Here is a 110,169-nt window from a genome sequence, read left to right as displayed (position 1 = left end):
AAATAGCAAGAGCCTTTATTGGGAGTTCTGGGGTGGAGTTTTCCCTCACTGGCAATGAAGCATTGAGCATTTGGTTCCTGCAATGTACCTTCAAAGCATCACAAAGAAATAGTGAGTGTGGCTTGTGTGCCTGGCATATGCTGGGTTGCTAAAGCTGTATTCTGAGGGGGAGTCCAAGACCAGCCTGTTGGCTAGTGGGTTTTTTACCTCCATGTTGGGAGCAGTGGTGGTTGCTGTCGATCGACCTGGGCAAGATTTGATACGGGGAGGGAACATGTGCAATTGTGGACTAATCAATAGCTGGCTTTAAATTATCCTTGTTAGGCTCTGGGAGCAAGTCCATCTGGGAAATCAGGAATTTGTCCTTTTCTGATGGGCCAGGTTCTCCCAGGTAAACCCATGGGCTGCAAGCACTAGAGCCATCATGCCACCCTCCCAGAGAACCACCAGCTCCATCCTGCAGCTCTGCTTCGTGTTCTGGCAGCCACTCACATTTTCTGATGGGATTTGGAGGTAAAACAAAAAGTAAAACACTCCTGGGAAGAGGACTTAGGAGCCAGCTGAAGAGACACCACAAAGCAGGCATGTTGAGGAGATGCCTTGACCAAGAGATGCCAAGGAAGCACAAGGAAGCTGAGGGGTTGCATTTAACTCATCTTGGTGGCAGATCGTGAAACAGGCCAAGATTTGGGCAATCCATGGCTCCATCTGTGCTGTATACACTTACAGCATTGCTCCCTCTTTTGTTTGCACCTGGATGTTGGCCTTGTCCCTGGCTCCCTCATTTCAGATTTTCAGTTTTCTCTGTATTCATATGTATGTGTGTGCAATATATGCATTTATTATATATTTATATAAACATATTTACACTACATAAATATTTTTATGTATGATGTTATCTATATATTTTCATATTTTTCTGTATTATTACTATGTATTTTTACAGGTGTGTAATACATAAATATTTTCTGTCTCTGGAGGTGTGCAGGGGAAGTGTCTGAGAGCAGCTGAGCCCCATGTACAGGCAGGGTATTTCCTGGCAACGTGGGAGGTGTGAGGAGCCACAAGCCCTGCGCCTCCACCAGCTTCTCTGAGCCAGATCACTTAAGCATTGAGAAAATAAACCAGGCAGGTGGGATTGATAAGTTCATGACCTGAAGGCATAACTCCTTGGGAGGGGGGGATTGTCCTTGTTCTCATCCTTGGCTTATTCGAGGCATTGTGGGCAATGCACAAACTCTGCACACTGCAGCACCAGTTGTGATGTGCAACTCAAATGAGTGAAATCTTTGGCTAAATGGGTTTAGCAGGGTAAAGGTGTGAATATAAAGATCTTTATAAATATATATAATATGCATTAAAATGCATTATATACAAAATCAGCATTAAAAATTTACTTGAGAGTGCATGGTAGGTGAGAGGTGGGATTTGCCCCTTACTTGGCCTTGCTCAGTCGTTGGTGTTTGGTGTCCCCACTGGCAAGAGGGGTGGGATTTGGGTGCTGAGGTGGCAGTCCTGGATGGCAGAGCCTGTGAAACTAGAGGGGACAGGAATCACGAAGAGGACACAGCGATGCTCCCCTCCTCTGCCTACTGTGGGCATCTTGCTTCAGAGCAGAGATCGAAATTTCTGATGTGGGTCACACAAAACATCAGCTGCTCCAGTCCTGCATGGTGGGAGGTGTGGGCATTGCATCTCCCCCCAGAGTCAGTGTTTGCTGGGACAAAACCCTCCGGAGACACCTCCACCATGGCCTGGCATCTTCAGGACAGGCTGGCTCTGCTGTTCCAGGATATTTTAATTCCTCCTCCAGTGCAAATTATTATATTGTTTTTTTCATCTCTTTTTTTTCCCCCATTAATTGCAGGTGCTCTCTGCAGAAGAACAAGACATCCATACATTTTCCTCCTACCTCAGCCAAATTAGAGTATATCCTAATGGGGAATTAATTGCAACCCTCTGGGTGTGGCTGCTTGCATCCCGGTTGGAAAAGCACCCAAGATTCTTGGGAGGTCATTCACCCCTCTGGCTCTGTGTACATCAGCCAATTCCCTGCGGATTGCAACAGTGCCTGCATAGGAGGGATTGTGCAGCTTTTTGTGTGAACAACCTGCGGGGAGATCCGTGGTGATCCCGCCAAGGATGCCCTGCGGGCTCTGTGTGGGATGTGCAGGTTGTTTGGGGAGGTCTGTGCACATCACACACCGCCAAGCTGTGCAGTGTGTGGGAGGGAGGCAGGTTGGTGCAGGTACAGCTCACCCTGAAATCCTCCTCTGGCGTCTCTTGGCCGTGAGCTTTTACATCACAAGGGCTTTGCAGCTGTTTTGCCTTCTCTTGTACTTTGCTCCTGTGAGTGCTGTGATGGGGAAGTTTCCAGGGCAACTGATAGGAAATGGAAAGATGGAGGAGAAACAAGAGGAGCCATCATTTGTGTACTCATTGAGCACCCTCCTAGTGGCACCTCTCGGTGTGTTTATCACACCAGCTTTAGGACATGCCTGCTGCTTCCCTGTGTGAGCATCCATGAGCTTTATAGTTTCCTTTGGGAAGATGCAATTTAATTTTTTTTCTGTGGTGGGTGGGCAAGAAGAGATAGGGGGAGGTGATGAAGAACCTGCCTGTTGTGGCAGCTGTGGCTGTTTTTGGCAGCTCATGGTTGTTGCACCGTATCTCAAGCCCTTATAGCCAATGCACCCTTTTGCCTGTGCTCCTGCCACCCAATTTCTCCTCCAAGCTCCTCAGGAACCCCTTGGCTGCTACATCAGCATTATCTGTCTGATTCCTGCTCGCTGTTTATGAGATTAAATTCACTTTGATTTAATTTGAAGGAAATTAGTTACTCTGTAAGCATGCTGGTCTCAAAATGCATTTCTGGGCACAGGAGCTTTTGCCAGGATCAGTCAGGCTCAGCAGGAAACCAGGACTGGGGCAGGACATTAATCTGCCTTTGTTTCTGGCAGCTCTGAACTTTCCAGGCTATTACTTGGTGAAAATGATACTAATTAAACCACTGATCTTCCAGGGAGGGTCCTTTGGTAGCTGATGAGTGCTTTTCATGGTAACTGCTGCTTCTCTTACTGATAATGTAATTTATTTTAAAAATAATCAGTTGTCTTCCCCCTTTCCCAGTGAACAGAGCTCCAGGTGCCTGACAGCTGAGACTGGCAGTGTTGCTGTCATTTTCCAGGTCGGGAAACTTGAATGACAGAGATGAAACTCCTCTGATCAGAAAAAATTCAGGATAAAATTCAGAGAAAAGTCATGCTCCATCAGCCCCCACACTGGCCTCCCTTGAGGAGCATGTGGGTGAGATTTGGGATGTGAAGTGCTGAGCCCCAGGAAAAGGGGAAGGATGGAGGCAGTGTTCCCAAACCATTCATTAATTTGGCCTTTAGGCTAGTTTCTGAGCCAGGAATGAATCTATGGCCCTGCTGGCTCCCTGGTTAGACCATCTGCCTTCCACTTGCCCCATTTCAGAAGGTCCAGCTCCAGAGCTGAGCCAACCAGCTCGTCCTCCATCTTTAGTCCCTGTTTCCCCCAGAGAAAACAACTCCTGCCTTTTGCCCCAGCCTGTGCTGTCTCCCCAGAGCAGGGATGCTCCTCCTCTCTGCCCCATGCAAGGGCACAGCATGACAGTGATGCCCAGATCACTGATGGAAGAAAGACATGAAATCAGTGAGTGGAGCACTTGGCTTTGCAAGCAAAGTAATTCCACAGCTCCAGGGGGCTCACACGTGGAAATCGCAGCTGCCCACAAGTGGTGAATATCTTCCCATCAGATTCCCTCAAAGGAGGGAATGAAATTAAAGCTGTTGAAATGCAACACAGAAAATAAAGATTTCAGCTGAGTAACAGTATATTTTTTTCCTCCTGTTGTGTTTTTTCTCCTTTTCTTCCTTTCCCAAGGACCTTGCCACTACATCTGGCCATTGTATCTATGACAGGAGGATGGTGGAACAGGCATTGGCAGTAGTGGGAGGAGAATGGACTGGCACTCTGCCTACTTTCAGGATGAGTGGCACCTCCAAGTTCTGTTGCAGGGAGGGAACACACTCCTGCCCTCCACTGCAGGCAGGTTGGCAGCCTATGAGTTGGCTGAAATCAGGCAGGAGAACCACCCAAAAACTTCAACTATTGTCTGGACAGTAAAGATGAATTAACCAGTTCACATGTAATTAGAACCCCTAGGGAGGTGTGGGAACAGGGCATCAACCCTTTCCCCCCCATCCTGCTTTATTTTACAAAATTTCATTTTTTAAAATGACATTTAAACTTGAAAACTGGTTTGTTTGGGATTTTTTTCTGTGCTAATAGTTGGGAAGTTTCTTCTAATTAAATGTATCCAAGGACTGATAATCCTGTTTTGTTCTAGTGTCAATATGTTCCTTTAGCTAAACTAAATATTTTCCCTGCCTGATATTTATACTTCCCTGGCTGCCCCTTGGCTCCTTACTGGAGGTATTTGAAGACTGTGATCCCTCCTATTTTGGTTTTTTTTTCCTTCTCTGGGCTTTGTTTTCTCAAGGTTTTTTGTCATGCCTGGTTATTTAAGGGTTCCTGTCCTCAAGCATCTGCTCTCCCTCTCTGGATGTTTTCACACTGGTAGCAGAGGTAGGGAGGAGAAAACAGGTTTTTTCTCACCTACTGCAGCTAAACTCCGCATAATCCATGAGCCAGAGCCCCTTTTCTTTGGGTGAACAAGTCCATCCTTTCCCTTTAGAGCCCTTCTGGCTCAGCCAGTTTGAATATGAGGAAAAGTTTCTTTACTGTGCAGGTGACAGAGCACTGGAACAGGCTGGCCAGAGAGATTGTGGAATCCATTTCTCTGTAGACACTCAAAACCCACCTGGATGCAATCCTGTGCAACCTGCTCCAGGTGAACCTGCTTTAGCAGGGGGCATGGACTGGATGATCTTTAGAGGTCCCTTCCAACCCCAACTATCCTATAAATTCATGTGGTAAATCAGGACTTTGAATGGTGCTGCTGCTGCTGCTCTGGACCTCAAAGTCACCTTTGATACATCCAATGCATGTAGAAAGCCACATGCCATCAGCACATACCACTGATGAAAGCTGAAATAACATCCACTTCTGCACTAACCTCAGGGATCTTATAGAATCACAGACTGGTTTGGATCATCTTATTCCACTCCTCTGCCATGGACAGGAACACCTTCCACTAGATCAGGTTGCTCCAAACCCCATCCAACCTGGCCTTCACCCCTTTCAGGGATGGGGCAGCCACAGCTTCTCTGGGCAACCTGTGCCAGGGCCTCCCCACCCTCACAGAAAAGAATTTCTTCCTACCATCTAATCTAAACCTGCCCTCTTGCAACTTCCCTCCAAATTTCTTCCCTGTTTTTGCCTGACTTGGGGCAATGGGTGGAAATTTAACAAGTTCAATATTTGTTGAGTGCTTGCCCTTATTTTGGAGCTGCACTTGTATTCATCCCAAGCTTCATGATTCTGTGTGGTGTGGACTTTCTCCTTGTAGCTCTTTGCTATTTGGCAAGCTCAAATCCTGTCTGCTTCTCTCCCTGCACATCCAAGGGAGGGGTCTCACTGCTGGGAAACCCTGGTTACTTTAATTCTTTGCAGTCTTGTTTATTCATACTATCCTTGAGATGATAAGTAAATTTAACAGTGCCAAGGCCAGCTGGTACAGTGTGACATCAGCCAAAACATTAATTCTCATCTTCTTGCACACAGTAGGCCAGTCCAAATTCCCCACAGGGGCAAGGTGATCACAGAATCACAGAATCAGGGAATGGTTTGGGTTGGAAGGGACCTTAAAGTACATCTAGTTCTAATTCCCTTGCCACAGGCAGGAACACCTTCCACTACCCAACATTGCTTAGAGCTACATCCATCCTGCCTTGAACACTTCTCAGGGTTGGTGCATCTACAGCTCCTCTGGGCAACCCGTGCAAGGGCCTCACCACCTTCATAGTAAAAAAATTCTTCTTAAGAACTAATATAAATCTCTCTTCTTTCAGTTGAAAACCATTCCCCTGTGTCCTAGCACTATCTGTCCATGTAAAATGTCACTCTCCCTCTTTTTTATAAATTCCCTTTAAGTAGTGTTATGGGTTCACCTAGGTGGGCCTAGATTTGGGCTCTGAAGTGTGGACTAGGCCGGAGCTGTCAGCTGACTTGAGCTGGGCTGAGCTAACAGCTGACCTCTTCTAGCCAGTAAGTTTGTATTCCATACCACATTATGACATCATCTCCAGGGAAGCAGGAACCAGTGTGGGAGTGGTTAAGGCAGTCACTTCTCAGCCCTCCTCTTGGGAGGACGCACGATGCTGTCCCAGGGGGGATGGAGAGGACCAGGCCCACCACTGGCTCACAGGGTACCTCAGGAAAGTAAAATGCGTTGTTCTGGGTCTCTCCTTTCTGCTTGGGTTTGTCTCCCTGGGGAATAAGCTTCTTCTTAAGTAATGTGTAGTTAAGACAGTAGAATTTGTGTGTTCGTTAAGAAGTTGACGTGGGGAACTTGTTGTTGTAGACTTGTGTGAGTGAATATTTGTACTCTCTTCTAATTGTCTCTTTCTTTCTGTGAAAATATATGTAGATTTAGTATAAATGCAGTTTGGAGTGTTTTTTTTCTTTCCCCTCTCTTTTCCTCCCTTTCCCTGGTGTTAGGAGGGAGGCTTTTCTCTCTGTGCTTGGGGGGGTTGGCAGTTGCTTATCTCAAACCAAGACAAGTAGGAAAGGTCACAGTGAGGTTTCCTTGGAGCCTTCCCTTCTCCAGGCTGAGAAGATCCTGCTTGTCCTCACACTGGTGGCATTTGCAGCCAGGCTCTGGTGGTGTTGAGTTTGTGAGCTTTGCCCTTTTAAAATCAGGAGCCTTCATCACTCTGTGTCTGTTTGCACTTTCACTGCTCTTCCATCAACCACCTTGTCTGGATTAATCCAGCCTTCCTCTCCTCTAACTTTCTGTGATTGCTATAAATAATTTATGTAACAGGCTGAGTCAGGATTGCCTAGTATAAAGTGCACAGGCTTCTGCAAAGCTCCCTTTGGTCTTGCTGTTAGCCTAGAAATAGGGACACTAATATAATAAACATATAATAATAATAATACAATAATACAACAATACAACAACATAACAAAAAGAGCCCTGGCTTTTCTTCCTCCTATGGTGACACAAATTGGGGGTGACATTTGCTTGGAAGCTGCAGCTACCTGGTCGTGCCATGAGCGTGCAGGATGAAGTGCCAAAGGGTCAGATCAGCAAGGTTTTCTGGATCTGATGGGGAAATAAAAGCTGGTCCAGCAGCGACCAAATTCTGGCAGGTCACTGGCAGACATACTCTGAACTCACGAGCATGGGCATATGCTGTGGAAGAAGCTCAGTGTGCCCCTAGGACACATGAGAAATTCCATGCTGGGGGAAAGAAAATGCTGTTCTGATGGCAAAACTAAAAGTTTTCTGCTCCTCATACTGAAAGACCCTCATGTCATTACTGCCATTCCCCATTCCCTTTGTCTGGCTCTGTTTTGCCCTGCTCTGTGTCCTATAGCTGCATCTCTGAGGACCTCAGTGTGGAGGGATGTGGGGTGGAAAGGGCTGGATAATGTGCTTCTGTACATGATCCCTGTGGATGAATAATGCCAACAGTGCCTTCCTGCTGTGTGTTGCCATGTGGGTCACAGTCTGAGCCTGACACCCCGAGCCACAGGTGCTCTGTCCCATTTCAGACCCCTCCGGAGAAGCCAAACTAGGATGGCATGGCAGATTTTAAATCCATAGATGTATTTGACCCTGAGATTACCTCAGTTGGTTAAAACTTGGCTGTAACAATGCCAAGGTCATGGGTTCAATGCCCTGTATGGGCCATTGACTTGAGCTGGACTTGATGATCCTTGTGGGTCCCTTCCAACTCAGAATAGTCTGGGGATTCTGTATGTAGGTGTGATACAGCACCTGCCCTGCCTCTTAAAATGAGCACTCAGCTTTGCAAGTTTTGGCACACTGGCCCCAATGTACAAGAGTCACTGGGACTCCACCCTCCAGTTTGGGGTTGGGTGTTCAAAGGGGTGAAAACATTTTTCTTAAAGCAAAAAACCAAACCCTTCCTTTGGGGTTAACACTTCTAACACTGCCCTGGTGCTGCTCAGGGTAGGTTTTGAAGTCTCCCTCTCTGGAGACATTCCAAACCCACCTGGATGTGTTCCTGTGTCACCCAATCTAGGGGACACTGCCTTGGCAGGGGCATTGGAGTAGATGAGCTCCAGAGGTCCCTTCCAACCCTAGCAATTCTGTGATTCTATGCTCAGTGCCGCCCTAGGGCTGGGTCCCCAGGCCAGGTCTCACCTCCCTTCTCAGTGTCACCCACTGGGGTCTCAATACAAAACCCACAGGACTGGGTTTCAAACTCTGGGAGTGTTTCCCAATCAGACTAATTGGTTAGTTGGCATAAGAAATCCAGCACTGTCATTACATAGCAAACCTGCACTCAGAGGGAATGAATGGACCCAGGGAAACTTCATGATGGACAAGTCACCCAAAATAACCCCTCATTCGTCTGGAGTGCCAGCAGCTCCTGGAAAAGGAGCTGCATGATTAACACTGAGGCATCAGCACATGCTGATGCAGCACTGCTAATTATAGAGCTGGGGCTCAATCAAGCCCAGCACAATTAAAATCTTAGACAAGGCTGAAAGAGGCATGAGAGCTGCTGGGCTCTCCCAGACCTCCTCCAGGCTAGAGGTGACAGCAGGATGCCACCAAGAACTGCCCCCACCACGGTGGTGGTCACATGGTGAGTGGCATGGGTTTATACCCTGCTGCTCCAAGGGTGATATTTGGGCTGAAAGTCCAGCCTTTAATACTGGAGCAATAAATTGCAGGTGGTTTTCAGAGGAAGGCCAGATGCTCCCCACTGGCAGCTCCAGCAGGTTAGAAGGACATTAAGGCTTGCAGCATCTATCCTCTGCATCACTCATTGATATTTTTACCCCCAAGGCTTGGTTAAAAAGCACAAGGTGTAATTTTCAGTGCTGAAATGCTGGCATTTTACCACGTCTGATCTCTAAATATGCAGCCATTTTCTTCCAGAGGAGACCTTTTTTTTCTGAAGATAGAAAAAAACTACATTTTTTGAACAGAGTAAGCAGGTCTTTTCCTGCACTTGTGGTTTTTGGAGCATCTGTCAAGCTGGTTAAAATTGCCCTATACACTTCCCATCCTCAGGCTCTGAGAAACCTCCATGATCAGCAACACTAAAGCACCTGAAATTCCTCTTTAGAGGTCAGAGATGGTCCTTGTGCCCTAACACAAAATGTCCAGCACTGCTGTGAGTGGTATCAACCGGGGCACCAGTTCCAGGCTGGGTTCTGAGAAGGTTAAATGTTGTTTTTTAGTCAGTTCTGTTGTCATAGAACATGGGGTAATGATTTTAAACTGAAGGAGGTTAGATTTAGACTGCCCTCTTTTTACAATGAGAGTGTTTAAACACTGGCATAGGTTGCCTGGAGAGGTGGTGGGTGCCTCATTCCTGGAAACATTCAAGGTCATGTTGGATGGGGCTCTGAGCAAATGAAGAAGATGACCCTGCTTATGGCAGGGGGTCAGACTAGATGACCTTTAAAGGTCCCTTCCAACCCAAACCGTTCTATGATTTTGTGATCTCTGATCAAAGGGCTGTGTGGGACTTGTGGGATGCTCAAACTGGAAGTACCATCAAGTTCCCAGGGCTTTCCTGGGTGGTTTGGAGGACATCCATCTCCATTGCTGCAGTGAGCAGGCTCCCCAGTGTCCTCCAGCTTGTGACCTGGGTCCCCACAGGGTTTTGCTGGGAATTTCAGATGAGCTCAGTGCCCAGGAAATAGCCATGCTGCATCCCTTTCCACTCCTTCCCAGTGGCTTGCAGCAGTGTTGGAGCTGGTTAATGGGTTTTACTGAAGAGCTTGATGTTTAACTTGTTCCTGAAGGCAGGAGGGGTGACTCAACAAGGTCTTGCTCTGGCTCAGCCAGGAAAATCACGTCCTGTTCTTCTAGCAGGAAAAACACTTGGCCACATACACTTTACATCTTGTTGTGCAGGGAGGCATCTGCTCCTCACCCGGGCTGGTGTCACCTCCTCTGACCCCTAAGATGACCAGCTAAGAGCTGGCACAAATTCACAGGCACAGCATTACTGATGCACACAACTGCCTGGGCCCCTGGCAATTTTAAAGGGTGACCCACGTGGTGCTTGGAACTTCAAAACAACCCTCCTTGTGCCTGGGGTTCCACCTCACTCCAGCATCGAGTTTGGGTCCATGTTTGTCCGTGTGTGCAACTGCACATCCCCATCACAACTGCTTTAATGAATCTGAGGAAACAAGACAAAACCATTGAGCTGTACTGATTTTATGTCACTGCCAGGTTTTGCACTCAGCTTGGGAGCAAGGCAGATAAAATACAGCTCATTTTGTTGATGTCAATGAGGTTTAAAACTCGAGGCAAATTAATTGCATCTGTACTTTTTGATCCTTGAAGGCAATTTCATGAAGCATTTGTTAAAGATGCCACTTAAGGAGGAATTTCCTAACTGCACAAATTAATAACTTTAAAACTGCTGCTCAGGCTCCCTGCAAATGGGGCTTTGTGCTGCAAATCTCTTTGAGGCTCACAATTCAATCCTATTTAGAAGCAAATTTTCTTAGATTTAGAGCAATGAATGTTTAAATACTACCGTTTGAACAATTTTCAATTTTGAGATCTTTTCAAAGCCAGGAGTGTTTATAGCATGAGGCTACTCTCCCACATGTTAGCATCTGAACCTTAGCTGGCTCTTAAGCAGCTTAAACAGCTATAAAGGGTTAGAGTAGTTTAAAGAGTTAGGGTAGTTTAAGCAGAATATCGTGTTTTCAGGGCTTTGGTTAAAGAAATGGGAGTTCACAGGTTGTCAAACCGAGCAGCTCCAGATGAAGGACCTGACAAGCATTGCTAGAAAAGCTCTGTGAAGCACTAGGCATGTTCTCTGCCTTCAAACCTTGTCTAATTTACTTTTTTTCTAAGAAAAAATAAAGAAGAATAAGGAAATGAAGCGAGCATGTTGAACATTGACACAAAATGCAGAACATAGGCAAAATGTTTGGGAAATGCTGTGAAGGGGGGGTTTGCACTGACAACAGCCTTGTTTTGCTGCTCGCTGTATTTGACATTTTTCTTCGGTACAAACCACTTCAAAACACAGTAACACTCTGAAAAGTGGCAATGAAATAAACACATGAGCTTTGCTGTGTTCATGTTTAGCTTCTTCGATGTCAGATATATGCAAATTAAAACTCAAAAGATGGAGCTGTTAAAAACTCTCTCACGAGCCCAAGACAGTTCTGCACAAGCATTTGGCCAGGGGGATTATTTTGGATGGGAAAGCAGACAAGGGGAGAAGGAGACCTTTTTTTTTTGTAACAGATATTTATGCCAGCCCTAGCAGTAGAAAATAATCTCTGTGTACCATTATAGTGTATTTCTTTTGACTAAAACCCATGCATATTCCACTATAGTTGCTCCATCTGTGCTGTTAATGCTGGACTGTGCAAAAAACCATTCAGGTTTTGTTGGATACAAGAGACTGCTGAGGCATTGGGGAGACCCCTTAGCTTGGCATAATACAGATGAATGAACATGGGAGATCTGTTTCCAGGTGTTTCTCCAACTGCATCGGCATAAGGAGATCATCTGTGCTGGCATCAACCACCCACACCTGTGCCACAAAAGCCAGGTGAGAAGTAGTGCAGCCCAGGTGAGCTGCAAAGGTTCTGCCAGGACTGTCTCTCCTGTGGTTGCTTTATGTCCATCAAAGGGTTATAAGAATGGGACAGGGATGTTGCAGTGGGTCCTCCCATGTCCCAGTCCCCCCCAGTCCTGTCTCTGATACTAGAAACAGATGCCTGGGAAAGGCATAATAACAGGTAACGTAATTTGCTTTGCAAACCCTTCTGCCTCAGACGGTCTGTGGCCTGGGGAGAACCTGCAGCACCCGGGGTCTCTGCATGCTGGGTGATGCTCCATGGGTTTTTCCCCTGTGACCACTCTGGGTCCTGTGAAGAAAGCAGGACCAACCTTTGCCACCCAAAGTTTCCATACCAGACTTTGTACCAAACACTGGCTGATCTGTCAGTTTTGAGCCTGACAACCTCAGCTGATGCCCTTATCTATCTATTATTTATTTTAATTTTATTTGCCATTGGCTGAAGCACTGAACAGCCTGTTCTCTTCCAGTTTCATAAGCCTAACCAGGTTTCCCCTCCAGCCGTGTCTTTTCAAGGACAAGGAGCCCTGACCTACTCATGTTTGATCTACCCTGCATCCCTTGTCTGAACTTCTCCCCTTCAGCCCATGGAGGGCTGTGATGGTGGAGGAGGCAGCACTATGTCCACATCAGGATTATACCCCAACAGCATCAATGCTGCAGAAGAAAATGCCAGTCCTGATCAAATATCCCCTCTGAGCCTATTGCCAGGGATTCCATTGGGCTGGGATATTTAGCATCATCACAGTAGGATGCAGCCAATCACTCAACTGGAAAAATAACTCAGGTGCTGTGTAATGAGATCTGACAGAAGTGTAGCAGTAAATGATTTAATTACTCAGCCTGTTTCAGTGATGGTGCCAGGATGGATGCAGCGGTGCTGGGTCCCTGCAGCTGACAGCATCCTCCTCCTTTAGCCTGGGAACATGCCTGGGGCAAGCCTGGGGCTTGTGACCTTCTTGTGTACTAGAGAATTGAATTATACTGTACACACTGAGATTATTAGTGGTATAACTGATATGTATGTATGTATGTATGTATCCACTGAAATATTCCATACACTGAGGCCCACAGCAGTCCTATTTTTCCTTTGGTTGCTTTCCTTAGCATCATTTCTCTTCTCCTCACTCCCAAACCGCTCCTGCTCATTCCATCTTATCTCCATACCCTCTTAAAACCCTTTTTTCCATCAAAAACATCTCTCTCCATGCCTGTGATATTCCCATCAGGTCTTACTTTTCCAGTTTCTGTGGAGACATATGCAAAACCCTGTTTTTTTTCAGAGCAGGTACTCTGCGCTTCCCAGGAATTGGATGTCTTCAACAAGCAGCAATGTATGTGTTGTTCTCAAAAGCATCCAGCCCTTCTGGGTGTCCTGGGACCCATTTTTCCATGGCTTTGGGCTCTGGGTTAGGGTGAGAGCACCAGGATGTGCTGATCTGGCGGGATTTTGTACCCCCTCTGAAGCTGGAAAGTGGAAGATCCCCTTCATTCCTACAGCACTATGCAAGGATATTGTAAATAACCTCTGCATCACCAGAATTAGGACTTTCCTGCATTGCTCAGGATTTCTGGGTCCCGGGACAAGCCACCAAAAAACTTCCCATCTGATGTAAGACACAAAGCCGCTTTTCAGGAAAGGGCTTTTCAGGAAGCCCCGATTTAGGAATTCCTGTTCCCCTTCCCTCCCCCAGTCCATCGCCTGGCCTTCCCAGCAGTGGTCAGACTTGGTAGCCGGAGACGTCAACACAGAAGTGAGTCGGGAAATGCACGACTTTGGGGGGAAATCCTTATGACGGGTCTTTCTGCTGCGGGTTGGCAAGCAGATCATCACCAATTTGGCTGGAGCGAGTTCCAGCGTTTTTCCCAAGGGTTTTCGCCCTCTGGTGGCTGACATTAGAAAAGCAAATTCAGAGTTAAAAAACTACAAAAACACACACACACAGACACACACACAAAACAAAACAAAACAAAACAAAAAAACCCCAACAAACCAACCAACCAAACAAACAAAAAGAACAAACAAAAAACCAACAATAAAACCCCAAACAAACAAACAAACAAGAACAAAAAAAGCCATAAACCACACCAAAAATCCTCAACAACAAAAAAACAACCTCCCCAAAACCCCATGCTTGAACCTTACATTTGTAGAAATGCAGCCCCCATGACAATAAATCTGCAAAGAGAAGGTGGGGCTTCAAACTGCTTCTGCTGAGATGCTGGCCAGACACTCATAGCAATCATAGAATCACAGAATAGTTTGCGTTCGTTGGAAGGGACCTTAAAGATCACCCAGTTCTACCCTCTGCCATGGGCAGGGACACCTTCCACACTTCCAGGGATGGAACTTCCACAGCTTCACTGGGCAACCTGTGCCAGGGCCTCACCACTCTCACAGGGAAGAATTTCTTTCTAATTACTTATTTAACTAGTTATCGTTTAGTTTAAAACCATTCCCCCTCGTCCTATCACTCTCTGCCTATGTAAAGTCTCTCTCCCTCTTTTTTGTAAGGCCGCTTTGGGTACTGGAAGGTGCCAAAAGGTCTCTCTGGAGGTTTCTCTTCTCCAGGCTGAACTCAGTCTGTCTTCATAGCAGAGGTGCTCTAGCCTTCTGAGCATCTTCATGGTCTCCTCTGGACCCAATACAACACGCCTATGTCGTCCTTGTGCTGAGGATGTTAGACCTGGAGGTGGGCAAGGACAATTCTGGCACGTCATTGAGGCACTGTGCTCAACCTCGGCCTCCCTCTTCCTGCTGCTACAGCACTGAAGAATGTCCAGATACAGCGGAATCATCCTGCCTTGACAATTCCAGATATGACCCGCTGATCTGGTTCATTTTGCAATAATTTTATTCCATTTTGGTCTTCCCCCATCTTTGCCATATGTTGTGCATTATAAAGGGCTGCATAGAGGCTAAAATGCACGTGACGTTTATAAATTTTCAAAATTAAATGTTTGGAAATTGCTTTGAAATCACCATAGTTTGTCCTCATCAGACACGGCTCCATTTGTTTGCCTGCAAGTAGAACTACAGCAGAAAAATAGTAGCATTTTTCCTTGATACAAAATACTAGAGGGAAAAGGGTGACACTGAAAACATGAGCTCAGCTTTGTTTTGCACTGGACGTAGTCTAGCAGCATCTACATATCTGTCTGATTTTATTTCCCTATGTCTTTCTGCCATGACTTCATCCCACTTCCCTGGAGACCCTGATAGCCTGTGAGGTCTTCCTGTTGCTATGGATTTTTCTTGTCAGCCTCTTGTATATTCTCTGTCAAGCTACACACAACTCAGCCTCATGACTCTCAGGAGAACACAGAATGGGCTGTGCATGGAGGCACAATGCCAAGAACATGCCCAATGAAGGCTGTTGTCCAGGCATGAGGGATGTGATTCAGTGAGCTGGAGGCACAGAACATTCCCTCCCTACTGTGTTCCCAGGGAGGACTCGTAGTATTTTGTGTTTGCTCTCTCCAAGACAGCTCAGGTCCTTGTACACCTGCTGAAACAGCAGCTGTGATCCAGATGTGTGAATAGCTAGCACCCAGCTCCTACCAGTGACAGAAACACCCATGGGTGCTGACACCAGTTAGGAGCCTATATGGGAATGATGCTCTTAAATATAATTTTGGACCTGGATTTTTTCTATTGGAGGACAAACTGTTTAGCTGTGGACAAACTTTTTAGCTGGGTGTCTTGCAATAGGACAGAGGGTGATGGTTTTAAACTGAAGGAGGATTGATTTAGATTAAAAAAGTGTTTTACAATGAGGGTGGTGAAACACTGACACAGGTTGCCCAGAGAAATTATGGATTTGCCCATTCCCAGAAACATTCAAGGCCAGGTTGGACAGGGCTCTGAACAAACTGATCTAGTTGAAAGTGTCCCTGCTCATTACAGGGGGATTGGCCTAAATGAGCTTTAAAGGTCCCTTCCATCCTAAACCATGCTAGGATTCTATAACACAAAGCACACGAGAGATGTGAGGGGCACCAATGATTACCAGATTTCCACAGCCTCAGAAGCACTTGTTTGTTGTTTCTTAGACATCTGTCCATTAACCTGTAAGAAGGACTTGCTCACCTGTGATCTGAACACCTCAAGAGCTTAAAAAGTTCCTGTATGCCACCAATATCTCACAGTTCTACATCACCACCCATGACAGGGACAGAAGATGTGCAACACCATGAAGCCGCACCCTCTTATCCTGCCCACCTTAATTCCCAATTTCAACAAGATGTCCTCCTCCACTTCTGCAACATTCCACACTTCTGCATGGAGTCAGTTCCATCCCACAGGGCTGCTGAAAACAATAGCACAAGCCTTTTCCAAGGGGAAAACCAGAGACTGTGTGAAAACAAAGTCCAGACAAGAAAGGGATCATAAGGAAAACCTAGATGGGATTTTCCACATTCTTGGTCTTTGACCCAGATAAGTTATGAAGGTTTATCCAGTGCCACCTGTCCAGTCCTACAGACCAGGAATGGGTTGGCTATTAACTTTTCCAGGGGACTAATTTGACTTCCCATTCTTGAGCTTGTCAAGGTCCTGTCAGTACAGGGTCCACAGGTTACTCAGTCACCCACAAGATTCTCTGGGACAATATCTCATCACTGCCCAGGGCAGCCACCATGATTCCTGGGGATAAACATCAGCAAGCCAGTGCAGGGCTCAGCTCAACAAGTTTTGATGCTTCTTGTTCCCTCAGCACCTGAACTCACAGCCATGAGTTCAGCACTCTGAATCTTCATATAGGACTTGAGGAGGCCTCCAAGAGAGGCTATTCCCATGCTTGGATAGACCTGAACTTGGGAAAAAGACATATACGAGGCTAACCGAAAGAAAAGAAAAAGGGAAAATAAAAGAAACAATTGACTTGCAGTTCCTTCTGTCTCAGTAAAAAAGCAAGCCCATATTCTACTCTATGCTATTCAGGCTGCTCTGTCCTGATTCCTATTTAGGGGGTGTGAGGGCAATTTTGGCAGTCTGATTCCCTGAGCATGGTTCTTGATGAAGGCTGAGAGATTTCCCCCTTTTTTCAAGGCTCTTATTTAGTGTCCATAAACCAAGATAGATTTTAGTGAAAGAGAAGGACACGTCACCATGTAGCAAAGAGACAAAGCCGGGACTAAACCTCTGACAGTTCTGGGTACCACTAGACAACATCAGAAGCAGGACAATATCAGCTTAACTTTTTCATTACCTGTGCATTCCAGAACCTTCTAATGCCAGAAACACCATTCCCAGCTCCTTGAGGCAGTAAATGACTTAATTTAACACTATGCTCTACAACAGAGATAAATACCCTTTGGTGGAGGAGTGGAGGTAGATGCATTTCAGTGTTGCAGTACAACTGCTGCGTGCTGAGTTGGTCACATTGAAGCAAAAGCAGGGAGGGCACTTTCATGGTGTGTGGTGAGTGGGCACAGTCACAGGGGTGGGATCACTACTGCAGATTTGGGGTCGGCTTTGTCAGTGCTTTACAGGGAGCCCAGGAAGGCGCCAGCGATGTTTTGTATTCTGTCTGCAGGGCTGGGATTTGTACAGCTGAGCAAGTTTTAATGTGATGTTTTCTGAGGCAATACATGTGGAATCCTAAAGTGCCACTATTACAAAACTCCAGTCCAAGCAGAGGCACATTTTAAACAAGCAATAAAGATGCAAGAGCAATTTCACTGGAAGATCACAAAGCCATGACCAGGCACAACCTGACTTTTTATGGGCGTTAAAGTAATTGGAAATTTGCCATGTACTTGTTCTTCATCTTATTAAAGGAACTGCTGCTGTGAGGACACATGGGGTCATTTTCAATGTTTCTAGCACTCTGCAGAATTTCTTGGCCAGGGTTCACATTTTTCCAGTAAACAGTTACCTAGTTGTTTACTGGAAAAGCAAGGATTTCAAACCTTTTCTGGAAGACGATTTAATCATCCTAAACATCATTTTGCACTTGGATAAGCAGGTCAGCAGCCAAGGCTCAAGTCAACAATAGGGTCTGCTGTGGCCTTACCTCCTGCCTCAACCAGCACTGGTATGCAGGAACAAGGAAATCAAGGAGTGCACACACACATGTGAGTCCCTGCAGCCTTAGCGTGTTTCCTCCTGCCTGATGTGCACATGCCACATTAGCAAAATGTGAAAATTTGAGTCAGCTTGGCCTAGGCTGAACATGAGTTGGAGCCCTAGTGAGTAAACAAACCCATAAGTCATCCTCCAACCGAGCTGCCAAGAGGCTCTTCAATACTTAGGCAGAATTCAATGGGTGCCATCCTGCCAGCCCACATCCACAGCCTGCTGCTAATGGGGAAAAATCATCACTGCTCAGCTCTCCTTTGGTCCATCTCAGCCTACATGGAGAGCTGTTCCTGCAGGCTGGTTCCCAGCTGGCCCAGCCACAGCAGAAGGAAAGAGGAGGTCACTTCAGAAACAGCAGCACAACTTTGCCTTGCTCAACCTGTGGTCGCTCATGAGGTAGAATTGCACCATCTTGATGTGACGCCTCTGGGTTGCACCAGCAACACAGACTTGCCACGTGATGTCCAACACATTTAAGGACTTCCAACTAAGCAACTAAGCTTCCACTTGGTTCCAGGAACTGACTTCTGCCATGATTGCAGTGAGCCCTGTGTCGTGGCTGGTCAAGTCATCACCCACTGGGGAGTCATGCAGGTATCTCTGAATGATACCTGTAAGCATACAGGTATCCATCTCTTCTCAGCTGGGCAGTTCTTTATCTGTGCAAGGAGAAGAGGAATTAAGTCTGTGTAAGAAGTGAAATCCAAAACCAGGAGAATGATTTTTTTTTTAATATTTCTAAGCTGTCTCTGACCTATCATGATTTTCCATCTCAGTCCCTACATGTTCACTGTGAAAGCTGAGTGAAGACAGCTGCCTTCCTAGAATCAGAGAATATCCCCTGCCACGGGCAGGTAACAGCTAGCCCAGCTGCCATCATCCCTTGGCTGGGAGCTGCAAAGGTCAATGGAGTTGGGCAAATGAGGGGGTTTGGGTGAATGTTTTATCCATACCTGCCATCCTGCATAGCCTCTGCACATCACATGGGTGCTGTTTGCTTATCCCACAAATGCAGCATATGTGGCACATCACACTGCTTGCAGCTGGAACAGGGACAGGAGGAAAATGGTATACAAAGGGTAGAAAGGATGATAGTAAAGAAAAGAAAAACATGGAAGAAACTATGAAAGAGAAATAAAAAAGAACATCCGTAGAAAGCTGCAGCAGAGCTCAACAAGGTGATGGCACATGCCCCTCTGGGTTCATTAACCACTAATAGGATTTATGAGAAGAATTTGTCACACTCTCAGGAGTGTTTAGGAAAGTCAAAAAATAATTCAGAAAAAATCTTACCTCCTACAAACATCTATCCTTTCTAATGAAGACTTAGTGTTAAGAGTGCAGGAAGCAAAAGGAGCCAAGTGGAAGGTGATCAGGCTCGTTTGAGGTGAAGACCCTGAGGTATGTAAGGACCTGGAGTGCTTGGCTCACACAGGTATTTAGGGCTGTGTGAGGCACCCTGAGCATTCAGCCACCACTCAGTGGATATTGATGTGCCACAAGTGGAACCTGGAACCCAAATCTCTGTCTCTGCTACCATGAGCACCTCAGTGATGCTTGAGATCTTCAGCAAAGCAAAGCAGTGAAGCTTCCATGGGCTTTTTGGTATGGGTGCTGCAAATCATAGGCCAGGCTCGAGGGCAAGAGAGGTCACATCCAGTTGCAGGGCAACACCACAAGAATGGACCCAAATCCTCCACTGCAGCAGGGACAGTCTAAAACAGCAGCTGGGGATCCAGGAGGTGTTCTCCCTTGCATGGGTAGTGGAACATCAGGCAATAACCTACCTGAAATCAGCTGTGCCACCAAAGCCAGGACTGGGGACACCAGAGTGATTTCTGTTGACCCCCTGAGTCCACCACAGAGCTGAGTTCCTCAAGGTTTTCTTCATTTCTTCAGGGCTTTAAGAGTCCTAAATACAAGCAAATTAAGTAATGCCTGTGGCATTTTCAGTGCCGTGAGCAAAACCACTGAAAATCGTCAGCTTTGAACACGAGGTGGCAGGCTGGCCCCAGGATGGGGAGAAGCCAAAGCAATGCCAGTGGCCGGAAATGGTCCTTTGAAACCATGGAAAGGAAAATACTGCTCCTTCTTGTCACCTCTCAGGCAGGGGAGGAAGGGCTCAAGGTTCCTGTGGGGCTTGGAGTGAGGAGTATGTGGTGAATGATCACGTACTGTGAAAAGATGTGAAAAGACTTGTCCAAAACAACCTACCAGGTTGGGAGGAGGATGAGTGAGGGAGGGATGGTTGTGTAATAGTGGGATGCTGCCTGGACATAAGGTACTGGCAGCACACTCAGCTCATCCTCTCTATTGGTTTGGCTACCAGGACCTGAAGTCAGACTGGAAATGAGACAGCCAAGAGCTGCTTCTAATTGTTTGGACCTGCCTCACACATGAGTGTCCAACAGGACAAGAGGAAATGGCTTCAAGCTGTGCTAGGCTGGGTTTAGATTTGATATTAGGAAAAGAATTTCTTCAGGGAAAGGGTGTTCAGATATTGGAACAGGCTGCCCAGGGAAGTGGTGGAAACACTGTCCCTGGAAGTGTTCAAAAATCTTGTGGATATGGTGCTTAGGAACATGGTTTGTTGATGGCTTGGCAGTGCTGGGTTGATGGTTGAACTCTATGATCTCAGAGCTAATTTCCAACCTTAATGATTCAATGGACTTGTCTGATGACCATGAGGCTGTGGCTAAGCCTGGTCATCCTGACCCACAGACTGATTTTGCGCCTTGACCTTGGGCCTCCCTCATCACCTCAACATTTCCTGAGGACCTGTACTCTTGATTAAACCCTGGCCACCACCCCTGGACCTGCAGCAAACCTGCACCAGCCATTTTACCAGGGGAGAAATGAGAGCTTGGGTTCCTCACCCACTGAGGCCGGAGCACAACACCCACAGGGAACATGGATCTCCTGGTGAGGAAGAAGCTCCCATTGGCTCACGGGGTTCCTTGCCCTGAAGTTTATTCAAAGTGCAATTTAGATGACATTGCAAGCAGTGACTAAGCACAGTGGGACTGTGGAAAGAGCAGTCTAATCCACCAAGTCTCACATCCACAGTAGCTTCTGGCACTGGGTGACCAGTGTACTAACTTTGATGTTGATGTTGGCACCTGAACACACCATGCTAATTGGCCTGGTCCTCCACCTTCCCCTTGCCCAGCTGAGAGCATCCCCAGTTCATTAAGCCAATTTGCATACAGCTCTATGTGAAGTCATTAAGAAGTGCCAGGCACACGAGTGGAGCTGGATGAAAGCTTCACCAGAGGGAACAATCCAAGGAAATCCCAGTGCTCGAGCTTCAGTTTGCCTCAACAGAGGGAAATTCAATTAAGTGCTGATTTGATTTGTGTAGCTCAGAGAAAAGCCAGCTGACTGGGTGTTGGACATATTTTTGGCTCTGCATTAGCCATAAATACCAAGGATTGTTTTAAGCAGACTGGAACAAACTCACTGGACCAAGCCCATCTCCGGCTGCCAGATGGGGCATCTGGGTGGGCAGCAAAGGAGGCAGAACTGCCCCTGGCTGATGGAGAACTGATGGGTAACTGCTCACAGAGGTTGTCTTTCCCACATGCCCCTCTCTGGGAGCACACTCTGTGGATTTCAGCTGTGCTGGATCTGTCCTTCTCTCTGCTGCAGCTTGCTCATGCCTTCCAGTCCCTGCACACTGCCATGGTGTGAGTACTCAGAGACCTGCATAGCTCATGGCTCTAGAAATCTACCTTCTCACTTCCAGAGCTTTTGATCTCAAAGTTGCCTCTCTGGGGACACTGAGATAAGGACAGTCACCAGCTATGATCAAGTATCACAGAAGTGATTAGGTATCCTGTGTTACTCATTATCTTCCTGTTAACATTTTCCTTTTCTTCCTTTGAAAACCCACTGTTTGTTAAATCAAGTGATTCATCCTTTGCCAGCATACCAGAGAACCAGTGCCCAGTTTGGTTTCCTTCTCCCAGGTTTTTGGCTGGGACAACTCAAGATGGGTGGTTTCCTAGGGATCTGCTACATCTGAACCCACCTCTAGTGGGGACCTATTAAATCCCATTAACTGCTGGCTGCTTTCACCCTCCCTGTGGGTGTGCAGGGAATTTTAGCTCTTGTATGCCAAGAGCTGCTGCACTAATAAAATTAATGAGAACCTTTCTCCCTGGACACCAGCTGTGCTGCTGCATAAACACGAATCTGCTCATGTGACTCCCACAGGGACCTTTGTCTGTCCCCAGGGTTCCTCTGTGCCTGAAGGCGCTCATGGTCTTGCAGCACCAGGCAAGCTCCAGTTCCTGCTCATGTTGTGAACAGAAAAGCTGCACTGAGCCACATGTAGCTTCCCAGGAGCTACATCCATGGAGCAGGATGAGAGCTGGAGGCACAGCCAGAACTGCTGCTTGATCATTGCAAGAAGCACAGGGCAAAGGGAGCAGCCCTGGGTAGTGGAGAGCAGGCATTGCTCAGAGACTAGTGCAAAGGAAATGTTGATGAATTTCCTTAATACTTCACATGTGTGTTGGGAGTTAGAGGGTCCTTCTTGAAGGAAAACTCATCTGTAGTACAAAGCAGCCCCTTGGGTTGACAGCACAGAGCCCTTTTTTTGATCAGGGAGCAAAATGGAATTACCCAGCCCTGAAAGGGAGGAAAGAACTGATTTAAAAAGATTCGTCCTTTGCATCTAAAGAAAGTCATTGAAGGTGTTCCTGAGGTCCCATGAGGAGTGTCTGTGTGAGCCTCTTGCTTGTCTGAATAAAACAAGGACTCTTGTTAGGACTCTGCAAAATTCCTCTCTAAATACTGTATTTGACTGTGAGGACACAAATTATATGCTAAGACCACTCAAATAGGAAAAGTCATATGGGTGAGGGTTTTTTTCCTTTAGGTCTTCTCCACCACATGACACATGAGGGCTTGAATGGAGCTGGTCATCTCCTCTGTCCCCCTTCTTGTACCTGCCCTGTGGCATCTCCAGTGCTCAACCAGTGCCTCCATTTGCCACTTTGCTTCATCCCACCACGCTGGCTTCAAACCAGCTCAGAAAATATCTGTGAGGTTTCCTGACAGCTTGGTGGGCTGAATCTGCTGCCCCAGGAGGGCATCCACTTGGTGCCAAGGAAGGGAATGAGACAGGCAGCGAGAGCAGTCAGACTTGCTTACAGCAGGGCCAAGCTGCTAGGGCAGCATGATTGGAGCATGCCATGCAGTCCTGCTGGGGCTTTTTGCCAGCTAAAAGTTCATCTTAAAATTGGGAAGAGGGTCCAGGAAGGACTGAGTGATGATTGTGCTATTTGGAAGAGCTGTGTCCTCCAAAGACATGGAATATTGCTGAGGACTTAGTGCTCTGTGTCTTAGTTCCCTCAGTTAGAAAGATTCCAAAGGCTGGCTGTAGTTGCCCTGCAAATTTTTAGCTTGGTGCAAAACTCTCAGGATTTTTGAAGTAATTTTATCATGAAAGTGATCAGACAGGCTCTTATTAGCCATCAAAAGCAAGAATTAGAACTACCTTTTTCAATGTTTGGTAAAGAGTGCATTTAATACTAAGTAAATATTGCATTCTTTGGAAAATTTCCCTTTAAAAAGAGCAAGCAGGATGAAAGGTTTCCCTGGCTCTCCCTACCATGTAAAAAGGAAAGATTTATTATCTTTCTCAGCTGAGCAATGCTGTTGGATACCCATACCTCAGGTTTTCCTTCCTGCTTCTATCCTGTCTGCTTATCAGGGAATATCACCTGTTTACTCAAGACAAGACAAACAGAGTTTGCTCATCCAAGGCCTCTCAGAGACATCCTACAAGCACCCCTTGCAGTGGGAACCGGACAACCTTCAACCAACACCCCAGGAGCACACAGCTCAGGCTGGTCAGATTTGCCATGGTTGGAGCTGCATCAGTGTGTGTGTCTAAGCAGGACTGACGTCAAAGCTGGGCTGTGCTCCACAGGAGCATCTGACCAACTGTAAATCTTGGAACAGAAGGAGAAGGCAAAAGTTTCTTGCCCCAGAAAGCAGCAGGGTCTGGTGCCTGTCCCACCTGACCTTGACTTTTGGCAATGGGAACGGACATTGTTGCCATGTGTACACAGATTGGTGTTGCCCCATGGCCCCTTGCAGTTGGATGGGATTAAATAGGTAAGAATAGCCTGGTAGTGGCCTGAAGTCCTTGGCAGGAATGAAAACCCACCAGCAGTGAGGGGCTCTGGTCTGTTCTGGCTGGTGGGAGCGGGAATGATGCTTTTCCTCTTGGACACATCCTGCAACAGACGGCATCAATGGAGAGAGTGTTTCCACAGCACCCACAGCCCATCTACCCCAAAAGCACAACCCTGCAAAATTAGCAGGGCCAGAGTGAAGCATTTAGTGAAGTTTGTGCTCAAGGCACTTGCTCACAGAGCTCCCAAGGTCATGCCTATGCACCCACAGACTCCGCTGTATCAGCAGCATCATATTGACCCCCTGCCTCACAACGCTGGGACCACGAGAGTGGGGGATTTGGATGAACCTGCAGTGTTCTGAGCCAGGTCCTATGCAAGGTATATGGGGAAAGGAGAGAAAGCAGGGGATGTGTCACATCCCCACAGGGAAGTCCCCTATACCATGCCTCTCTCACCTGCTGCCAGCAGCAAGGCCGTGAGACCCCTCCGAGGTGTGTCAGGGGACAGCAAGTGTCTCTCCACATTCCTTGCTGGGGTTAGGACAGGGACAGAGCTTTCAAGTGCAGACTAGTCCCAGTAAATTTATCTTGCCAGCTTCCCTTTCGTAACAGGAAGGATAGCAGGCAAACAATAAATGCAGGAAATGTACAACTGACCCAGGCAAAGGTAGAAGGTTTGCTCCGGATCAGCCTTGTGTGCAAATGGGAACAAGGAGAAAAGGTAGTGCTGCAAACTTGTGAGTCTTCTTCATGGACTCTTTCTTAATTGAGAAATGCTATTTGGTCACAAATGAAGTTTATGGAAGGGTTCCTGGCTCCACAAAACTATGGATGCAGCCCTATTAGAGATTCTTATTTAAGGTCCCAGAGCAGAATATATGTTTTGCAGTGTGATGAATTTCAGGTGGAGGGAAAGTCCAACTTTCAACCACCTCTAATCTCCACTGTGTTCAGTCTCCATTTCCCAGTCCCTTGGACAGATTGGACACTCAAAAATTTGGAGTGGGAGAGAGCCTGCAATGCATCAGCCTTCTTGTAATGATCAGCATGTTCAGTGAACTGGGATTTGAGGAGGAAAAGTCCCAGAGGAGGGGCTCCACTTACAAGTCCACAAGTCTAGTCATCCTCTCCATCCAGCCCTGTCTACAGAGGATTTACTCTGCTGCCAATGAAGTTATGTTGATGCAAAAGTGTAGTGAGAAGAAATTCAAGCTAAATATTTCTGTCCTTTCTGTTCAGCTGGTACCAGTGAGAAGGTCAAACCTGTGCCCAGTGTCAGCTGTGCTTGCTGAATGCCCACTGTAACCAAAGACTGGGGTTTATTTTCATGTACACAATCTGCTGTTGATACTTTTTCACCATTCCTGTGCTAACCATTCAGAAAGAACCACCTTTGTGTTGCACTAAGAGAAGTGCCAGGTGTGCTGGGTAATAAACAAACAAAGCTTTTTAAACTATAAATGGCATTTTAAGGATGTGTTAACTTAATAATTTGGTATTGCCCTGTCCTGTGTTCCTTTTTCTCTCTTGGAGGAATTTTGGGATTTGCAGCAGGAGTTCTCTTTCCAGATCTACTATAAAGGTGACATGTCCATACTGGGCTATGATTTCACAAGTTTCTTTTTAATTTTTAACGGTGACATCCAAAAGGCTATTGGGACAAAACAAGTCTGGGAGATGCAGACCCAGATCTTTAACTTGGTCAGCAGCAGCCTCCCTCTGTGGATGACACCTGGACCTGATCCAGGCTGAGCTCTTTAGGAGGGGATTCAGAAACATACAAAGCTGAACATGGATTTACCCAAATAAGGCAATAGCTGATCAGGACTTTCAGAGTATTCAAGAAGGGTATTGATAATGGATGGAGAACTTGGTACCTTAAGTAGTGATTAAGTACCAACATCCTTATGGGCACTTACTTTTGTCCAGGAAGTCGTCTCCTTTGAAAAGCACAAGGACTTTCCAGCCAAAACTGTTGGGCATGGCACCTCACCCCCATACCTGCTTTACTTCAGCAATATCAATATGATGCAGTCTCAGCATATCCAAGAGACGTGAATGAAGCAATGCCACAATGCTTATCTGGACCAAATGCTTTCAGGTTTCTGTTTCAGCAACTCCTGCATCAGCTCTGCTTGGGTGACAGAGATGCCAAACTTAGTCTAAGGGATCAGACTGGTATGACTGCATACCACAGAGGCATTTTTGATATTGGTAAACACCACAGAGGGGCCAAACAAAAGCCAAAGTTTGGTCTCAGATCTGAGCAACTGAGTTGCAAACCAGGGTTGTGCCTGGATTTTGACCCATTTGGCTTTTACTCCACTGTCCTCTAACACTGAGATGAGTGTTCTCCTTTCTATGAAATTATTTTTTTGACTGCTCAGCTTTGTCTTTCTCTATTAGTCACTCTTCTTTTTTTCTTTCTTTTTCATCATAGAAAGCACAGCAAACTGAAGCCATTAGTGCAACTGAGGCCCCCAACCAGGGCAAAAACCTCTAAGTGGGGCTGCTGGGAGAAGGATCCTATATCTGGCAAGGTGTCTTAGTTTGAGGGGAAAAACTAAAATGTTTACCCACAAGCGGAGGAGGGGATTCCTCTACAATAATCACGTCACTCTTTATCAAATTTAAGAGAAGGAACTTTAATCAGAAAATGGATATAAGAAGGATAACTGTTCTTAACTGATATATATATATATATATATATATATATTTATAGATATAACTATATATATATATTTATAGATATAACTATATATATATAGGTATAGATATAACTGTAAACAGACCAGAGTAAACTGCTTTCCCAACACCACAAGAAAAAAAGAAAACAACAACCCCCAAACCAGCAGGTTTCCTCCTGGAGAAAAGTTGGGCAGGAGAAAAGTTGGGCAGCGTCAGCGTCACACCATGGCTGGCTGCAGGGTGAGCTCCCAGTCCCTCTCCAGCGAGACAGAGATGAGCAGTGAGCACTTACATGAATTCTGTCTCTCCTCCTGTGTCCCTTGTCCCAAATGAAGAAGGAAAATGGAGTGGAGAACCGCAGCGTGTCTCAGGAAAGCAGCTGTAACTTCTCTCTCCAAGGTCACTGCCACGGCAGGAAGACCGGAGTGGCAACCAGGGCCCCAATGCCGAAAAACCAGGAGAAGCAGGAGTGGCAAGAAGAAACTAGCTTACTCCACAGAAGCAGCGAGGAGCAGGACAGAAAGGTTTCTCTCCGACACTGTCACACACAGCTCCAACCTCCCCCAGAGCTGTGCGATGTCCCCAAAAACCAAAGAGGCAGTCCAAGCCCTTTTCCCACCACACCTTTCCCTAGTCTCCCCCACCCAAAATGATCAAGAAGGAATTGGTAGTAGTTAACTACTTCTTTTGTTAACCAATGGCATGGGGAGTTACTGACAGGGAGAGAATTTACATCAAAACTACAACACAAAGCATAAGCAGTTTGGTACTCAAATACCATCCTGTTCATTTTGTTATCCCTTCAGCTGGATCTGAGCCTCAAGGCCACCAGTCCCTCTTGTGAGTAATGGCAAGATGGGACACTGAAATGGGGGCAAAGTATTATGGTAGGATCAGATACTTGGAGGTGAGGTGTTGTCTCTTGAGATGTCTGGATTAGGAATCTTTGTGTTTTGCAATGTAACTGCATCTCTATGCACTGGAATAATCCCAGTAGTCTTTTCCTACAGATTCAGATGTCTAAGGGCAAGTGTCATGGCTTTGACAGCACTAACTTTGCCTGCTCTTTTCTCCCCTCTTTGAGGTTTCCTGCTGCTCCAGGTCAGCTCTGCAAGGGTGCAGCTGTGTAACCACAGATCACACTGCTGGCTACACAGCCAAGGGGAGAGAATAAGCTGGGACACATCTCACTAGGAACCCTACAGTGGCTCAGAACCATATTCATGTTTTCCCTCCATCCCTGGCCAAGGCACATTCATGTTTTCCCTCAGTCTTTAGCTGGTGAGGGTGTTCCAGCTTTTCCAGGAGCCTCTCAACATAATTTCTGACTCATCTCCCACACTTAGCCACTCCACATTGTGTGTTTGCACGTGCCCAGCCTTATACCTTGCTAATCCCGACATGGACTTGCTGGTGTGTCCTCTGAGCTTTACCTTGGACCTGCATCTTCACTATGGGCTTGTTTGGGGATGGAACTGTGGCTGAATCCACTCAACGTCGCCAGACTTGTTCTGGATTCTCTGTTCAGGTGCCACAAGACTGTGCCCATCAGTGAGGGCACTGCTCTGTCAGGTCCTGGCCCCTGCCATGTGGAGCAGCCACCTTATTCTGCTCCCTGGCATGGGGTCTCTCCTTTCCCTATTGGTTAAGCATCTACCCAGGCATCTGTAATCCAAGTTTAAGGTCTCTCAGCAGATTCCTTTTCATTGGTTTCCTGGGAATTAGTCAGTGGAAATTTCCTTGGAAAGATGCTGTTTCAAGTAAACCAGAAGCTATGCACTTGAAGGTTAAGGGGAACTTGTTATGCAGTATTTGGGGTATCTGTTGGTGGTTCTGATGGGCAAGAGGATTCAGTTCCTTCTGGCCCATTTTTCTTGAATTTCCTGAAATCAGCTGTGCCACCAATGCCAGGACTGGGGACACCGGGGTGATTTCTGTTGCCCCTGAGTCCACCACAGAGCTGAGCTCCTCAAGGTTTTCTTCATTTCTTCAGGGCCTTAAGAGTCCTAAATACAACCAAATTAAGTAATGCCTGAGGCACTTGCAATGCCCTGAGCAAAACCACTGAAAATCCTCAGGTTTGAACACGAGGAACAGCTAATGGAGTGTTCATGGGATCAGGCGCAAAGCAAAGACACCTGGTGGAAGTTTATCCAACCACCACAAGAACTTAAAAGTGCAAAAATTCTACCAGCTCCTCCCATCTTGGTAGGGGTGGGAGTGGCATTTATCAGCAATCTCCTGATAAACAACTAAATTGTACCAGATACATTTCACTTAAAGCAAACTTTACCCTTCCTTAATGGTTTTAGAGGGAAGAGTTTCCTCATTTCATAGGGCTATAAGCAAACAAGGAAATCTCTGTTAGAAGATGGGAATTCAGGTAAATACCTCTTCCCCTCCAGTAACTGACAAAAGTCTGCTTAAATGCACCTCCAGTGGAGCCAGGGTGCCTTCACCTGCTGTCCTGGCTCCAGGCTCCCTGCTGTGCCCCACAACTTGGTTACTGGCCTGGGCTTCTCTCTCCAGAGTCCTTAGGGTGCAAGAGCATTTGGGACTCTTCAGCAACCTCCTACCTGCTTGGCATAGAACTGTAAAAAGAAAAAGTTTTCCAGTGAATCACAGAAGTAAAGACTTTTTCTCCAGCTTTCCATGCAACACCTTCTACTGCAAGATCTTGGAGTCCCACCATATTCCCTACAATACTCACCGTAATCAAGCCACTTCACCCGACCTTGACCCTGACTGTAGTCCTTCTGGAGTCTTCCCTATGCCTCCATTCCTAATTTTCTCCTGCATTTCCAGCAGACCTATTCCTTACTTCCCTGTAGTGTCCCCAATTCATTTCTGTACTCTCCATCCCTTCCTAGCATCATCACTCAACTTACATGTCTCCTGCCCAGCTCAGTCTGGCTGTTGGTCTGATAAATGTCTTCACCATATGGTTGGCAACCACTGCACTGGTGTTGGACTATCTGGACAGTTTTGCCAGCTGCTAAGTAGGCTAACAAAATAGATTTTTCTTTTAGATGTTTCTCCTTTATGCCAGCCAGCCCTTATCAGAAAAAGTTCAGTTATTTATTAACTTCAGGATTACAAGAAGTGGGTAGGGGTGCTTCAGGACACAATATGATCTCAGAAAATCTCCTTAGGCCTCAGCCTTGATGAACAGCACTTGAGCTCAGCTCCTCTTGAGCTGATGAGAAACTCTGTCTGTTCCCAGGGTCTAGTGCTGCCTAATGAGCTCCTGCTTTTTAACAGTCTTAGAAACTTATTCTTCTTGGCTGAATAACAGCCCAAGTGGAGCAAGATTTTTGTCGCTGAACTTTCAAAGAAAGATACTGACATGAATTGCAGCCAGGATGGAAAATTACTGTCACCAAACTCTGTTGTGACTCTGTAAGCAGTGGTCCTAAGTGAGACCCTTGGAGCTCTCCTGGCCCCCAAGAGACTGTGACCAGCACCTCCCTCTGAGCAGGATACCTCTCAGAGTGAGACAATTCTCAAGTTTGCTGTACTTGGAGGATCATTGTGAAACAAGGACAACGGATCCTGGGCTGATGCCCCCAACCCCTCAAGGCTCAACCCTTCATCTGTTGAGGAGGTGCAAAGGTGAGTACATCTCTGGATTGGAGGGGAAATTTTCCCAGGTATGTCTCGTATATCCTTTAGGTCTGTGTGTGTGAGTATGAATATGCCATAGCAAATGTACTGTGAATGTCACTCTTTTAGATTCTTAAGTACTGTAGATTTGTAAGTAAATGAGGCCTATGAGTTACTGTTGTGACTATAGTAAATTTTATATGAATCTTCTGTTAAATTGCTTAACTTAAGGCATCAATTAAGTGTTGTGAAGTTTCAAATGCTCTTAAAACTTCATATCTATGCTGTTGGTCAAGTCTGGGACTTAGTTTTGCCAGAGGGTCTACTCTGAAGCTTGTGACTTGACAGGAGAGTTTTCCTTATCTCTTTATATCCTTACTATTTCCTATCTTTACCCTCTCCCCACCCACACCCCTGCCAGTCTCCATGTAGATAATTTTTGGGTGAATTTCAGGTTTAAATTGATTGGGTTTAGATTTTAGTTTTCCTTTTTCTGTGTACTTTAACCATCTAGTAAGCAGTAGAGTGACCCCTGCCAGTGAATTTTGTCCCACTTTCACTTTCTTATTAAACCTGCTGTTGCTGATACCTTTGACAGTGATTCTTTAAGTGACCTTAAAACATTCGTTCACCCCACACTGTCTCTCAGAGAAACTGTGAGAGCAGTCTAAAAGTTGTTAGGGAATGATTTAACAAACATCACAATACACAAAGCACACTCATGGCTAAAAATCCCCTTTCTCAAATCAGTTTTCTTCTCCCAGTATTCATGAGATTGTGTCTTACAAGTGCTGTGGATATCTGGCCAGGGGACCTTTGTGGCAGTGTTGTCTTCTTTTCCACAGCAGAAAGAGTGTTTCTTGTTCCAGAGCAAGGAAGGATAGCAAAGAATAAATAGATTTAATAAAAAAAAATGTCTGGGAGCTGGACCCCGTGGGTCAGAGGGAAATGTGATGGTCTCATTCATGTTTGCAAAGGAGAAGAAAGATCAGATTCACACAGGAAAAGTGCCTTCCATGTGGAATTGTACCAAATACAAAGATTTCTGTATAGCCAGAAGTTTCTGCTTAACCTAGTCATTTTTGAGCCCCCTGTTATTTAGAACACAGCTTTGCAGAGCTCTCCACACCCAAACGTCTTGGGTGATGATCACTTCTTGGTAGTGCACCACTGAAAAGCCTTCATTGTCCATTGTCAGAAGAAATGATGGGAAAACAGGCCATTGCCTGGACCCATCCAGTTTAAACATGGCCCAGCTAACCCAAAGGAAGCTGTTTGAAGCTTCAGAAAGGAATGGGTGGGTTGTGTATTGTGGGAAGGGACTCAAAAAATCCCTGGAGGAATTGCTGCATGTATTCTGCTGGGGAAATCCAACAATTGCAAGCGCACAAAGGCTACCAGTAAGAGGCGTTTTCCACTTCCTTGGTAGGTTTTCACAGGAGCTCGATGAGTTCTCCATCGTTCTGCAGAAGTCCCTGCTTTGACCTGGGTCTCTGCACTGGGATTTCCGACCAGCTACGAAGATCCTTTGTTGCCTATTGTCAATAACTGCTTTTAGCAGATGAAGATTTTTATAACCCCAGACCAAACAGGCTGTTAAAACTGCAGTCTACTAAGGCACCCAGATCCCTAATTTAGTAACAAAAGAGCTCTAGTAAGTCTAAAAGCTCAATGATTAAGTTCTTTATTGGAGATGTCAGACAGCTGTATCTGTATCTAAGCCTAGTAATGAAGAAAAATGAAGCACCTCCTGCAGACAAGCAGCCAGCTGTGATACAAATATATCAAGTATTAGTGAATCACGTGGAGGTTTACAGGTATAGTTGACTGCTGGGTTTATTAAAAATATGGACTTTTGCTTTTAAATTAAATTTTCCAACTTCAGTTTCCCACACTTGCTTTTTCTGTTTTTTTGAGATTAAATATCCATTTAGCTTTCTGTGCATTCTCAGTGAGATGATTATGTTACACATTATTGTAGCCATCTTCCTCCTATGATGAAATTCATATAAATGTGATAATTAGCCCAAAAAAACCCTCATAAACCCAAGTCACTTAAACCCGAAAGAAACCCTTAAAGCTGGGCAATGGCTTTGTGAAACTGAATTACTCTGAATACCCAAATTGATTGTTCTGTCACTGCAGGGAATTCCTTCAGGGAAAAGAAAAAAAAGTCATTTTCAGGGATCTTCTTCACACAGATAAATGGTTTCAGTTGACCACTGGCTGCAGTGAGACAGTCCAGAGCATGTTGCTCCTTTTGGTGTGAAACCATGCAGCCTTCAGCACTGCAGTCAGTTCTAAATATATTCCTCAAGTCAGATGTATAATCAGACATTTCATTACTTCCTTCCTCTCAGCACATTAGACCAAAGTGAGCCAGGATTTGCTCTCCCTGGTATGAGCAAAGGTTAATTCTTTGCTCTCTGCCAGAATCACCAGGGCAACTGAAATATCCCTTTATTGTCCCTGTGCACATTAGAGCATTGCAAGTCATTGATGTCATGACTCTCCTTGATGACAGAACAAGCTTGTGATATACCAAAATACCTGCTATATCATCCTTCTCATGACCCATGGCATTAATGATTTGTATTGGATATGGGTATTGAGATGTCTCAGCCAACTGCAGAGCATCATAGTGCTCAGTGCTGTACAAACTGATTAAACTTTGCCATGCAAAGGCAGAGCACGGGATATATAAAAGAACATGACTGGACTCTTCTGTGGTCTTGCAAGACTTTCCCAGTCTCTAAACCAGATTAATCCAAATTGAGCCATAACTTGCATTTACTCATTCCTGCTCAAATATCCAGAATTCAAACTTTCCTTGTTCCGTTCAGAATTTGTATGTCCAGCCTAAGCACAAACCTGGACTCTGGGAAACTGGATGGTTGTTGGATTATGCTGTTGCTGAACTATATCTATCTATCTTGAAGTCCAGAGGGCCTTTCCATTTTGCATAATATAACAACACACTGATTGCAGCAAGGTCTTTCCACAAAGAGTAGCATGTTCATCTCCCTTCACTGGAAAGGTCAGGAAGGCAAATACATTCTCCTGAGTTGGCCTTCAAGGGTCCCGTAAGTCAATAGACAGAATAAGCCTCTCTAGTCTGAGCTGATTTATATACTTTCTTCTAAGTTGTATTAGGTATTAATCTAACCATTCTCTCGAGCACTCATGTCTCCCAAATTCCCAGATGTGACAGCAAAATCTGCCCCAGGCTTTGCTGAAGATTTGAAACTTATCTCTGTGTTGAACAGGAACAGTTCTAAAACCTTGGAAACTACCACGGAGGTGGAAAGCAACCCCACTAGCAAAAATACACGTGTGAATAGAAGTTAGGAAAACAAAACTGACCATTAAACATACTGTTAACACTTTCTATATTCTTTGAAAATTAATCACTCAGGTTTTCTTCTTTGAAGGAATAATCATTCTGTCATTTTAATTAAAGTATCTCAACAGGATTTTCTTTCGTAGATGTCCCAAACATCCTATTTTAGTTATACTAGCCAGCAGAAGGAGATAAATAGGAATAAAACTTCCAGCACGAGGTAGACAGAGGGAAATGAAACTGAAAAGCCCACTGAAATGAAGTATCTGTTGTTAGATGTAGAGGCTGCTGTTAAATATTAGGAAATACGGATCATAGTAATTAATCAAAAGCATGTGAAAAAGAGGTACATGGTCCATGCTTGCTTTCTGTTTATTTCTCTCCCTCTCTGTTATAGAAATAGTATGTCAGTGAGCATGTGGGTGAGGTGTATTCAGCAGTGAAATGTCCAAATGTCCCTTCTTGCTTTTACAGGATGAACTGGATTATGTAGAGTGAGTAAAAAGTGATCCTGAGTGAAGATACCAAGTTGCTAAAATTAATTCTTGCTGTGGGCAGAAGGAAGGATGCTATTAGCTGTAGAGTCTGGAGTCCTGGATACAGTTTGCCATCTTGAGACATCCTCAGAAAGATGGTCCAGACACACCCCACTCATGTCTCCCTGAAACAAAGAGAGACAAGCTGTTCTCTGTTACTTGTACAGTCGAGAGGGAGAAGCTGATACCTGCCAAAGCAAACTCATCACAGCCAGCACATGCCCTGGGGCCATCTCATGGGCTGATGTTGGGCCAAGGTGCTGCAATTACCCTGCAAGACCATCAGAGATGGTGCAAGGCCAAGACAAAAACAGCAAGGAACAGGCTGCCCAGGGAAGTGGTTGAGTCACCATCCCTGGAGGGATTTAAAAGGCATGTATATGTGGTGCTTAGGGACATGTTTTAGTGGTGGACTTGGCAGTGCTGAGTTAATGGTTGGACTTCATAAGCTTAGAGGTATTTTTCCAACCAAAACAATTCTGTGATACTGTGATTCTAAGGAGGCCATTACAGTTTCCTTCATTTTATCAGCATAACCAGGACTGAGCTTTGGGGCACCACCCCATCTTCCTGGGGTACAGTCACTTGGCTAATGTTTGAAAAACCCATTCTGGGAGCCCCAGTGTAGGCAGAAGGAGCTTCAGTGCACAGTGAAGGGGTTATTCCAGGGGTAGTTGTCCTTGTGGATGCATGAGCCTGCTCAGATTTCTTCTGCACCTTACATGGAGCCCCTGTGCCACAGCTGCACTGCTCTGGTGAACACAAGCTCCTCATGAAATGGCTCTCCTATATTAATTTGTAGAGAATTTCAGCACCTCTTATCATGAAAGGTGCCATAGCTGAAAGTCTGAGGAGCACCTACACAAATTGGGCTCCGGATCATTAAGTGTAGTGACAAGTGAGGCTCTCAGAACAGTTTACCCTAGGAGGAAAATAAAGAAAAAAAAATTTCTTTTACCTCCACACCCTGTTGACCAAAAAAGTGTTTTGCTCGTCTTGAAATCACACTCCCCAGCAGCTCTTTTAGCACCCCCGCCCAAGTGTCCCTTACATCCACTTTCCCCCCAAAGGCAGGAAATCACTTAGAAAATATTTCCCAGGTTCCTTCCTGGCCAGAGGTCATCTCCGTGTTTCAGACCAGAAGGAATCACCGTGTTCTCTGACACAACAACGGAGAAGGAAGATCGTCCTGCCCATCCAGCACAGTGCTTTCAAGCTTGCGTTTTTTAGCTGCAACTCCACCCCGTGCTGGTGGAGAAGGGATCAGTTCCCACTGATCTCAGGAAAGGGAGGTCACGGGGTTTGCTTGATTAAATCACCACCAGCCAAAAGGTTCTGTCTCTCGCTCACTGAGAATTGCTTACAGGCTGTTTAATTTGTTCAAAAAAAGAAAAGCAAAACAAAAAAAAAAAACAAACCCCAAGCCCAACAACCAACAGTACACACGGAAAAGCAGGTGTGTCTCAAGATCCTGGGAAAACAAACGGCAGAGACAGAGGCAGGAGGTGACACTTGGATGGGAAGTTTCCATCCCAGCGCAAGAGGACAAGTTTGGAAAGGGCTCTGACAGGACCAGCATTTGTCCTACAGGTATGGATGATGTGTGTGAAATGTCACATTCTGTTAACCATTTGGGGCAGGTGAAGGAGGATTGAAGGAATTTTCAGGTCCAGATTCTGACAGTGTGGTGTAAGCCTTGCATCACCAGTAAACCTGCTGCGGGAGGACTGTGATCGGCATGTGTTTCATTCTGTGGTGATTAGTTGGCAGTTTTCTGTAGGATGCTTTTGGCTTTTCATGGTATAAATTAAGCCATTCAGTCTTCTGACAAAGTGCTGCTGCCAGTTTGCTTGGCTAGTGAATGTAAATAGAGGTTATGACTACTTCAGTTGAAGCTCAGGGCTGCAGAGGTGAAGAGGGATGTGCATGGAATGCTGTTGTTTTACGCTTACCATGGCTGAGATTTGCAATGCAGATACAGGCACTGTATTTTTGTCAGCTGTATAGAATGGTGGGTTTGTTTCTTTTAAGAGCAATCTCTTGCATCTCCCTTTAGTTTCATATTGCTTCAGTGACATTTTCTGACAAGTGAGAGGGACTTGGGACACCCATGGCCACAGGTCTTGAAGCATCACATTTATCTTATTTCCATTCTTTTCTGTCTGTATTTTAGTTGCTTAAATGAAAGCCAGTTTTATGGTATTCTTTTGGAGTTCTGGAATGCTGCTGCCAATGCTCAGTGTTAGGGGGGTTACAGGGATGCTTTCTGGTGCTTTCACCTCTGTTGATTCCTATATCCCCAAGCACTCTGCTCAACATCTATATTTCCAACCAGTATCCACTATTTGCCTAAATTATAATAATTCAGAAACAAACACAGCAGTGGTGTAACCTTGTACAATTTTGTTTCTCTCTTGCCATCACTGGGAAAGTGATGCCCACCTACCTGCATAAGGAGCTTTTGGATTTGGGAAAGAAAGATGTTAATGTTCAAATGCTGTAGCTCTCACTTTCAGTGACAGTTTTATGGGAGGCAATAAGCTTGTGACAGGCAAGGGAATAGCAAGGGAAAGGATGTTGTGAATTTGAAAGCCCGAGGCTCCATTTCTGCTTCCTCCATCACTTGCCGTTGCGTGATAAAAATGGTATTTCTCAACCCATAGATTTTTCTCCCATCCAGAAAACTCCTCATCATCACTTAAGCTTGTCCTAGGATGTCTGGCAGCATTGCAGAACAAAGTGATATTTAAGGAAATTAGGGGCAAATCTTTGGTATCTGCATAGCAGCTACACTTGACTGAACTCAGTGATGGCTCAGCCAGCTCAGAAGGAACCTGTTATGAGTATCTGGCATCTGTCTTTGTTTAACTTCCCTGGATTCGCCTGAGTTTGCCTCTGGTGATCCAGGTTTAAGAAACAAACAGAACATGCGTAGGCTCTGGGACGATATCTTTGTCCTGATCTTCCTGGTTATTTTTATTTTTTTAACACCTTTCAGACAGGCTTAATAAAGCAGTTTTCCAACATCTGAATTGGAGACGTGGGAAATTCCTCAAACTAGGCAGAGCTTCCTCTCATTGTTAAAACACAAAGGACCAGTGCAGCCTTTACTAGAGTTCCTTTTTTAACCCATTCATCTTGAGCAAGAAAACCTCCTTGCTGCTGCTGCCACTGCTCAGAGCTGTGATTCAGTTTGCCAGAAGACAGGAGACAAGCATGGATGTGAATTGCATAATCCATGAGGACATTGTTAGTTTGGGGGCTGTATTTGCACATCATAAATGAAATGCCCTTGCCCTTGAATTTGAAATGGTTTGCTGCTAGAATTAATCTCAGCCTTGTGTGAGAATCATGGCTTCTTAAAGCAAGCGGGAGGAACCTACAGTAAAACCAAACTCCTTGGAGAAAACCATTTTCAGTTTTCCATGAAACAGTTTCTTAGGCCTGTGATCTCCGAGAGGTTCATTTACCATTCATGAGCTGATCCAACATAATTGCATGACTGTCAGAGTTTATTCCTCAAATGATCTTGCATGTGGCTCATCTTGCCTATGGGCAGTTACCACCCTCCTGCTAACCTGATCCAGCACCTGCTGTGCTGGTAAGGGAGCAGCAGCTTGTCCCCCTTCTCTGTGCTCAGCAACATCCTGAATAAGAACTAGGCCAGCACTGGGTGAGAGCAAGAGCTGTGGGGGTTGTCAGAGTGGCCCTGGAGGGGTTGTATTAAGAATGTGGATAAGAGGGAATGCACTAGGTGGGTGTGCAGGAATGGGGAAAATGAGAAAGAGATTGCAAAAGAAGATTTACAGTGGCTTTTTTCTCTCTGATGGAGGAATGTCCCAGTCCATGTTTGGTTCAGTTGGTTGTTTGTTCTTTTTTTTTTTTTTCAGAAAAGGGCAGCCCCTGCACAGTAGTCAACTCACCGTAGTAGGTTGTATAGTAATTACAGTGCTATATTTGCATGTGATAATGCTGCCCAAATGGACTTTGTTACGGCATTTTTCAGTAAATTTGCAGCCTGTTCTAAGGACTTGTTTGCTTACAATCGTGGCTTGGGAGAGGTTTCACTCTGACAACCATCCCATGACGTGACATGGATGTTGTAAGCTTAATCCACCATCTCTGCAACCAGGTCATAGCTTTTTTCCAAACTTCATTTTATTCCTGCGGAAGCCTGCAATGAATTCTGCCCCAAAGCCCTTCCCTCCCCATCATCATTCCCATCTGAACAAGCCAAACAAGATGGTGTGCTGGGTCTGACTAGGATGGAGCTAACTTTCTTCATAAGGTGCTGTGTCCCAGTTTTGTGGCTGGAACAGTGTTGATAGTACATCAGGGTTCTGGCTATTGCTGAGCAGTGCTTGCAGGACTTCCAAGCTTTCTCTTTTTTTCCACTGACTCTGTAGTGAGTGGGATGGAGGTTGGGAGTGGCTGCATCCAGGAAAGCTGACTTGAATTCACAGAAAGGATGTTTCAAACTATATAACATCACATTCAGCAATAAAAATAGTGGTGGAGGTCAGGGTGGTCTTTCAAGGTGGCCATTGCTTGGAGACTTTCTGGTTATACATGTGCTTGTGGAATGTGGTGAGACATTGTTTTCACATCACTTTTTTTCCTTTTATCCTTCTTTCCCTTATTAACATTTATTTATCTCAAACCACTAGTTTTCTGTTTTTCTCTTCATATTCTCTTCTCCATCCTGCTGGCAGGTGAGGAGTAAGTGAGTGGCTCTATGGATGCTTAGATTCAAGCCAGGGTCAACCCATGGCACAGAATATCTAGCCCACCATTTAGACACCTTCCATTGGACCACTTTTGAATAAACAGAAGGATTTTCCAGCCCAGAAAAAAACCTCAATAAACTTCTTTAACTCCCTTGTGTCATCTCAGTCTGATTTACAGAAAGTAATACTTGTTTCAGGAGGAACTCAAAGGTCACCTCATATCGACCACTCCTGGCACTGAAATCCTTCTTTCTGGGTGAAAGGGAAGCTGAGTCTCATTTGCCTTTTAGGTATTTCCACAGGTCTTGTTTTATGAGACCACCAGTGCAAGCACTGATGAGTTTTTCCTGCCCCAGGGTCTCTGTAAACACCCTGTGAAGCAGAGACAGTTAATGCCACCCTTGTTTGGCAGCAGAGCACTGAAGCACAGAGATAGCAGGGGTCTGCTTTCAAGGCTGGCTGCTTCCAACCCAAGCTCTGCTTAAACCCACCACACCAGGAAAAAAAAATGCAGTGACAGACCAGGTTTGAGGATGCCTGTGAGTAGCAGAGCTGTATGCATTCCCCATTTCAATCTTAATACAAAATATTAATTTCCAAATGCCTTCCCTCAAAACATAATAGAGCTGTGATCTAGTATGTAATTTACTGTCCTCGGAAATGCCTCAAAACGGCAGAGTTTCCCCCAATTGTTCATGCATAGAGGAAAAGCTCTACTAGAATTCCTGCTTCAGCTCAATCCTGTGACCACAGGCTTGGCCCTCCATGACCATCAGACCGAGTATGTGAAAACCATCTTCATTCCAAAGATGTCCCTGTGTGCCTTAGGACAGGCTATTGACAGCGTGCCCCTTGCTCCTGAAACTGTTCTACTGTTCCTTCTTGAGAGAGAAATTCTTTAAATTCCTGAAGTCGCCCCTAAAATTTGGGTTGTCTGGTCCTGTGTCTGAGATCCTGGATGAGCCTGTGCATGCCTCAAGTCTCTCTGGCTGTAAAACAGGACTGATGGCACTTCCTTCCTTCCTGTTGTTATCCATCCTATTTCAAGTCTATGGCTTTAAAAGGTCCAATTGCTATTCATAACTGCTGTGCCTTATTGCAGTAATGACACATAAGATGTTAAAATAATAGAATCACAGAATGGTTTGGGTTGGAAGGGACCTTAACACCATCTTGCTCCACCTGCCCTGTTGTGGGCAGGGACACTTTTCACTAGACCAAGTTGCTTCAAGGCCCATCCAACCCAGCCTTGAACACTTCCAGGGATGTGGCACCCACAAGTTCTCTGGGCAACCTGTGCCAGGGCCTCACCACCTTCACAGTAAATAATTTATTCCTCATAGCTAATCTAAACCTACCCTCTGTTAGTTTAAAGCCATTCCTTCTTGTCCTATCACTCTATGCCCTTATCAAAAGTCCCTATTCAGCTCTCTTGGACGCCCTTTAGGTACTTGAAAGGGCTTTAACATCTCCCCAAAGCCTTCTCTTCTCCATGGCTGAACAGACTCAGCTCTCAGTCCATTTTTATAGGGGAAGTCCTCTGTGTTGTTACTGAAAATTTGCCTTAAAAGCTGTCTGCTCTTTTCCTAAATGCCTTATTTGTGGACAGTCTTTCAATGGTTGCTCCAGTACTGTTCCAGCATCATAGTATCAAACCTAACAAAAGCTTAATCCACCCAACAGCAGTTGCCATCTCATGAGCAAACCTACCATCAGGTGCCAGTTGTCTTTACATTGCTGTTTTCTTACACCATGTGAGCCCAACAAGAACCTTAAGAGCTCACAAGGCAGGATCATGCCTGGTATCAGTCGGAAATGTGATGCAATTTTGAACCAGGATAAGCATAACTGAAATCTACTGTTTCTTGAAGTCTTCTGAACATCAGTAAAACACAGTAGTCCCATGTGTGTTGATTATATGTCTTGATCTCACACCTAATGCCAATGATGGAGATATAAGGGTTCTGGTAATGTTGAAAACATTATAGACAAATGTAACCTTCAAAGAAGTTAGATGCTAGTAGCACTATTTAGCCTTTCTAAGTTATCTTGTGCTCTGGAAGACAGGCCAGTACAAAAGTAGTAAGGCTAAAACTGAAATCAGTGGAACAAAATATAAACGATTATTTTTTCTCTCAGGCTTGATCATTACAGAAGGGAATTAAGAGATATGGACAACAAAGACCTGCTTTAACCAGTCTAAGGGGTTTTACTCCATTTACATGATTCTATGTGCAAAAGGTGGATGCTATTTTGTACATTTTTATTGCTAGGTGTGACAGGACAGGCCCTCAGGCAGGAAACTCCCACTGACCAGAGCAGGATTATACAAACTCCAAATGGCTGACACCTACAAAACCTACAGGAGTTTCCTATACAGCCAGCTGTGCTTACAGTAATAACAGGAAAAAAATCAGGAGGTTAATAAAATGAAATGAGCAGGAAGCATGCAGTCATCAGACTTTCTAGTATTTCAGTCTATAGAAGTAACCCGTGTCTGGCCTGACTTAGGGACCCAATCCAAAACTCATTGAAGCCCATGGAAATTCCACTGCAACGGATGTTGTTAGACCTCATTCTCCACTGTATTGATATGGGAGTACATGGCGAGTTCCATCTTCCCTGTACTCACACAGTGCTGAGTTTCAAATATCTTGTTTTATTATTTCTATCTGTGAGATAAGGCTGCACCAAACTGCAGATGCTCCAAAGAGCATGAGGAGAAGAAGGGGAAGTACATGGTTACATCCCTTCTCTCATCTCAGTCATCAGAGGTGAGTAAGTGTATAATAGTATATGTTTTTCTAGACTTTGAAAATGTAACCAGTTGCATACAAAGAGCTGGAATAGCAGGGTGGAACTAATTGTTTTTTCTCCTTTTTCTTTTTGAATTTTTCCAAAAACTTCATCATGAAGGTCAAGCAGGAACCCTTATGTGGAGTTGAGAAAACCCTCCTGAGGTGAGGAAGAAATGCCAGGAAGAAGATAAGAGATGGTCAGGGCTTTCTTTTTACAGTAAAGAGCTGATTTAAAGGCCATTTCAGTTTCGTTTCAGCTATCACTGTTTTCAGCCTGGCATATGCCTGGGGTTGGTTCCAGCCTGAGAAGGTGGCCTGAAGGGCAAGGTCATCACTCACTTGTGGTGGGAGCCAGTGTGGCTGCTTGAATTGGCTGTCCTGGTGTTAAGCAGGCAGGATGAGTGCACTGCAGCAAGGATGAGGACACCAGCTCCTGGATCTAATTGCTTGCAAGGGCAGTAGGGAACACCTGTCTCCCCATCGAGGATCAGGATCAACGAGGTGTGTGAGCACAGGTCATAGAGGACCAAGGCTCAATTCAAAGGTGCTGGTGCAGGGCCAGAGAAGAGCAACGAGGCTGGAGAAGGGACTGGAGCACAAGTGCTGTGGGGAGAGGCTGAGGGAGCTGGGGGTGTTTAGCTTGGAGAAGAGGAGGCTCAGAGGTGACCTCAGCACTGTCTATAACTGCCTGAAGGGAAGTTCTAGCCAGGTGGGGGCTGGTCTCTTCTCCCAGGCACTCAGCAATAGGACAAGGGGGTACGGGCTCAAGCTCTGCCAGGGGAAATTGAAGCTGGAGATCAGGAAAAAATTCTTTCCAGAGAGAGTAATCAGGCATTGGAATGGGCTGCCCAGAGAGGGGCTGGATTTCCCATCCCTGGAGGTTTTGAAACTGAGATTGGCCGTGGCACTGAGTGCCATGATGTGGTAAAGGGACTGGAGTTGGACCAAGGGTTGGACTTGATGATCTTGGAGGTCTTTTCCAACCCAATTGGTTCTGTGATTCTATGATATTAGCGTGCCATGTGAAATGGGGAGCATCCACCCCTTCACTTATGAGTGCCAGGACATCTGTTTGCACACAACTAACAAAAATAAAAATTGCCCCCCTGCTCCCTCTGAAAACAATACCTCTGCTCATGTCCTAGAGATCCCTGAGGATCCCATCAAGCTCAGCCCCCTGCACCACACTAGGCACAAAACTGGAGTAACACAGTTGCTCAAACATCACAGAGAAAGCATGTCACAGCCTGTTTATTGCCTGTTTGAATCCTTATCACTAAGCAGTTGAGTTTGGAGTCCTTGATTAATTTGTGTTTATTTTATTTTTGTTCTCATTCAGATGTGTTATCTAAGGTCAGTGCAACTTCCCTTGTCCCCCCTTTCCCTTTCAGCCAACTCTCCCATGAAATATTCTTGTGCCTGGGTGTGTATTTCTTAAAGTCATTGTGTGTTTTCTGTCTGAAACAAACATTGTCTGATCATCCAGCTTATTACGCACTACCCAAAGGTCATGCTTTATGCGGAGAAAGGAAAGCTCTTCTGTTTTGGCTGAGGAATAACAAACTAGACAGGCACTGAAAACAAGGCTTTAGTCCTAGAGATCAAGCCTCTGAAAAAGTGTAGCTGTTTGAAAAGGGTAAACCAAGGCTCAGTTGCTACAGGCTCTGTGCAAGCATGGAGCTAGACAGTGCTGTGCCAATCCCATATCTCTCCCTTCACACCTTCCAGCCTTTAGCAGCTCCTGGTTCCTCTGTTCATGTGTCCTTCACTGCCACAGATCTCTCAGCACCATAAGCCTTTCATCCAAAACAACTAAGGGGAGGCAGAGCTGTTTAAGCCGCAGGAAAATGCTGGCATGGAAACAACTAAGCTTAATTAAGTTCAGAAAATATACAACCCAACTGGAAAGTTCCAAGGAAGTGGGAGGACTGCTGTGCTGGAATGGCATGGGGCTCTTCAACCTAGACAGCTGATGGGGAATGTAAAAGTGATGTATGCTGATATGAGGCCATGTAGAAAATATGCACTATCCAGTTTGAGAAAGAAGGACCAATCCTGACCTTAAGAGCAGCACACTCAAAACAAGCAAAATAATTCAGATCTCCTTGCTCTTGGGCATTATGGTAGAGGACACTCTCCTAAGTTTTCCTAAAATTTACTTCATTTGTGTCAGTTTACTTCATTTGTGTCAGCCATTAGGGTTGTTAAATACCAGAGACTTGCTTTTGCCTCCAGAAGTCCCTGTACCTCTGATAGCCAGAAGTGGAAAGAACAGTCTGAAGATTTGCTGCTCCAAATTTACTTCACTTTTGTAAAACTCTTTCCAAGAACCTCTGCTATAGCCCATGTTGGTTATGAAGCAACTGGGCTAGAGAATCCTTGGATCCAACCAAGAGCAAATCTGCTCATGGCATTAAGCAACCGGTATCCATTGGAAAGGATGGGGAATGGTCTCCTCATGTGAACAATGGAATAAAAGCACAGAAGTAAAGGCTTTACAATGAGATTTGACACAAACATTTAAGCCCAAGGAGAGGGTCAAGAGCTGAGGCTTGGACTGACATTCACCTCACAAATGACTCTGCTGGTTGAAAACATGTTGTGCCTGCAGAGTTGTTTGTCATCCTCTTCCTGCTGTTGCCAAAGGAGTGTTCATCTCCACTTGAGCACTAGAGGATCCACGTTCCCGGACACAGATTGTAGAAAAGTTTCAACCAACAGGAACAAAATACCTTTATCTGGGATGGCTGCAGGGAGATTGATAACTGTGTATTCTGACACAGAAATACTTGTTTGAAGTTCGCATTTATAACACGTTACCAAATTAGTCACTCCAGGGTGAGCATCTCTTTAGGTCCTCTCATCAATTATTTATAGACATTGACATGATCCCTCTATGCCTTTCCTCTTTCAGGCTAGGCAGTCCTAGTTCTCTCACCTTCTCCTGGTATGACAGGCGATCCAGCTCCCTAATCATCTTTGTGGCCCTTTACTGGACTCTCTCCAGTATGTCTATGTGTCTCTTGTACTGGGGAGCCTGGGAGCTGGACACTGTGCTTAAGATGCATCCAGAACCAAAAAATATTCTCATCTTTAAGTCTGCTATCAAATGAGAAATGTTGTCTCAGAATCTAGAAAGAAGACGTGGCTGGGCAGGATAAGAGAGGCTTCAAAATTTGCCTTCTTGTAAGAGACAGAGAGTGGAGGAGTCATACAGAAGGCTAAGTTTGAATAGGCCAGGTTCTGCTGGGTGAAAAGAGATTGCCTGAGCTAGAGAATCCAAGTAAGGAGCCAGAGGTCTGTGAGAATGTCTATAGAAGCAGCCTGGCCACAAGACATGAGCCACTAAACCCTGCTTGGGGAATTATAGAGCATATACAGATATATGTTGTCTCTGTCTCTGGTAGAACCCAGATGTCTCTGTATGATGCTACACTGGCAAGGCTGCAAAAACCATGACCTATGTGGGCATCACCTCCCTGCTAAAGATGCCTTTTCTATCCAAATGCAGTGACATGGCTGTAAGTGCAGATGAATTGTTACCTAGCCCATGAAACAGGCCAGCCAGAGGTCCAGCACTGGTGTGGTATCTTCACAGACAGGTCAACTGTACAGCTGGCCAGAAAATGGGACAGTGCTTGTTTTGTGCCTAATGTATCAGACTGTTTCTCACCTTCCTTCTTCCCTGTGTTAATACTTAGTCAATAACTATGTCAGTTCATGCTTATTCATGCAAGAATGCCCTCAGTGATCTAGCAAATGGTGTTCTCCAGTGACAAGAAGTCCAACTGTGAACTGTTCAAGGAGGGCTAGGACAACATTCCAGGGCTGTCTGGCCCTGTCCAGAATGAAATGCTTATGGAAAGTTCTGTTGGCTGCTCTCAGAGCATTAGGAATGCCTGAAGGGTGTGATGATTTGGTCATTCAGCCAGATTCTCAGTCATCTGGCTGAGTGTTTCCTATTCCATCTACTGTGCCCTGAAAACACGAGTCCTGCAGAGCTGTTTTCTCTGTGCAGGAAGTCCTGGTTGGTCACGGTATGATTTGAGCCTGATCTGCAGGTAGCTGGGGCTGAATTACTTTCATTTTCCATGTAGAATATTTGGGTATGTAAAAAGGTCATCACCAATTCACAGACAAGCTTAAAGAGGAATAGAAAGGAAGGAAAAGTATATATTTAGTGGAAATTATGGGAAGGTGGGTTGATGTAGAAAAGGGTGTGAACCAGAGCCCTCCTCTGTAAATATTGTTTTGGGGAAACCCTAGATAAGGCTGTAAGTACAGTTTACCTCCTCAGTGCTTAAAAAAGTGAGAATATTGTGGTGCAGAGGACCAGAAAGGATTTCCTTAACTTGTCTAAGATATAATCATAGAAACATTAGATTGGACAAGACCTCTAAAATCAAGTCCAACCATTAACCCAACACTACCAAGTCCACCACTAAAACATGTCCTTAAGTGCCACATTTCCATGTTTTTTTAAATACCTCCAAGGGCAGTGATTCTACCACTTCCCTTGGCAGCCTCTTCCAATGCTTGACCACCCTCTCAGTGAAGAATGTTTTCCCCAATATTCAACCTAAACTTCCTGTGGAGGAACTTGAAGCCACTTCCTCTTGTCATACTGTTTGTTACCTGGGAGAAAAGAGTGACTGCCACCTGGCTACAACCTCCTTTCAGGTGCTAGAGAGTGATAAGGTCCCTGCTGAGCCTCATTTTCTCCCAGCTGACACCTCTGCCTCCCTTAGCTGCTCCTCACAGGGCTTGTGCTCTAGATCCTTCCTCAGCTCCATTGCCCTTCCCTGGACATGCTCCAGCAGCTCAATGTCTTTCTTGTAGTGAGGGGCCCAAAACTGAATAGAGGATTCAAGGTGTCTCACCAGTGCCCAGCACAGGGGGAGGATCATTGCCCTGGTCACTCCAAACATAGCTCTGAGAACACAGATCTGTGGTCTCACACATCTCCTCTGAATCTCTTTGGATTCATTCATTCCACAAATGGAAGAAGTGTAGAGAAACAGAGGTAACTGGAAGAGAGAAACAATCTGCCTTACACCTCATTGCCACAAACTCATATGGAGGTAGAATCAAAGGCTCTCTTCCATGTCATCAATTTTCAGAAATGCTTGTTCTTAAAAAACTCCACCAAAGAACTTTGCAGGTGCCCAGGGTAACCTGATTCAGTGCTTCTAAATTTTTCATAATCACCAACATATTTATCTTTGCTTCAGCTTGTGTGACTTCACATCACCCTCCACCCAGCTGTCACTGTGAACATCCACGTCAGTCCTCTACCAAGTGGCAAACTGTTATTGTGTCCATGCCTGAGTCTTGTCCCATCTAAACTGAACAATCTGTTCACAAGATTATACCCTGCTCATGTCTGAGCATTCACAAGGCTCTCTTTTGGATGCTCTCCAATACAGGAACATCCGGACACAGCGCTCCAGCCAAAACATCAACAGCATCACGTAGAGCACTTCTGTTATCTCCCAGGTCTTAAATGAAAACTATTTGTTAAAGAACACTCAGAATGAGATTTGCCTTATTTTGAACATCACCACAATGACTTTAGGTAGCAACTTCATAGAACTCCCTCCAAAGTATTTTCTGCAAGACTGAGGTGGGCAAAACTATGTAAAGTCTTGTGATAGAGGTAATAAATGAAATGCCAGGCATTGTCAGATTCACTCCAAAGTAATCTACGTATTAGCTCTAATATACTGTCCTCACATTTTTAAAACATGTCTTTGAGTTGCTGAACATGCAAAATTCAGCCTCAAAATTAGTAAGAATTGCAAATGGTGTAAGAACCTGCAGTGTTGCCTCCAGCTTCTGAGAGCTTCTGGCATCTTTTTCTGCATTTGAATACTAGTGACAACTGGGTTTGGTTACACAAATTGCTGAGGTTGGATTCTAGAGGTGAGACTGAGGTGATAACAGCCAGGAGTGGAATGAAGATGGGTGAGTCAAGAGGGCTGTATGTCAGCTTAATTTCTAAGTTTTTCCTCATTAACTTTCACTTCAAACAGTATCTCTCAGGTTGCACTTTTGTGGGAACACTACCCTGGTCTATTTGGTTCATGATATGTGTTCACGTGTTTTTGTAACCTCACGTTTCCAGTGAATTGTGGGATCCACGGAGCTCTGCCTTGTTTTGGACGAGGGCTCCTCGTTCAGAGCAGGTGTCCTCTACACACCTTTTGATTGCTTTTCTGAGCCTGTGAAGGTTAAGTGCAGTCTCAGATGTTTAAACAAAGAACTGTTCTGGGACTGAAACTTTAAAATTTTAAAATCCAGGAAGTTCATGGTTTCTGGTGACATGATAGTACCTGATGAATGAGAACAGGAAAAAACATCAGGATGATCAGGACATCCCCTGTGCTCACATACCAAGTTGATTACATACCTAAAGCTCTGGCATTGTGTAATTTTTGCATTCTCCTGCAAAATAAACGAAGATTTCTCATACCTTTAGGCTGCAGTTGAATGATATACAATGCCTTGAGAAGAAACCCTTTTCTAAGTAAACCTTGCTGATCTTTCCCATTCCCACACCCCAAGGTGTGGTTGGTTAAAATTGTTGAAAGCCACAACAACAGCAAAAAGAAAACACCAAAAAAAGGAGGAGGGGGTGGGGGGGAAGGAAAGTTTAACTCAGACCAGTTTTCCCGTCAAGAACTGGCAATGTGGAAAGTGTGGATTCACCACAGCCAACTCAGTCTAAGCCAAGCCTGTCCTACCATGCAGCCTCTGAGCTGGCCCTGATGCTTATCTAAACCTGCAAGCAGGCAGCCCAAAGGAGCAATACTAGGTAAAGGGATGCAGATTTTTCTGTAGGGACAGACCATGGGTTCATGTTGAACAGCTTGCCAGGGCAGAAAGGAAGAGGTCCTGCTTGTCTTTACCCTCCTGCCCTGTCTGCCAACCCCTGTTCCTTCCCCCTTCTCTGCCTGGGACCACTTACCTGCTCCTCTTCTTGCTCTGGCACTCACTGGGCCCTTCCTTTTCTAAGCTGATTAGACTCACTCAGATGAAAGCAAGCTCAACACTTTTTTGCTGTTTTAGGTTCTTGCAGGGACAGAGTGTTAAAATGGCTAAGGGAAGAGTCTGGAAAGCACCAGCACAAGGCCATCAATAAATCCTGTCTGCAGCGAGAGAGGTGGTGGCATTTAGTGCTGTAGATGTAGCCTCAGTTTTCTGCTTGTTCAGATTCCTGAACCAGCTTACGTGGACAATAAATCAGACCAATGCCACCACATAAGTGAAGACATGCTGTAAGGGCAATGAGGGCATCAGTCATGCCAATTTAATCACCTTAAAACTGCTGCAAAAGGCTGAGGTCTGACTCACCACATTGCACAAAGCAGCAGGTGAGCAGCTTTGCAGGCAGTGGAACAGACCTATCTCATGAGTTAATCACTGCTTAAAAATAATCCCCCCCAACATGAGCTTAATCCCAGGCCTTTCCACAGACATTACATGAGCTCAGTGTGTCACTGCCTGGCACACTGCTGTGGAAACAAATTCTATTGAAAAACTGGTTGTGATCAAACACTGTACAGAGAAGGGCCCCTTTGTTATTTGGACAGATGTCCTCTGTTTGTGCAGTGGGTTCCTGGCTCCAGATTTTGTTCAAGGTAGAAACATATATAACACATCAGAATTTCCCTTGGTTTCTTGGAATTTCCCGCTCTTTCCTGCTTTCACCATCAGAGCCATAGGTCTGCATCTCTCTTCAGCTTCTCCAAGGGCATAAACAAACCTGTGCCCCTGGAGCCTTCCAGGTCCAGCATACAGCGAGCGTGCTGCCAGCTCAGCTAGGGAAATCCTCAGGGTTTTCCTCCTTTAAGCTGAAGTCCACAAACATTTTGCCATAGCTACAAAGCATGATTTTGCAGCTTTCAGTCCTCAACACCCTCTTTTGTTAAAACAAAGCATATGAGTAACAGCAGCGGAACTAGTTAGTCCACTAATCTGCAGATAAGACACTGGAGGACACAGATCAGTGCAGGGGGAAATAATGAATACTACCTGATGAATGGTATCAGGAAATATCTCTCCTTAAAATGCCTTGTGGGTTTTCTGCAGTGGCATAGCTGCTCAGCCTCACACTTGAAATTTGAGTGCAGGCTCTAGAGACAACCTCTCATCTGGGCAGCAATAACTTGTTCAACTAATTAGACAAGTTCCTGTGTCTTAATTTCTCTCTGAGAGAGCAGCCTGGGCAGTAATAGAAAGCAGAGGATGTTTAAGATGGATCTAATTAGAAGATCTCTTTGAACCACCTGAGAAGGTAAGTCATGTTATGTCTCTGGGTGTTGTCTTTATTTTCTAAAACGTGGAATGATAAACATTGTTCTGGATGGATTTTCAAGAGAAGGTGTAATTATTTTGCAATATTCATGAAACAGAGGCCTAGAGAAAAAGTAAAAAGAAGGTCATGTAACTCACCTATGTCCTGGGTTAAAGTGAGGCCTTGTTATTTAGGAATCTTCTACATCTTAGAATTAACTTTAAACAATAATTTCCAACCTGAATGCTGTGGAGAACAAGAGATGCAGGAGCAAATCGGGGATTCTTTAACTCTCTGGGGCTTTATAAGTCTTGTTATTTAGCTCTAGGAATCTTCTACATTTTAGAATTAACTTTAAACAATATTTTCCAACCTGAATGCTGTGGAGAACAAGAGATGCAGGAGCAAATCGGGGCTTCTTTAGCTCTCTGGGGCTTTATAAGTTGAAGTTACTTATTGCTTCCCAGTGGACACTGTATGAGGAATGAGTCCACACATCTGCTTTGCCCACCAAAGGCAGAGAGATAATTGAGAATTTGCTCACTGAAAAATTGACAGCGGTGCTGTATTCATGAAGTAATTGATTGAGGGGAACAGCCACATTACTCAAAAAGAACATTAATACTTTTCCCCATTTTTGATTTGATATTTGTTTGCTAGTTTTCTGGCTTTCTACATCCTGGTTAGGGATGTTTTGGAGTTTTAAATGGCTGTCAAATCCTGACTTCTCATTACGTGAATTGTCCTCTGTATGGTGGTGTCTTACACATACAATTAACAGGTCGTTTGCTCTCAGCTGAATGATCACACAAAGGATGTGTCTGAAAATTGAGGTGACCCACAACATTTGAATATGGACACAAGTTTGAGAACAGAGCAAAAGATACATGCAAAACTGTACCAGATGTTGTTTAATCCCATACTAAATTTTGTTTAGTGACCTTTCCCCCTTTCTGTTGTCTGTTTCATGAACCCATCACCTACGTAACACAAGTTCTTTGTGCAGATTAAGCTATTTTACCATACACTGTGAGCATATGCTGCATATGCAAAGCTACCAGAAACCTTTGTTTTGTTAGTGCTTCAGTTATTAAGTCATGTTATTATATCAGGGATAGCTTATAATGCTTTCCTCTTGGTCCCCTTTGATCAATCATGGCCTTGGGATTGGCCAAACTACAAGCGGATCATGTCTCCAAAAGAGAAATATGGTGTTTTTTATGGAATTTGGATATACTGACAGATGTGACCAGGAAAGTGAAAAAAAATTTCCCTACTTTTTTTTCCTTTTTGTTTTTTTCCCAATTCTCCCAGTCATTTATCCATTATATAAAAAACCACCTGCAACAGTCTCTTTTTTAAATAGATTTTGGGGTGGGGTGGGAAAATATTCTGAATCACTGTGATGTCCTGCTTGTCCTGCTTTCTGGTTATTGCTGTGTAGGAGTATAAGAGCAGTTATACTGTGTTAGCTCAAATGTTTTTCCCTCTCCCTTTTTTGTTTTATTTTGTTTGAGTTTGGTTTTTTAAACTTGTTTTGTTTTGCTTTTGCTTTGTTTAGATTGGGTTGTTTTGGTTTTGGTTTTTCCCTCTGTTGCTGTCCTAAAACATCTTTAAATTAATTTTCCTTTTTTAATTACATCTCAGAACTCAGTAGACATTTCTTCAGACCCCATTTCTGTGTTGTAATATTTCAGAGTCCATCACACAATGCATAATGTCACTATCATTTCTTTCTACCTTACACTTATCAGTGCTGAATTTCAAGAACTTCCTGATCTAGTCACTCAGTATCCTGTGTCCCCAACATAGATTTTCACAGGCAGACTCTCTCAATCATGTAAAGTTTTCCACAGTGTTGTAACACTGACCACTGCCTTTTCCACATCACTCAGGAACAGGGGGTAAGGTACTGGCTTACACCATGTTCCTGCTCCAGTGATGACATTTCTATATTACAACAGAAAATAAGTTATTCCTCCTTTGGTCTCCTATGTTTTAACCAGGTCAGTATCCAGGTGAAGTCTCACTCCAGATGTATCTCTCTAAGAACAACAGTTGGTGATAAATCCCTGCTGGATACCCACATTTCTGACGTCAAGTACATGCCTGGCTAGAAGTCACTGCCATCCTCTTTGAATTCACAAGGTGAGACCACAGACTTTTCCATATTATAATTTTCTGTCATGGCTTCCTCTGAGCTGAAAAGTCACAGCAAACTGCCCTGCTTGCTTGGTAACACCAGCTCTGATATGCAATAGTGGCAATAGGCAGTCACTGCCAATGTTCATTATCATCACAGGAGGTGCTGATTTTTCTGCTTTCACCTTGGGACTCACAGCCTTGAAAAGCCTGAGTTTGGATGAACAGCCTTTTCAATGCAAAAAGATCATAATTTTAAAAAAGCTCATGACTTTAATCAGGCTGGTGCTATCCACTCAGGTACTGTTCTCTACTATTCTGGGCATCTTTTCTCAGTGCTTTCCATTCTTAAAATGATTTTCATAATCTATTTGGGTTCTGCCTTTTTCTGTAGCTTTCTATTAGCTATTAATTCTGGAGCTAGGGAAGTGTTTTGTTAGGAATAGCCAGAAAGTGCATATTCATAGCAAAATATGTATTTTTATGGATTCTTCACCTCCTTTTTTTCTATTCCTTTTGGTTGCATAAATGTCAGCACCTGTTATAGGTGTCCATACCTATTTTAACTCTCCATTTATGTTTCATCATCCAATCTACCATGTGAGTAAATTACCTTAGACACTAATGAGCTGGAAAAAGTTATTTTTTCTAGGTCTTGATTTCAGGCACCACATTATATTCTAGTGTGTCAGAATTCTTGGGTTCTAGGTTACTTATTTGTTAACTTCTTGTCCTGGCTGTGCATTTCCCAGCTACCACTCTGAGGAATATTTGAAGACTCAAAGTCAACTTTTCCCATGGCAGATGATTTTCCCTCACCTGATTTGTTCCTGTTAGGAATCTGCTTAGACTCTGCTTTCTCTGAGAAATTTCTTTCTCCTATTTTGAGTAGGTACAGCCAATATGAAAAAGAGGAAATATGAGGGAAACAGTCTGATGGCAGTGGCAGAGGAATAATTATTGACCTTGTTCCATGCCCTGTCTTGGATGGAGTGAACAGGCAGAGTGTGCTGAAGGACACATTGGTTTTGTAGATTGTGCTGGTATTTCCTACTGTGTGAGTCAGCTGAAAATTCCCTTTTGTTTCATTGTCTTTCCAGGTCACACAGCAAAGTCACTGGACAAAATGCCATCCCCAATCCCTGCAGGTCTCCACTGCCTGTTTCTGCTGGTCTCAGCTTGCTCCCAGACATCACAGGATTCAAACTTCAAACCATTAGCATATGTAGTGAGTATTTTTTCCCGGTTGCATTAGTTGTCACTTGGTGTGTGCTTCTAGCACCCTGATGCTCTCCTTTATGCCCACAAAACCTTGGAGGAAGTCAGGATAAGACCAAGTGGAGAAACTGAACCCAGAGTGTATAAAAGAGATGGAGAAATCCAGGAACTGGGCTATTCTTGCTCCCCAGGCTTAAAGCCTCTCCAGAAGGCAGAGTGAAAAAACACTTCTGGTTTCTTACCTGTGTTAGTCTACAAGGGATTTCAATTGCTGTCCCTGGAGCTAAGCCTAGGTAACATGGGCTAAGCTAAGCCTAGGTAATGTGGGCTAAGCTAAGCCTAGGTAACATGAGCTAAGCTAAGCCTACATAACGTGGGCTAAGCTAAGCCTAGGTAATGTGGGCTAAGCTAAGCCTAGGTAACGTGGGCTAAGCTAAGCCTGGGTAATGTGGGCTAAGCTAAGCCTAGGTAATGTGGGCTAAGCTAAGCCTACATAACGTGGGCTAAGCTAAGCCTAGGTAACGTGGGCTAAGCTAAGCCTATGTAACGTGGGCTAAGCTAAGCCTAGGTAACGTGGGCTAAGCTAAGCCTAGGTAACGTGGGCTAAGCTAAGCCCAGTCATGTGAGCATTGCTCTTGGATGGAATTCACCCATCCTATGAGAGAGGATCCAAATATATCTTGCCCAGAAGTGATGTGCCAACAAAACCAGCTCATGCACAAAGGTTGTTTACAGGTAGGTGACAGGAGTTTCACCCCTGACTTGACAGTAGAACAAGTCCACATGATTGCCACTCCTGAGTGATTTGTGTTTAGATGCTGCTCTTGGACTCAGATTTCACTTCAGTTTCCCACTTTCTTGAAAATCCTCATACACCAATTTTGCTTCATCTATTCTGTGAATTATGGAAAGCTGTTTTGTGCTTCATCATTTTTATAGATCTGTTAACAGACAGATTCTGCACAAGTAGTCCCTAACAAAATAGGGCAAAAGAGGGACAGAGAAACCATATTCATGGAAGTTAATATAATTTGGTAAATAACAGTAGTCTACTAGTCTACTAACTCTTGGTCATCACAATAATTATTCAACCAGAAAATGCTTCTTTTGTCTTGTCCATTGTGAGAGAATGGGAGAACCTCCTTTCTTGAGTATGTTGAAAAAAACAAAACAGGAAGAGGAAGATAGAAACTCCTTAAACTGTTTCTACCACTATCCCCTGTCTTGGCAAAGCAAGATATGTCTGGTTCCAGCAGTGTAACCTGCACTTCAGCAGATGTCTAGTAGTGACCAAGTATCTTGTTTGGTCTGTTTTTTTCAAGCTGTCTCCATCTCAGCACTTTGGAATTTTTCATGAAAAATAGCAACATTTATTTTTTTTAACATCATTGACCCATGGTACACCCTGCAAATGAGTCATTATTTAATGGTGTGAAGTATGTGAAGTATTTAGGACCATAGCAATACCCTGCAGTTGTTTGGGAGAATAATTGAAAAAGGAAACCACTGAGTCCAAACCTGGAGCAAGATGTGGATCACAGTGGGCTTTCTGTAATTCTTTCAGCTAACCTCTAACAGGAAGGTAGTACCCCAGCAGTGCAAAAAATGCCAGTGCCCTCGGGATCCTCATTCCAGCACAGCTGCGACACAAAGCCCAGCTCTAATCACACAGCAGATGGTTCCTTTATGTAAAGAGATGACTTAAGATTTGCCAAGCTATTCACCCTTTCTGTAAATAAAGGTTTTAGTAGGAATCAAGAAACTGGCAAAGCTGCAAATTTCCTGCCTGCGTCTGTGCTTGTTCTTTAGCCTTTCTTGCTAATGGTGGTGCCAATGTATTTTTAGGGCATGATTTAAAAAGATAAGATGGTCTGCCTCTCACTTGGCTGCAGCCTGTGTAAACCAGTCATACTGAAATCCTGCCACCACTGCCCTGGCCAACTGATGGCCCCAAAGTAGCTGACCTGGCAACTGAGCTGGAGCCAAGATTTTCAATCCCTTTTGTTTGCCTACTCAGACTGGCTTTGCTGCTGCAGAGGTGGAAGCTCAGAGCAAAGAGGAAAGAAAAGGATAACGAGAGTCCAGTTCCTGTATTCAAAGCCCAGGTGGCTGGGTTACCCAAGCAGTTCACAAGGCTGGCCCAGGACTAAGAGCACTGTATCAGCCCCATAGAGGAGATTGCAGCTCAGATGCAGAAATCCTTTTAAGTTGGGGCAGTTGCCTTGCAGAGATATGTAAAGGGGCACCTGCAAAATCAGTACATCCCTCAACTGGTGTTTAAGCCTTCCCTGCTTGAAAAATAGAAATATTCTTCTGGGAGGTTGGAGGAGTGCGGCCAAGGTTAGTGGGAAAAAATTATCTATGTCACTATTTTCTTCACTAGTTTCTTTTACCGACAGCAGCAGCTAAAGGTTTATTTTGTTTTCCTCACAGAGCTTCACTGTCTTTGTTTTTTTCCACAGATTGACAGCATGCTAGGAGAGGAAAGCTTCCATCCAGATATGCAAAGGCAGAAACGAAACAGTACGTACCCAAATGTATGTTAATAGAGGGGGTTCCTCGTAAACCAAGAGTGAAATCACTATTAGGGACAACATCTCTTGATGTACTGAAATGGTAACATCAAAGGAGAAGTGTTGTTGTGCTTTAGCCCCATCTAAGCACCACAGAGCCACTGACTGTCCCTCAGAGAGATGGGGAACAGTGTCAAAAGGATAAAGCGAGAAAACTTCCAGGTTGAGATAAAGACATTTTTCTCAGTAAAGCAAACGCAGAATTTATTCACTATTTCCCAATGTCAGTCAGGTGTTCAGTCATCTCCAGGAAAGCAAAACTTTCCAGGTCCCTCTGGATGGCATCCATATGATGACACATATCAGCACAGCTTCTATCCAAGCTGAAACATAAGTATAGGAAATAAAATCCAAGCCCCTTAGCAGGACAGGTGCCACAAGACATCCTGGATCACCTCAGTCTGTGGTTGATAACCCATCCACTTAATGACTCAAAGGAGAGAAGACATGAGACAGTTTTTCTCTAGATGGATTATGCCATTTATCTCCGCTTTTTATTGCTTTGAGCCCAAAGAAATCTGGCTTTTGTCAGACAAGCTAAAAACTGAGGCAGAATGTCTGCTGAGTGGGATGCAAGGAGATTTCCTAAGCAGAATGCCACCAAACCTACCCATAAATAGCAACAGAGCCCAGATGCCAAACTGGAAACCATCAATTTGTGATACCTTTAAACACAGCTTTGCAGTCTCATTCTACTTCTCTTTCAGTGCTTGTTCTTGACGTTCCCCTTCCAGAGTACATCATTGACATTGAAGTAAATCTGATGGATTCATCTTATTTGCAGCCAATCAAAGAGTATTTCAAAAATCTTATAGTTCCAACAAACATTTCAAATATACAAATGACAGTTACAAACATCAGTGTTACAACAGGTGGGTTGGTTATTTATTTTTATATTCTGGATGATGTGGGGTTTTTTCAGTATTTGATGTCTCCCACTCCTACTACCCATCATACTTAGAAACCAGCAAGACTGAACTATCTCTGCTGCCTGCTGAAACACACAGCAAGACTGAAGTGCTAGCACACAACATTATGCTTTATTATGTGTGTCTTACTGCTGCACTTTTAGAATGTTGGCATCAGGAATAGCTCTGAATGCTTTTCTTTTCCTAAGGAAGGGACAAAGCTGGAGGAAGCCTGACCCAAAGGATTCTGCTCTACTTTGGCTAACAAGCAGTCTGAGTTACTTTCAAGTTTCAGGAAGCTGAGACAGGGGTTATCAGACTGTTTACTTCCCTCCTCCTGTATTTGGAACATAAACCTCTGTAAGAGGCTGTACTCTGACCCTGATGGATACAGGCTGCATGAGATGCAGTCTGTTCCTGTATAACTCACTTATTCTTACAGGGCAAGATATCAGGCAGGTTTTATTACATAAGTTGTGGTTGCACAACATCACATCTGAGTAACTAACACAAACACACCGAGCATTTACAACAATAGAGGAGATTTGGTATCTTCTAATTGCTGGCCCATAAAGCAGTGAAAGGAAGTGTTTAACAATTCCCAAAACAGCTTGCAAATGGATCTTTTAAAGGCCTTCAGGGTCACATGCAATGTAGAAGAATAATTTTGTTAATGACACATTAAGAGCAGAAAAAGTTACAGTGAAGTATTTTGTTGTGGTTTAGGTGTTTTGTTTGTTTTGAGGGGGTTGTTTGGTTTTTTGATTTATGGCTTTGTTTTTGGGGTTTTTTTGTGGATTTGTGGGGGGGGGGGTGGTGTTTTTTGGGAGTTTGTTTTATTTTGTTGGTTTCTTTTTTTTGTTTGTTTTTAGTGCTTTAAAGCACTTTGTGATAATGTTACCTTCTGTCACAGAGCATCTGTCAGGAGACAGTCAAAACAACACAACAGCCCAGTATTCACCTGCACTCTGAATGACCTTGCTCTTAAAATCTTTAAAAGCCTATACATTTGTTTTCAACCCAGGTAACACAGAAATATCCAATGTGAAAAGAATCATAGGACTCTGGCCAGTATGCCAGGTATATTTTTAGGATCAGGCTTCACATTTTCATTCAGTTACTTCAAAGTAATTACTGAGACTTATCACTATACGATTTAGTTGAGACCACTATCATGAAGATACAGAAAGGTAAATACTTATCATGCAATTGTTATGCCCCATTTACCGTTCTCATGGCAATTCTCTGTCTGACAGTCTGTCTGCCCAGTGGTGAGAAGAGCAGCTGTTGCTCCTGTGAGGAGGGTTATGCCTGGCCGAGCAGGGTGTGCAATGACATGATGCCCTGCCCTTCTCTTAGCATGGACCCTGCCCTGCCCTGTAGCTACGTGCAGGAAATGCCTTTCTTGGGACCTTACTGTGAGCCCCTGACTGAAGGTAAGAGGACGCAGTGCTGAACTCCGGCACTGTACAACTCGTATACTGGTTAGAAGTCAGAAGAGCTGTAAAAGGTGGAATAAAGCAGCATGTTAGGTCTGAGCTGGCCACCACACTGCCTGTCAATGTGACAAGTCAGTATAGATGGTCTAGAGCTCCTCTCCTCGTGATACAGGCCCACCTTGACCCAAGAACCTGCAGAGATTCAGTGCCATTTGGAGGCCCAGCTCCTGGAGTAACTCACATGCTCTTTGGGACTTCCAGATTTTGCTAAGCAAAGAGACTTTCATCTCATCAGATTGTCCACAGAGGAACTTACAAATGTGACCAAAATGTGCCATAGTGCTCAAGAGAAGAGAAGGAACGAAAAACCCCAGCATGTCTTTGTTTTTTTTCATGACTCTCATGACAAGGTGCCAGGACCTCGTAGGAACCTGACTGATGACTGGTGACAAAAGGATGGGTGCTTAAATCTGGCAGCACTGGGGTAGAGCACTACCTGTTTTCTCTGAAATCCAAGATAAAGCCCCTTGAGCCTCTGCTTCTTATTTGTGAGGGAGCAGCATGCAGATACCCAGAGGCAGCACTAGATCTGGAAGCAGTCCCGTGTTATCAGCATGTCTGTTCCAATCAACTCTGCTTAGAGGCAACGCTTTAATCACAGCGCAGTCTCATATCAATTTTGCTGTACTATTTCCAGGACTAGAGCTAATACCTGTTCCATGTGGATGTTGCACATCCCTTAGAAGTCCAGGCAGCTGTGTCCAGAGTTCCTTCTCTGCCTGGTATGGACATGTGCTTAAATGAACCCAGCATAGAAAATTCCAGTATCTCTCAAAGCCCTTTATATGATTTTGTGTTCAGTGATGAGTCTCCACCCAGATTATTATTATTATTATTATTATTATTATTATTATTATTATCAGTTTTATTATTATTTTTCCACTCATTGCAGGGAAGCATAGGTGGAGATTCATTCATCCTGTGTACCTTTCACTATGTAAAAGTCAAGTCTCTCATCAAAGTTATTCATCCAAATAACATCCTCATATCTAGAGCAATGAAGGAATGCAACCATTGCAGGAAAGCTTCATCTTCTGAATGTTTCATCTTCTAAAGGTGTCTACAGCTTTGCACCAAATGGAAAGGGAGTCTAGGTATCTAGCAGATGGCAGATATCTAAATTAGACATAGAAAATTAGAATAATCACAACTGTATTACTGTACAGATGAATCTTGGGAAGTTGGAATTACTTTAAACTGAAAGAGGGTAGATTTAGATTAAATATTAGGAAGAAAATTTTTGAGATCAGAATGGTGTGACACTGGAGCATGTTGCCCAGAAAAGTTGTTCCCATCCCTGGAAGCGTTTGAGGCCAGGTTGGAGAGTTGTACTGGATGATCTTGAAAGGTCCCTTCCAATCCAAACCATTATATGATTCTAAAATTATTAAGTTAGAACCAAAATCTAAAAAAATAGCTTTGTAAGCATTACTTTTGGTTATTTTACATTTATTTTTATGTCCTTCCTTACAGACTCATGTGGTATGCAAGAGCCCATCGTAACGAATATGTCAGTCAGACTTGACATAGACTTTCCGGATGAGCTCAAGAATTCTTCCTCTGTGTTATACCAAAAATATAAAGCTGACCTTGAAAAAGCGGTAATGGCTTTAGTTTCTCATCTCTGAAGAGAGCCCTCTAAGAAATGTGGTGTTTACCCTGTCTGGGATGTCGGGTGGTCTGTCACTCTGTCACTGTGGGGACATGGGATGTATGCAGCAGTGGGACCTACAAAGTGGGCCAAAGCAGACTCCACTGGAAGGCAATGACAGTATTCCCATCCTTTTTAATATGCTGGCATAATGGGAAGTATTCAGGATCTTTACTACCTAAGGAATGAAAAAAACCCCAAACCCCCACATTATTGGTTCAAGCTTAAATCCACGTGAACACACATGGATGAAACTATCAACAGAACTTTACCCCATGCCAGTGGTGAAAGCACTAAGCCCATTCTATCAGATGTGCTACATGCCCTTACCTCAGTCTTGAATGGAGGGTTTTCTGTTTGCACAGTGGAGTAATATACAGAGCACTTACATCCTGTCCTATCTCTTTGTTTACAGTTTAATATTAGCTACAGGTGCTTACCTGGCTTTGTGTCAACAACAGTAACTGGTTTCAGGTAAGTAAATAATTTCATTTTTTCCTGGAAGACACCAATCTTCCTGTCCAGTCTCAAGGAGACATGAGTTAGCCAAGGTTACATTTACTCTGGCTAGTGATGCCATGAATGACCCACCCCAAAGCAGAACTCTGAGCCACGTTAGTGTAGGGTAAGATAAAAAGTAAAGGCCCTTTAATATCACAGGGCCTACAGCCCACAGGGATACAGGATGACATGCATGTGCCCCAGTTCTTGTTTCCATGGCTTTTATAATAAGATCCCTCCAATCATTGCTTTACACATTTCTCAGTCCAGCCCCAGTCCCACCCCTGTCCAACCCCCTGGAATTGGGTCTGGGGTCATCAAGACCCTCTGTCTTCATCAGCTCTTCTTCTTCAGGCACACAAAGGTCTCTTGGAGTTCATCCAGTTCTGGCTTTTGGGTCACTCTGACCTACATTTATGTTTCATTCTGTGGGCCTTCTGATATCCTTCAGCTCTACCTTGGAAAGGAGTCTAAACAAGATTAATTAACTAAAGGAATTTGAGCTCCCTGTTCTGGGACAGGGGTAGTGATAGAAAGGCATTAAAGTTAAACTGTTAGAAATATTAACCCTCTAAAAATCCACAACTACTGTGTTCCTAAAATCTACAAAATGTGAAAATCAGAACAAAAAACCCTTTCAGCATCACTAGAATCCACTCCCATGTGGTAGTTTTAGCTTTAGTTTTAAGTAGGTCTCATTTAGCAGGCCTCAAAAGATGTGACATAGATTAGAAGGGACAGGCATCACCTGGCTTAAGCAACCGAAAAGGTATTTTATATCATCTGACATCATCAAGAAGTGTCAAGAAATATAAAGAGAGAAGAGTTTCTGTCTCTTTCAGTCTTTGCCTCAACCCCCGTGAGGACACACTGCTCTGCCTCTGCTGAGATTAGGCCTTGCTGCCATCCGCACTGTTGTTATCTGGGGATGTAAATATTTTCTTGTTCATTTCTCTTTTCTCTTGCTGGGAGGTTTCTCTAGAAGAGTTTTTGAGAGGTTTTCTGAGGTTTGAGTAGTTTAGAATCTGTATTATTAGGTTGCGTGATCTCAGTGAAGTGTTATTATTTCTTTTCATATTTGTATATATATCTGTTATATTATGTTTTAAATTTCCTTTTCTTCTGTGTAAATATAAAAACCTTGCCATTTCAAAGTTCCATTTCTAGTTTTTTTCTCCCTCACCCTCTTTCCCTTGGAGGGGGACCCTTTGACTCTGTATTGGGCAGTTGGCATTTTGTCAAGCTAAACCATAACATCCCAGTATACACACACTGAATGAAAGTAAAATTGCTTCAAAGGAAAGCCCAGCTATGAGCATGGAAACAGGGTAAAATTCATCACTTTGCAAAAGTCCAAGAAACATAATCGTTCTCCCTCTGGATCAATGCCTTTTATGGGAAATGCTGAGTTCCACCCAAAAAGGGTAAAGGATGTGAGTAATCCTAACATAATTGCCTAGGTTGGGAGGAAGATGGATTAGTACATTGACTCTGGATGCAACATTGGATAAAAGAGATATTACTTGTGTCCATAAATATTTAAATGCAGCTGTATTTTAGGTTTTCTAAGTGATGTTTTCTAGAAATAAACATCAGACAAGGAAGATGTCACAAGAAGGTGTTTGTCCTTAGGAAAGAGCTGCAGCACAACCTTTTGTATATCAAAGCAAGTCTTGAGTACCAACAGGAGCCTTCACAGGTCAGCCCTGCCAAGCTTTCCCAGCCATGCAAGATGGGTCATCACAACATAGAAAACCACTAATAGACAATAATATTTAATTTTGCTGCTTCTCTCATTCTTGTATCTCTTTAGTCCGGGAAGTGTTTTTGTGAACTATGAAGTAAAAGCAGGACCAGCAAGCTTTGATCAGATTGCACAGTCCAACAAAGCTGTACTACAAGTTCTAGAGCCATTATACCAACTAAACCAATCTACCTTCACAACAGAAATAACTAGTAAGTTTAAAACTCTCTCAGTACTTTCCTTCAACTTTTATGTTAGTATTTTTAGCCTGAATCATGTAGCTGCCTTATACTGTTGATTATTTGGTACTGGATCTTCAAAAAACATTTATTTTTCTGGATGTATAGTTTTACCATGTGTCATCAAGACTTAGTACTTTCATGAGAGGACCATGCATGCAGCACCTTCCAGGAAAAACCAAAGCCTTCCAGCTACTCCACTGGACTTGATGATCTTAGAGGTCATGTCCAGCCTAAACAATTCTATGATCCCTGATGCAGTCTCTCTCCAAGAGAGAGAGATCGAATACCTTGAAGTTCATCTCCAGAACTGAGACAGCGCTCAGCATATCAGCTGCCAGCACATCCTACACCTTACAGCAAAATGAAAACCTCTTGCAATTTGCATGAGAACACATTCCTCTTGGCTTCCTTGGCACATTGTCCATAATGCTGCTGGACAGTGTGTTACAATTCAGTTGCCTTATCAAGTGCTCCAGAGGTGCTGTACTGTCAGTGCAATGAGTGCTGGAATGTCTGTCTCAAGAGGATTATTTCAACCTGCTTGCTTCTCCTCCTGGTTTATCTATTTAGTAGAAAGTAGTGATGGTGATATTTCTAGCTCTCTGCTGGGGTCTTTGTTGAAAAAGATAGTAAAAGAATATATTGAGGGAACATCTCCTGGCTTATATCAGAGGCAGTGCCCTGCAACTGATGCTGTGTGCATATTACTTGTGAAGCACCTGGGAACCCCATAAGGTGAAAGACCCATATAGATGTGAAATGACAGTAATGCAGAATGTTGCTCTCTGTCTTTCCAGATCAGGTAAACTTCAGCATCAAACCCTCGGACATTTTTGAAGGGGATACAGTAACATTGACCTGTGAGATAAATTCAACATTTCATAATGCAACGTGGTATCAATTTGATCAGATCATCTCCACCAGCCCCCGGCATTCAATAGAGACAATTTTAGGAACCAGAAGATCGATTCTTAAAATCACCAACGTTACGGAGGAGGATTCTGGTATGATTTTATATCATTAAAAGAGCAAATGTAAATCTCCAGTGGGGCTAGTTCTATAAAACACAAACATGAATGCAGTGACTGCATTATCCTGGAGTAAACATGAAAATTACACCGTCCCTTATAATTTTCTTGTTGTTTTTATTAATGAACTACATACTGACTGGCATTGCCAGTAAGGTGTGAACTTACTGAAGTGACTGTATGTGCCTGGATGTTCTCAGTGCCAGGCTTCACTACAGTATCACAAGGGACATGGCTGTGAGGCCTGTCCCCTGTCTTGGTGTGGTAAATTGAGGCTGTGATTGAATTTGTCCCTAATGCTCTTGCACCCTTTGCACTCATAATCTAACTAGTCAGAGCTCAGAGCTACAGTTTTGCATGTGTTCCCATTTGGGGGTTTTTGAAAATTGGAAACATGTAAACTGGTGGCATTTTGCTGGGAGGACTTATCAGGGGAATTTTTATCTATTATCAGAGCTTGGACTCAAGTTCCCACTCAGTTCTCTTTGGACCATGAATTCTACACTCAGTTTCAAAAGGGGTAGCCTGTGACCAGGTGTTTGGGCACACACATGTGAGGTAGGAATCATGTGTCCAAAAGTCTTTGGACTGATGCCCTGATGCCCTCAACCTTGGTGTCTCCACTCCCATGTAAATGTCCTACTCAGCTGGCTATCCCAGTGGGGAAGGGGAACCCACATACCTAAAGTATGTAGGAAGTTTGGAGCAATTGTCAATATCAAAAACAAGGCAGGCTGCATTCGGAGGACTTGTGCCTGAGAGAGTGGCTTACAAAGGGAAAGGGACCTGTGGGACCTGGTTGATGGCAAGTTGAATATGAGTCAGCAGTGCCTTGCCAGTCAAGAGGGTCAACCGTGTCCTGGGGGGCATCAGGCAAAGCGTCACCAGCCGAGTGAGGTAAGGGATAGCCCCACTCTGCTCTGCAGTGCTATGGCCTCACCTGGAATATTGGTGCAGTTTTGGTCACCAAAATATAAAAACACATCAAGCTATTAGAGAGTATTCAGAGGAGGGCCACAAGGATGGTGAAGGGTCTTCTGAGGAATAGCTGAGGTCACTTGGTGTGTTCATCCTGGAGAAGAGGAGACTGAGGGGAGACCTCAATGAGGTCTTCAACATCCCTATGAGGGGAAGCAGAGAGGCAGGTACTGATCTCTTCACTATTGTCACCAGTTACAGGACTGGAGGAAAAAGCAAGAAGCTGAGTCACAGGCGATTTAGGTTGGATATCAGGAAAAGGGGTTTCACCCAGACGTGGTTGGGCACTGTAACAGTCTTCCCAGGGAAGTGGTCACAGCACCAAGCCTGACAGGGTTCAAGAAGTGTTTGGACAACACTCTCAGGCACATGGTGTGATTCTTGTGGTGTCCTGTGCAAGGCCAGGAGTTGAACTTGATAATCCTGATATATCTTTTCTCCTCAGGTCATTCTATGATTTTGTGATTCTGTGATAAATACTCTGCTCTCTTTGGCAACACCTTCCAAGCAGCCAAAGAGCCTACACTCCGAGGCCAGTTCTAGTGCAGCCCTTACTAGGCACTTAAACTCTCACCCATTCTGTGTAGGAACCTTTTGCACAGTCAGTCTACATTCTTACCATGACATATTGCTGCCAGAAGGACTATGGGCAATATACAGATTCCAAAACCACCAAGTCCATGTGATTTTAAGTATTTCAGTCCCAGAACACTGGTCTCCCTTCAAATACCTATCAACATGGAATCTTAACCTGGATACATTTGGCACCAGGAGTCTGCAGAAAGCATCCTGCAGGTGGCCTGATGGTACATTGATCTGCAAGTAGCAAAGTGATTGCAGAGCAAGGAGATGTGAAAACTAGATATGGAGGTAGATCCTAATTCTAAATATTGAGGCAAACCCAGGCAAACTCTTCTCAATGCTAAGATACTGTCCATGTTTTCCAGGTTCCTATAAGTGCACTTTCATAAACAGCAGTCAGTCTTACAGACTGATATACTCGGGCACAGAAGAAATAACTGTCCCTTCACTACATGTCACTTCATATTCTAAGGACATGGAAGTTATATGTAACAGTCCTGAAACACAAAAGAACGGTACTCGGCTGTTCTGTTGCATTGACAGATGCTTGCCATCACTTAATGCTACCTGGACAGTAAATGGAACAATCAATATTACAGGTAAGATTAACAAAAAGTTGTCTTTCTTGTGCTAGGTTTGTTGGTGTTTCAGAGATCTCCTCCTAACTGGCTACCACAAAGTCCTAGGATAAATACAGGGTATGCTCCAAAGATGTGGCAGGGGGAGGTACAGACTCCATATGCGTCATGCAGGTGCCAGTGGGATTTTGAGCACCTCCATGTGCTGTGCAAACATTTATGCTTTAAACTTTGCCATCCTGGATGGAAACAGCTGCCTGGACCAACATCATACCAACTTCTTCCAAAAAGCTTATTTCTGCATTGTTGAATTTTGAGAGCAAGGATGAGTGCAGCAGTCTCTACTACGATCTCCAGAATGACCTTTGGGGTGTAAAGAACTTCTGTGTGCCACATAGCAAGATTTGGCAACCAAGAGAAGAAGGTACTTTGAAACAGCTGCAGCACAGATAAATACTGAGAACACACTTTCCCTCTCCACCTGCAGCTGTGATTCAACACATACTGTGTCAGTGTCAGTGTTGTGTCAGTGGCATGCCATAAGGCTTTACTTCAAATATAGAGTTAAAAAAGCACCCAGTAAATGTACTACTGGGGTGGTACGGTGGTGAAATGGAGAGCACTCCGGACTCCGAATCCCAAGGTTGTGAGTTCGAGTCTCAGTAGGGACTGTCCCCTGGCAGTTCAATGCCTCCCTGCCATCCGATCCTGTCAGATCTTGGATGCCTAAGAGGGGGCAGCCCCAGTTAGTACTGGGTGCTGTAGACAGTCCCAAGGACTTCACTGTCACTGTCCGAGCTCACTCAGCCATGGCAGATGGACCTGAGGACTTAAATGGAGGGGCCAGTTCTGTGCACGCTGAGCCTCGCCTAAAATCCACTGTGCAGACTGGAAGGGCACACCCATGTGGGGAGAGCCCTTCACAAATCTCCATTAGTGAAGTTTGGCCATACATACATACATGCAAATGTGCCACAAAGAGTTACAAAATTACATCAGCAGAAATGCTCATAAGTGTCCATTGACCATCATCCTAAAAGGTTTATTGCCCCCTTAATATTTTATATGTATAAATTACCTGTTCATGGTTAACTGTTTGCTATAAATGAAATGTAATAGAAAGCAGGATATCAAAATGAGAGGAAACCTTCAAAACTCATGCACACAGTCATTTCCAGAGAGGACAGGTACTGGTGTGCAGCAGTGCTTGCAGAGAGAGGGGGGATCCTGACCTTCTGCTATGAACTGTTTTGTCCATGATTTCCTGTGGCCAGGTTTTCCCCCAGGAACTCTGCTCTGCTCTCATGCCAGACCCACTGGCAGCTGCAGCAAGGGACAGCTTTAGTGCTTCCAGCTAAACCAGCACTCTTTAGATTTAAAGACAGATGACTGTCAAGTACCTACAAACTTTTGTTTCAAAATTAGATGACACTAACCTCTGAAGTATTTACTCATGTTTTGCTTACCTTTACTCATCCTAAATATCACAGATAATGAGGTTAGGCTAAACCAGAATGCTCTTTGTTTTGTCTTATGATGGGGTTTCCAAGCAATGCTGTTTCTCTCTAACTGCTTTTGGCAGTAGGTGCCCAGCTCTATGTTGAGATTCATCTTCAGGCATTTGGAAAACCACTGAGAGCATTGCCTGAATAAAAGATATGAATGAACTTCAGCAAGGATGACTTAAAAGTACTGTCAGTTAGTTACAAACCCATAAGAGTTTCTATACCTAGAGTGATTGCTTGTAACTTCCAGAGGTGTTTTTGGACATCCATAACCCTTCAAGGAATGTTTATTTCTCTTTAGGAGTCTCCAGTTTGAGCTGCAACTGCACTACATACGTGCTCAATATCAACGAGTCACTATGCCCACCTGAGAAGTCGGGTGCAGTGACAACATACACGTGTGAGGTGCAGACTGGACACGGAGCCAGGAGCAGTCAAAGCATCAGAGTGACGTATCTCTGGAAAGGTGAGAGTCAGGTGGCTGTGACAGACCAGCAGCTCTTTTAACACAGGGGAGGCCTCTGTGGCACATGGCATTTGCAAGCAAATGAACAAAAGTGACTCTCATTAATGTGACTTTTGTCTTGTGTTTTCTCAGCCCACATAACAATATCTTCAAGCACAAACTCATCAGTTTCTGAGGGCCATCCATTCAATTTAACGTGTGAAAGTGATTCGAGCAATTATGACAGCATCAGTTGGAAAATCCAGTCTGGTAATGACACAAAAACAGTGGACTGCGATATGTGCATTAAAAATAGCAAATTCCCTGCCACATCTGTGCTCACAGTGAAGTCTGCCACGCAGGACTGGAGCGGTGAGTGAATATGGTCTGATTGGCTACAAAGGCAGTGAAATCTCTGTGCCAGGTTATGTGCAGCATCCTTACCCGTGCAAATCACTGTGAAGTCTGGACACAGTAAATAAAACCCCACAGTTTAAATTACAAGTGTTGGAGGACAAGAAGACATGATGCTGCCAACAGTACTGAACTTGTTCAGTGTTAGGGCTCATCACCATTCAAAAGCTGAGGGGCACCTCTGTTGACTGAGACACATTTTCGTATCACTTCTTTTAGGCACCCACATCTGCACATTCTCCCAGAATAACCTGGAGAGCTCTGCCAATATGACAATCAAGGTTATTTCCTTGCCTCTGAAGAAGAACATCCTGGTAGATCCCATTGTAGCATCAGTACCTTGCAAAGTGCCACAAACCCTCCAGTGCTGCATAAGTGCAAACACCACAGAAGATTACACTGTTACATTTGTGATTGGACAAAATGGATTTCCAGTTGGTAAGACACAGTTACAGAATCATTAGTTTCACTATATGTCATAACCCAGTCTCTGAGATTTTTGTTTTCAGTTAGGTCTGTGCAAAAAATTTATACCACTTTTATGGCAACCCACAAGTAATCCCAAGAGTGTAAAAAACAGGGAAACAAGATTTTTTGTTTAGAATGGTTAACAGGCCTAGGGAACGTGGCTGGGATTAACAGAAGAGCAACTAAAGTCACTGCTGTAGGGATAAATACATAATAGGTAAACTCAATGTTTAGTTTGACTTGCTAGGCAGGAAGAAGTAGGCATCCTTAGCCTTGTTCAGACTAGAAATTGCTGAACTCCATTTCTTTGCTTTTATCTTCCACTCTGCCACTTTCTCGAATGGACTACTGAGCACATGTCACTCAAGAGAAACTACTAATTCACAAAATAATATAAACTACCCTATTAAGAACGCAATTCAAAGAACAATTCTGTTTTCTTTGATGATATAAGTAACATGTCTGTAACAGCACAAAAGCCTAAGTTTCTACATCTTAAAATTTAGGGCAATTCTGACATAGTTTTAAATACTATACTTTTGAGTTAGTTGTCTTTTATATACAGAAAGTTCTTAAGTGAGTTACAAAACAGTTCATTGGCCAAGAAGGCCAATGGGATCCTGTCCTGTATCAAAAATAGCATGGCCAGCAGGCCCAGGGAAGTGACCCTTCCCCTGTACTCTGCGTTGGTGAGGCCACACCTTGAGTGTTGTGTTCAGTTCTGGGCCCCTCAGTTCAGAAAGGATATTGAGGGGCTGGAGCGAGTCCAGAGAAGAGCAACAAGGCTGGTGAAGGGACTGGAGCACAAGCCCTGTGGGCAGAGGCTGAGGGAGCTGGGGTTGTTTAGCCTGGAGAAGAGGAGGCTCAGAGGTGACCTCATCACTGTCTGGAACTGCCTGAAGGGAAGTTCTGGCCAGGTGGGGGCTGGTCTCTTCTCCCAGGCACTCAGCAATAGGACAAGGGGGCACGATGGGCTTAAGCTCTGCCAGGGGAAATTTAAGTTGGATATCAGAAAAAAATTCTTTCCAGACAGAGTAATCAGGCATTGGAATGGGCTGCCCAGAGAGGGGGTGGATTCACCATCCCTAGAGAATTTTAAACGCAGATTGGACGTGGCACTGAGTGCCATGATCTGGTAAATGGACTGGAGTTGGACCAAGGGTTGGACTCGATGATCTTGGAGGTCTTTTCCAACCCAATAGATTCTATGGTTCTATGATTCTATGATTTGAAAAAAGCAGAAAACAACTTGCAGGAGTGCAAAAGCAACAGGCTGAAGAGTAAAGCAGTTGGAGACTGAAGAGTCCTTTGGCAGATTAGAAAAATACCAAGATCTTCTTGGAAGAGACTGCAGCCAGGGACCCTCAGGTACAGGCATATTGAAAAGCAATGGGAGCATGATACAGATGCTGAGTTCAAAAGAATCGTAAAACAACAGCAAAAAAGTGTTCAAGCCTAAATGAAACACCTGTGGTACAGGCAGGAAGAGTATTCTACAAAATTATTTTCAAAGCAAATTTTGGTTTCTGAACAATTAAAAGGGTTTGGGCAGGATTTGCTCATAGACCAGTAACAGAAAGCTTACTGATCATTCAGAGACTGCCAGATATATTAAGTGGGGAGTAAGAGACAAAGATCAGCACACAAAGAGGGAGTTTTTGCACAAAAGAATTTTTCTTTTCTAAGACCCACAGAAAAGAAAGTTGTGCTGAAGCTTCCTGCTATTTTTAGCTGATTGACCACAAATCTGTGTTAACCTGTCTTAATCCATCCATACAGAGAAAGAGAAAAAAGGAAATTTGTTTTGCTACACGTACAATTACACAGAAAATGACTGTGGCAAAGAGAAAGAGCTCGTGGCATATTGCAGTATTAAAAACAGCCTTCAACAGGGAGTCGACAGCGAGCACATGAGGCTGCACCTGATACCTGGTAAGGAAAAAGTTACTATTTATAGCTGTTAAATAGGAGATCCCATTGTCTTTGTTAAATCAGATGCCACAAATTCATCACCAGTGGCATCTAAGAGGCACAGTTTTTGTTAGCTAAGAATTTTTGTCTCCTTATTTTTATGGGAAATTTTTACATACAGAGGAAAATACCAGTTTTGAAGTCGTTTTAAATAATTATTTAATTAATACTTGAAATAAACAGGATGTTTTGTATTTGACAGTGGTCCCAGTATGGTTCAGTCATCTTCTATCCCTACTTCCTTCTGGTACAAGTTGCACCACCAAACTTCATCTCCTGTGTTGAAATGTGGTCATGCACCTCCCAGCTTGCACCAACAATTGATCAAAAATCAAAGACTGTGGTGCCTGAGGAAGAAGTCATCTGGCTCAGCCTATGGGAGGGCATTACACTTTGAACACAAGCAGGGCAACCTCCATCAAGTGCTGCAGAGACCAGGGCAGACCCAGCTCCCAGTCAGCTCTGCAGGCAATGGTTGGCAGTTAGAATTCAGCATGGCTAAATCCAGCTTTAATGTTTAGTTCTGACAAGAGTTTGTATATTTCAGCTTTTTATTCTGCATTGGAAAGAAATTAATGTTGGCCATTCCCATAAGGCAGAAATTTTGTTCTTTCCACAGAAGTGGTGCTTACAGTTTAATCAGTGTATCTGCCAGAATTCACTCTCTTAGGCAATAAATAGGCAGACACTTTAATTACTTTAATCAGCAGACACTTACTGATATGACTAATCCAATCAAAGCCAATTAGCAAGACTCACTGTTCATCAAAAAGATGCTGAGGCCTCACTATCAAGGTCTTAATGAATTTCCTATTAGTGTTACAGCAACGTTGCATCCCAAAGCACAATAAACTTTCCTTGAATTATTGTTCATTTAGTGATCAATATAATCTCACTCCACTTCTGTCCAACCCTGTAATCTAACAGATAAATCCTAAAACTTTGGGTATTGGTTTGTTGATTTGATTCAGTACTCAAAAACTGTAGCTTTATTAGATTTCCTTGTTAATTTCATCATTCATATAAAATTGGGAATGCAAGGCATATACATTCTGAAAGGTTGTAGTTAATGAAGAGAGCTAATTGAAATCCTGATGTAAAGATCTCTGAACTTCAGGAGGTCACAGGTTTGATGGGGATAATTTATTCATCTCCCTACTTCTTGTTTTCTACCTCTCTGTCTTTTCTCTGTACAGACAAGCAGGTGGCCTGCTCAGACAGATTAGGCATTGGAAAAGAAGGGGACACATTAATACTGCCATGCCGTGTGTTAAATAGTACAGATGGGTTTACCCAAGGCAGTACAGTTTACAAGTGCATCAACAACTCATGGAAGGTTGCAAGGAATGACTGCCTGTCTGTGTCAATAAACAACCTGCTAAGTAGAGCTGAGGTAACATTTATGTGTTTTCTAGAGGTTGGAGTGGGGAGGTGATGGGAGAAGAAAGAGCAAAATTTTTGTTGCTTGATTTTTGCTTATCATAATCTAAAATATATGAAGCATTAAAACTTTCTTTTCAAGGCTAAAGAATGTTTGGCTGTATCTACACAGGTCAGGACAACAGACAGGGTTCCCAGCATCCACAAGGAGCAGTCATTGGCCTGGAGTATTCTGAGCCATGCTCAGGCACTGCCTCAATGAACATGGTTGGCACAAATCCCAAACATGCTGCAGAGCACACTAACACCTCTGGGCCACTGTCCAACCTCATTCTCGGTCCCTGTTTATAGTGCCCACTTCCTTGGCCACTGCACTTTATGGGTAGGTGCTGGGCCTCCGTTTTCAGCCTTGGTATCCCACCATAGTGCTTTGCACTTCCACAAATCATCCAGAGTCACCTTTCTCTCAGTGGGGCTAGAGAGGGAAATGTCACACCTGTGATGTACTGTTGTCTTCTGTTCCAGTCCTTGGCCAGCAGCCCTGAGTCAAAAGCAGAACTACCTAACTACCTTGCAGAGCTTAAGAAAGAGACAGAAAAGGAGATAAACACAATAAACAGTTCTCCTGCAAACCTAGGTGCAATTGTTTCCATCCTGGATATGGTCTCCTCTATCCCAGCAGATGCAAACGACCTCACTATTCGGGTAAGGTTTTATTTTAAGTCTTACCAACACCTATCATGCCCTTTGGCTCCTTTTGTCACAGGGGATGATATTGTCACTGAAGAAGTTTTATAGTTAGTTAGGATCAGGAACAGAAAAGAAAGGTAATGAGGTGAAATCACAGCAAAGACACAGCAGAGTTTATAAAAAGTAAACATTCTTGTAGGAAAATTATCCTTCTCTTAAATTTAGAAGATGGCAATAACCTATGAAAAAAGGAAATATAACAAAGAGGAAATTTTATTTTCAGCACGTGCTGGGTGCCTCAAACCACAGGGGGTCTGGAAGCACACCTCACATTCAAACTTCATGCTTTTTGTAGTTTACAAAGTCCTGCCCATTTTCATCACATAATGCATATTCATCGGCTTGCTGGTCTTGCCGTAAGAAATGTCTTCTCCAAAGAGAGAGTGGGGTGTCATCTTCTCCTTAATTAGTTGTGAAGAATCCCCCACACACTAGAGGAAGGGTCTCCTTTGTTCACAGAGACCACCACATATAAAAGAGGCCTTTGTGCACAGGTGCCTCTACATGTTTATGTTTAGTACTTGGACATGAACCAGCAACGTGCTCTTGCAGCTCAAACACCCAACTGAGTCCTGGGCTGCCTAACAGAAAGTGGGACCAGCAGGTCAATGGAGGTGATTCTGCCCCTCTACTCTGCTCTAGTAAGACCCTACCTGCAGTGCTGCATTGAGCTCTGGGGTCCTGAGCACGTGTTGGAGCAGGTCCCAAGGAGTGTCAAAAATTTGTTAGAGGGCTGGAGCAGCTCTCATATGAGGACAGGCTGAAAGAGTTGGGGTTGTTCAGCCTGGAGAAGAGAAGGCTCTGGGGAGATGGTATTGCAGCCTTTCAATATGTAAAGGGTACTTATAGGAAGACTTTTAACAGGACCTGTAGTGACAGGACAAGGAGGGATGGTTTAAAATGAAAGAGGGTAGGTTTAAATTATATTTTTAATTCCCAGAACCATGTTCAAGCAAGAAATAACAAAAGAAATCCTAGAAATATTTGGGAGCCTTGATTGTAAGCTACAGAGGAAAAGCATTGCTTTTCTAAGCAGAAAAGTGCTAAAAGACTCAATGGTTTATAGCTGGAGAAGCCTACATTAGACAGACCAAGAAATCAAAGATAGCACAAAAGCTGAGAAAGGAAGGAAAGAAGGTTGGAGAAGAAAAAATACTTAGTAATATCTCAAAAAAAAAAATAGTCAGCTCTGGTTTTGGAAACCTTAACTTCAAAATAGAGCATGGAAAGGGTTAACAAGTGAAGGTTTCACATGGATTGAGCAAAATAAAAAAGTGCTGGGCTTCTACAAAAGGCCAAGACCATGCATAAATTATCATCAGAAACAACAATTTGTGTGGGATTTCAGTAACTGCATTATTCTGTTGTTGTTCCAGAATTTCCTCTCCACAGTGGACTTAATTGTTGGTAATTCCACAACTAAAGCTTGGGAAGACCTGAATAAAGAGAAGACACATAAAAGTTCTTCCTTACTGCAGTCAGTAGAAAATTTTTCCCTGCGTCTCCAACCAGTTAATAACAACATTCCTTCTGTCTCTGCAAACAGTGTGCAGCTACAAGGCATGGTTATCAAAGAAAATAGCACCACAGATTACAATAAGGACTTTCACAGTACAGAAAACCTCACAGTTAATGTTCTCATTGGTGAAACTGAAATTCAGACTCTAAGCCAAAATTCAACCATTGTCAGTGTGATGTACTCAAACCTTGGACATATTTTACCCCGGAATGAGTCTGAATATGTGAATGGCTTATTGATAACAACAACTGTGAGCAGCAACAGAAGCCAGAAGTTCGAGGTTAATATGACATTTGCAAAGATAAACTTGTCTCTAAAGATGCCCAAATGTGTTTTTTGGAACTTCACACTCAATGAACGTGGTGGGGACTGGGACACTCGTGGTTGCACATCCACAGAGTTAGAAGGTTATGTCATTTGCTCCTGCAGTCACTTGACATCATTCTCCATTCTGATGTCACCTGATAAATCCTCCCAGCTAATCTTCGAAGATTACATTTCCTACATTGGCCTTGCTATTTCGATCTTGAGTTTAGTGGTCTGCATTATAATTGAATCCTTGGTCTGGAAGTACGTGACAAACAACACGACGTCCTACATGCGCCACGTCTGTATAGTCAACATAGCACTATCACTCCTGATTGCCGACGTTTGGTTCATTGTCACTGCCTCCATCAATGACCAAAACCAGCATATGAGCAGAGATATCTGTGTCATGGCCACCTTCTTCATCCATTTATTCTACCTGTGTGTCTTTTTCTGGATGCTGAGCCTGGGCCTGATTCTTTTCTACAGGCTGGTGTTCATCTTACATAACACAAGTAAGACTGCTCAGAAAGCAGTGGCATTCTGCCTGGGATATGTGTGCCCCTTTATCATTGCAGTCATCACCATCGCTGTCACACTGCCAAGGAACAGTTACACCAGAAAGGATGTCTGCTGGCTCAACTGGATGGACAGCAAAGCTCTCTTGGCCTTCGTCATACCTGCCTTGATCATTGTGGCCATGAATTTGTCCATCACCGCCGTTGTTATAATAAAAATACTGAGGCCAACTATTGGAGATAGGTCAAACAGGCAGGAGAGGAACTCTTTGTTTCAAATTGGCAAAAGTGTGGCCATCTTGACACCACTCTTAGGCCTCACCTGGGGTTTTGGCCTTGCCACCATCATCAAAAACAGTCATCGAGCTTTCCACATCATCTTTGCTCTGCTGAATGCTTTGCAAGTGAGTTACACACATTTTTGTTTCCTCTGTGATCATTTAACATAGTGACATTATTGCAGTGCTGTGGTTGACAGGGTATAAAAACAGCTGGGAAATGCTCAGGTTTGCTTTACACAGTCATATTCCAAAAGGGCTCTTTGGGAAACCCATTCCAGGAATCAGCAGTATTTCATATGGTCAGCTGCCTTAACAGATATGCCTTATGGATAAAGCTGACCTAAAGATAACTTCCAACTTTGCCAGTAGCTTTGGGAAGATCTTCATTGCTGAAGATCAGGAAAATAGCCCTGTTACGTTCAGGTGGGCAAGCCTGAGCATCTCTGGTCTCATTTACAGTGTATCTGGAGGCATCACATTACGCTCTTGTGGGTTCAAATATAAACAACATGAAAGTCACCAAGAACTGTGAGCAGCACTAACAATAAAGAGAGAAACTGACCAAAATACACCATTGAGAGTTTTCAGTCAGTATGATTTTTACAACAACATATTTAGGTGGCCAGTAGGATCCCAAAACAGCAAGATTTCTTAAGGAGAAAATAGTTACATCTATTCTCTCACTTTAAGAATGGCATCAAAACTGTGTGCTTCAAACCAAACTCACTGACCTTTTATGTTGTCAGTCTGCTAGTTCATCTGGGGAGAATAGACAGGGCATTTCTTCCACACACAAAGGTACCTTCTTCCAAATATATTTAGGCCATTCAAACTATCTGTGTCATATTGTAGATCAGATATGCACAGAATTTAAATAGGCCAGGGCTGGAGAACTCCTACCACACCAGCAGCCCATTATGTTATACAGAGTTAGAAAAATGCCCTCTGTCAAAGAGTTCAGAGTTTAAATACTCACCACAGACAATGTTTGAGATAATTATGAGATACTGTAATTAAAGGTTGGTGCCATCAAGCTGCATGTAATTATCTCTTTCCCAGGGATTATTCATTTTGGTGTTTGGGACTCTCTGGGACAAGAAGGTAAGAATGCAAACTGTTTCTTAAATTATGTCCAAATGTTTTTGGAATTTGAACAGATTTTTTGTATTTACTGATTGATTAATTTTTTAAAAAAATAGATACAAGAAGCCCTGTTGAAGAGGAATTCAACAACCAAGTGGAGTTCACAGCAATCAAAGGTTAGAACCTTGACCTAAGAATGTATTTCAGATACTGCTGAATAATGTAATTTTCCAAGAGTTTCTTAAGTCAAATACACTTTGTATTCTGGATTATTTATTAGAACTAGGCAGAGGAGACAATAACAACATAAATATGAATATACTCCCCTTTTCCAAAGTTCATTATTTCACCTATAATTGGTGAAAAAAAAGAGAAGGAGGTTGGTGGACATTTGCTCTAAATTTCACAAGAAAAAAAATATAAAATGTAACTGAAACTTTTGTTAGAAAATTTCTGAGGCACAATTACTTATTCACAATGTGAGAGAAATGCAAGGGAGACTTCTTGGGGAAGATGCCCTTCAGCTACGACCAGGAGAGGATGGATTTACTGCAACTTGAACTAATGAGACAAGGAGGCAGGTTAGCCTCCCCTTTCTTCTGGGAAGAGATAATGGAAGTATGAATCTTTTGTCAAAATCATGTCCATGTGTTGCAAAGGCTCATATTTTAATGAACAAAAGACAGAAGATAAATTAATGTGTTTCTGGAAGAGGAGAGACTTTGGTCCCATACCCAGCAAACTCACAAGTTTAACACAAAATATTCCGGGGCTAAAAAAAAAACCCTCAAACCCAAGAATCTTGCAGACAGGGACTGGATCTTTAAGGGAGATCCTGGAAGGCTTCTCTTCCATCCACAGTGCTTCTCTGGCCTAGTGGTTCTTGCACTCCTCCCTGCACTGAAGCACAGCTTGGACAGACATCTGGAAATGCACCTGCTCAGAATATGCATCCACATTTAAGGGAGAAAACAGTTCCACTACCACCTTTAAAAGAAAAACAAAGCTCACACAGTTCCCCAGGAAAATGGCTGTTGAAGAATACAGTTAGGGAAGAAACACAGGTGGTGTTCCTGCTGAAAAGAGATGTTAGAAAATCCCACTCATCAAAGCAAGGGAAATTAGAGCAGGTTGCTTAGGACATTGCCCATCAGATTTTCAATATCTCTAAAGCTGGACAATACACTAACTCCTAGGACACAAAAACTGTGATGTTTTGTCACCACAAAAATATCTTTTTTTTCTTATGATTAAAAGGAATTTATTTCATTTCAATTTGTGCTCCAGAGGTAAGACTCTGAAAAAATGTTCCATAACTGTTTGAAAAGGGTAAAAGTAAGGCTCAGTTGCTATAGGCTCTGTGCAAGCATGGAGCTAGACTGTGCTGTGCCAATCCCATCTCTCTCTTCACACCTTCCAGCCTTTAGCAGCTCCTGGTTCCCCTGTTCATGTGTCCTTCACTGCCACAGATCTCTCAGCACCATCAGCCTTTCATCCAAAGTAGCTAAAGGGAGGCAGAGCTGTTTAAACCGTAGGGGAAATGCTGACATGGAGACAGACACTGGGCTAGAGGATCCTTGGATCCAAGGGCAAATCTATTCATGGCATTAAGCAACCAGTACCCATTAGAAAGGATGGGGAATGGTCTCCCCATGTGAACAAAGGAGTAAAAGCACAGTATTAAAGGCTTCTACAATGAGACTTGACACAAACCTTTGAAGCAGAACACAGCAGGCTGACCACAAAAGGGGCTTATGGCCTCAGTGACCAGGGTGTGTCCTACAGCCCAAGGAGAGGGCCAAGAGCTGAGGCTGTGGACTGACCACCTTACAAATGACTCTGCTGGTTGGAAACATGTTGTGCCTGCAGAGTTGTTTGTCATCCTCTCCCTGCTATTGCCAAAGGAGTGTTCATCTCCACTTCAGCACTAGAGGAGCCACATTCCCGGACACAGATTGTAGAAAAGTTTCAACCAACAGGAATAAAATATCTTTATCTGAGATTGCTGCAGGAGGATGGATAACTGTGTATTCTGACACAGAAATGCTTGTTTCAATTTGCACTTCTGCATTTACCAAAGATGCCAGGATGTGTAAGAATCATAGATTGGTTTGAGTTGCAGGGGGCCTTAAAGATCATCTAGTTCCAACTCCCACCTCCCTCCCTACCCCAATGGTGTTAGCATCATTCTTAGATGACAATAAATCTTAATTTTATATTGGTATCTGAACAGGGTTTATTCAGAAGAGCCTGTACAGGTAGTGCTAAAGAGCTAGGAAGCTCACTTAAAAGTCAGGATAATTAGGAAGAGGAGTACATAGGCTCAAAGGAATTAAGGAGTCCATTAAGATGGAACTGTCTGTTCAGAAGAATGGCACTGGATCACTCCAACTTCCACAGGATTCACAGAATTGACAAAGTGGGAAATCACCTCCAGAAATCATCTAGTACCACCCTCCCACTGAGAGCATGGTCATCTGGAGCTCAGAGCAGTGTCAAATTGGGCTCTGTGTAGCTCCAAAGACGGAGACACCAGAATCAATCTGTGCAGCCTTTTCCTGTGTTTGACTACCCACTCAGGGAAAAGGTTTCCTCCTAAGTGGGATTTCCTGTATTTCTATTTGTTCTCAATGCCTTGTGTCCTTTCACTGGGCACCAAGGAGAAAAGTCTGGCTCTGTCTTCACTCTCTTCTGGTCAGACAGCCCCCGGTATGTCCTGATATGTAGGTTTGTTCATGCCCAGGGACAGGAGGACTTTGCATTTCCCTCTGCTGTACTTCATAAGATTCCTGTCATCCCATTTCTCCAGCCTGTTGAGGTCTGATTATTAACAAATAAAACAATAACAAAGTCTTTGTTCAAACCTTTTATACATGATTCATTTACCGTCTTCCTTATAAGTGACACTACACAACACTGCTTAATTTCCCCTGCCATAGTACAAACAACAAATGAAGAGAAACTGAACAGAAAAACATGTGTTTTCTGTGCCGTTTTTAAACACATCTTATGGCGTAATCTAATTAAATGCTCAAACCACTCCAGAACTGAAAAAGAAACTTCATTTTAACAGCAAAAACTTCCTTTCCATCTGGACTGCAGAGAGTTGTGTTCTAATGCCCTCTAGTGTGTCAAGTTAAATTTGCCTGGGATTATCAGTCTATAGGCTGTCATGGACAATCTCTACTCACATAAATCCTGGCTTTTCTGGCTACCTTACTGGCTATACTGCCTCAGATAGGGGACCAGAACACCCTACTGCCCAGTATGGCTTTGGAGCCTAAGCTATCTTCCCTGGGCAAAACTTAGAGACAAGCTCTGTGTGGCCTGTAGTCCCTTTTCAAGTTGATCTCCTTCATCACCTCCATAAACATGCAAATGTGTTACCTTGATGCCTCACAAACATTTAAGTTGGCCCTCTGTGGATTGCTTGCTTCTATTGAACAACAGTTTACTGGAACCTTTTTATTTCTCCCTCAAATATGGCTACAAATAAAGTTCAAGGCTTTTGACAGAAGGCAATTTTCTCTTTTTCAGTCATCCTCCCTGATCCTAGTGACACCAATGCTTGCCATGAGCTACCCATTTTCAAGAACCTTTAACAACTTATGTGGGAAAACAGGTATGTGACGATAGATCTCCGTTACTGAAGCACAAACAAGGGTTTGCCTGCGTTCTTGCTCTCAGGATCAGTCTGTTCTGATATCTATTAACCTATTTGTCTATCCATGCATCCATAGATGGCATTTAATCTTCTAATGCAAAGGAACTGTAAGAAGTCAATTGTAGCTAAATGGTAGCAGCATAGTTGTCTATCTCTAAAACAGGTATTGGATGCTTGCATGTTTCACCAATTCTAAAACCCACTAACTGAATTGTGTTTTGAGTTTAATGAGATCATGACATATTTCATTCTTTATTCATGTAGTCTTCATCACCCTAAAGCCATATCTCATCAAAGGTTCTCTGACTGTCATTTTATGGACATCACCATTTAACTTAGGACTTTATTTTCAGAAAGCATTGCTGGAAATATAATTTCATTCCTAAGTGGATAATCTTTGCATCCAAACATTGTCCAGAGAAGAAAGTGACATGTGGTCAAAGCAGGACATGAAGCAGTTTACTGTAGACAAGCATGTGCTTTTAAAACCATGTTTATTAGTCAGATAATGGAAAAAAGAGACATGAACACTTTAGCCAGTGTCTTGGGTTGAGCTGGCAAAACACCAGCTGTCCAGAACAAAGTGTCCCTCCCCCCCCCCAACCAGCCAAGGGAAGAGAAGAGGGAGAGAGAGAAGGAAAACTTTCAAACCAGGTTTATGCTGAAACAACTACATGTATTTAGACAGAGAAAACAGAAAAGTAGGAGAAAACCACAATATAACACACACTTAGACAAGTTATGTATAGTATAACAAGGAATAATTTCCCACTTCCCAATTAATACAAAGCCCATTACTCTAAATTCATAAGCACTCCAAAAGACACTCAGCAAGAAAGTATAACAACAAAATATTTCTACTTTCCTGAATGCAAACAAAATGCAAGCAGAGGCAACAGGAGCAGGGCCCAGCATAGTAGAGGAGCTGCCAGATGTCCTCCTCTTAGTGCAGCCATGATTGGACTAACTAAGCCACTACCACACACTGGATTTACCCCCTTTGAGATGATGTAGTATGGTATGGAATACAATATTATTGGCTAGAAGAGGTCAGCTGTTAGCTAGCTCAGCCCAGCTTAAATCAGCTGACAATCCTAGGCCTAGTTGAACTTTAAAACCTAAGTTTAGGCCCACCTGGCTAAACCCATAACAGCCAGACACAGGAGCCTCCCACCAGAAGAATGAGACTTGCCCATAACTGCTTTCCATACTTCTGCCACCAGAAACTCCCCTATTATTATCGCTCTTCCACACTCTGCTCTCGGGCTCTGTGCACTTGAGTTTTAGTTATCCTTGAGATCACAAGAGGGAGGGAGCTGGGATTCATCTCAAGAGCCTGTGTTCTGGATGCATGCCCCTGCTCAGGGAGAACCACTAAGACCCTCCATTTGTGTGAGTAAATTACTATCCTATGATTGGCCGTTCAAGCTGACATGTCCTGGCTGTGTTACCAAACATGATGAGTTCTGTGGTTGCTGGCGTTGCTGTAATCCATGTGGAGTCAGGGCTGCAGGGCAAATCAAAGCCACCCGGGTCATTAGAACTGTCCCTGCTTTACGCTGCCAGCATGTCCCGGGATATCTGTCCTAATGTCTTACCACTGTGCTTTGTTTTGCAGGAAAATACAGAGTATCTTCTTCAGAGCCATCCACCTCTTCCTCTGAGAACACTTCTAAGGCATATTCTTTGCTAAACTGAAGCACTGCAAATGCTAAACCACATAACTCTGAAAGGACCTCTGCCCTTTCCACATACACACAAAAAGTACCTGGGAGTCATGGAGAAGTGAACTGCTTCATTTTGACTAAACTGTGCCTTGGTGCATTCTTCTGGAATAATAATTTCTGGTTAAAGTGCAAGGCAGAGAAGCTGTGGCAGGTGGAATTTTACAGGGTCTGCCAATCCCAGAAGAGATGACAAAGATTTGAAAGCCTACAAGTGCAAGAAAGGACATTGGGAATGAAGAATTCTCAGCCCTTAAGCAGGTGCTTAGCACTATGCAGTACTGAGCCATGAATTGCAGTGCTATCCACAACTGTTGTGCAGTGGTTTTGGTATTTCCCCTATCAACCCTCTGAATGATCCCAAAGGCCTGTGCAGATACACAAGTACCTCATAGCTTCTCTCCCACCCTCATATTAGACTCTGAAAAGGTATAGGGTATAGTGGTCTCCACTTTCTATTTAAGACTTTCTGGAACCAAAAATTCCCAGCTTAGAAGGTCCATTTCAGATCTTTCCTTCTGACTTAGCTAAAATGAAGACCGTGATGAATCCTGTGTGGTCTTCTTACAGATGGAATGTACTGAATGCTCCATGAGGTATATTTTTGGACAAAAGGGAGCTTTATATCCTTAACAATATTTGTCCTTCCCTTGATAAGTAATGTGATAAGACAGAGATGGTTGCTGCCCTCTGCCACAGAGGGGACTGCATTTACTTAATGTGTAGTAGTGTTAAGTATGCAAGGAGTGTCTTGTAAAGTCTGTTTGTTTGGGTGTCTTCCCAGAGGAAAATCACACTTGGAGGGCTCAGAGAGTCACCTCTGCAGTGAATATGAATCACTATGTGCCAGGCAGGATGAATGGTTTGATATAAATTATTGCTTTAACACTAGATTTGTGGAACCAGTTATTTCCAAGTCAGTATACCTATAAAAGCAGGACTCGCAGAGGGCTTTAAGAGAACATGCAAAGTATTTATAACACACACAAATGGACAAAACTTAATGTAAAATATGATAGATGAAATAATGAAGACTTAGATATAAGGCCAATATCAATTACTGCTGTGAGGTGGTACAGCCCCATTTGGTTGCCAGGGAACTTTGGGCTGAATCAGGATGGAAACTGTTCCCTTCAGTTATAAGCATGTGTGACTGGTATGGGCAAGGGTGATGACTGAAGAAAATCAAGCATCAATCAGATGCAGTATTTATATTGAAAGCAATTGCCTTTTGCTTCAAGATGTAAATATAATACTAGAACTAGAACATATTTAGAGATGATATCCAGAATGTCTGAACTGCACAGCTGGTGGAAACTTGAAAATCTGCCCTTTGCACATTATTCCAACCAAAACTTGCCCTTGGGTAGCCCTTTGGTCTAAGTCACTCTGGAAGTTTCTTGTGCAGTCTTGACTAGCTGCAGAACCATCCACTCCCACTGAGTTACAACAGGTTTTACATAAACTGCAAAGTCTGAGTCCCTGTAGACAGTCCCAGACCCACACCATGTCTGCATTGAAATACAGACATTGCATCTCTGAGGTTTCACTATGCCTCCAAGTTTGGCATAGTGAGCCTGGGTCTTGACTGTGTGTGAATGTGAGGTCAGGATGTGATGCCAAGCTGTCTGACACCAAAGGTCCATCTTTGAGTGGCTCTTCGAAGGCAAAGTCCTTGCCCTATTAGAAAAGCCATGACAATTCATCAAAGAGAAGCAGCTAAGAAATTAACTGTGCAGTCTTAGGGCCAAGGCTTCACTTGTATACATGCACTGATCAAGATAAATGAGAGAAGGAAAAGTGGGAGTGTGCTGAATGGAGGAAGAAGGGAAAACACAGGGCAGCTGCCATCCTGTACCCCTTCCCCCTACTCTCAGCAGCAAGAACCAAGTCATTGGCATAGGCAATGTGGGCAGTGGGCTTGCCAACAGATTTCTCCCTTCAGGAGTCTGGCATTTTTGGCAGCTAGCCTAGTTCTTCAGTTTGTCCTGATCCAATGCCTCCATTCACACCCCATTCCTGAAATCAAGGCTGTCACAGGGCTCACTCCCTGATGGTTCCTGTCACTTGTGTACCTCCTTCTGCTTAACTACAAGGCACAAAGTTACAACACATGACAATGTGAGCCTACAAGTTCACCTAATATCTGGAAAGAGTGGGATCTCCCCCTTAATCACATTTATAGCATTGGATGGAGAACAGTCACTACCTTAGCCTCTTCCTCTGATTTATTCCAACACAGGAAAAATTGTAAAGGAAGGGATTGTGACATACAGGTCTCTGCAGCACAGACTTGCCTTCTCTCACATTCCCTTCTTAGAATTTTTTGATTGTGATGATTGCTGAACCACTTTTACATATGCTTCAAGCTCACATTTCACCCTTCATTCCTGAAAAACTTTGGGAACCTCTGATATGAACGATGCACAACCAGGACTGTTTTATCCACACTAATGTGAAGATCAATGTGCCTCAGAACTGGACTGTACAGCTGTGCAGTTCTGGAACATTTTTTTTGGACAACATAGCCAGTTCTGTTCTGGTCCCTGATGTTTTCACAGCTCAGCAGTCTGGCTGGCATATTTATTTCTTACAATGTCCCAGGAAACAACTACATGGTATGCTCAACTGCATGTTACCTCACGTAGCAGCCTCACGTTGTATGCATTAATCCAATGAGCAGAAAAAAGGAGATTAATTTCTTTCAGGGTTGCTTCCTGTACTCTCCAGCACTCATCTCCTTCCAGTCATGTGAGTTTCCATGGTCTTTTTCACATATCTCTGCCCCACAAGTTTAGGGCCTCCCTGAAACTTTTCCCCATACAAACAATGCTTTCTGCTGGTGTAGCCTCCCTCACCCACCTTGTCACCATCAGCTGCTAGGAAACTGGATGTGCCATGGGGAGGGCAGACCCGTGGAGGTGATGAAGATCAGTCTGGGGCTTGCTAGGGGTGAGATGGCATATTCTGCCCATCCCTCCCTCTGTGGTGGCTCTAACAAGCTCTGCCAAACTTTAATGCTTGTAAACTCACAACAAGAACTCTCTGAGGCTTTTAGTCCTCAGCAGCTGACAGAAATTTAGAAAACCAGGGAAAGGCATATGATACAATCTACACAAAAACTAGGATAATGTCTTTGAACTTCTACACTTTCCAAAGTCCTTTTCCTTTTTCTTTGTGATAAGTTATAGAATCAAAGACTCATTTAGGTTGGAAAAGACCCCTAAGATCATTGAGTCCAACCATTCCCCCAGCATTGCCAAGTCCACCACTGAACCATAACCCTCAGTGCCCCATCTGCATATCTTTTAAATACTTCCAGGGATGGTTCCTGAACCATGTTCCTGGGCAACCTGTTCTAAAGCTTCACAACCCTTTCAATAAAGAAATTTTTCCCAATATCCAACCTAAACCTCACCTAGTGTGACTTGAGGCTGTTTCTGCCCATTCTATCAGTTGTTACCTGGGAAAAGAGACCAACCCCCACCTGGGAATACAACCTCCTGTTAGGGAGTTGTAGAGAGCGATAACATTCCCCCTGAGCTTCCTTTTCTCCAGGCTGAGTCCCACCAGCTCCCTCAGTCAATCCTTGTGCTCCAGATCCTTCCCCAGCTCCATTCCCTTCTCTGGAGAGACTCCAGAACCTCCATGTCTTTCTTGTCATGAGGGACCCAAAACTGAACCCACATCAGTGTCTCAGCAGTGTGGCTGAGCCTGCTGGGCCAGGCTGCATGTAATGCCAGCCCTGGCCTAAGGTTCCCCTTTGGCAGTTAAACCAGGAACTGGGAATCATGCCCTAACCCCAAGGGCAGCGGATGGAGCTACTGCACCAGGGAGGAGAGCTGTGAATGACCACAGCTGATGCGGGGCACGGCTCCTGCCACCTTCCTCAGGCTCCCTGCCTGGGTGCCTCACATCAGCTATGTCCTGGGCTGTACTCAAGCTGTGTGACATGAAAGACTGAAAGGATTGGGTTGGAACAGGTCCAGAAGAGGCCACCAAGGTGCTCAGAGGGTTGGAGCATCTCCACTATGGAGACTGATGGAGAGAGTTGGGATTGTTCAGTCTGGGGAAGAGAAGGCTCTAGAGAGAGTTTAGAGCACCTTCTAATACCTAAAGGGGCTCCAAGAGAGCTTGAGAGGGACTTTTTGCAAGGTCATGTAGAGTTAGGACAAGGGGCGATGACATTAACCTGAAAGAGAGCAGGTTTATATTAGATATTAGGAAGGAATTCTTTCCTGTGAGTGTGGTGAGGCCCTGGCACAGGTTGTGCAGAGAAGCTGTGGCTGCCCCATCCCTGGACATGTCCAAAGCCAAACTGGATGGTGCTTTGAGCAAACTGGTCTACTGAGAGGTGTCTCTTCCCCTGGCAGGGGGTTGGAACTGTATGATCTTTAAAGCCTTTTCCAACCTGTCACATGAAAAGGAGGGGCAGAAATGCAAAGAATTCTTGTCCCACCTGTATTAATATAAAGTTATTAGCTATATGCACCCTTGGAACAATCAAAGCTTTATGAACCCAACACTGCCCTCCTGACATTGGACAGAACACAGGCTGGAAAGATTTTCGACCTTCCTGTGAGTACCACACTTGAGCCTGGGAGAACTTATTAGCTATAAGCATTCCAGAACATTGAATTCTTATGAACCCAACACTGCCTGCCTAACACTGGGCAGCACACGGGCTGAAGGGTCTTCAACACTCTGCTGTGAGGACCACACGTAATAGCAAGAAAAGAACTTTCTCTATAGCAGCTCCCCAAATAACTGTTATTAAGACAAGAAAGTATATGACAGTTATTGTGGGGTTTGCGTTGCCAGTGAGAATGTTTAGCTGCATGATTGTATTTAATTGATGACCAAAAACCCCAAAAGAAACCAGTAGAAAAAAACATTCTACAGGCAAGCACACCAAATTTAAGTTTCAATACAGATCCCCCATATGGCCAAACCCATAACATATTCCACCCCTTATTCCATACCATATTACGTCACTCATATCTTAGATCTATCTATTTCAGCACAGTCTTTGTTCTTTCCAGGGCCATCTTCCACCCCTCCATATTGTAGGCAATAGTCCATTAGGATGGGGTAGGTACTTTAGGCAGGAAAAAACAGTTCATCATTGGACACCAACACCAGTTCAGGTCAGGTCTTCTTCATCTGATGGTTAATGTCCTGCAACACAGAACTCAAAATGCAAGTTACCTTTTCTTCTCAAGGTTAAATGACCTTGAGGCACACATTGGGATCATCCCATCCCCTTTTCAGAGGTCACTATACCCTCATTAGGGTCAGCCCCGGTTGGTACTTGGATGGGAGACCTCCTGGCAATGCCGGGTGCTGTAGGTTCTAATCCCGAGGGCCTCACTGTCACCGTCCAGGCTCGCTCGGCCGCGGCAGATGAACCTCAGGAGCAAAGGGTGAGGCCAGTTCTGCACATGCTGTGCCTCACCTAAACAACCCAGACTGGAAGGACACACCCACGTGGGGAGAGCCCCTCCCAAATCTTGGTTCTCGAAGCCTGGCCATGATGATGTGGGGTTTTTTGGGTTTTTTTTAATTTTTTTTTTTTTAATGCTGAAACTAACTACATGTATTTATACAGAAAAGAGAAAATTAAGAGGAAACTACAATATAACACACACTTACACAAGTTACATATATATAACAAGGAATAACTTCCCACTCCCCAATTAATACAAAGCCCATTACTCTAAATTCATAAGCACTCCAAAAGACACTCAGCAAGAAAGAGAAAGTATAACAACAAAATATTTCTACTTCCTGAATGCAAACAAAATGCAAGCACAGGCAACAGGAGCAGGGCCCAGCATAGTAGAGGAGCTGCCAGATGTCCTCCTCTTAGTGCAGCCATGATGGAACTAACCAAGCCACTCCCACACACTGGATTTTACCCCCTTTGAGATGATGTAGTATGGTATGGAATACAATATTATTGGCTGGAAGAAGTCAGCTGTGAGCTAACTCAGCCCAGCTTAAATCAGCTGACAATCCTAGGCCTAGCTGAACTTTAAGACCTAAATTGAGGCCCACCTGGCCAAACCCATAACACAGACTTAACTAACAACAGACAACTACTAACCAGAAATACAACCACTTAAAACACAAATCTAGAACTCCCTCAGTAACACAGAGCACCAAAATGACTCATCGCTGTGTTCTTACAAGCATCACTTGCAGTTCTGCAATGGCCTCTCTCTGGCAGCAGCACACACAGCTGCAGCGTTCAACCAGAGCTGTGGATGTCCCCAAAAAACAAAAGAGAAAGTGCAAGCCCGTTCCCTGCCACACCTTCCCCCAGTCTGCCCCCGCCCCCCCCCCCCCAAACCATCAAGCAGGAATTCGTAGCAGTTGACCACTTCTTTTGGTAACTAATAGCATGGGGAGTCAGGCATTCAGTCTTTGAATTCTGTAATGACAGGGGAGAGAGTTTTCTCTTTAACATCCCAACACTGCAACAAATGTCTTCACCATTTGTTGAATGTAGTGGGTAGTGTAGTGACAGGGGATGAGGTAAAGGCAGAGGAATATAACGCATTCTTTGCCTCAGTCTTGTGACAGACTGTCCTCAAAGAAAGCGAACACCTGATCTTGATGGCTTGTAATCCCAGTAAGTGGCTGAATAAAGTGCAGGAAATGAGAATGATGTGGGGGTTTGTTGCCTGTGGTCTCAGGACCAGAGAGGCAGGAACAAAGCAAAGGGTCCCCAGTAGGAGCCCTGCCTTCTCCATAGGGAGGTTGGGCAGAGAGGGATCCATCAAGCCAGGAGCCATCCTGAGGGGGACAGCCAAGCTCCCTCCAGGGATGGTATGTGGTCATGCTTAGCTGCTGCACACATGGGACTCCAGCTTGGAGTTTTCACAGTTGTCCTGGTGACAAGGTAGTATTTTCCAGAGGAGGAAGTCCATGAGTCAGCCACAGCACCAGTCCAGGCCAGGGAAGCCTAAGTGCAGGTTTGCTGTGTAATGAATATTGAAATTTTAGGGTCCAGTTTTGTCTGTGAGAGTTAGGGTACAAAATATCCTGTTCCATGATGGGGGATATAGAGTTGACAGCCTGCAGAGCAGGGAACTCTGTCAAGGAAAGAAGTCATACTTAATTGTCATGACTGAGATGAGTTCACTGACCTTTAGGACAAGAGTTTCATGAGCACAAGGTACACAAACATTTCAAAACATGGTGCTGTGTCCTGCTGGTCATTGCTGAGGTGGTTTATTGGATGAAGTCTTGGCCAAAACATTCCCCATAGGAAGAGGAGGGTTGGGCTGGTGTCACCTTAAAGGTGAGATTCCTCCAAGCTGCTCTTTAACCTGAGACAGACTCTGTGGGAGTTGCTTGGATCCATTAAAATAACCAGAATGTTGAACACCTGATGGCAGTTGTGGGTGCTAGAAAAACTTCTCAGAGGCACAGATGGAGGCCTGTAAGGAAACCAGAGTCCAAGGAAGCTCCATAGGAGCAGGGGGATCTTTTTCTGAACAACTGAGTGCACCCATGTAGCAGGAGTATGGGATGAAGCCCTGCTGAAAAATATACCCCAAGGAGCCACTTGTAGAAAAAATTAAGATACTCTGGAATTTTCAGGCATGAGAGAAAATGCTGTGTAGCCATAGCTACACCTGGAAAGGCTGGTCTTTTCACTTAAGATTGATTTCTCTGCCTCAGCCTGTGGAAACTGGTGATGGGGAGGTGAGTGCAGGTCCCGTAATCCAGGAGGAGATGGTAAGTGACCTGCTCTCCCAATTAGACACTCACAAATCTATGGACCCTGGTGGGACCCAGCCCAGGATAAGGTAGAAACTGGCGAAAGAACTTGCCAAACCACTTTCAACCATCTACCAGCAGCCCTGGTTAACTGGAGAAGTTCCAACTGACTGGGAAAAAGTAAATGTAGGGGTTGTGTCTAGATGAGCTTCTTAAGATCTGCCTCCAGACCTGAGTGACATTTCTGGAGACAGAAATTACCAATTCTGGTACTTGTTTCTTTATGCTGGAACTATTTCATATTATGAGAACCTGCTGGGGAGGGTTGACTTTGTGCAGGTGCCTGACCCCCATCTAAGAAGTTGTCTCCTCTACTCCTTCCTCATCAAGTTCTTCCCCTGATCCAGCACAAACACTCTTTCCTACTGGTGTTTCTGAGCCAGATTCCACTGGGAAGACCCATTCTCACCTACAAGTAAAACCTGACCAGGAGAACAGTCACACAGAGCAGGGCAATCCTGTTTGTGCAGGAAATGGGGCAGAGAGGACACACAGGGCTAGTGTGGAAAGTGGACTCTGCACCCACCTGTGCACCCCACGGCCACTCCTGCATCACTATTTGTGTCAGTGACCACCTCTGGAGAGTGACAGGGATCAACATGTTCACACATCTGCTACTAAGCACTGCCAGACAGGGACACAACTCCACACATTACACTAGAACAGAGGGACAACAGAAAAAAATGTAAACAAAAACCAGAGATATAAACCTGTTGTTTAGTTTAGCTATTTCATTCAGCAAAAGCCCAAGAGTTTTTGGCATGCTTGCAATATTATTACTGCCCTTTTGCACCAGTCCATGTACCAGTATTGTATATTTTTTGTATTACATTAAAAGCATAATGGTTTGGTGGAAAATAAACTCACTTGTATTTCTGCTGGTCTTCAAAGATCAAAGGGCCTGGGTGTGGCTGGGTTTAATTTCTGATGATACCATATTTGGCACTGTAAATCTCTTCACAATCAGTAAGAACTTTCACAATCACAGATTCACAAATCGTGCATTTTATTGCAGAAATAAAAATTTGGAATTGCCTTTGTTACATGCAGTTACTGGATTAGCACTAAATATGTTAAAGAAAAGAAAAGAACAACAATTGATAATTCATTGAGCTTAACTTTACCATCAATTAACCTTACAAACTCAGTTTCACCAGGGTGCAATCTGACACAGCTGGAGGAGCAAATCTTACCAAAGAGCCATCCCTGCTTTTGCAGGAGAAAGTGAAACAATCCCATTGACCTGTCTGTGAAGAGGGGTCATATGGTCATCCTCTGCCCTGGAGGATTTCAAATGCCAAATTTATACTTCTGGGAGAAGTGGAGGTGATACTGTAGTCAAAACCCATCATGAATGGTGGAGACCAACCATCTTATATGCAAATGAAGGATAGCAAGGGTTTTGATTACAGAGGGTCTCACACAAAGGCAGAACAGAGCAGTGTTAGGATCACTTCCTCTTCTGCACCTCTCAGGCAGCAGTAAGAGGCCTTTACTGGATAATCTATCACCCCATCATCTGACTATTATGCCCATATGGATCCCTTCACCACCCATCTCAGGAATTGAGGCATTATTACTACAACCAGAGTTAAATTACTCTGTTTAATAATAATAATATAACTCAAAGATTTATCTAAGTCAAACAACAATAATAATTCATTTAACTTACAATAATTTAGTTCAGTAAATATGAATGAAGCTTGCTTAACTTAGATGGGAAAGAGTGAACATCTGTATAGACTATAATGGCTGGAAGGTCCCATTAGAGATTAAATTACTTGGTTTCTACAAGGAAAGAACAAATTTTCACAAGGGTTCCAGCCACAGTTCCTACCTCATGCAAACCTTGCACTTCACAGAAGAGAGAATCCTTAGAAGTGTGTTTTCCAGTTTGGGATTGCTGAAAATCAAAACAAGGGAATGAATACCTGGAAAAGCATACAGGTACACAAATACAAGAAACGTCATAGCATTTTCATTCTTCTCAGCAGAATAAATTATTGTCAAGATCAAACACATAAAGTTGATGCTGTACATTATTAGGAAGGAGAGAATAGTTTTTATGGCTTTGATGTGGGCATCCATGCTGAGGTCCTTCATGGAGTTTGTCTGCATGTTGCGTTTGTGTCTCCAGAGAGACAAGAGAAGGAGAAGGGCAGAAAGAAAGGAATGTATCCATGCAATGCACAAATACCAAAACCTGGAGCATCCCAGTAACATCAAGATCTTCTCATTAGAGTTCAAAGTTTTCCTTTTGATCCAAGCCATGCAAAGCATAGAAGCAATGAAAGCATTTATCCACATGCCAGCCAACGTCTCAAAGGTGATGATGGCCACAATTGTGGCAATATATGAAGAGACATTGGATTGCTCTGGAGAGTGACAAGCTTCCATGGTTGGAGCTGGGGAGCAGTGCTGTGCTGGACAAGGGGGCTGTTGCACCAATGCCAAACGCAGATCAATGCCTGCTGTTCCCTGAGTATGGAAGAGGAGCTTTATAGAGCTGCTGGGGCGGGGTGGGGGGGTGTGGGGAGGCAGGATTTTGGTGCTACTGCTCTTGAGAGGAGGGCAGGTGCAGGGATGTAAATGTAAATGTAAATGTGCTGGGTGCCAGTGTCACTCTTCACGATCTGAATTTTGGTTGAGGAGGGCTGTGTTGTGTGGCACAAAGAGCAGAGATGTTTTTCTGCAGTGGACATTGCTGTGGTTTTGTGAGTGACCCATATTTGGTCTGTGTCAAGCCTTCAGGATCTGAGATATTTTGCCCATGGTCACCTGTGATGCTCATGTAGAGCAGAGGTTGTGCTCATCAAAGCACTGTCAGGGGAATGCAGTGTCAGTAATGAAGTCAGAGACTCAAAATCTGAAGGTCATACATGTTCATCTCCTTTACCCTTTGTTCCTTATATCTTCTTAACAGTCCCACCTTAGTACTGGCCAAGAGGATATGCACATATTTTCTCAGTAAAAATGTTCAGAGCATTATTCTTGTTTTCATCTAATTTTAGGCACTATTTTAAGTTTTGGATAATTTTTGAGAAAAACCAATAGGAAATCACTGTTAAAATTATATGTATCTCTCCTGTTTTTACTGGTCCCAAGCTCAAATTTGACAATACTTGAGATTATATTGTAACATGCAGTACAATTTCCCAGCAATACCTGAGCCAATGCCCAGAAACCAATGCCCTGGAAGTCCAAGAGCCTACTGGTGTTTCTCAGCTATCTCAGATGTCTAAACTATTGGTTTATCTGACAAAAGATACTATCTCTCCTTATGTCCTCTGCCAAAATTACTCCAGTCAGGGAATTTTGCTGTCAGTCTTCTGCTCTTTTATCCAAGGAGATATTACTTCTACATGTTGGGTGGTTTTTTTTTAAGCCACAGTTATTCGTTATCTCTATCTAGAATTATTGATATATGTAGTACTTTAAAAGAAGAGCAAGTGCTGTTGTTATCCTCTGCTGTGTGTTTCAGATCTGAATGCTGAGGTTGTTAACCTGGTCGTGTTTGGTAAGTTCAGTCTCATGTGTTGCTTTCAAACCCTATGAAGGGGACCAGACTTACCTGAAATTTGAGAAGTTGGATGGGTAATTCTTTATCAACAGTTTGCTTGGTACAACTCTGATATGATAGTTTTTCCAACCAAGGAGACATTTGTTTTCAGTCTTGCTTGTATGAAGGACAGAAATACCTGAGCCACATTTCTGTCTCAGAGTTTATTTGTGTTACACTGGAGTTAAAACCAGTGCAAACAGATTAACAAAAGGTATTATCTGCATTTGCTGACACCATTTAGTACCTGTGCCTAGGAATCCAGGGTAGATCTGCCATTGGGTGTGGGAACACTGATGCACAGCAATTTTGGGCACTTCATACGAAACAGTGTATGAGGGTATAAGGCACCTGCTGTACTTTCCTGTGCTCTTCTGCTACTCTCCTTCCTATATTGGTTGAGCTGGGGCTACCCAGAGTGGAAGAGTAATAGCATTTCCCATCACCAGCTCCTTTACAGGAACTTCAGCCACCTGAAGAAAGAACATGCACTGCCCTCCAGGGAGGGCAAAATGAAACTAGTGCTGGAGCACCTCTGCTGTGGAAACAGGCTGAGAAAGCTGGGGCTGTTCTGCCTGAAGAAGAGAAGGCTCCAGGGAGACCTTACAGCCCCTTCCAGAGCCTAAAGGGGCTAAAAGAGAGCCCTTATATATATGAGAACAAATATATGCTCTCAGAATTATTCATCTTTTGATGTCCTCTTTAGGTTCTCGAGTCATTTTAAAGTTAAAGGGAATAAAACTGAAGTGTTTTTCAGACTGCTCTGATTTTGCTTCAGATTTTTGTTCATTTTTCACATCCACTGCTGCACATCTGCAAATATGCTCTTTGTGATGTGTTTTGACTGCCTTTGCTCACCTGTGAAAAGATGATGCATCTTGAGACATGGCTGTCTTTTACTAGGAGTTTGTCCTGATCAGATTAGACACCAGTGTTGAAGACCCATGTATGCTATGTGAAAGGTCTGTCTCTGGGGCATTTATTCTCAAAGTAAGGAAAGTTCTCCATACTTTTTCCTCTGCAATGTGACCTCTTACCAATAACTTCCTGTTTTGATTTGTTTGGAAGAGAATATGTTGCCTAGGTTGAAGAACTGACTCTTTTCTAGGCCAGGCACATTTCCAATGCAAAACCTACTTGCATTTGAGGTTTCTTCACAGTGACATTCAGTGTCTCCCACCAACACTGCTTGGTGCAGTATGTGAAGAGCCTCCAAAGCACTTTTTCTTCTTTTCCTAGTCAAGCCCTGTGCATTATGCTGTGGGTGGTGGTGTTAATTGCACAAGCCTTTTCCCACCTAATTGCTGAAGACAGAGGTGGACATGCTGACTTTCATGTCTTGTAACTTTGGGTGTGAAATGAGGAAGCAGGATTCCATTGCCCATGTTAAGGGCACTGAGGCACTCTAGGGCACATAGGACATTTGCAAAGGGATAACAGGAACAATGCAGGACCTGCGGGAGAACTAGAGATTTTTGGAGCCTTGGCTCACTTAGCCCATATACCCTTCCTGCCCCACATCCTCTGAGGAAGAAGACAGCAAAGGGCAGAATAAGAGGTTTTGATCTCTGAAACCCACCAGAAAAGAAAGTGACATCAAGCTGGAAGGCCAAGGATCTACTGATGTGTGTGAGCACTTCTAGAGGCAAAGAATGGCCTGCTGTGCATCGAAGGACCTCAGTTCCGGGACAGGATCAGCTGTGGGAAAGCACTGTCAGGGCATTCATAATCATATCTTTTATACCTATAATCTTTACAATATGATGTTACTTATTAATTGAAAATGGCACTGGACCAAATTCTAATGGCACTGGAGTGCCATAAACCTGGAGAAATTCTGCCTAAGCGTGTGGCTTTTCTCCTGTGCACTCAAGATCATAATGCTGATTGACAACAAGCACAATGGAAGGAGTCAGCAACTCTGGGCCTGATTGAGAACTTATGTGAAATTCTGGGTGGGTCTTTCTTCAACTGTGCTGAAAACAGGAAGTTGCCACATTCCTCTTTGTAATCTTCCTCCAAAGTGGACTTAGGTAGTTGATAACAGCAATGCCATCATGTGCCATTCAGAAGGTAAATTTTGCTGTTATAATAATGTTTCAAAGGTAGAAAGCTCGATGCTGGTTGGCTGATGCTCTGTGGAAAGCTCAGCAGCATTCCCTATATATTGCAAGAGATGAGAAGGACCAGCTTCTTTTCCCATTGCAAAAATGTGCTCCAACATCTTCCCACTGTGCCTGACACTTCTACTATGTTCCGTTTATGGTTCTCCAGTCTCTGTAAGTAAAATCTGATTTCTACGGACTGAGTAAACCCCAAATTCTACAGGCTCCTCTCAGTCCACAGACATCTCATACCTTACACTGGTTGGTTTTTGTTCTCTTACAGGTGGGGCACGACACCAGTGTAGCTGGTAAGTGCTGTGTGAGCTGGTTTGAGTTTTGAAGTGTTTTCTACTGCTTGCTTTGTGCCACCACACCTGAACACATAATGTTTTGTCTGTCTTGCAGATGCTGAAGCTGGTGAGATATTCAAAGACATTCCAGACATCAACTTGGGTGAGTTCAAGTCTCAATTCTCATGTGGTCTGAAAAGTTGTGAGCAAAATGCTGGATTTTCTGTATTGGAAAAAAGGCTGATGCTGGGTAGCTCATGGTAATGAGAAATATAATCAAGTGAGCTCTGTATCACCTTCCTCTGGCTATGACACCTGAATCTATCCCAGGACTATAACGTCATGTAAACAAGGGATGCAGAAGTCTTTAATTTCTGAAGTTTGGACAGACCCACAGTGTTAAGGCAGAAAAACAGCTGTACCAATTGGAAGGGCTCTGGAGTTCCGAGAGCATTTTCTGCCCACCTTTATATGATTTTTAGAAATTTTTTCAAAGATGAAAAGAAACTGTTTATTGAGCTTTTATGGAAGTGTTAAGAAATTAAAGGGAAGAGACACAGCACACTCTTACTTTCTTCCTCCGTGTTTTCTATTTCCTGTAAATTTCCAATATCCCTCCTCAGGTATTGTTCGACATTACTATGTTCTATAGAGCACTGTCTCTCTACATGACAGTTGTCACTGCCTGAGAGCAAGCAAGAGGTTAATCAAATGAGACACGGCTAATGGTGGCCACCAGATTTCTGCCACCAGCAAATGAAGACATTGCCAAGTAGTAAATATTGAGTAGAAACTGCTGTTACTTCTATTATTATCTATATTTAAGTGTACAGAGGCTGGTCCTTATATATGTTCTGTAAATGTCCAGGGACATTAACCTGGTATAAGAAGGTTCAATATGGTTTATGAAATAAAATACATTTGATGTTTCATTTATATTATCTTTCATTAAATTGCTTTCCAGCTGCTGGGGTGGACCTCTTTCAGGGTGATATCTTGCTCCCTGTAAGTAATTAAAAACTTTCTGTCACTTTTCCTAATTGTATTTTTGCTACCAATCAGCTCATCTCCCCACAGCAGATGCATCACCAACTGTTAATTCCATTTTCAGAAAGATCCTCGAAATGCCCTAAGAAATGAGACCTCCAGATGGAAGTTCCCCATTCCCTATATTCTGGGTGATGACCTAGGTAATGCAGATGCTCAATTCAGATTTTAGCTCCAATCCTTATTTTCACTGGAGTCACTCTGATAAAAAAATCTGTCTTTTCCAGAACTCATTTTCTCATGTTAAAATTTTTAAATTCCCTAATAACTAGATAAACTAACTCCTTTATATCAAAACATTTTTTCTTTCTTTTACAGCTAACGTAGCAAAACAAAATTTACTCAATATTTTTCCTTTTCACTCATCTTTCTTTTGGTCCCACACGTGTGTCTGTGTACACACGTTACCTCTCTAGAGGGACTGATCTGCAGCTTGTTAAAGGTGCCGTCCTGATGCATGTTTTCCAGACCTGAATGCCAAAGCAGTAATTCTCCAGGCATTTGAAATGTTCCGCCTGAAATCCTGCGTTGATTTCAAGCCATATGAAGGAGAAGGAACCTTCATCATCTTTAGAAAAGAAGATGGGTGAGGGTTATATCAATTTCTGTTTTGTTTTCCTGTGTGGAATGAGCCGAGAATTCATTCCATCTGACTCCAGCAGTCTAAAGGTTCATTGCCAGCAGAGGAAAAAAGGCCATGGAGAAAACAATGCGTCTTAACTTCTTAGACACAAAACTTAGAAGCAGCTGCCTCCTTCTACTGACTGCAGATGCTATTTAGATTATGAACTTGGGATGGGAATCTGATGTTTGAAAGGTGTCTTCAGTGAGGTGAATGCTGGCATTGCTGTGTTTTCCTCAACTGCTTCAGCTTTCCTTCCTATGGTTGTTTTCCATACCAGTGGAGGATGGAACAACCCCCATGTGCATCCTCTTGACTTATCAAGGATGTGAATAGCTAGAATTTAGATTTTTAGATCTTTGGAAGACAAGTAAAAAAAAAAAAAGTGAAAAGTCAGTTTACTGTAATATTTCTGTTGTTTGGATGTGGCTCTTCTTTAATGAAGGGTTCTCTCAAAATCTGAAAGGGTTTTATACACAGAGGTTCAACTTTCCAGGACTGGAAGGATTTATTTCCTAAGCTAAATGTGTTTTGGATGAAGATCTAGAAAAACACAAAAACCTTCTCACTATATCACGTGCGAATCTTTCTTCTTTTCCCAGAGCTTCCTAGAGGTCTATAAGCACTGATATTTCTGCCCTCAGCTCTTCTTTGGGTACTGTGTCCTATGACATTTCTCTTACTACACCACGATTTTTGACAAGTTGGTGCTGCAGAGCCTGATATTGAAAACCACAGACTCAAGCTCTTTGTTTTCAGTACCTACCTTAGTGTGTTCAAAGCAACTTCAGCAAACTCAACCACACAGTACTTTGTGATGAGCAAATGGAGCTACAGCCAAAGCAGATCCTCTTTAGCACGTGCTCCCCTAAAAAGCTCCCAGTAAACTGGCTGAGGAGCTCCTTTCCTCATTAATTATGATTAGCTTCTGCTGAACTGTGGGTGAGGGCCTTGGCAGAAAAAGGTTATTTCACATCTCTGTCCAATGCAAGGCATTGGATGCAGCTATTCTAAATCCTCTTGGATCTTTTCTCCAGCAGGTGATTGCAGAACAGCTCAGCCTGCCTTGATAAGTTTACTGATTCTCTGTACATATTATGTTTCTTGGCTAAAAGGCAGCTGATGTAGGACTAGACTTCTGTGTATCTCAAAAATCTATGGTGAGCTTGTCCAGCATAGAGGATAAGTGAAATACTGGCCTCATGCAAGTGATAGTGTGTTTTTGGAAGTTAGCCTGCCTTCAGAGTACAGTGTCTGCAGAGTATCAAGGCATGTGGTCATCATCTAAATAATTATTGACATTCATCCTTTTATATTTAAAACTTTTATTATGTTACTTTTAACTTAGTGAGCAGACTGAGAACTCAAATACAGAGAAGAAAACTCTACTTCACAGAGAAAGCTCTCTCTCTTTCTCAGGTGTTGGTCCATGGTGGGTGACCTGAAGACTGGCCAGACCCTCTCGATTGGGGAAAGGTGTGACTACAGAGCAATTGTGGAACATGAAATCCTGCATGCTTTAGGATTTTACCATGAACAGTCAAGGACAGACCGGGATGACTATGTGAAAATCTGGTGGGATGAAATTATTCCAGGTGGGTATTAACCTTCCAGTCAGATTTTGTAGAGTGCAGATATATCGGTATGTCATTTTCACTCCTAAATTTGAAGACCTTCCTAAAGCTGTAATTTTAGAAACAGGGGATTGCACCTGAGGTCACTGTAAATCAACAAACTTTGGTACAACTTCTGGTCAAAGACTGGAGACTGTCTAAGGCCTGAAGCGAGAAACCCTCAAAGGACTGTATTTAACCTTGGCTCCAGGACTGGTGTGATCTCTAAATTTTGAACAAACCACTTCCTCTCTTTCTGTTTTCTCTTGCCATTTAATGCAAATTGTAAACTTATTTAGATGGTGAGCTTTGAGATAACTCTTCTTTAATCACAGGTTCTTTCAAAACATGAAAGAATTTTATATTCAGAGATTCAAGATTTCCTGAAACTGGAAATAATCCCTTTGTGCATGAAACCCCTCAAAATTATTAGATCTGATGGGTCACATAAAATAGAACTCTATTATGCTCTCTCCTGCCCAGTGTCTCTCGGCAGGTTCTTGCCTTCAGTTTTAGTATCCTCAGATTCAGTCGCTTTATGAATTTCAGAAACTCCTCACATTCCCTCTGGTTCCCAGCAGGCAGTTTCTCCTGCTGACCCCTCTGAGATCTAGTTCTGTTACTTAATGATGATTTATTCGAATGGGATTAACTAAAGGAGGGTGGTTTTGTAAATTTTTTATAAAAGGTGCCATTCAAGTACCTGTAAGAAAACAATCCCAAGCTCTTATATAATCTCAAGCCTTGGACTCATGACCTTTACAATTTGCAGAAGGGAAGGGCAATCTTTATGCAGAGCAGCTGTAATTAGCTACCAGCACAATCATGTCCTGTTTCTTCTTTGAGAAAGAATGTCAAATATTATGAAACTATTATTTGTGTTGGAAATGTAGCTGACAATCTTTCTTTATTCCATACCAAAGAATGTGAAATGCCTCCCTCTCTCTGCCCTAGCAGACACCTTCATAAGGAAAAACTTCCTCTGAGAAGAAATAATTTCACTAAGAAACCATGAGAAACATGATTTCAAAAGTCATTTCAATAGAAATATCATATCAATACTGTAAATCTAGGGTAAAAACTTCTTTCTTCCCCCCGCTGTGCCCCTACCCCCCATCCCTCAGATTGCTAATGTGTTCTTCACTTCAAAGAACAGAACCTGCCGGACTCCAGGACTGTCATATCTGTCCCCTTAGTGAGCAGAGGGCTCTGGGAATTCTTTGTCCATGTATATGATCCAATATCCTGGGAAATATTTGCATCAATACGCACAGGTTCTGGAATGGATACATTAGTCCTTAAGATTAATCCTTCAGGATCCTTATATTAGACCATCTAATCTGACGTGCTATATATCCCATTCTTTACAGTTCATTGATACTTGATTTTGACCTTACTGAAGTCATCTCAGAGGGCACAGAACAGCAATCTACAGACACCGCTTTGTTGTCCAAATGACAAACACAAATCTTGCTAAGTTTGAATATTATCTTGTAAAGTAATTGATTTGGGGTATAGCAATTCTGCCTTAGAAAACTGTGTCCAAGGGGCTATGTTGAAGCCATTTTCTTTCCAATTTCCCTAAAAATGAAGCACTTTTTTGTTCTTTCACCAGGCAAAGAGCACAATTTTGTGACGTATGATGACAGCTACATCACTGATCTGAACACCCCCTATGACTACGAATCACTGATGCATTATGCACCACTTTCATTTAACAAAAATCAGAGCGTCCCCACAATCACAGCAAAGATACCTGTATTTGATGACATAATTGGCCAACGTCTAGACCTCAGTGCCATTGATCTGGAAAGACTGAATCGCATGTACAACTGCAGTAAGTCGTAATTTAACCATGGCAGACTCTTTCTTTGATTACACTTAAGCCAGGCTGGTTCACCTCTCTTATGTCTCTAAAAGCACAAAACCTCCTCTTAGGTATGCTCGAGGAGGGATGGGGAAGGACGTGTAGTGTGTAGACACAAACAGTTTATTCACTCCTCATCCCTCTCTTTGGTTCTGCTGTCATTACACTTGTGAAAGTTAGTCAAAGAAAGTCAGTCCACTCATATTTTCTTCCACGCTGCTCCTGGGAGTTCAGACCTGGGGCTGTGTTCTGCTGGTGCGTGGGCATCTTCCTTGTGCTTTTGTGAGGTGAATGCAACTGCACTTTGTCCTCTTTTACTGATACTTGGTCTTAATTAGATTATTTTTTACCTGAGATTGTCCAAGTCTAGAGTCCAACACTTCTATTTTGCTAATCTGGTTGAAGACCTTATCACTGATCACGGTTGCCACCGAGAAGTTATTTGTCCCCTCTGTCAGCAGAAGCATCACCTTGCAGGAAAACTCAGCTGAACCGGCATGGACTTTGCTTGAAGTGGAAGAACAATGCTCATGCTCATCAGGCAGACAAGTGAGACACGAAGAGCAATAACCTTAGTGGAGGAATGGTTAAATACACCACCCCAGGACCACAAAGGGACTTGTCTCTCCAAGGCTGATAAACAGGCACAAAGACATCATCAGTCACTACTACAGGGGTGTTTGTTAATCTTCTGCAAAGTGGTCCGATGTTGTTGTCTTTATGCAGGGAATCCCTCCAGAAATCACATGTTTCCTCTTTTGAATTGTTTGGCTCACATCCGCTAATGTGAGGATTGTCTTCTCCACAAGATGTTTTTAATAGTGTAAACTACTACACCATCCCCCCCCTCCCGCCACCCAAAAAGTGGAGCAGAAATTCTAATGAGATACCACTGAGAGGTGACCATGTGTGCTTTTTTTTTTTCAGCTTCAACTCACACCTTTTTAGACCAGTGTTCTTTTGAGTTTGACAACATCTGCGGTATGATTCAGGGCACCAGAGATCACCTGGACTGGGTCCATCAACAGAGCAATGTGACAGGGCAGGAGGACCACACACTTTCTGGCCGCTGTAGAGGTAAAACAAAGCAACAGAGCACTTTTCTATGGAAAAAGGCTTAGCTGGAGTAATAGTCCCTCTTGCATATCTGTGTGCTTTAAATACAAAGTCTGTAACAACTTCTCTTCATTGTTGTCAACCCTTGAGAAAACCCAGCTATCTAAAAACACGAGACTGAGTGATCATATTTAAGGCACAACCCAGAAAACCTCTGAATTCGGTTAAGCAAAAAGCCCTTTTTCTTCTCACTTATCTTGACCCTTTGAGTATGAGTTTATGTTTGCACTTGTGCTCTCACGAAACGTTTTCAACTTAGTGAAATGTTCTTCACACTAGCAAGATAAAAGGAGACAAAGGACAATCTTAACTAGATGCCTTTTAAATATAGCATGGAAAATAATTTACTGCAGCTTCCAAAGTCTGAGTAAGAGTTAGGTTGCTTTATGATAAGAATGAAACAGCACTCCTAGCCACTCATAAATGTTGTGTTTGCAATGCACATAGTTAGTTAAACTTGAGGAGTGCTGATTCTGAAGGTAGAAGAACATTGCAAAGTAATGGTAGTAAGTTAGGGTCAATTTTTCTTTTCACTTGGTAATTTTGCCATTTTTAAAAAGGAATAAGGTCTCAAAAAGTTTGGAGCCAGCCCCAGTCACAGTCACAGGGTTCTAGCTGGCAATTGAGAATGAAGACTAAATCCTAACAGGGAGTTCTGAAAAGCAAGACCCTTATTTGTTACTACTAGACAGGGTAAACTACCACAAACTTGCAAGAAAAAATTTACTTCTGTGGTACATTTTGCCTAAGTACAGGAGGAAGGAATCCTGGCCCAAAGCACATTCAGTTATACTTTTTTAGTCTTTGATAAAAGGGGACTTTGACTTGCTGCACTCAGGAGTAGGTTATTTCCCTCATGAGACCCACCCACTGGAAAGAACAGATCCCCAACTTCTAAAAATGCTGGTACTTGTTGATCAGGTCCAAGAATAAAATATAACTCAGGAAAACCATCTGACAGCTTCTAGAAATACATGCTTCTAACCCCCACTGACTCTTAATTATCTTTCTCTTTTTTCTCACTCTGTGCAGTATAATTGTAACTGAAAAAATAATTTAACTGAATTGTTTGAGTTTATTTGGTAAAATTCAATGTGTCTGAACCGGGCATTTGACTTTCACTTGGGCTTTAGCATCTAATGACTCACCACAAAGTAATAGTGAAGAGTTAATGGAGAGGGTTGGGTACCTTGGAGGGTCTCCAGAGTCTTCAAATGAATTTCATAAGTAGGGAGTGTCTCTCCTTTTGGCATCTCCAAAGGGTCATTGACTCCATCAGGAATGTAAACTTCTTTTGATAACTGGTTCTGCAGTTATCTCGAGTGGGGGCAAATTCTAACATATGTGGATTGTATTTCCCAGACAGTTTATATGTTCTGGGTTTTTTACTTATTCCTAGCTAAACTCAACGAGGAAAAGTACTGCTTAACATTTAGGGAGTCTGCTGAAATCTGCTAGGGCTCTATTTTAATTGCCATAGATGCTTAATGTTGTCTTTATCTGACTCTCTTACCAAAAAAAGAGGCAGAGTCGAGATCATTATGGGGTTTGTTACTACAAGAATTTCAACAGTCTCACAGCACTGTTTCTCACTTTGAGCAACAGTAATCATACTCATATTTAATACACTTTAAAATAAGTTTAACTTGTGGTCATGCATTGTACAGAGTGATTAGGTACCTTTGGCAAGGTTTCTATGGATATATTCAAAACATTGCTGCCATGTGGGAGGGAATGGAAAATATTCCTCTGATCTAGTTAGAAAAAAACTAATAAACAAGAGGCTGTGGTGCCTTCATGCAGCTGTAGATTTAACTGTTAAAAGGAAATTATTTTTAAGGTCCCTTCCAAACCAAACCATCCTGTGATTCTATATCTTATCTTAGACAAGACTACATGAACCAGCCCCCAACACAGAAAACTTTTACACAACAGCTGAAAGAATTATTATTTTTACCACTAACCATAATGAATAGCAATGAATAAGCAAAAAGCAACACCATATAGATAGGACATTGCAACTTCATGTGATACCAAGATATGACACATGTGCAAATGATAAATCTTTGTAAACATAAGGATAAAAGTAGACACTTCAAATCTAAAGTAAACGCATTTCAAAACAATGTTAATGGGAAATTAAGCTAGAGGAGCAGGAATTCTTAAATTATTTCCCTAGACTGAGAAAATGTGTTTTCTAAATCTTTGAGCAAGCTATAAAAAAGGTGCTTCTTCATGTTCAAGGTCAGGACAGTGCTTGTTTTGTGTCCAATCCTTTTTTACTATTGCTATCGCTGATAAGAAATTATCTTTACAAGGTATTATAGCATACAATCTTTAGGAATATCATCTCTAGATTATCTTCACTATAAGTCAAGTAAAAAAAATATATTTACTCATTGCTTGTGGTCAGCACTGAATCCTCTTTCTCATATATCTCTGACATTCTTCAGGAATACAACTTCCAATTAGACCAGCTAATGCAAAATGGACTTGAGCTGACAGCAGTGAGTTCCATAAATATGCTTAACTTCTATTCCTGTTCTTATCCTGGTCTGTCCTGGATGGTTATCACATACCATTTCCTTTACTATTCATGTTAAGTACTACTCTTTTGACTATTGGAAGAGTGCAGTTGGAATGATAAATTTACACCATGCTAGTGAAAAATCAGAGAGACAGTGAGAGCCTGCCCTTTCTTCCCAGATGCTGGCTACTTCATGTACTTGGACACCAGCTCTGGCACAGCAGATGAGGTGGCAGTCCTGGAGTCTCGAATCCTTTACCCAAAGAGAACTCAGCAGTGCCTCCAGTTCTTCTACAGGACCACAGGAAGCCTCTCTGACAAGCTGATCATCTGGCTTAAAGAGGATGATGGCACTGGGAACGTTCGCAAGATGAGGAAAATCCAAACCTTTCAAGGTAATTTTGGAATGTTTGGGTGGAGAGGAGGAGGTGTATTACTGTGACAATGAATGCAGAGGATTGGGTCAGAAACTAAAAAAAAATTTTGCAAAAGCCATCAGAGTGTCTTGCAATAAGGCTAATGATTTTGATACTACATGAGAGCATTTAACAGATAAACTTTGGGTTCCAATAATGTAATTTCAGTGCTTCACAGCAGAAATCACAACATTCCTAATATTATGTTATGGTTGGTGATTGGGAGGGATTCCAAGCTGTGCTGGAGATCAATTCACTGGCTCTTATATGATCCAACAGTGCGCTGTCCAAATGCAAATACTTGTGCTCCTCTGCAGTCAGTAAGAATCCCAGTCTGAGTTTTAGACGGTCAGAAATATAAAAGCATATGCAGTTTTGGAAATGTGAAGTGGATTCCCACTTAGTGGGATTTTGCTAAATAGGACAAATTCAACCACTATCAGACCACGTTTTATGTTGCCAAAACTCAAGGCCTGTTATGACAGGACCTGCTTTTATCAGGTTGAAGCAGTTTGCAGGGAAGGATAAATCCATGGAAAAGTGTCAGGAACAGCTAATTGTAACACATTGGGTCATTGATTCCCATCCTCTTGCTTTGTCCTAGCCCTTAGCCTGTTGCCCTTTATTCTAGAGACTGTCATTCTCTAAAGTGTGGGCAGTTCCTTGTACAACATGTCCAAAGCATTTAGATGACAAAGCAATGTGGGTATATTATAATCACAATATCACCTTAAGATCTCTAGCCTTCAGGACACCATGAGAGGTCCAGTTGTCTGAAAATACAGCTGGAATGCATGGCTAGAAACAAGTTGCTTCATAATGTTTCTAATCATACTGATGTCAATGTTTTGCTTTCCTTTTACCAAAGCGGATAGTGACTCCAACTGGAAAATTGCCCATGTAACCCTCAATGCTCAGAAGAAGTTCCGTTACCTCTTCCAAGGATTAAAGGGCAACCCCAGCTCTTCCTCTGGTGGGATTGCTATTGATGATGTCACACTGACAGAGACCCCCTGTCCTACAGCTGTGTGGGTCATTCGGAATTTCAGTGAAATCCTTAAGAACACATCCATTGATGTTATTCAAAGCCCCCGGTTTTATAGCCCGGAGGGTTATGGATTTGGCATGAGTGTGTCACCCAACTATAACAGCAGTGGCTACGCTCGTATTTCCTTTCACCTGTGCAGTGGAGAGAATGATGCCATGCTGGAGTGGCCAGCTCTGAACCGCCAAGCCACTCTCACAGTGCTGGACCAGGACCCTGATGTCTTGAAAAGGATGTCCTCAAGCAAAAGCTTCACCACAAGCAAAGACCATGTTAGCTCAGGTAAGTGGTGTCTGCCTGCAGGAATGCTGACAGTGAGAGCCAAGGAATCTGAGTCTGAGGACTGAGTGTAGGACTCAAGAGCTGGGCAACTTTGACTCCATTTCCCAATTTGGGACTCTTTTCTGTGTAACTTTCCTGTGTGTGACTCAGAATTCCTGTCTATAAAAGAACATTTAATATGAAAAGTGATCCAAAAAATTTTGGTGTTACAATGAACAATCTCTGGGATATCTGAATCCGACTCTAAATAAAGAGTTCTCCCAAGCACTGGCAATTCCCATTGTACCTATGGTTTGTCTGTCATGATAGGTGACATATCACCACAGGCACCGCGGGTTGGTGCAATGCCAATGCCGTATTCCATTACTAAATCAATGATAATTTAAGTTAAAACTGGATTTTGGAGGCTCAGTTAACTTGAACATACATGGTTTGAATGAAGAGCATTCACATTGTAGATGTATTTAAGAAAAAAATACCTGAAAACACCTACAAATCTGTCTGCAGCACTTGAAGCCTGGCTTGCTTGGCTAAGAGTGGCCTGCAGAGTATGGACTCTTTCAAACAGGGACCACCTTTTAATTCCAGGTTTATAAAGCATTTAACACCATAGATTCATCTCCAGCCCTAGGATTTCACAAGGATGTGTTAATTCAGATATGATCAGCCTGCAGAAGAGAAGGCTGAACAATCAGGGTGTCCTAATTACAGCTCTTCAGTACCTGAAGGGTGCCTACCAGAAAGATTGAGAGAGACTATTTACAGAGGTATGAAGTAATAGAACAAGGGGGAATTGGCTTCAAACTGAAAGAGAGTAGGTTTAGATCAGATATTAGGAAGAATTTGTTCACCAGGAGGATGGTGAGGCCCTGGCACAGGTTGTCCAGAGAAGCTGTGACTGCCCCTTCCCTAGAAGTGTTCAAGGCCAGGTTGGATGGGGCTTGAGCAACCTGGGATAGTGAAAAGTATCCCTGCCTGTGGCAGGGGGTTGAAAGTAGATAGTATTTAAGGTCCCTTCCAACTCAGATAGTTCTATGATTTTATGATTCTGTGAAAGGAATAAGAATAATAGGACAATGTTAAGTTTGCTACAGAATAAAATACTAGAGATGTATCTTCCTCCCTCTCCTTTTCCAGTGGAAGTTTATTATTTTTTTTTTTTTCAGTGAGGGGTTTAAAACCTTAAGTATGAATATGTTTAACAGAATCAGGGAAATGACCAAAATCTGATAAATTCTAAACCATAGGTTCTTAAATACTGATGGGGGTGTGTCCTTATGCAGGAGGGAGCTCTTAGCTGGTGACAATGAGGAGGCAACTTGTGTTTGATTAGTCCTCAATGAAAGAGGACTTGTGAATTTCCATGCCCTCACATAGACTAAGAATCCTCACGCAGACCATGCCTAAGGATCTATTGGCACCCTTAGTTTGTCAGTCCTCTGTAGTTTGTTTGGACATTTCATCTCTGAACTTGATTTTATAGCATAAAATTCCATTTAACACCTTAATGCAAAAATAAGTCATGTCATACTTCCAGCTGCAGAACTCTGTGGTTCTTATTTGTCACTCATATTCTCTTTGCAGGATCTGTAATATGGGATAAACCATCAATTTCTGGAATATTTGATGAATCATGCAATTGCTATAGAAGTGAATCCAGGGGGTGGAATAACTTCATATCCCACAGGGAGATGAGACGGAGAAGCTTCCTGAAAAATGATGACCTGATTATTTTTGCAGAATTTAATGGTAAGGACCCTTTTCTTGATTCTCCTTACAAAATGGGTGATACTTTCTATTTTCCTACATTCAAATAACTACTGCCACCTGTCTCCAAATTGTCTTCTCTTCTAATAGGGATCAATTCTAAAAAACATTTCTGTGTCTTAGTTGCAGGTGGGTGATGCTGACTAAAGTGACTATGAGTTCAGAGGGACCTAAATAGCAATGAGTTTTGGAAGGTTAACTTCTTAGACAACTTTAAGTGCCCTGACCAGTAGCTATGTCCATTTCTAATTAAAAGGCTATCCCCACTGTGTTTATTTTCAAACACACATGGCATCTTTTTTGAAGTAGAGATTTACCTAACTAGTTTTAGTAATTTCAGTACTTTTTCTGTCTTGTGCTTTAAATACACAAAACATGCTGTGGTATAGTAAGAGTTCTGTAAAAGGCAAATGGACAAGGAGTACTGTGTGAGCCCCTGGTAGAGGGTATAGTACATACAGCCTCACTCACTGGTATCTGATGTCTTTCTCTTCACTTCGTTTTTCTAAAAGATATAATTCACCTCAATAACACTGAAGTCCCTGTTGAACCTGCACAATCTGCCCTCATGGGAGGCCTCATTCTTGAAAGGCAGAGAAGAGCAGCCCAGGATATGGAGCCTGTTCAAGACCAGTTGGCTTTTCTGCAAGATCCCTGTGACCCAAACCCTTGCCAGAATGATGGGGTCTGTGTGAATGTGAAGGGAAAAGCAAGCTGCAGGTACCACAGATCTCTTCCCTCCTTTCTCTGGCTTTCTTCTTCAAATGATGCAGCTAATCAAGATCCAGACCTTCAGACCGCAGAGGTCTAAGCCACTGGGTCTTCAAGGAACAGTAGAAACAAAACACTGATTTGTACCAGCAGCCATGATGGGAGGGTTTTTTATATAAAGCAGAGACCCCATTCTGTGGTGCTTCCAGGTTATGTAAATAGCCTCCAAACAAGGTAGGGATGTTGTGAAATAAACTCCTCTAATGGAGACAGCTCATCCAGGATACTGAATGTGAGGACCTTGAGGTCAGTCTATAGGGCAGGACAAAACTCCTGATCCATGTGCATTTGTGCTTTTTTTCTCAGGTGCCCATCAGGACAAGCCTTCTTCTTCACGGGTGAGAGGTGTCAATCAAGGCAGGTCCATGGAGACATCCTGGGAATGACAATAGGTGGAATTGCTGGAACCATTGTCTTAACCATTGTCCTCATTTCCTTGATGGCTAGAAGATAAAAAAACTGCAGGGCAATAAATCTCATCCTGGTGTTTTTCCATAGTTTATAAAACATCAGTTTTCTGTGAAAAATGATGAATACATTTTGTAGAAGGTCAGTCAGCATATGGATGGAAAGTTCTATCAACACCTTGGCAGTAATCTGTTTTCTCTGAGGGATGTGGCAGTGAAAGTCTGTCATGTGGAGCTGCTGTATGATGAAAGTTCATACAATGCCTTTCATGTGTATTCTTTGAAAGCTTAATTTCTTCATCCCATAGGAAGCAGCAGTGCCGAAAGCCCATCCATTTACTCTCAGCCACAGTTCAAACTTAGATTAAATAACTGGTAGAACCTCTCAAAACACTGGTAAACATCAAACAGAAGCATATAAAAAAAGATTATAGAAATTGATCCTACAAAACTTGCTCAGGAAATCTGAAGAGTACAAATCCATAGTTATGTAAATAAGTACATCACCTGACTTGTACATTCCCTGGAGCTGTGCTGGTTTACTAATGCTGAGTAGCTATTACAAAGAATTCATAAACTACTATTGCAGGGTTTTTGTCAATTCTCTAGCTGGTAAATAATTTCACATTAAAACTAGTTGTCTTTCTAAAAGGTCTCATGATATGAGTTTTTCAAATATTCAAGTGTAAATTCGTCCTTTGGGCATAATCCAGAGGATTTTTAAACATCTCTAAAAATCCCATGATTTCAGCTGGCTCTGGATGAAACTGGAGCAGAGTATCAGAATAGAGTAGTATCTGTTATGGTTGCTATTAAATTCACATCACTTTGGAAATCATCATCTCACAAGTCAAGGAGACGGGTAGGAGTATTTAAGAAGAAGACTGGGTCTGTGGTGCTGGATAAGGTGGTAACATGCTCAGAACTTACTCAGATGTCAGGAAGTAACTGATCTGGTAAAACCTAAGAGCTCTGCTTTCAAGGGCTCTAACAGTTTCCACACTTTAAACTTTGATACCCAGGTTTCCTTCAAAGGCAGTTTCTCCTTATCTGCAGGAGTGCAAATGGTAAATAATCACAGAGGGTGACACTACCCTTGTACTTATCAGATATCTGTCACAAGGGGTGGCAGCTAAGGGAAAATGCACTCATGGCAGTAGGTTGTACACAGAGATCTGGTTTCCACTTGCATTCATCCTGGTGCTCACAACAGTCCTTCGAGTAGGGACAAACTATCCATTTAATTAAGGCATCACCAGCAAGTTAATACATTGTCCCTCTTATTCTCTGCCTTTGGAATGAAATCA

At 43.4% G+C, this 110,169-nt stretch overlaps 3 protein-coding genes across 6 annotated transcripts; 2 read left to right on the top strand and 1 right to left on the bottom strand.

The window, feature by feature from the left end:
* The first annotated feature begins 29,930 nt into the window (after positions 1–29,930).
* Positions 29,931–82,531, top strand: LOC139668585 (adhesion G protein-coupled receptor F5-like). 4 transcript variants are annotated; one of them, XM_071548229.1, is made up of 22 exons: positions 29,931–30,280; positions 51,975–52,116; positions 53,211–53,338; positions 55,791–55,851; positions 56,609–56,773; positions 58,066–58,245; positions 59,782–59,909; positions 60,375–60,433; positions 62,274–62,416; positions 63,244–63,450; positions 65,400–65,633; positions 67,419–67,583; positions 67,716–67,934; positions 68,196–68,414; positions 70,224–70,376; positions 71,612–71,808; positions 72,321–72,500; positions 73,922–75,292; positions 76,229–76,270; positions 76,369–76,428; positions 79,790–79,874; positions 81,535–82,531. In XM_071548229.1, exons 3-22 carry the CDS (start codon positions 53,237–53,239, stop codon positions 81,612–81,614), a joined length of 4,050 nt encoding a protein of 1,349 aa, XP_071404330.1. In that variant the 5' UTR covers positions 29,931–30,280; positions 51,975–52,116; positions 53,211–53,236; the 3' UTR covers positions 81,615–82,531. The 4 variants fall into 4 exon arrangements, with proteins under 4 accessions (XP_071404330.1, XP_071404329.1, XP_071404331.1 ...); XM_071548228.1 differs by lacking the exon at positions 29,931–30,280 and adding an exon at positions 35,292–35,737; XM_071548230.1 differs by lacking the exons at positions 29,931–30,280; positions 76,229–76,270 and adding an exon at positions 35,292–35,737.
* Positions 82,532–91,261: 8,730 nt separating this feature from the next.
* LOC139668541 (taste receptor type 2 member 10-like) lies at positions 91,262–91,825 on the bottom strand. The gene has a single exon (XM_071548144.1). The coding sequence runs from the start codon at positions 91,823–91,825 to the stop codon at positions 91,262–91,264; it is 564 nt and encodes a 187-aa protein (XP_071404245.1).
* A 3,372-nt stretch (positions 91,826–95,197) lies between these two features.
* Positions 95,198–108,909, top strand: MEP1A (meprin A subunit alpha). The gene is given in 14 exon segments (XM_071547767.1): positions 95,198–95,266; positions 95,376–95,400; positions 95,498–95,545; positions 96,347–96,387; positions 96,494–96,572; positions 96,898–97,015; positions 98,471–98,646; positions 100,280–100,501; positions 101,459–101,608; positions 104,354–104,569; positions 105,459–105,926; positions 107,502–107,666; positions 108,197–108,404; positions 108,762–108,909. Coding segments are annotated over 14 exon segments (2,133 nt in total).
* Positions 108,910–110,169: the final 1,260 nt, after the last annotated feature.

This window comes from Pithys albifrons, chromosome 2, assembly GCF_047495875.1.
Source record: "Pithys albifrons albifrons isolate INPA30051 chromosome 2, PitAlb_v1, whole genome shotgun sequence".
In the NCBI taxonomy this organism is placed as follows: domain Eukaryota; kingdom Metazoa; phylum Chordata; class Aves; order Passeriformes; family Thamnophilidae; genus Pithys; species Pithys albifrons.
Note: the sequence above shows the minus strand (reverse complement) of the source record. Positions and strands in the feature narration are given on the sequence as shown.

What these genes read in the sequence shown, in the direction of transcription:
- LOC139668585 (XM_071548229.1), top strand. Translation starts at nt 53,237, where the DNA reads ATGCCATCCCCAATCCCTGCAGGTCTCCACTGCCTGTTTCTGCTGGTC. An exon ending in TCAAACCATTAGCATATGTA is followed by an intron (nt 53,339 to 55,790) that starts GTGAGTATTTTT and finishes TTTTTTCCACAG; the next exon opens with ATTGACAGCATGCTAGGAGA. An exon ending in ACAACAGTAACTGGTTTCAG is followed by an intron (nt 60,434 to 62,273) that starts GTAAGTAAATAA and finishes GTATCTCTTTAG; the next exon opens with TCCGGGAAGTGTTTTTGTGA.
- LOC139668541 (XM_071548144.1), bottom strand. Translation starts at nt 91,825, where the DNA reads ATGGAAGCTTGTCACTCTCCAGAGCAATCCAATGTCTCTTCATATATT.